The sequence below is a fragment of the Bubalus bubalis genome, chromosome 1 (assembly GCF_019923935.1).
Source record: "Bubalus bubalis isolate 160015118507 breed Murrah chromosome 1, NDDB_SH_1, whole genome shotgun sequence".
Taxonomy (NCBI): Eukaryota; Metazoa; Chordata; class Mammalia; order Artiodactyla; family Bovidae; genus Bubalus; species Bubalus bubalis.
The window spans coordinates 200,187,450-200,308,776 of record NC_059157.1 but is presented as its reverse complement, the minus strand read 5'-3'; the positions used below and the strand labels follow the sequence as shown (position 1 = coordinate 200,308,776).

The 121,327-nt window shown below is 42.4% G+C and overlaps 2 protein-coding genes across 5 annotated transcripts; one reads left to right on the top strand and one right to left on the bottom strand.

Annotated features, from left to right (window-relative positions):
* Positions 1–3,005: 3,005 nt before the first annotated feature.
* Positions 3,006–8,396, bottom strand: LOC123465679 (translation initiation factor IF-2-like). The gene is made up of 3 exons (XM_045165382.1): positions 7,717–8,396; positions 4,175–4,213; positions 3,006–3,752 (listed from the first exon to the last, which is right to left on the bottom strand). The coding sequence occupies exons 1-3, from the start codon at positions 8,394–8,396 to the stop codon at positions 3,692–3,694; spliced, it is 780 nt and encodes a 259-aa protein (XP_045021317.1). The 3' UTR covers positions 3,006–3,691.
* SATB1 (SATB homeobox 1) lies at positions 7,282–108,189 on the top strand. 4 transcript variants are annotated; one of them, XM_045161877.1, is made up of 11 exons: positions 7,282–7,416; positions 30,668–30,902; positions 34,590–34,766; positions 35,529–35,655; positions 36,417–36,540; positions 54,646–54,757; positions 57,768–58,222; positions 65,790–66,002; positions 73,902–74,057; positions 102,957–103,160; positions 106,008–108,189. In XM_045161877.1, exons 2-11 carry the CDS (start codon positions 30,692–30,694, stop codon positions 106,509–106,511), a joined length of 2,283 nt encoding a protein of 760 aa, XP_045017812.1. In that variant the 5' UTR covers positions 7,282–7,416; positions 30,668–30,691; the 3' UTR covers positions 106,512–108,189. The 4 variants fall into 4 exon arrangements, with proteins under 4 accessions (XP_045017812.1, XP_045017815.1, XP_045017811.1 ...); XM_045161880.1 differs by lacking the exons at positions 7,282–7,416; positions 102,957–103,160; positions 106,008–108,189 and adding exons at positions 27,055–27,199; positions 89,451–89,619; positions 90,894–91,078; XM_045161876.1 differs by lacking the exon at positions 7,282–7,416 and adding an exon at positions 27,056–27,199.
* The last annotated feature ends 13,138 nt before the right edge of the window (positions 108,190–121,327 follow it).

Sequence of the window (121,327 nt, the reverse complement as noted above, 5' to 3'; positions counted from 1 at the left end):
GCAGTCACCATCTGCAGTGATTTTGGAGCCCAAGAAAATATAGTCTGTCATTGTTTCCATTGTTTCCCCATCTATTTGCCATGGTATGATGGGACCAGATGCCATAATCTTAGTGTTTGAATGTTGAGTTTTAAGCCAGCTTTTCATTCTCCTCTTTCACGTTCATCAAGAGGCTGTTTAGCTCCTCTTCACTTTCTGTTCTGCCCATTGATTTATTCTGAAGTTTGCTGAAAATAGTATAGTTTGTTCATGCTGCTCCACTGTCTTCGAAACTCACAGGATATATAAAATAGGTGTGTTTTATCCTATAGAGATTAAACCTCAGGAAAACTGAGCTAAAAAATGACAATTTGTAGAGTTAGTTGTTGAGAATTTAAAGATTTCATTGTCCAGTGAACCGAGTGGCTTGGAGAATCTGGATGTGCCCAGGGGGACAGAACCTACAAGAAACCGCCACACCTTATGAAAAAATACCCAGTGATTCTAAGATTTTATAGGAGTTTATGGGAGAGTGTGGGGCGTGCTTTCAGACTGCTGACTGTGGAACGGCAGACATGTATGGTTTCAAAGCAGGAGAGAAGCTGTGAGAAAGAAGAGTTCAGTGGACTCACGCTTTTTTAACTGAAAAATTAACAACATTGAGACAGTCTTAGGCACATGGGTAGGACAGACTGAGTTATAATATACTCTGAGGGATAGTAATAAAGAGCTTGGTTTTCACTAGAAACATACACAGGCTATCCAAATGGGTCTCTACAGTTTCACGGAGCCTGAGAGTCCAGTTGTAGGGCCTGGAATAAGATCCATCTGTTTAGCTGGCAATCCTTAAGAAGGTGGACAGATCAGAAAGTTCAGTCCTAGAGAATAGACATTCTGACAGCTGCTGATCTTTGTGTCCTGCACTGAATGATTTGTGCATTAAAAAAAAAACAAAACAGTAATATTTATCAGAGAGTGATACAGAAAAATTGTATCCAATCAAGAAAAGATCATGGTGCATCCACATTGCTGCAAGCGGCATTACTCCATTCTTATTCATGGCTGAGTAATATTCCACTGCTTACACATAGCACATCTTCTTTATCCACCCATCTGTCAGAGAAAACTAAGTCAGACAGAGAAATACAAATATGATACCACTCATATGTGAAGTTTTTAAAAAATGATATAAATGAACATGTTTCCAAACAGACATAGACACACAAATTTTGAAAATAAACTTACAGTTATCAAAAGGGAAATGGATGCAGCAAGGAGGAATAAATTAGGAGCTTGGGATTAACACACACACTATTATATATAAAACAGACAACCAACAAGGGCCTATTGTACAGCACAGGGAACTCTACTCAATATTCTGTAATAACCAATATGGGAAGTGAATCTGAAAAAGAATGAATATATGCATATGTGTAACTGAATTTTATGCTGTACGCCTAAAACCAACACAATGCTGTAAACAACGATATGCCAAGAAATCTTTTTAAGTCATTAAAACAAACAATCATTGTGGTCTTGAAAAACAAACAGTCTAGCAAAGGAAGGGCATAACACAAGGAGGACTCAAAACGTGTGTCCCTCCTCTAAACATTTCTTCTCTTTCGTTCATTAGTTTTGTAAATATTTATTGGGTCTCCCCCATGCATGGGCTTCCCAGGTGGTGCAGTGGTTAAAAATCTGCCTGCCAATGCAGGAGATGCAGGAGATACCAGTTCAATCCCTGGGTTGGGAAGATCCCCTGGAGGAGGAAATGGCAACCCACTCTGGTATTCTTGCCCAGAGAATCTCAAGGACAGGGGAGCCTGGCGGGCTGCAGTCCACCGAGTCACAGTCTGATGTGACTTAGCGACTGAGCATGCATGTACCCTATATACTCGGAACGTTGTGTCCTTATCAAGGGCTTTGCATCATCACTCAAATGGTTATGAAGTATTGGCTAGAATCTCCTGGCTCCAGGATTTTCCTGTCCACTCTGCCTCCAGAGGGATCCTTCTAGAGGGACCTGACGGTATTATCCTATCTTTATATGCTTTAATGATTCCCTGGCTCCTGCAGCAAGAGACATGGAACTGGGGGTCCTTAAGCTGGTTTTGACCTATAGACATGTTTTCCCTCTACGTGTGTTCTTTAAAATGTGGATAAGTCCTCAACATGTAATGTTTTAATTTTTCATATAAATCCGAATCAGCAGCTTCTCTTTAAAAGTTGGAAGGTCTGACATCCGACACCACTGGCCAAACTGACCGCTACATTTAGACAAAGAACCTCTTCTCCTGCTTGCCACAGTCCCTGATGGCTTCAGCTCCACCTGCTTTGTTCATTTACATTCATGCTTGGACCAAGGGAGATGTAAGAGTTTGAAATCCCTTGAGGGATGGGATAACGTCTATGCAGAGTATGTCTCCAAGGATCTTCACAGCTTGAAACTCTTTGGTTTCATCCTTTGTAAAGACCCCCTGTTCCAGCCACAGTGAATTCTCTGTAGTTCACTAAATGACAAGCTTTGTCATCCTCGGGCCCCTGACTCATGATGGACTCTCTGCTTGAACAACCCTCCCTCCAGCTTCCTTTCCTGCCTAAAGGAATCTCATTTATCCTCAAGACTTAGTCCAATGTCTCCGTGGAACATTCCTCAATCCCACCAAAGAGTTATTTGCTTCTACCCAAGTGTTCCCACAGCACTATGTGGCTCTATTACCATTGCAATTCTAATAGAAATCAAAATTCAAAATTCTATTTGTCCAGTTGGAAAATATATTTCTTGAAAAGGAGGACTCTATCCACTCCATAGGGCTTCCCAGGTGACTCAGGGGTAAAGAATCCACCTGCCAATGCAGGAGGCGCTGGTTTGATCCCTGGGTCAGGAAGATCGCCTGGAGAAGGAAATGGCAACCCACTCCAGTATTCTTGCCTGGGAAACCCCATGCACAGAGAAGCCTGGCGGGCTACAGCCCATGAGGTTGCAAAACAGTCAGACACGACTTAGCGACTAAACAACAACCACCCACCTCCATATCCCCGACTCTTCATACGGCGCCCGGCACCTGGTAGGCACACGATGTTCACTGAATGCACAAAAAGCTGGATGAATGGATGCATGAATGGATACTTCCAGGAGAACGCTTTATCTGTGTCACAAGACTATGACATTTAAAATAAGGGAAGTAATGACTTGAAACCAAATTTCAAAGTTTGATAATGATCATGACATCTCCAGATAGCAGCTCTTAAAAGTTCCTGTTCATCGCAGCCTTTCAGGGAAAACAAGCCTTGAGAAAATGAAATATAAACAACAGAAGTGAGTGCATTTTAAGTAAAAGAGACTTAAAATCGATAGGGCACCACGTCTCGGTGTGGAGGGGCGAATCATCATGCTGCATTCAGAGAGCTGAAGGTGAAAGGACCCAGAGCGTGTCTCTTATTAGCTAGTGGTCTCTCTGGGAGCGTCTGCCCTGAGGAGCGGAACATCTGGGCCCCCGAGTGGCAGGAAGAAACCATTTATCTGGAGTGGGCATGTGGACACGAGCCACCATGAGTAAAGCAGTTCTTAGAGCTGTGCACCACAGCTCTCCACTGTGGAGCACGAGACAGACTGCCCTATCTGGTCTTGAGATGATTCCATGCAGCCACGTCGCTAGTCCTGGACAGTGAGTCGTGAGCCCAAAAGAGGTGTGCCTTGTGGCCGCAGCATTTAAATACCAGCATGAGACTCTCCAGGGTGATCTTCATTCTCCCAGAGCAACACTGTCGGCCTAGGACACGGAACAGACCAGTCAACCTGCAGTAGACACATCACATAGCAAGACAACTTGTGCCATCATGGCTACTAATTCTTGGGACTGCTGCTTACCCCAGCATGACACAGCCTGTCCTGACTAATACAACAGAGGGCTCTGGCTTGCTGCAAGTGGCAGAACTAAGACTGACAGCTGGAAATTCTAGGAAGACTGATTCTCTGCAATTTAAGAAAAAGATGTACAAAGTATACAAAGATGGAATGAACTACTTAGGTTATTGTTCATTCATACAGTGTACACTAAATTCTACCCTGGGTAAGTGTTCTATAGACAAAATCCTCATCTCTCTGGAGGTAAGGGGCAAGCTTCTCTTCACTCAAGATGTTTGTTTGGATGGCCCCAAAAGTTTTGACTCAACGAATTAACTCTAAAAATACCTGCCAACCTGGAACTTCAGGATGTCTATTTCCTCTGGTCTAAAAAAGAAAAAAAAAATCTATTTATTTAAAGTATTCCTTTGCCTCAAGCCATTTACTGACCCACTGAGTTGTCTGAATTTAATGTAATTTTCCCAGCAAATAAGTCCCTTGCAGGCCAATACTCTTTTTCTTCCTTCGCATCTTTCTCATGCTATTTAGGACACAATAGTTTATTGTCTGTCCTCCTAGGAAAATAGTCAGCATTTGACACTAGCTATTATTATTAACTGATTGATATGTTTCAGATATACTTGTCTTTCAACCATTTAAATTAGGTTTGGACTTGTTTAAAAAACAAAAACAAAACAAAACAAAATAAACCAAGGAGCACAAATATATTACCCTAATAATTTTCAGGCAAAATGATTCTTCCTTCTGAAAAAAAAAAAAAAACCCTTAGCCCCGTACTATCGAATTTGTGGCCAATTACAATATTTCATTAACTTCTTAATTGGGTTAAGTGTTTAATGTATTCCTACTATGTGCCATGGGGAAAGGTTTACATAAGAGTTTACAAGATATGTTATTTCATGTACTGTACCCATCGTTACATAATTCTATGTTGTAATAGTGCCTATGAGTTCTCTGTATAAGACTTTGCAAGGGGAAAAACAAATTCAAAAAGTTGGAGCAAAACATTCCCTTGGTTTACCACCTTAAATTCTGAGGGTTTGGTGAATGACTTGGGGTAGTAGATGAGTAATGTAAAAGTATGTAAGGGAGAAGAAACAACCTTTTTTTTCAATATTTCCATTTCTGCTAAGCTTCATTTCAGGCTTTCAGAATTGGAGAATCAGCTGCCTGCTATAAGAAATTGCTAATAAGCAGCAATTAAAGACTGAGAATTTATTCTTTCCATTCCAAACCTGATGTCATCCCCAGATGGAGATATTGGTACTAGTTAGGCTATTCAGCATTTTGGTAAATGAAGGCAGAAGGATTTGGTGTCTTTTGGATCCTGTGGAGGCAGAAAAGTGGTCCAGGAAGAAACACTTGTGTTTGATTTTGTTTTGCCCACTGGGATCATTTACACCTTTTTGCTTTGCTTTAGAACCAGGAGCTGAGGTGGGCACCTGTGTCTTAAAAAGCAAGGTGCCAGTTCTCTAAAAGAACACTAATTCATGAACTTTCTACGTTCTTCCGTCTTTGCGATTGCCGACTCTGCATAAAATGACAATCAGCTGAAAAAGACGGATCAATTCCAGTGAATCCAATTCCCATTAATAGAAAAGAATGGGCATATCAGAAGCCAGGGTGAAGACAAGGGCTGCCCTCCTTTTATTTAGAAAAACCACACAGAAATACAGCACAGTCCATGTGCTGTTACCAGGACTTGAAAGTAGATTCAACCACCGTGTAAAAGATAAAGCAAGCCGGCAAGGATATCAGGCTTTTCCCAGGGTGCCTTATTCATAGACATCTGACAGAAGAGGACCTCACAGAGCTTTGAGGAAAAGCTGAGTTCTCAGCCCACAGCCACTTTCCAGGAACTTCCCTGCAAACAGTGCTCTGTACTGGCGGGACGGAGATCTGAGCCTTCTGCCTCCTGCTCCCGGAGCTTCCCTCGAAGCACAGTTATTTACGGGGGCTTCTTGAGAGAGCCAGCCTTAAGTGAACGGAACTCAAGAAAGTGCAGCTTCTAAAAAATATACCGGGGCGCCTCTGCGGTCCTTACTGTTAAAAACTGACGTTTGACAGTTCAAGCCACAAACTTAACTACACACACACACACACACACACACAGAAAAACACCTCGTTTCCCCAATTTCCTTAACTCTGAGTAAACAGGAGTCGTTTTCTGTGGTCATACTCCATGCGAATTTCCCAAAGACAACACGACACAAAAGACCTGTGAGCTCCCTTAGGAAAAGAGGACAAACCGAGTTCCCGTTTCCCCTCAGCCCGGGGTCCTCAGTCACCCAGCCCCCCGAGGCCTGTGGCATCTCAGTCCCCTCTGGAAAGGTCCGCTCGCCCCCGCTCCCCGAGTCCCCAGTCATTTCAGCCTCCTAACTTGCCCTTTGTGCTTCCTGCTCTTTGGAGCGAGTGGACCTCAGTTTAGGCGTCTTTGGCCAATGGGATGAAAAGCAGGAGCGCTGCCCCGGGAGGACATTAAATGAACAAGGAGTGGCGGCGGGGGAGGGGGTCTGCAGGAGGACCCCGACTCGCCCGCCACGTGCTCCGCGGAGGGGGCGCCGCGCTCCCGGATGGGGCGCTGCGGGCCGAGGGTGGGGCGCGGGGAGGGGAGCGGAGCCGCCTGGCGGGCAAGGAGGCCCTCTAGGCGGGATCGTCTCCACCGAGCGCCGCGGAGGGGAGAGCCGGTCCTGCGCCCCGGGCGGGGGGCGAGCCTCCGCCCACCGGCCGGCCTGGGTGGGGGCGCGGCGCGGGGGGGCCTCTGCCCTGACTTCCTTCTCCGCTGGCACTCAGCCACAGTCACCCCCGGAGCCCCCCCGTACCCCCCAAAACCCCAGCCAAACAGCGAACCGCGGGAGGAAGCCGCCGGCTGCAGGAGGCGGGGTGCGCGCGCGGGGGGCCCGGGAGAGGCGAGGGGCCGGGCTGGCGGCGCCCAGGGCCGCGCCGCGCCCCCCGCGTGCCCACACTTACCCTCGCGCCCGGGGGGTCGCGGCTCCGGCGCCCGTCTCGGCGCGCGCCCCCGGCCGTCCCCTGCGCCCCGGGCCCGGCCGGCGCGGGCGGGGAGGGAGCCGGGAGCGGCGCGCGGCGGCGGCGGCGGCTAGGGCTCCGGCGCGCCCCGCGGGCGGGCGGCCGCCGAGGCTCCGCCGCCAGGGGGAGAACCGGGCGGGAGCCGGGGCGGCGGCGGCGGCGGCGCGCGGGTCCGCCGAGCCCCGGGCGCAGCGTGCCCGGCCCGGGGCTGCGGCTGGATGCGCGCCCGGGCGGCTGCGGGCTCCCGCGGGGGGCGCCCCGGTGCCTCCAGACCGCGGGCGCCGCCGCCCCCGCCCCCTCCCCCCGGCCGCACCCCCTCCCTCTTCCTTCCCCCGGCCCCGCGCGCTCGCGCGCTCGCTCCGCGCCTCGCTCTCCCCTTTAAACGCCCACTCCGGATGGGAAAAGAAGACAACTTGCAGTCAAGTTGCAATTAACTTCCGCGGCGGCCGCAGCCCGGGCGGCGGCGGCACCGGAGGCCGAGCCCGCCGCCTCTGGAGCCCGACGCCGGCGCGCCCCCCGCCGCCCCCGGCGCCCCAGCCTGAGTGAGTGCCGCTTCCCTCCCCGCCCTCGCTCCTTTCTCTCTCTCTCTTTTTTTTTTGGCCCTATTCGTGCTCTTTTCCCTCGGTCTCTGCTTTGCTCGGAAGCGATCCAAACTTCACCGCGGGACCCGCGCGCGGGGCGCCTCGTGGGGGTCGCCCGGCCACAGGGGTCCCCGAGGCCCTCCTCCCGCGCGCGGCGGGATCCGGAGGGACGGCCGGGGGCCGGGGAGGGGAGGGGGCGCCCAGGCCGGGGCCGCGGGGCGCTCACTCGCCCTCCCTCGGGGTGTGGACGCGCGCACACACCTGCCCCGACAGACTACGGCTGAACGAACGCCTCCGGGCCCGCCGTGGGACCCTCTTTGGCAAGAGAAAAGGGGACTCGGGAAGCGCGCCGGGAGCTCGCGGGGACCCGCTGTGTGCGCCCCGGAGCCGGCTTGGCCGCGCGGCGCCCGGCGGGGAGCGGGAAGGTCCCGTCGGCCGGCCGCGTGCATCAGGCTCAGCATCCGTCCCGGCCCGCGCGCCCGCCGGGGGCGGCGAGGGGGGCGCGGGAAGTTTGCGGCAACTTCTCCAGCCCGGAGCCGCTCGGCGCCGGGGCGCTCAACTTGGAGCCGGGAGTTGGAAAGCGGCGGCGCCGGGCGTGTCGAGCCCTCGCCGGCGGTAGGCAGGTGGGTCCTGACCGGCTCCCGGGGCGAACGCGGGCGGGGCTGGGGGTCGGGCTGAGGGCCGCAGGGCGCGCCGCCCTCCCCGAGGGCCGGGACCGCACCGAGGCGGCCTGCGGTCCGCGCCGAGTCTCCCCCCGCGGCCGCGGCCCGGGCGCCGCGGCCTTCGCGGGGCTCTCCGCCGCCCAGGCTCCGGGGCTGGCGGGACGCGGGTTTGCACAACCTCGGGGAGAGGTCAGGGCCGGCCGGCGGCTGCTCCGGGCAGTGACAGGCGCGTGCCGGGACCCGGGAGACCCACTGGGCTGGACGCCCGGGCGCCCCCATAAGCCACGGAGAGGGTCTCGGGGCTCTTGCTAGACGTTTCGGCCCGGATCGCCACTAGAGCGTAACACCTTTCACTTCTAAGTGTCAACCTCATGATCGCCTCTCAGAGCGCCCTGGTTGGCAACTTGGACCCTGGCGAACTTTCTCCGCAGCATTCCGGATTTTCAGGCAAACGCTGGGAGTCTTGGACTCCACATGGTTGTAAGGAGACCGAGAAAAGCGAAAGACGAAACAAGTCCTAGTCTCAGGAGAGAACCTTTCTGCCCCTACTGGCTGGGGTTCCCTCATGGGAGGCCAGGGGACCTTACTTTCCCAAGAGGACAGAGAAGGGGTTAGGACCGAGGAACACGCGACTGCTGGGGTCAGGATTTGTCCCAAGCAGGTCCCGAAATCCAGTGTTTGTGCTGCCGACAGTCATTCATGCCGCTGAAATTTTATTGAAATTTACACCCAATCTAAAGTGAATTTTTCTGAGATGTCGGGAATTAAGATTTATTCTGCAGTCAAACGTAGCTTGGGAAAAAAAGAAAAAGATGAGACAGCCAAGGTTGAGGTGTTTGCTCTAAAAATCTTTAATCTGTGTGGTACTCTGCTATGATTTAGCAGCAGTCCTTTATTTCTTTTGCATATTATTTTAGTAGAACAGGAGTACGTTCATATACTGACTGCTCCAGTCTGCTGGCAAACATTAGCATTCAGGCTTACATTTTTGACAAATGTGCAGACAGGAATAGCATGAATAGGCATCTTAAATATTAACAACCTAAGCATCTGTTGTGAAACAAATTTAATATATTTACTCTGTTTTTCTCACATTGTTAGAAAAGGTTATAATAAGTGCATAATTTCAACTTTAGTTAGCAGAAGTAACTGGCTGTATCTTTCACTACCTCTCCAAGTGTTTAACACAATCAGCAGACATAAATACTTTAATTAACTTGGTTAGGCACATTATTAAATACACTTTAAAGGATGTGAATAGTATATAAAATGTAACAGTAGCGAAATATGTATCCTATTTGTGTACATTTTAAATGACTATGCATTTTATAAATATACCAGGCATGTTTATTCTTCATCTCCACTTGACACTTATTACTTTATATTTTTCCTAATGGAAACAATATTTTAAATGTAGAGTTGTTCAGTCATATGTAATACATAATATGTAAACAGTAGCTATAAAATACAAAGCATTGTTAAATTTGAGCATGGCTACATTGTAACAAGATTATACAGGAGAAATAAAAATCCCTGCTCAATTTTGTATTCCTTTCTGAATAATGAATACACATAAAGGATAAGAACAGATAGGGATTTCCCTCCTAAAGTAATAGTGCCTTAAAATGTGTGGGGGGAGGGGTTGGGGGGGCAGAGGGGAACAAGGGGGAGAAGCAGGGGAAAGATCAGCAGAGAAAGCAGACTTAAAGAACTTCCAAAAGTCTGAATAGTTATTTCCAGAATCAATGCATTCTTCATTTTCCCACAAGCTGAAATATGTAATAAATAATAGTTCTTTGTATGTAAAAGTATTCCAAAGGAATGCCTTTTGTTCAGTTGTTGTAATAAATTAATATATTCTTTGGTTGATAATCTACAAAAGTAGTTCTTTTGTCTCACAGCATCTTAAATGAGAACAGCAACAAAATGAATGTTGGTTTATTTCTGCACAGAAGTCTGCTGCCAGCTATAGGAACCTGTGATTGAATAAGATGATGTGCTGAGTGATGGTTCAGCAAGTCTGCATTAAATTAGCAAAAAGGGAAATATCTGGGGGAGATCTTCAGTGCTTTTTGTTCGTGTGATAGGTTGAGGATCCTAAATTAGGCCTAAAAGGTCAGGTGACAAGCACCTGTTCCTCATTATTGTTAAAACCTTTTGGTTACAAACACTGTTAAGCTAAACACAACATGGATATACAGCAGGAACTCTGTAAAGCACTCTGGTGGTTTTTCATCCGCTCTGGAAATTTCCAAAAGGGCCATACACAGATATGCCCTTCACACAAACACCTCTTCTTCTAAGACGCGTTGTCTCGGATGACTCTTGTATCCTTTTCACGCTTGAGACTGATGGAGGATGTAAACGCATGTGACTGACTCTGCCTGAACTTGTTGTAGTCAAGTGCAGATCTAGTCAAAATATTATTTTTTCAACCCCCTCTTATTCCTTTACAATCCACTGATTAATGATCAGAGTTTGCTCAGGTTTTAAATAGAAACCTCCCCAAATTGCCTTTTATGCTTTTTAGATAAGGTGAGTTCCCACTTTAAATGATGCCAGGAAATATTTTGCTTGGTGCTTGTACAGAAGAACAGGAGTTGCTCCATGCCGACAGAGCTTTGTGGTGTATGGAGAAGAAGAAAAGCGCATTTGACATGAGTGCTGTTTGGGTGGGTATCATCATTTGCTCTCCAAACTTGCCACTTCTCTCAAGGGAGTTCAGTAGTATTTTGATTAGAATTAAGGCATGTGATTGGATTTTTATGAATGGTTTGCCATTAGATATTTCAGAGAGCAGAATAAGCATCCATAGTGAACAGACCTCAGTAGCACAAGGTTGCAAAGTATAAAAGGTGCCAGTTGCTTTTAATTATCAAAGGAGGAGGATTTTGAGTAAATTCGGTAACTGTGATGATTAAATTCTCTATTTAAATATGCTCTTTGTCTTTTTTTGGTTTGGTGTAGTTTCTGCTTATTAAGTAGTCATTTTTAGCATTTGTGATCAGATTACAGAACCGTCATCCCTCTTGCTTTTCCAATTGATTTGGTTTGCAAACTCCAAAACTCTGGGATGCTTTTAACAAATTGGTTTACATTTTGACAGAACAGAGTTAAGTTAATTAATAGATCAGGCACGGAAAAGCCTCCATGGTAGGGTGTATTTTCTGGTAAAATGAAAGTTATGTTTCAGCACGATGAGCATCAGGCTTCAGTAATCTGTTCCTCGTGTGGAATGAACACTTCCTACTTCGAGCTAGCAGGCACCTACTGTTTATTTACGCTGCATTAAACTGACAGCTCAGCAATCAGAGGAAAAATATTACTTACCTTCCTGAAGTAAATACCAGTTTATAGGTTAGTGCACGTATTTATATTCCTGTCACCACTAAATAATGGCCCTGTCTCCACTTTAATATCTACCTGTACTCTAATCCAGGGCTTTAGACTCTTCCTGGTTGGGGGTAGGGGTCGAGAAGAGTTTTCTTATCATTTCCCAGTGGCTAAACTTAAAAAAAAAAAAAAGAGTTATTTCATCTTCTCATTTCTGTCCCGCAAGAATCAGTTGAAACAGATATTATACATGTTTACTTTACATACCTCAACTGTTACATCCAAATCCCAAAAGAATCCGCATGCCACTTAAAATAGTCATCTTAGAGCAACCTCAGGACAGATATGTTCAAACACATTCAAGTGTATGTTTGCTAAATTAAACTCTCTACAAAGTTCCAAAGAGATAACTTCAACTATTTGATTACTTAGATAATAGCTTTGATAAAATGTCTTCTCTCCCAAGCCTTAGATGGAATGCTTCAGTTTTTAATGGAGATCTGCAAATATGAATACAAAGCGAGACACACTGATGGATGGATGGATTGGTACAGTTAACTTTCCTCTGAAAATATTCTTGCCTCCTCCATCTTTTTGTTTAAGCAGCCAACCTTGGATTTCAACTTTTTTACAGTACTAAATTCAGGGGTCTTTTCTTTTAAATTGGAAGCCCATTCTCTTTGGAGACCCCTGGAAACATCAAAATACAGTTAAAGTTGAGCTCCAGAACTTGTAATTAATTTGAGAAAATGCTTGTTATCTAGGACATTCTGTAAGTAGCTCTAACACTCAGCCTGTCCACCCAGTTGTCAGCCTCTAATCACATACTCCATTGACATCAGAGCAGAATGTGGTCTTAATGCAGCATATAAATCAAATCTGTTACACAAGGTTCTTCTCCTTCCCTCCCAAAGAAAAAGTGTCTTCTGTGGTAATTTATATATCGTTCCTAAGTGCTATTCTCAATGGTAAGTCTATTTCAACTTGATGTCTTCATAGAGTGTGATCAACACATTAACACACATTATTTAGTACTTTTGAACTTATGCCAATGGTACCTTTTGCTGTTTATTTTTTAAAGTCTTTTTTAAGATCAGATATTTCATTTCAGAGTAAATAGATACAGATTGTGTGTATATATATTCAGGGTGAGATTTAGTAGCTTAGCGTTTCTCCAGCATATTGGCCTATTTTTATGCTTTGAAGTTATTCTGTATCTCTTCCACAGTTGTTGCTGTCTGAAGGTTCGTAAATAGAAATTCTCATCACCTCTTTCAATGGACTTTCAAGGATGTAATTTGGTTTATGTGGCAATCCCAGCTTAGTTATGAGACATGAAAATCAGTTAACCAGTATCCCAGCATGTATGTGCCTAGATTTCGCTGACATTTATTCAGTCCAGTTATTTGATATTTGGTAGTGAAGTGTCTTGTAATCAAACATTAAGAGTTGGTTCAGTTTTCCAGTGGAGAAACGGTCTTGCTGGATAAAACCTTTAACTGTGCAATATTTTATTGCACTCATCACTCATTTGAGAGCCCGCTTATTGTGACATGAATTTTTGCTGCTCCTCAGGGGTGCAGGTCCCCCAAATGAAGCTGAGATGCTTGCAGAAGGAGCAGATGGCAGGCTGCACCTGGCCCTGCCTCTGTTAGGGTGCTGTGGACCTGCGTTGCACCCCCCCCTCCACGGCCCCCTGCACCTCCCACCGACCCCTTCTCCCAGGTGTGCAGGAAATGGAGGGCGTTGTACCCGGTGAAGTGGGTGGACTCTACCCAGAGCTATGACCTGATTTGTGACGTTCCCTCAGAACTGCAGTAATGGTCCAGCTGCTTTGCAGGCAACTGGTATCCACCTCATCTGGGGGTGCTCCTGCCTTGCTAGCAGTGCCAGAGACAACTTCGTCATTGTCACCTCGCCAAAGACTCCTTCTTGAGAGCTCTCCTGGAGGGCTAAATTCTGAGAGCAGCCTCTGGTATTTGGAGGGTAAGTGCCAGAAAGGTTCCTGTTAGTTCCATGTGGGGACTCAGGGGCTCCAGCCCCCGGGAGAGACCGGGACTGAGTGTCCAGGGGAGGTCTCCATGTCTGGACGTTGCTATTTCTTGGTGAGAGGTGATTTGGAACCAGAGAGCAGCAGAAATTCTGCAGCGTGCGTGCTACTCTGGGTGGTGAGAGGTGGTGGAGAGCTCCCAGGAGAAATTACTACATCTTCCTTTCTTGAGATATTTAAAGAAAAGGTACTCAGTAATCTGTGAGAGGGGCAACTCTCTAGATGCAGTTTTCCAGGAAGCTGGGCAGAGTAGGGTGGATTGCTAGAGGTTCTTTGCTAGTCTTACTCAGTGGTTTCTGATATGCCGTTAAGAGCCTGCAAACGACAATTTGGCCTTTTAACGTTTACAGTGTTAAGGACTTTAAGGTAAAAGAGGTTGTCTGTTATAAATATTTTATTGTAATAATTATTATAAATAAAATACAACCTAGTATATGCAGATATCTTTTGAAATAGAGATAGTCCTGAATATGGTGTCTCCATAATTAGCTGTTTGATGTTGAATGCAATTGAGTTTTCCTGATCCAGTGAACCAGACAATGGAAATCATTGGGGATTAACAGCAGGGCTATGTAATGATTCTTGATATAGCAAACCTTTCTTTCCTTGTTCACTGATAAAAATATTTTATCAGTAAATAAAGCACTCAATTCAAATGCTTACAATTTTAAATTTTAAAAGGACATCCAGAATTGATGAAATAATCCAAGTGTTTCTCATTGTATTTTCGCCAACTGAAATGATACCTAGACGTTCTTTCTAATAGATTTCTCCAGACTGTGAGAGGAAGGAGTAATATTTTAATAACTATGCTTTCAATTTTTTTTCTTAGAGGTGGGCTTGTTTTGGGGTGGTGCAAGAAGACTCAAAACCAATTTAGAACATTATCTTAAAAGTTTAAAAATGACAGCCTTACTTTGCAAGGAGTCATTGTATTTTAATAATACTGTACACTTATTAGTGTTATTGGAGCAGTAGACAGTTAATTACAGCCTTTTCTGAGACATGTTAACTGTATATTAACAGTCATGTTAAAAAAGAATGATGTATACTGTTACATACAAGCTGCTGCTTGCTAGACTCCTTTCAAAATAGTCTTTCAGAATGTATGGAGTCAGATTTGGGGTCCACAATTATCAGAATGTTTTCTAATAAAGTAACTTAATTTTAAACTTTTCACTGGGATGTAAGATTTTTAATTTTCTTTTTTCCCCTTTCTCTATATTAGCATTGACTTGAGCACTTTTGCTAGTAGGTTCAGAAATCAGTGTCCCTCAGCAGTTTAGCCTTCCCACACTGTAGTTTGAGATGCCTACATTTTTGTTCTGTGATGACTTTGGCCAATATAAGCCATTCAAAGCTTATTGAGTTGATTCTCTTTACAGCATCTTTTTAGTCACTATTTCTTGAGCCAGGCTGTGCTGTCTTACAATTCTGTAAAGCATGATATGTAGGGTACATGTGAGCAGTTGATCACAGCAGTGGTTCTAAGACTATTTTGTTTTCCAGATCTAAAGCCTGGGTTTTTGCCTTGGCTTCTGGCATGGCAAACGATGGGTGACTGATATTAGTGAGGCTGAAAGCTGGACTGAGCCTGCCTTAGACATCTCTCAAACTGGTTGACTCTCTGAACTCTCAGCTAATCTGGATATGTTGACCTTGTAACCTTGTAATACAGCGCTTAAAAATGTACTGAGATTCCCACTTTATGAATTTTTAGGTGCTGCTGCCTCTATTCCAACAAGTTATTCAACTACAAAAAAAAAAAAAATCAGTGTAAGGTACATGTCTGTGTTACAGAAAATAGTAACTTCACATTCTGTTTTGCATAGAGAGCACTCATTAAAGATCTGCTAAATTAATAACAGAATAGTGCGTTTAGCTTGTGCCGATATGGTTTAGTGGGAAAAGGCTTCTCTCTCCAGTCTTCTCTTTTCACTGGGGTTGTCTGCACACTTCATCTGCACATGTGCCAGTGTTCTGGATAACTGAGTGGTTTTCTCCTCTCTGTGCTGTGCCCTTTTTGGACAGTAGAACCAGGGTCTGTTTCCTCCTCTTCGACCTTGAGGATGGAGCAGGGTCTCTGTCAAGGCTTTTGGTCCTTTGGTGTGGGGTGGTGCTCACAACCTGCTCTGTCGTCCCTGGAGTCAGGCTACCAGGTAAAGGTCCTTCTGATCTTCTGGGGCCAAAAATACCGTGTGCTCAGCAGCCCACGTCTGACTGACCTCTATTCTTTCCTACGACGGTGATGTTTTTCCAGGACCTCACTGATGCATATCAGCCATGATTAATTGCATAACAGATATTTTTCTATCCACTTATATATAAAATGGATTTTTATATCCATTGTGTAACACTGTTTTGAGATTTAGGGTATTTATGTTAAAGATGATTTCCTTCTATTCCTTAAAATTAATGCTCGCATCGCAGTGGGGTTGGGTTAGGTGCATCTGAAACGTTCTGAAAAGTTGCCAGCCTTCTAAGAAAGTTATCTTTAAAGAAAAAAGACACTTCCTCTTTAAATTTATTTCCACATGCAAGACAGTGCTGTTTAGTTACACAAAGAAAAGTCTTTCTGAAGCAGCAGACTGCTGTGTGACCCAGTCCATTGTCATGCACATTCTGTCTCTTTAAAAACAGTCTCCTCTATTTGCCCTATTAATTGTTGATATGTTGCCATCCACGAGACAAAAATTAGAGCTGTAATTAAATAATCATGTGATGCTCCTTAGTGCCAGTGAGAGCAAACTCATTTTTCCAGGCCCTGATGGTCACTGATTATTGTATTACCACTGGCTTGCTTTATTTTTTTAATGATTCTCTATCTGTAGATTACCCAACTACTGTCCTTCTTTGCAAAACTAGAGAAAATAGAGAACATTCAGCCAGTTAATTGGCTGGAGGTCCTCAGGGATGTAAGCTAGACATACCTTTTTCTGCTTTTGGTCACCTGGTAGCTTCTTTGGGGAGGCCACATCAGTGGTGTGGTTGCCTGCCATTTAATTTACACTGGTGTTTTGGCTGGGATGGAGGCATATGAGGAATGCCAGGAGAATTACAAAAGGAGCCGGGTATTAAAATTCAGAAATGATTAAAATTGAAATAAAAGGATGCTGCTTCTTTGCCAGTACTCTGGCAGTCATAATGACACATAGAGATTAGTTTCCACCTTCATCTTTTCCTTCTTTTTCATTTCCTCTCGTTTATTGTTGACACATTTTCCTTCTGTCTGTCTCCCGTCTCTGTATCTCTTTGCACAGTTATGCATTCCTAGTTCTCCCTCTTTCCTTAAGCATGGAGAAGCCTACTTAACCTTATTATAACAATAACAGAATAGGTTATTAATATTTAATATGCACATGATTAAAATTTCTCTCCCTTAAACATAGGTCAGCTGTATTATTATTAACCAGCATGTAATTTTTCATTTAAAATATTCTTATTCTGCCCTTGCTGTTTCTGAAATGTAGTCTACTTCGCTAGTGATTTAATACATAATGTTTAGAAAACTGTGGTCGGCTAGTGAGAAAAGAACTTACCAGTCATGGATAATCAATTATGCATGAATTCGGATGTAACAGATGGAATCTGTGAGTTAAAGTTTCCCTTTGCCTTAGTGGTTTTTTTTTTTAATTTGTTTGTTTGACACCTGTCTCATATAGAGATAAACATCTAATGTAGCATGTGAGAAATTTCCTCATATCTTTGTATTCTCTTTAAAATGAACCTGATTTTTTTTAACTTAAATTTAAGGGCAGAGACTTTCTGTGGTCTTAAAGATGATCAGATTCTTTTCCATCACTTCGTGGATACAGAACCGGGTCCCGTTTGGCCCACGAAGGGTGACTTACAGTTGGCAGAGGAAGGACCACCACCTGGATCTAAGCCTTCTGCTGTTCTCCACTTCTTTTCCCACTATGTCATTGACTCTTTTCTGTAGGAGTTGCTTACTGATAGAGAGCACTATCACACTACCTCTGGGTTTTAAAGAATATCTGATGGAAACTGTGGTTGACTAGTTTTAACTGATGTAACATTCTCTTGTACCACGTGCGGATTGTATCTGTGAGTGTGTATACCATGCTATGCTAGATGTGTATTATATATACATTTATTCACACTAGGTTGTTGGTCCAACGATTGGATTTTCCAAATCTATTGAAAATACCCCAAGATTTGGTTTATATCCAAAACTATAGCATATGCCAGTTACAAAGATGCCTTTACACTAGCTTGTGGTGTTATAAATTCTTAGAGACAAAACCCCTTTGTGTAGAGTGAACTAAAAAGTTATTTTGGAGAGTCTTGTTACCTCCACAGAGAGATAAGTTTAATTTTCATTAAATATGATATGAATGTGTGGTAGATTTTCAGTTGCAGAAGTGATAGAACTGTGGGGGTATTGTCCATCTTTACAGCAGTTACAGCCTCAAAACAGCTACAAGCTGGTCCCCGTCAAAAATTTTCATAAATGTGCTGTTTGTTTCTCTCCCAAGTGTATTTATATATAGATTTAAAAAATACAAATGAAAATAGTCTTTACAGAATAAATAAAAATAAATGATTAAAAAAATAGCCTGAAGGCCCACTACTTCTGTTTTTAAAGTTATACTGCAGCATTATTTATCAACTTTTTGCTTCGTATCAGCTGGAAATTTGCATGTGTATTTATAGTCCCTGTTAGTTATCTAATGAATTAAATTCCACAATAAACACACTAATAAAGAAAGCTGCACCTGCAAATAGGTAACTGGATATCCTTTAGCTACAGTTATGCTGTAAAACTATTTTTTAGTATTTTATTTAGACTTTAAATTATTTTCTTTTATTTAGTATTTTATTTCAGACCAATAAATATGTAATCTTAATTTGGCTCTACTATGTAATCATATTCCTTAGTCATGCATCAGAAAAATACATATATGCAGGAATGAACTTCAGGGAGATACAATTTAGATACGAATTTCCAATACATTAAAAAAAAAACTGCATCATAAATATAAAAGTCCCTAATATAAAATCAGTGAGAACAGATGATAGGAAACAGGATCAGGCAACACACTATAAAAAATATATCATTACAGATTACTGCATGCAAAAATAAATAATTGTAATTACTCTCACAAAAAGTGACTGATAAAAATAAATTTGAACGCCTTTTGAGCTTATTACTAAAACTGCATTCTCTTATTAATAAGTGCAACCTGAAATATCTACATGGAGAGTTTATAGATTATCACGTCGAGTACGTACATGGAGCTGTCACGGCTCTGTGACTGGACTGCAGTGTGTGTCCTGCAGACGCCACCTGGGACTGTCTGCTGTCTCAGGAGTGTAGTTAATTTTTACTCACTTGAAAAATATCCAGATAGAATGTTTGGCTATTTGAATGTTGGATATTTGGAAGGCCTGGTTTTTGTCCCTCCTTTCTCTTCTTTTGCTAAGATACAAGAATATAGAAGAACATCTGAAAAGAGAACCATTTTCTTGCATCAGAGGACCATCAAATTACCTACTTTGGGTGGCATGTTGGGTCTCTGATTACCAACCCATGTTAATTATCCTTGGGCCAGGTAATCATCGTCTGAATGAATTACCCAGCGGAGACTGGGCCGCGGCTGCTGGCGGGTAAGGGCAAAGCAGTGGAAGGTTGGAGGCAGTTGCCAATGTGTTGCAGCTTATTGTTTTGTGCATAGCATGATGTTTTCATGATAATATACATCTGCCAGTCTTAGGAATAGAGGATTGTTTTCCTTTAGTTTTGTTGTTTTCAAATGTTTAAATTGGGGTAAAAGATAGGTACCATACCTTGTGCCATTTGGACAGTGTGTGAGTGGACAGTTCAGTGCCTTGATCACGGTCACACTATCATGCGCCCAGCGCCACTGTCTTTTCCAGGTCCTTGCCGTCATCCCAAAGAGAATGCGCTTTAGTTTTGAATTAAACTCCTCCTTTGCTTCAGTGAGCTTCCGGCACTACAGAGATATTTAAACACTGTCCAGGTGCGCTGCGCTTGTTTCCCCCAATGAATGGGCTTCTTTCCCCCAGTGATGGCCCTTGTCCACTGTTTGTGGTGCTGGGCACGGTGGTGCAGAATCTGATCCTGCCCTTGGTTGATCCTTTTCCCAAAAACAATCTGGACCAGCATCCAGGCCTGTTGCAACCTCAAACTGTTTTTCCCTCAGGTAAGCCGGGAAAGATCAGAATAACACTGACATCACCAAGGAGACTTGGCTGGTCTGTTTTGACGGAAGGTTGGCTGAGAACGGTTTCTGTCCCGTGGGCTTCCTGGGGGTGCTGCACGGCAGTGAGGAGCCCTGCGCCGGCTCCTGGGCACTTCAGTCCTGCTCAGGTGCCATGACTAGGGCCAGAAAGGAGTTGAACGGTTTCAGCTGTTTCAAAGGGAATCCCACTCAAGGTTGAAATTTTCTGGGAGAAAGAGCCTGCTCAAATATGTTGGGGGAAAAAAAAAAAAGAATTAGAGAAAACCAGGATGGTTCTGGCTCCAGTAAATAATAGACTGGTTTTGGAACTTTACTTCCATGTGTAATTTTGTGGTTAGTCTCTTATGTCTGTGATGATAAATCATACACTCGCACAGGATTTCTGGCACCCCTGTAAATCTCAAGCCAGTACCCAAATGCTAATTTATCATGGTTCCTCAAACAGCAGACTTTTATTCACCAAATCAATGATCTGATAGCTTGCTCCCTACCTTTTTTTTTTTTTTAATTTGAAACAAGTAGCTTGCCTGCACATAAATTTCTTAAATTTGGGGTAAGCTCTGATTCTTAAAAGAGCCTTAACTTTCCCAAGTGACTCCAGGATCTCCATACCCTTGGAAGATGTCCTAACAGGTATATTTGATTTCTTGTCTCTAACACATTACCTACTCCAATGGATGCTACACCTGGCTGTACGCTGGAATCAGCTTGGAAACTCTCAACTGCTGGCTCCAACCCTTGGCAATGGGGTGCAGCCTGCGTATCTGGACTGTTGACATACCAAGCGATATTAACATGCAGCAGATTTGAGGAGCCACTGAACTAACGTCTGATCTTATCCTTGGCTTTACTGCCTAAGAGTGCAAGAATCTTTCTAAGATTTTTACCAGCACTCACTCACCAAAACAGTTCTTGGCTGCCTTTCCCTGTTAATTGCCGGCACTGTGAGAGACTCCTGGAATACAGACAGGAGTCCAGCCTCAAGATGTTGACAGATGTGCAGTTGGGAAGGGCAGGCATGCAAATATGAAATGCTATGCTTGGAGGACAGAGTTGGGATGGGGCATCAAGGAGGAAGTGGCTAATAGATGGAGGAAGCTTTGGAAAGAAAAGGTGCAATCAGGCCGCATATCAAAGAATGTAGGGGTTCCCAAGAGAGAAGAGGGAGGCCCTGCTCTCCAGAAGCAATGGGGGAAGAAGACAGTCTGAAACTCTTAACGGATTTGGTGGTGATAGCTATTGATACACAGGCTAATACGGAGGTATGCGGGGGTCTCAACAGCATTGCTCTTGGAACCTGACCCCTACTGAGTTTTGGAGTTGGGTCTAGGCAGAGAGAACCAATTTTGATGGGGTAATTTCCACTGTGCATGTCAATGTTGTGGTCCATACTGATATCTATGGAAGGAGGATATAAAATTTTGTCCAATAAATTCTTGCTTTAAAAAGAGGTAATATTTCTGTTCACTCCACCTCACTTCCACAGTCTCGAAAAGGAACAGTCATTGCAATTAGCGATAGAATTTGGTTGCAAGTGACACTGAGTTTTTGGCTCTCATTTATTTATTCAGAATGTAAACATTGCAAATATTTCAAAGTCCCAGATATCTCACCAGGTTCTAGAAGCCAACTCTAATGGCTGTTCATTTACCTCAGCGCCCTCTCCCCAAACTAGCTTAAAATCAGCCTTTCTTTGCTTCGCTTTAATAGTGACCTTTGTCTATTAAAACCATAATGCAAATTACCAGTGGGTATTTACATTCACCTTAAAGTAATTAGGAAACAACTTTTGATCGCTATCAGTCCGGCTATAACTGAAACCCCACATATTGGGGAAAAAACAAAAGCCGAAAGCCTTAGGCCCATGTTTAGCATTTATTATTTCTCCTTTATCTCTCCTGAAACATATTCAAGCCGTTTGCTTTGATTCTCTGCAGCACACCATTATTTGTTGGTATTTGGATGCCCTCCCGGTTTGAGTAGATATCTACATTAAAGCTTCCAAAAAAGCCATTTCTAGTGGCAGCTCTGCTTTTTTAACGTGGGGGTGGGAGAGGGTGTGGAACGATTCTGTGGTTTTCAGCTTCACCTGCGAGCTGTTGAAATGTTCATGGAAAGCAGCCTTTGGGGGTAAATGCATGTTATTCCAAACGTACTCTGAGACCCTTTCACATACAGACGTGTCTAGAAAGCTGTCTTAAATTTGTGTGCAGCACTGCCCACATCTCGTTCCAGGCAGCTTTACAGATCCACGGGCCCATTCTAAAGTGGAAAAGGACTTCAATTTGGACTTCACTGGGATGTCTGGAAGCTGTCCAGCACCTCTAAGACTCCTCCAGGCAAGGTCCTGGATTTACTGAGTCTTCTATTGTAGAAGTTCTCTAGGTCCGTGCTGCCTGATGGAACTTTCTGCAACGGTGGAAGGGTTCTCTAACCCACACTGTCTCATAGGATAGCCACTCATCACATGGGGCTATTGAACACTTGATGTGTGACTGAGGAACTAAACTGTAAATGTTACGTAATTTCAGTGAATTCACATTTCAACGATACAGCCGCTTTCCCCACTGTTAACTCCACCTCACTTCCACAGTCTCTAAGAGGAACGGTCATTCCAATTAGCCATAGCATTTGGTTGCAAGTGACACTGAGCCTTTGGCTCTCATTTATTTGTTCAGAATGTAAACATTGCAGGGATGCGGTATGAATCCCTGGTCGTAGGGCAGTGAGCAAGACACAGTCTCTGCGCTCATAGGGATGACAGTCTAGCATGGGACACGGAGGCCTGGCGTGCTGCAGTCCACAGGGTCGCAAAGACTGAACTGGACTGATGGAAGATATTTATTAAGCCAGTGATTATCCAGCTTGTTCACTGGTGGTAACTGTGACAAAGGAGAAGTACCAGAGGCTATGAGAGTGTGAACCGGGGACCAGGCCTTCCTGCGTGATTCACCTGGAAGTTTAATCCGAGTCCTGTTGATTCACTAAAGGAGAAAGGCTTGAGGTGGTTTCCCTCCCCAGGTTCAAGGCCGGGTCAGGCTGGCTGCAGGGCCCAGGACTCTGGAGCAGGGCAGTCCCCCTGCGCCTGCCGTGACCTCCAGAGGCGCAGGGTCCCTCTGGCTCAGCTGCACATGCTCACACTGCAGACTCCTGCACTCGATCACACAGATCCCCTCTCAAGCTATGCAGTTGTGATGATGTCAGTCACAGATAAGACTTGAGAAGGAGGGTGTGAATGTTTACAGGATATTGCATTTCCTCTCCAATGTATGTTTTGACAAAGTTGTTTGGGCTGCAGCCCCAGTTTTGTTTTTTTGTTTTTTTTTTTTTTTTAATCCCCCCTTCTCCGCTCTTACAAATTTGTATCTGGTCCATTCAAGAAACGATGTGGAAATCAGTCCTGACATCCCAGACAGACAAAACGAGACACATGACGGCAGAACATATGGCTCAAAGAGGCATCCTTATATGGCCAACACAGACCGTATTCCCAGAAATTCATATATGGAAAACGCCACCTGCAGCTAAAGCCAAAAACAAAGAGTCGACACGACAAAAAGAGCAATATGCCACGTGGAATGTGCTGCTCTAAGATGTGGAGAGATAGCCAACAGTATTTGAATTTAAAAAGATGAAAAAAAAAAAACCTACCGTGTCCTTAGAAAGTGCTATGGTAGTAAACATTGCTTTGCTAACAGAGTCACTGGCGGAGTTGCTGTATCTTAAAAGCGTTCAAATTCTAAATGCTTTCTCTGTTTATTACAAATGTATGTGCTATTCAGAACTCTGAATGTGTTTTAATGCTTCCGGATATCTGCCAGCATATTTATCTTGATATGGGGCCCCCTGAAGCACGCAGTAGTCCTTTTGTTATTGTTTTTTAAAAATCTTGTATCTCTGTTACAATATTTTATCTCCGCTACCTTTGTGTAGCCAGACTGACTTCCTTCTCCTGTGATAAAAAATTGATGCACTGTTTTAACTGTACACCCACATGTTTAATAGCTCATGTATTTGACTTGTAGTATTTCACGTTCCTGAGGTTTTCCATTCTCATAGCTGGATTTATAAAGTTTATCTTAACTTTTTTCAATACTTGGCTTGCACCTTTATTGCCAAATTTAAGATACTTTGTAGAATAAAACTGATGCCCCCCCATCACAATAGTTTATTTTCACATATGTCTAGGAAGGGGGAATTTTCCTTATTGTTTTTATTTTGTTCCTTGTTTTAATCTGGGTTTAGTACTCAGTGGTTTAGTGAGTATTCTGAAAGAGTAAATAATATATAGAAAGTTCACCAGTGCACTATTAGTTGGAGGGCATACCCCTGTGTGCCCTTTTGCTTCTATCTTACACAGTTCTGAAATAAAGAATGTGCTTGAGGGAAATTAATATGCATATATGATTAACAGACTTATAATTGTGTAGTAAAGTTATTATTAGATGCCTTTATCCTCATTTATTCTGTTTTATCATTTTCCGAGGCCATGTCCATCCTTATTACACTTTTTTATGTTTGTGCTTGAGAATTAGCTTGGAATTCCTAGATAAAAGCTGCTACTCAAATTTAAAGATTAATATGTTAACCCCCACATCAATAGGAGGCTAAGGCAATCAGAAAGCTTTCTGTCTTATTTGTGGAAATAATGGGATAATCATCACTTACAGTATTTTATCCCAGTGTGTTTTAATATTGATATATTCAGTAACCTTTTTTAGTCTTCCTTTCTCTTTCTTCAAATTTTGTTTTGCCCAACAACTTTCTTTCTTTCTTTTTAAACACTCCATTTGAGTTCCATTTGCCTGAATGATTCTTTGTAGTACACGATACTTTTCCTCTATTTTGAGATTTTGCTATGCTTGTAAATTTATACACTGTGATACTAGAATGCACAGTCCCTACTGAAAAACCAGGCAGGTTTCAGGGAAACATGTCAGGCATCACCAGTGTGAAGCAACTATTAAAATATACATCTTGGAAATTCCCAATTTAACCCATCACATTGCAAAAATCATTCTCATTATAAAGATGAGTGCTATCCATGTTTTTCTTCTGAATATCAAACATTAAAAAAAAATGTGTAAGTACTTCCATCTACAATAACAACTCTGACAACGTGCTACATGTTTCCTTATTGATTGTATTTCTTATACTTTAATCAAAATACCCTCCTCCATACTTTCCTGCATATCAACTTTTGAAAATACGGTATCATTTGAGCTTTTTCATACAGATTTCCTTATCTTTCTTTTCTTGCTTTTGATACTGTGTTCACCATCTCGTTCTTTAGCTCTGGGTTTGGGTTCATACACCAAGATTCGCTGCTGCCTTCAATAACCTTTCTGGTTTTGTGGGTGAAACGTGGGTGCCCTTAGAGTGATATATTTTCACTGTGTTCCTCCTGAACCTGTCCTCCCCAGGAGGCCATTATTTCCTCTCCTTTATCTTCTGTTTTACCTTCTGTTGGTCTAAGATTTCTAGTGTAGACAGTGTCTGAGAGTGTATTGGTAGCTTTAAAGAGCTTCATTTGCATATTTCCCTCTTATCTCAGTACTTGCGCTAACTTGTTGCTTTTTTATGTGTAACAAAATGTTTATCTCACTGATTTTTCTCTTTTCCCTCCTACTGTATTCTGAAAAAATAATTCGAACATTTTTGTTTCTGTGTAATGATTAACTGCCTTTCAGGGTCTTAAGGCGTTAGCACTCAAACCTAAACGATGAACGCTACATCCCCATTTCGGGCACGGCTGTGATGTTCTTCATTTTTATAGGAACTATATTTAATAGATTATCTAAATAAGAGGATCATACTTGGGTGCTAATGACCATTTATCTACCGGGGTAATTTACCTTAGATTACAGAAGTATTTATTGCTACAACACAGGTATTAACCGCCCCCCACCTCCGCAACGTTACCGTCTTTCACCAGGGGTAAAGGTGGTATGTTTTCCTTTGTAATAACTTTTAACTAGTCAGGTCTCTTTCAAGAAAGTGACCCAAATTTTCTTTAACTCGGCCACCGTGGGCCACGTATTCCCTCCTCCGAGTTCTCCGGCTCAGAAGTGAGGGACGTTGGCATCTACCTGCGCCCAGTACAGAGTGAACGGGTACCGATGAGCTCGGAAAGTGCTCGTCTTTTGGGGCCGCTGGCTCTTCGCTGGGGCTTCCCCCTCCCGTGAGGAGTGATCATATTGCGCAGAGGGTTTCGGGGGTCCCGGCCCTTCCGTTTCTGCCGCCGCCGGCGTGCGCTCCGCGCTCCCCGAGAGCCGGTGCCCCGCCGTCCCCCGGCCCCGTCCCGAAGGGCCCCGGCCTCGGAGCCCCGCGCGGGCCGGTGCGCCCTCGCCCGTCCCCGGGGGCCAGCGCGCCCCGCTCCCGCCGCTCCCCTCTCGGTGTTCCCGCGGGGCGGGGGGCGGCTCGCCTCCCGGCCTCGCCCCCGCCTCCCCCGCTCTCCCCGCCGGCCGCTCCCCGCCTCGCCGCCGCCGCGCACACCTGCCCCCGCGCGCCCCCGGCCCGCGCGCCCCGCCGTTCCGGGCATTGTGTGCCGCCCGCCCGGCCGGCTCCCCGCGCCCGTCCGCCGCGCCGCCGCCCCTCCGCGCTCCCGGTCCTCCAGCCCGGGTTTTAAGCCGCGTCCCTCCCCCGCGCCCCGCGCCCCTCCCCGCGCCCCCGCCCCCGCGCCGCCCGCCCGCTCGCTCCCGCCGCCCGGACGCGGCGCAGCCGGCCCCGCTGGGGAAGGGCCGGGCGGCGGGCGGCCCGGGGGCTGCGAGCGGGGGCCGTGCGTTAAGATGACGAGGACGGGGAAGCGGCAGCCACAGCGGCGGCGGCGGCAGCAGCGGCGGCGGCGCGGCCGGGCGCTCGGGGCCGAGCGGGGCGCGGCGGCGGCGGCGGCCGGGAGGAGCGCGCCCCGCGTTTGATGGGGGCCGCGCCGGTGGCGCGGGGGGCAGCGGAGCGGCCCGGCGCGGGGAGCGGCCCGCGCGCGCACTCGGCGCCGCGCCGCCCGGCGCCCGCCGGCCTCGTCGCCTCCGCCGCGCTCTAGGCGGCGCGGGGCCCAGGCGGCTCGGGGGGCGCCCCGCGCCCCTAGCCCGCGCGCGCCGAAACTCCTGCTCAGTTTTGTGGGGCGTCCGGGCCCCCCGCGCCCCGGGGCCATTGTGGGGCCGGGTGTTTACCTCGGACTCCGGCTGAGCGAGGGCTCCGCGACTTTCGGGGGGCGGCGGGGAGGCGGCGGGGGAGCCCTCCGGCCCCCTCCCCTGGCCTCCCCCCCCACGCCTCACTCTCCCGGCTCCGCAGACGCTCGCGGCCCCGCGTCCATGGGCCGCGGGGGGGTCCTCGGGGCGCTCGTCCGCGAGGGCCGGCTCCAAAGTGGCGCCCCAGTGCCTTGCCGGGGCTTCCTGCGCGCCCTGCGGCCCCCGGCGCCCCCGGCCCCTCGCTAGATGCCCCGCGCGGGGCCCAAGGCTGCGGGAAGAAAGTTGCAGGTCGGTTACTCTCCTGCGCGGTTCTCGGGGAGCGGGCGGGGGGAGGCGAGCCGGCCCCCCAGCCGCGCGCGCGGGGCGGCAGGAGGAGGAGACCACGGGCCACGGCCGGGCGGACTTTCGGCCGGCGCCCCGGAGAGCCCCGGCGGGCGGGGGGCGCTTCTGCAGCCCTCGGCCGCCGAGGTTTGTTTGGGTTTTTTTTTTTTTTCTCCCTTTTTCTTTTTAAGAGAATCCCCGGTGCCCACCTCGCCTCCCCAGCACCGCCGCCGCGTACTGCTCCGAACGGGTTTGGCTTTGTTTTTACGATTTCCCCCCAACGAATCACTTGTCAGATCAATTCTGTCTTCCCCCTCCTCCCTCCTTCCCGCTCTCCCCTCCTCCCCCATCGAAAACCCCGTTCTCCGAGGTTAGACATTTTACAAACCATATATGCTGTTTGTCCAATTGTGATTTCCACCCCCCCCCCCCCCCCTTAACCCCTCTCTCCCATGGCTACTCTTCCAGACGCTTATCTGCCCTCACCCCGCTTAGGGGGGCGAGGGTAAAGGAAGAGAAAATAATACAATTTCAGGGGAAGTCGCCTTCTGGGCTGCTGCTGCTGCTTTTTTTTTTTTTTTTTTTTTTTTAATTAAAAAAAAAAAAAAGGACATAGAAAACATCATTCTTTAACTTCTCTTCGAGAACCCGGGCTGCAAAGGAAATCTCCTTTGTTTTTGTTATTTATATGCTGTCAAGTTTTGAAGTGGTGAGTTTCAGGTCGGTTTTGCTAATTTCACTCAGTAAAACTGCAGCGTTTCTGTTTCTAGATAGTACTTTGCTTCTTTGTCTCTTTAAAAGGTCACAGTGAAAGCTTGGCCTGGATCGTGCCGGCCATATGGAACGGATAAGGGCACAGTCTCTTAAAATGTGATTATGGGGTTGTGTGGGGGCGAAGGAGGCGATTCAGCAGGGAACTCGTTGAAAAGGCTCCCACACTGCAAAAAAATAGGTTCTTGAAACCGGAATTTCGTGCTTTGCTCTTTCTTTTTAAAGGAAATAATTGCTGTGTCTGAGTTCGCTGTTTAATTCGTTAGTGATCATATATGGACTTCGTTTATGGACTGGGAAGTGGGGTTTGGAGAAAGTAGCCTGCTTTCAATGTGCCAGCCAAACATCACAGTGAAATTGGTTTTTAAAATGTGTAACTCATAAGACACTCTCCAGCCTGGCATCTGTTGAGACCTTAGTTTGTTCCCATGCAGTCTGTCCAGCAGGCCCCGCGGAGGTTGCTCTTTGCAAATCCAAACTCAGGTTTGGTGAACTTTAGCCTTGGGCATAGAGTTTAAATGAGTAAATTGGGTGTTTTTATGTGCATGTAATTTTGCTTTATAATGTAAAGCTTTTTACAAGATGACTGAGTGTTTAATAGCTGCTTATAGGTGGGTATTCATTCGAAGGACAATTTTGCATGACCTATATGATGTTTGGATTGTCAATACATTAACTAAATTATCATCTATCACTTCACAGTTTATAATGCTGTTAAGCCTCATGACTACTTAATACGTTTTGTAGCATTAACTTTGATGCTGTTGCCTACTCATCCTCTGTTTTGTTTTTTTTGGTTTTTTTTTGGCACTTAAATTGCTGCACGGGTTAAGTATTTTCTTTTCAAATCATATGCTTTAAAATTCATCTTCTGCTTTAGGGTAAGGCAGCCAATTTCAGGAAAAGTAGTTCTGTATTATAACCCACATGAAGCATTATAAAGAGTGTTTTGAGTAAGTTAATAATCACCACTAATTTTGGCTTTAGACTACAGTTTAATGTAATGGAAAGAGTAATCTTGATAAAAAGTGGTTAAAAGAGGCACATTTATTGTTAATGAACCTCATAACCAAAACCAGATGGGACCGCGATCAATGGTAAACCTTTGGTCTCAGTGTGCCACCGTGGAGCACAAGGATAAATAGCCATTATTTCTCCAACTTCACAGTTCCTCGACTGGCATTCTTGAGGTTGCTTTTAAACTTACAGATTATCATTACTTCCCCCTCCCCATCACCTCTTTCCTTCATTATAATGGACACAGTACCGGTTAAACAGAGGGGAAAGCAATGCTTACAGAAAGGCCCTGCTAATAATATAAGCTCGCTTTCAAATCTGTATCTAAGTAGCTTCTTCATATTTTATATATATGCATATATATATATATAAATGTGCAAGATATGTCAAATTACCAAACAGCTGGAGGAAAGTGATAATTATCATATTCTCTCTGTTTTTTTCTGAGTATGATTCTCTTTCCTTTAGTATTGGTGAACTTAATACTTCAAGCACCATGGAAGTTCCTAAAATAATTCTACTCACCTGTTCTTATCACTGTTAGAACTATTACAGAAGCGATTTTGATAATGTACTAACTGCTTTACTATAAGCAGTATGAAAATTGATGTCCAAAGTATAATGCAACTGAAAAATCACTATCTGTTCATTTTTTTTCTGGAGTTAATTGAAATGTTGACTTCATTGCCTGCTGAGATTATTTTTGAACACTGGTTGTTTTACCAAAATTAACAAGCTTTCTTTCAAAGCAAGTTTAGCACTTCAATCTAATGTGTATGTTACAAAATGTTTTCAAAATTTTGGGTATTTAAATTGTTAACAGCATTCTATTACAAAAGAATACCTAAATATTAACTCTAAGATACATGAGTTGTAATACTTCAGTATCGGGGCTCTTTGAAGAAATCCTCCACTTGTATCCACTTGGTTAGGGATGGAATGATCCAATTGCATGTTTGGGCCAAGACTTGACTGAGTCTTTAAAACAGGTCATGTAACTCTTGATACTTTGACAGTAGAAAACTTTTTCTACCCATTAACCATAAAGCCAATAGAGAGTTTAAAAAGCAGTTGTCTGCTACCTCCTTTGAGGTGGTATATATACATATGAATCTATTTTTCCTTCATGATAATTAAAATGTATGTAAAAATATAAAGACAACAGATCTAACTAATCTCTTGGACTGATAAAATAATCTTTCCATCTTTGACTAAAGTGTCATTATTATGTTCTGTATTAAGTTTCTCATTTTTAACAATTGGGACTACATAAATACGATTTGTTATTTTCCTTTTAGCTACACTTGTAGTAATTCTTGTTCTAAAAATAATCCCCCATCCCCCCCACCCCCCTACACGCATAGTTTTGCTGGTAGGTGACAGATTATCTTTTCGTCGTTCATGTGTGTTGATACAATTTCCACAAATTATTCTGTTAACTTGAATGGAAATATAATGCTGTGATCTAGAAAGTAGAGTAACCTCTGCATTATGTATCTGGTTAAGGAGTCTTACAAATACATTATATTTGTGGAGCGAAATATCCAGGGATAAAACATGTACACGCATTATATATACACAGAGAAGGCGGGGGCGTGCAGAGACCCCCACCCAATTGTAACATGTCTTCTTCTTAAATTCTCACAGGTGATCTTTAGAGAGTAACTGAGTATGGATCATTTGAACGAGACAACTCAGGGGAAAGAACATTCAGAAATGTCTAACAATGTGAGTGATCCGAAGGGTCCACCAGCCAAGATTGCCCGCCTGGAACAGAACGGGAGCCCGCTAGGAAGAGGAAGGCTTGGGAGTACAGGTGCAAAAATGCAGGGAGTGCCTTTGAAACACTCGGGCCATCTGATGAAAAGCAACCTTAGGAAAGGTAAATACTCTCAAGCCAAATCCTGGAAAGCGGCAAGTCCTGTGTCCACCCAGCACCACCTGGTGCGGGGGTGGACAGGCAGCGCCTGGCTTTGTGTGTTCTCCTTGATTCTCTTTTCTGATCTGAAATTAGTCACATTTCTGGTTGCAGCGTCAGGCGTGTCTGAAAGTGTAGGCTTCGTGCCTCAGCAGAGCATCTCCCTGTACTGTAGACTGGAGTCTTTGGACGTTGTGGATGATAAAGACTGAATTAAGTCTAATGGTCTCAGTTATACAAGGCTTCCATTGATATGGTGGTGTTGTAGAAGGGGGTGCAGAAGTGGCTGTTGCTGAAACTAACCCTGCTTGAGAATGAGACCTTGAAATTGTTTGAGGATGGACCTAGCTTTTTTCATGGTATTACTGGTTGTAAGGCAGTTTCACAGATAATGGAAGTCTTCTGTGATATGATGTAAACATTTTGTGATTTTTTTTTTTACGGTTTGTTTTCTTAAGAGCAACTTCATTACTTAGTAGCTAAAAACCTGATAATTCTGGTGTTTCCCTTTTGCTATAATTGGGTGTTTCTGATAAAAGGGCAGATTTAAACAAATTAATAAGGAGGGGATGTGCAACTGTGTCCTCTTTGCCAGTTTTATGTTACATGGATGGAGTTTACCCACTTTGACTGCATTCAGCAGTGTTTTTCTATAAATCAGTGTCTATCCTGGGCATAACGTGTGGGCCTTGGAAGGTCTTTATTTGTCTCTGAATAACTGTGTATGGGATTCAGATTTTCCTTACATTTGCTAAAGCAAAGGATAAAAATGCCATCTTGTAACAACCAAGAATATTAAGTAGATAAAGTTAGCAGGCAGAGGAATTTCATTGTGTTTGATGCATAACATTTATCATACAATCATTTATTTTTTCCTTGGTTTGGCGAAAACAAAGAATATATTGATCCTGAAATGAACAGACACAGCAGTCCGTATTGTTAGATCTTTATCTATTAAAAATGGAAAAACAGCACTTCAGCAAATTCTTTGGCCTCTCCTCATGATTACCCTGTTTATTGATTGTTTGCCAAGAATGTATGCATCTTAAGAAAGCCAGGGTAAGAGCATTAAAAATATAATTTATTATGGCTTTTCAAACAGAGTGCATTAATATTGTACTGTGAAGCGCTGGGGCTCTATAAAAAAGACTTTCTGACGCCTGCAAACATATAAGTTCCATAAATTCCTAAATAGGAGATTTCAGCTGTCTCTGGTATTATGTGATATTTGCACAGCAAACTTTAATGCCAGGACAGTTTTAGACAAGGATTCTACAGACTTCACTGCTCCTTATGGCAGACGTGCTGTTTACACAGGCTCATAAACCTTCAGCAAAAGCTTCTAAGACTGCCTCCAGGTTTAAATCATGCGGTATTTTTAGCAGTCAGCAGTGACCAGCGTACTCCCCTTTCCATACTGGAAGGTTATGAAGTTGCTGGAGTTGGAAGCTTCGCCAAGCACTCACACAAACAATCGGTTCAGAGAAGGCTCCTGTTCAGCCTGACTCGCAGTATCAGGAGGCGCGCCTGACAGTTTGCTGGAAGATTTAAGCAGTCAGATTGAAAATTAAAGTCTACAATTGTCGCCTTATCAGCAGCCACCTTAACGATCTTACAGGGTCCCTCTAAAGTCCAGAGCGACTCTCGTTTATTTCAACAGTTTTAAAAAACCTTCAGTTACCTCCCAGGTCTGAGGAGCAGCAAAGAGCAGCCCAGGTCTGTATCATTCTATAAGAGGAAAAATCAATGCCTATGTTTTTTGTTGTATTAGTAACCCAACTCTTTGAAGACCTCAGGATAGAGGGAGGAGAAACCAAAGAACAATAATGTCACTTCCTGCTCAAGTGCTGCTTTTTATTTTTTTTCCAAGCATTGCATTTGTAGTGACATTTTAAAAACGCACTTTAATTGTAGAAGGTTCTCTGCTTGCTTGAAGCAACAAAGTGCCTCCAGCCTTGTGTTGGTGGTGGTGCTGTTTTATCTGCTTCTTCACGTGCAGCGTTTCTGCTTGACAGGTGCCAGAGAGTGAGTGTGGCTGCGTTGAGAAAGCACACCTTAAGGAAAGGGGTTGGAGGTTTTTGTTTGTTTGTTTAGGAGGTTTTGCCAGAGAACCTTCCAGCCAAGGAAGAAATCACCAGTTTGCATATTGCTGTTTCTGCCGTGGTTTCTCCCAGTCTCCTTCTGATCCCTGACGGGTTCTCTCTCTGGTATAAAAACAGCCGAATGAATGACAAGGATATTGGCAAGCTCCGCAGCTTGTTTTTCATGCCTAGCCTGTTGGGTCCCTCCAAATGAGTTTGTGAGCTTTTCTAAGTAAACCTAAAGGGGTTTATTTGTCAGAACTAGAATCTCTTGTGAACAGTTCACTGAAGCTGTGGTGTAGATGCCCACGTAGAAAACTGTGGCTGCTTTTCCTGCCGGCTTTGTTCAGCAGAAACAAGCAAATAGGGCGTTTTTAAAGGGCATCTCTGGTGTCAGGAGGAAACCCTGGGTTTTTAGCTCTGCTTTGCCGGCCCTGGACACCTTCAGAAGTTGGCTGGCTTCTGTGAATGCAGAGGGCAGAGCCTGGAGAGGCATCAGCGTTCCAGGACTAATTGGGGGTCCTGGGCGCCCTGGTGCAGTGACCTTTGTCATCATTTATGCTAAGGATGGTGCCCTCCTGGCAGAGTGCCACAGTGCACTCTGCTGCATCTGCTTTTAACCCTTTTCCGTTTATCACTGGAAGTCTGACAGTGCGCTGTGTAAACACCTCGAGGACGGCAGCGTTCCGTGATTTCTGTTTCTAGAAGCCTCTTTGCTGACAGTGGTGTGGTGTGGCCTGTGTTTATTAACCATCTGGCTCCTGAGTTATTACCTGGGATTACAGCAAACAGAGAACACATCTCGTCTCTGCAGATTCCTGTGTCCTGAGACACCCTGATGAGGACAGTTTCCTTTGCTCTCATCTTTACCCCATTTGCTAGAGCAGAGATGGTTCGTTTTAAAGACCTGTGGTTACCGTGATGTCCTTTTAGGCAGGTTAAATGAGTAGCCATCAAGGTAAATATTAGTCATCTGCAGTGTGCACATATTGAAATCCTGTGTTATGAACTTCGGTTGGGTTAAGTTTTGTGTTTCTTCTGTGGCCTCAACGTGAAGATCTTAAAGAAGGAGGCGAATGCTCGTAATTTTATAATCAAAGCTAATTCGTTTGGACACAGACAGGGAAAGTTGAATCCTATCAAAAGCATGTAGGAAGCATGAAGATGGGTTCTTTCGAAGCCGAGCTGAGTGAATTACATTTGCACACCAGGTACCACTCACAGCAGATCAGACCAGACACTCACTCCTCTCCTGTCAGCCTTATGATTTGATCAGAAAGGTAATTCTGCATTAATTGGTTTGGGGAAATGCTCTGTTAAAATTAGAGCCCACGTTACCTGAGGGCCAAGTTCATATTCTATTTCAACATTTCTCTTACAACTTAAGAAAAAATAAAAATAAAAGAAGGTGTGTGTTTGTGTGTGTGCCTGGATCTCTGTGCCAGTCTCACATTCTCTCGTGGTGGTGAAGATTTATTTTCATGGCTTCATTTTTTCCCTCCCTCCTCCCCCAGACTGTGTTGCTGCAATTCGTTGGTTTGCGTCTCTTTTTCCTCTGTCTCCTTGATAGGAACCATGCTCCCGGTTTTCTGCGTGGTAGAACATTATGAAAATGCCATTGAATACGATTGCAAGGAGGAGCATGCAGAGTTTGTGTTGGTGAGGAAGGACATGCTTTTCAACCAGCTGATAGAAATGGCCTTGCTGTCTCTGGGTTATTCACATAGCTCTGCTGCCCAGGCCAAAGGTAAATAATGCATCCTCGGGGTTGGGGAAATGACTTGGCATCCTTTGTTTACCTTGCAGAGAAAGCATCTGAATATTCTCATTCAAAGAACTGTAGCCTGTGTGTTACATGGGTTCCTTCTAGACTGTGGCTTTAAAAAATTGGCTTAATTCAGTTTGGTTTAGTTAACACACATTTTGCTCATGTGGAATGTGGAGGTAGGTTTTTTTTTTTAAATTACTTCAGCTGAATCATTAGTATGCTTATTGACCTTAATAATCTGCTCCACTGAGGACCCACAAGGAAGTGAGGAGCGTATCTGAGCAGATGGACTGTTGAGAGTCAATTTGCATTTATGACTGAATATCTAGTTCTGTTTCTTTTATTCTGTTTCTGATGGTTTTATGGGCTGTAAAGTATTTTTCAATGCTGATTCCCATTGCAATCGAGAATCTTATCTAAATCGTAAAGCCATTTAGAACTGGTTCAGCTATGTCTTATTAGAACTTCCTGTAAGTTAGGAAAATGTGGCCTCTGCCTAGGTTTTATTGATGGGGTTTTATTTCCAAAATAATAAACAGCCCCACCGTCGTTTACATAATTTCACAGTTTGGAAAACTAAGCTGTGAATATTTTCATTGACCTGCCTTTTGGAGGGAAGGGAATCATTCAGACAGAAGTAACAATATTGCTTGTGCTGGGGGCAATGAAGAGCAGCCTTGCGCTGGGTAGGTTATCCGAAGGGTCAGACATGCAGTGACGCGCGCTCTTTATCTGGAATAGGGCTGATCCAGGTCGGGAAGTGGAATCCGGTCCCACTGTCTTACGTGACAGATGCCCCCGATGCTACAGTAGCAGACATGCTTCAAGATGTGTATCATGTGGTCACATTGAAAATTCAGTTACACAGGTGAGTCAGGAAAGCAGTTCCAGGGCAGAACGTTCTACTCACCTGATCCTTTGAAACAAAGTATCTCTGGCCAGCCTTCGGTTGTGATTTGCCTTGCATTTCAAGAGCGGCTAACCCCAATCGCTTTTGTCACCTCAGCCTTTCTCCTTTATCTTCCTAATTTGCGCCTATCGTTTAGAAGCAGTGTTCCCCCCAAACGCATCTACTTGTGCAGGTTATCGAAAGACAAGACTTTTTCTATGTAATCAATTAAATGATGCATTGCAAGAAGGCATTTTACATAAAGTTTACTTAAGAGAAAAATATTTTTGCATATCATGAACAGTGCCATCTGTGTACACTTTGTGAAAGAATGCCTTATTCACTATTGCCGAGCTCTTATTTATTTATATAATTTTTTTTAACCATTTTAATTCGTACGAGCGGAGTCCTGAAGGGAAAACGGTTCCCACGTTCGTGCTTTTCACAATGGCTCTTGAGAAAGCAGTATACCTTAAATTGTCTTCCCGAGCGCATCAGAGCAGGAAGGTAGAAGTAACATGGAAAAATAGCCACCACAGGCAGCTGATGTATAATTCATGCATCGATACAGCAGATGTGTTGTATAAAGTAATTAACTAATCGGAACAATCAGGAGACCGAGAGCAATCTCCAGATGCATCTGTTTGATGCGCAAAATGAAATCTGTCTGTCTTAAAGGAATGTTCTGCAGCGGGATGCAATCTTGTCATAATCCCCTTTCTAATCTGTGTCTCCAATAGTTGCCCCAAACTGGAAGACCTGCCTCCCGAGCAGTGGTCCCACACCACTGTGAGGAATGCGCTGAAGGACTTGCTGAAGGATATGAACCAGAGCTCCTTGGCGAAGGAGTGCCCCCTCTCACAGGTACTGGGCATTACCGGTCCTAAATGACAAGTCATTGAGGGCAGCCTCGTTGGAGGAGTCGTGGGAAGCCATAGTCTAAAGCAAGTGGTATCGGAAGCAAGAATCTCCCCAAAATGCAAAGTGACTTGACCACTGGTGACTTTCAGAAGTGTGCGCGATTCATCCTGAGCAGTGTGGGAGAGAAAGGGAGGGAAACCCACTCAGCTGACCTTGGTGCCAGCTCATTTGTAGATCCCTCCTCTGAGTGCTCTGAGATTGGCCGCCTTGTTGTCCTGAGGGCCCGTGTTTAAGGGAATAAAGGTGGTGTACCTTCCTGGAACCCCTAGATGCCAGGAAGCGCCTTGGAAGTGTTACTTTGCAGAACGTCACCGTGCTCCCTGAGTAAAGGAACAGAATAGCTTCTAGGTACTTTCTTCATTACCACACAAAGGAAAAAGAAGAAGAAGAAATAGAATTTAGAAAAAAAAGTACAGAGAAAACAAATCTCTTCCCTCTAATTGAAGGTTAGATAGTTGTTATTCATCAGGATTCTGTCACCTGTTTTAGGCATTGGTTCAACCCCCCCCCCCCTTTTTTTTTCTTTTGTGGGGTCATATGTTTTCCTCTGAGATGCCTGTCATACTGTCAGGGGTTTTTGAAACGAGACGGAGATTTATTATTATTGTAGGATGAATTTTGGTGGAGGGGCAATAAGAATTCTGGTGGGAGACTCCCTCAGTTTCTAGATGTAAAGCTGAGCATCGCTTTTGATGCTGTGCAGTTGATTTTAAATTGAAAAGAAAAGGGTGCTGTGAGCCCGCCCTAGCGCTGCTTGTGGGGTCCTGAGGTCACTGTGCCCTCATGCCTTCTCTCTCCGGGGGCCCCGCCCCTGAAGGTCATGCCACTGGAGAGTATACTTGAGATGCTGGTCTAACTAGATTTTTACTAAATTTTTGCTAACGTTTTTCTTTCAATGCAAGGTTAGTATGTAAGCCTGAGTGCCACGTCTGTCAGGTATTTGAACGTGAATTGTGTGACTGCTGTAAATATTTCTGCAGTAGGGAATTTCTCCAAGTGTGTTTCCGACGTGATGGCCATGAAGACACGTGGGTACCTTTGGAAGGAAGCTTGTGGGCGTCCGTGCTCTTCTTTCATGAAAACTCTGTGCATTTCAGGTTTACTGCATTACCATCCATCAGCTTTACTTTGATATTTGTTAGCAATTATAGGAATGAAGCAAATGAATTAAGCTTATAATAAATGATGGCTTTTTATATTCTTTTAAAGTAAGTTGTAGCCACAGGTGAAATATTCTCTGGTGTTAAGTCCATTTCTTGAAAATCAAAGTCTTTTTGACACTTTAGCGGATCCCCTCCTATCCTCCATCTCACTCTTTGAGTAGAGAGGATGTGAATTTATAACCATCGAGTAAAAATAATTTAAATTAATTAAACACAGTTACATCAATAGGATGATATAATGAAGCAGGTGACTCTTACCTCTGGGACTTTGGGTTTTGCAGACAACTCCAGATAATCTGTCAGTTGGTCTCTAGGATTTGAAATTTGAAATGCCCTAGAAATAAAGGTTTTAACTCAGCATTAAAATAAGTATAAAGACCCAGCATATGAATCTCACGTATCTTCACGTTAGTAAATGTCCTGTTGATTTGGGAAGTGAATTTGGGCAAAGGTTCAAGGCATTTCCTGTGAGCTGGAGAAGAGGATGCTAGCTTGAGTGTTTATTGATACAGGCGGTGAGAACTAATGGTTACATGCCAGCAACATTCAACCAATAAACTCCACCTTCACTGTAGCTTACAAATACAACTGTGAGTTTACTTAATGTTATCATGGGTAATTAATTGAGTAAAACAATTATAGCATTAAACAGAATGACAAAATAAAATTCAGGACTGGATTTTGGAGTCAGATGGGGATGAATTTCTGTAAAGAGGCCTCAAGTGGAACGCGTGGGCCTATATGGCTGGGGACCCCGCTGCCATCCTTCAGAGGCGAGACCAGGCTGTAACGCCAACATCAGTTGTAATTACAGTCTTCCTTTCTTTTGCAAAACAATTTGGAAAGAAAGATGTACGTCATTCAGCAGTGGCAGCAAATATTTGAAATTAATATTATTATGAAAAAGGGCAACTTGTGCTCTAAATGAGGGAGTTATTTTCTGTTCCGCTGCAACATCTTCTATTTCTTTCTCCACATTGAATTTATGAATCTGATACTCAATTCAGAATGTTTTAATTATGAACTATTTTCCATTTGCTTCTTTATTTTCTCTTGTGTCTGGAGCTGTTCGTTAGAGGAAGCACAGGCATCTGAGACCTCAGCCCCAAATGCGTGCCGCACGGGGTGAAGCTGCTGTTTCCTCCCCGGTGCGATGCGGAGCTGAAGATGCAGCGCTGAAGGAGGCCTAGCAGATAAGTGCTGCCTCAGTCTTGTTCAGAAGGGCGCCTAGCAGCAAGAAAGGCTCGCGCCCAAGACTTTCTCCCTCTCTGTGGAGTTTTGATTCATTCCCGTGAGAACTCTGAGCCTGTCAGGCAGCATGCACATTTTGCTGTGTATTAATGCTTTGGTTTTGCTTGATATGGTTGAAGTCTTAGAAACGGCTGGTGGGCGCCTTAGCGATGCACTGAGCGGCATGCCCACTCTGTGGCCAGTGGATCCCATTCCCGAGTAGAGATGGGAGGGGAGGCGAGGGCAGCCCGCAGTCTGCCCCAGCCCCCAGGAGGACCATCCCATGCTTGACAAGGGCAAGCCCAGTTTGCACTCAGAATCTCAGAACTGGGATGTGTTATCCTTCGCAGACTCCTCTTCAGAGCCAGTGTCCCTAGACATGAAAGTCAACATGCTGGCTGGTGACTGACCCAGAAGTCCTTTCTCAATGCTGAGTTTTAAAGTGTTGACTTTAAAATGGACGCATAGCTTTGGCTGCAGTAATGTCTCGGATAATCTCTGCAAAGGTTTCTCTAGCTGTAGAAATTCCATAAGTGTGTATGTGGTTTGATTCATAGCTCAGACCTTCGTTTCTGTGGCTGCTTTTTCTCATCTGCCCAGATAGATTGACATCCATTTATTACGTTTTTTGTACCATGTGATTACTTTTGTAAACTGTTCTAAGGCGTAAGAAACCATCAGCTCAGAGCTCTGAGATGGGGCATTGTTGTTACACTTGCTTTTTACAGTGGAGGTGTTGAGATAAGCTGGGTTTTGTATTCAGACCCGCAAGTAGGGAGGAGAGATTGAAGTCTGACTTGGGGGGACAAGAACGTTTAAGGTCACAGGAACTCAGAGACCATGTGTTTGGAAGGTATCAATAAATTGGGATTTGAAAAAAGTAAATTTTTGATTTACAACAAAACATTTCATCTTGATTTTAGTTTTCCCTGAAGTTTTGAAAGTTGAACTTGAGCACTAGGTAAATGCACATACATTGATACAAGGATAGATTCATTTTGTTAAAAGTGTCATGAGTCAAAGTTCCATTATTACTTCTGCCAGCCTAGTGTCTTCCTTCTAAAAATGTTTCGGTCAGATGTTCCTGACCTAAACCTGGTGCATGTGCATTTTCACCACCCACTTGCCCCTGTCATATTTTTAAGGGGCTGGTCCTTTCTGTTTCATTTCTCACCTGGGAAGAGGAGCTCCAAGCCCGAGTTCTCCATAAAGTGAGAATTGTCATTTTTGTTTTCAAGCAACAACAGATACATAAAATGAATTTAAATTTGAATGTTCCATTTAGATGTAATATGGGGAAAAACGATTTTTTAGTTTTCCTTTTCCTGACAGCATCTAGGGATCCTGAACGCTTCAGACTTTTTATAAGGTACTGGCAAAATAAAGAAATAAAAAAACCAACCACCTTGCCCTCCTGAAGCTTAGCGTTTATCCAGGTCCTCTCTCTGAAACTTGATAATCATTTCCATAGACATTAATAAACCCCTGTGTTCAGGTGATTTTCAGTCTGTATTATACAAAGCACCAATTTAAAAAAACTCTACTCATTGGGAAATATATATATATATATATATGTAACGGCACTTTGTAGTTTTTCATAATTTTTGAACCAGAATGATGTTTCTGAAAAAAAAAAAAAAATCAGTAAGTATTAATAATCACATTGTCTCCAGAGAACATCCAGCATCAGTATTCATATATTGCATTTCACATGCACATCTAACCTATGAAATTTATTCACATATTTATTCATTCAAAAGTATGTATCGACAGTCTGCTGTGTGACAGGCATTCTGTTTTCCTGTGGAGTAATAAGCGTAACACATCTTAGTAGTTCAAATAATGGTAACTGTCCTTTAGTATTTTTGCATCAAGAGCATGCCTGTCACCATAAATGGTAGGTGGTTTTATATCCTCATTTTCAATTAAGGAACCTGAGGCATGGGATGTTGAAGCGCGCCCCATGGTTATGGAACAGGTGAAGCATGGGGGTGGCAATTCATCCCCAGACCTGTGAGCTTAATTAGCTATCCTTGGGTGGATGGATAGATGGATGGAGAGAAGGGAAGGAAGGAAGGAGAGAAAACGGCTTTAAAAAGTCTTTCTCCGATTAGTTTGATGTTTTATAAAAGAACTTACATTTCTCTGAAGCGCTGATAACGAAAGTTTTCCAATTGCATTTATTCTCACTGATGGAATTTTTCTTTAACATGTATTTTGTTTTTGTATCTTTGACTGTTCCATTCTTACATGGACTCTCTTGAAAAATACCATCATGTCCTTAATTTAGAGTGTGGGAGGGTGCTTTAGAACACAGGGACTGACTTCTGGGGTAATGTGGCGTTTGGAAGGTTCTGAAAGGGTTGGCTGTAACAGCTCTGTGCCAGTCACTTCTTTCTGGCTTCACACCCTGTCTGAATCAGTAAGTATATAACTGAGCTAAGAGCCTTTGTTTTGACCCCCCCGACAACGTTAGGTATTTGCGTGGGAAGCAGTGGGCCGTTTCCCATGTTTCTTTGAAAATATAGACCTTAGTCATACCCTGTCTTGATGCAGTGAGCAAGCTCTAAAGTTTACTGTTTGAGACGGGGCTTGTAGGATTTTCTGCTTGTCCCTTCCTAGCAGAATATTGCAAATCTATTGTAAAGCTTGCTGTTAAATAGCATGCATTTTGAGGAAGTCCATTCCTCCTTTAAATTACAAAAATTGCCCCAGTTTTTACCCTACTGCCCATGGAAATCTGAGGTTATGAGTATCTGCTTTGCCAGGCACTGAAGTACTTGATACTAATTGGATTTTATTACCACTTTCAGCAATTGTATTAATGGTGAGATCCATAAAGGAAATGGTAAACCAGTCTTTTATGGGCAAACTTCCACCAAGTCATTTTCTTCTGTCTCCTTTTCTGAACCAGCTATTACTTCACTCTAGTACTTCTTTCGAATTAGACAGTGAGATAGCTCTTCTGTTGATAATGTAATCCATAGTATCTATGATAGATGTGTCCTCCAAATTATGAATTTTCCTTTTTGCATCTCATCTGTCAGGTTCATTTTTAGCTGTTTTAGATATGTGAAGGTTGTCTTATAGCTTGATATTTGTTCTCTGTAACCTTTCAAAAAAGCCAAACTTAATAAAGCATCTAACTTCAAATGGATGGATCTCAAATATTGTATGGCCACTGACTTCTCACAGTAGTAAAACCTAAAAGAGTTAAGCCATGCCAATTTAGAGTGCTTTAACAATGTGTAAGCACTTCATCTTCACTTAATAGATATTTACCTTTGCTTTGTTTTAGATCTGAACAGGTTTCCTTTGACCTCAAAATCACTAATGCAAGGAAAATTACCATATCATGAGTGCATCTCCCTTATTTTTTTCTGGTGTGCGGAATAATAACTACTGCCAAGGCTTAGGAGTAGACATGGCCTGAGAGAAAGTCTATTACATGTTATTTTCTGATTGCTTTTTTATTTTTTAGAGTTAACCAAAATCATGCTAATCAATCAGATTTACTTACTCAAACAGAGCAAGTTTTAAAGTGCTCCTTTGTTGGAATGACTACTTAAAGTTCAAGTTGGGCTTTATCTGAATTTGCTTCTTAAACCTGCTTTATTTCATGTCAGATTTGGGCCCCAAACTAACTCACAAACAGGAAACCCTCAATTCAGAAGAATCAAAACCAGCAGATACTACGTGCACCCAGTTTTTTTCCCCTTTCTTTGAAAACTGCTAGATTGTAAGGTGCTCTGATATAAAAAAAACATTAGAGAGCCTGAATGTAACAGGAGAGCGCTTCAGCCAGCTCTGCGGCTCAATGCCAGTTGAAGTAAGGAACGCTCTGGCTGTTGGGACTTTTAAATCTAGACTTAAAAGTTATTTGCTCTGTTTAGCATTTTTTAAATGGGCCTATTAGGAATTGTGCATGCTTCAGTTTTAATTTTAACTCACCGTGATTGTGAAGCACCCTGGGATCCTTGCAACAAAGGGTGCTCCAGAAATAAAGCTCGTCTTGAGTCCTGATGTGCAGCGTTGTTATGGGTGCTGGTTTGTTGACAGTGGAGGAGGCTGCAGAGCTCCGCACCCTAGAGAAGGTGGCCAACTCGTTTTAAGAGTCTTCTTCCCACCTCTTATTCTTACTCTGAAACTTCATCCACCTTAGTCGTTACCTTTTTCTTTCTCCTTTTCAAAAAAGCTATCCTCTGGTATGGCAATATTTTCCCATAAAATGCTAATCTCATTGAGTTTACTCAGAGAGGTTAAAGAGGCAAACCAGATGATGTGTTGAAAGTTAAGAACGATTAAAGATTTAATTATTAGCACCATTTGCAATCACATTCTTCTCTAGATGACAAGACAGTATTTCCTCACTGGGTGCCATCCAGACTGTTCTAAGCTTGTCCCATTTTCCTGTTAATCCAGAGTGTACTCCTGTGCAATGAAAAAATGTGGCACTAACCAGAACAGGTGTTAACTTTATGAAACGTCACAAGGCGTATTTCCCGAAATGTATTGAATCTCTTCAGTTATGTTAACGTCGAACAGAGTGTAATCTCATTTTCTTTTTATTTCTTAATGGAACTATCTTTGGAAGTGATGTATTTCGTCAGCAACTGCTCTTTGCCATCATGTAGTTAGTGCACTGAGAGCGTTCGTTCCATAGGAGGTGAGAGTGTGGCTCCGTCATCACTGATCTGTAAATTCAGGCAAGCGGCTCTCCATGCCTCCATCTTTTTCAGTCTATAAAGTAGCAAGATAACAGTACCAATTTTTCAGGACTCTTAGGAGAATTGCATGAGTTAATACTTGTAAAGCATTTAGAATAGCTCTCAGTTCTAAAGTACACCGTAACGTTCCTTGTTCTTCTACAGCGTGGGGGCTTGAGACTCGGAAATCACTCTTGTAGGTCTCATAGACTTCGTTGCTACATAGAAGATTTTGAGGCAAGCATTGTTTTTAATGGAAACAACCAAGAACTTGTCATTTGTGAAAAAAATTAAAGGGCTGTTTTATAACTCGTGCTCACCTCTAAGGAATGCTTTTAGCACCGTCCTGAGCTCATACGAAGTTCCCATGTGTCATCAAGTGTGAGTGGGGGAAAGCTGTCCCACGGGGACTGTCCTCTGGGTGTTTTTCCCGGCGTTACATGAACTACCCTCACCCCTGCACCCTAATCCAAGGCCCAAACCCCGCTTCATCCCCCTCCGTGGTACTGTCCACGTTTTCTGTGATTGTAGGTGGACTGAGTAGGTTTTCTGAAAACACTACCATCAGTGGTCACAAAGGCACTTTGTTTTATCCATCATCACACTCAGGAATCTGGCGCACAGTAGGGTCTCAGGAATATTTGTGAAACTAAAACAACCTCATAGAGTTTTCATCACATTTATTTTGTGAACCAATAAACTATGTCCATAGTTTTATTAGTAGTATTTTATTTGTAATCTTATCTATAATACCTTACTTTGCAAAATATTTTTTTCTACTACACTTACTTCTGATTTTTTAGTTTACTTAACGTAGTTCTGCATTTTCCTCTAAGAAAACCTACTGGTATTCCAAGCTGCCCCATAGTTTTGCTTGTATTGCGATGTTCTTGAACGCATGTACAAAAGTTGTATGTTTGTAAGCAGAAGAATAATCACGGGAGGCACACAGGACCAGAGATCTAAAAAATGCTATAGAAGACCTAATTATACGCCACTGTTGAGCACAGTCATTAACAACTTACTTCGTGCACATTTAAAATGTTTCTTTTATAATCATGTATTTCAGCCTGACTGATAGTTTTCATTTTGTCTCAATCATCTCATATTTGAGATCCACGCTTTTTTACTATATTTGAGAGCCACACTTTTTTTTTTTTTTACTATTAGTCAGTTTGTTTGTCTATTTCTCATATTGACCAAAGTGTAAAGGAGGGGAATGTCAGGAGCACAATCAAGTGACTTATAGCCTGAGATGCTGATGCTGCCAAAATGGAAATGCTACACTTAGTACCACCCTGTGTTAGCTCGCAGCATCCCTCCATCAGCTGAGACTCCAGAGTCCACATTTGGCATTGGAGACTCCATTTAGGCTGTAAACATGTGATGTGTGAAAAGTCAGCTGTGAGCGGGACCAGGATCACTGGATTTCAGGGAGAGCTGCAGGTGGAGATAAGTGTTCAGCCGTTCCAGAGCAGGCCTCGGGGGGCGGCTTGCCCACCCTCCTGCAGGAGCACCAGCCCGGCGTGGAACTCACGCCCCTGCCATGGACGGACAGGGCTCCTTGTTTCATGACTGACAGCCTATCCGGCACATTTTTACGGCTTCATCATAACTCCCAAAGAGGTGATTACCAGGATCTGGCATTTTCCTAAATGGTGAAGCTTTTTCATGTTGATAGAGATAGCCTAGATTTTGATTTTTCTCTATGACCTCATCCAGAGGTGACATTGGGTTATTTTTCTTTAGTAGACATGGGAGATCTTGGCTAACAACTCATAAAACACAGAAACCAAGGCCATGATTTAGCCCTCACTTTCCTGTGAAATACTGGATCAGATCTGAGTCGGACCCATGGGCCCTGCTCCCAAGGGTTTGTACAGACCCCGAAGTTCCAAGCCTCTTTGGGAGAGTTTGTATGTGGGAAGAGCTTCCGTCGGGTTCATGAGACTCCCAAGGAAAGTTCTTGGCCCTGTAAGAAGCTGAAAACCAGACTTAACTTTTCTCCCCACTTCTTAGGTATTGTGGCTTAAAAAGCTAATAGCATTCATACAACGAAGCAAGAAATATAAAAATCTGTGAAGTGTTACAGAACTTAATTCTAGTATTTACTTTGGAAAAATGGATTGCTCGAGCTAGTTTAGTTCTTGTTTTCACTCTGGGGCTTGAAGTTTTTAAAAATGCTGTATTTAGGACCTCTGGAATTTAATACAAATTGGGTATCTATTTCTAAGTACAGATTCAAGAAATTTTACTCATCACAGAGAATGGGAGATTTGACCACATAAGGGCCATCAGAGAAAGCAGCAGCAAGCATCCCAGGTGCTCAAGATTTAGAATCTTGGGAAATAATTTTCACTGTAAAATCAAATAAGACTCATTAGATTTAGATTTATCTAATGAAAAACTTGTGAAAATTCTATTTGGAGTAGCATAGTGTTTAATAATAGTATATTTTTAATAATCACATTATGAAGCAAGATACCAAGGGACTTCAACATTCCTCAAAAATAAAACGGTAGTTGTGCATGTCTACAAAGTGAATGGATGATGTGTGTTATAATTGCATCGTCTTCAGTCGCTGGAGAAGACCCTGTAAGACCTGTGTCTGGGAATACATAGAGGTCTCATAGAGTATCCAGGCTGTGAGAAGGGACCTTGCAGGTTATCTAGTCCATTTCCCTTCATCCTGCAGATGAACAAACCTAAGCCTCTATGTGCAATTAATTTGAAATACTACAAGCTCTTGTAATAATACACTTTTTAACAAGTACTTTCTAATCTAAGCTTTTTGCCAACATATTCAATTCATTTGAGTAAGAAGGTTTGAGCACAGTAAGAAAGATCTAGATGGATACTTATACAAAAAGCATGGAGAATTTGGTCAAAAGATATTATCTGGGCCTTATGTAAAATTACTTTAATTATGCAGAAAAGTCATATGAACTGTGAACCAGCATTTCCTTTAAAAATTATGAATTGCCCATTTAAATCATTAAGTAAAATTTCCGTGCTTCGAAATGATGACATTTTTGGCTTTAGGAACTGCAGTGAGAGGATTGAAACAGAATTGGGTGGGTTCTCGCGATGCTTCCTTTTGTATTCCTCGGGAGCTTTGGACCCAGTTTCTGTTTTTAGCACAATACAAGGGTGACTTTGTGTGAAGGGGCCACTTTCAGGCGCCAAGATTGATCAAGATGGCAAAAGCCGTAGCTATGACACCTGGAGTTTAAGTCAAATTTAGAAGTGATTAGTCTCTTCTCTGGAGAAGGCGATGGCACCCCACTCCAGTACTTTTGCCTGGAAAATCCCATGGATGGAGGAGCCTGGCAGGCTGCAGTCCATGCGGTCGCTAAGAGTCGGACACGACTGAGCGACTTCGCTTTCACTTTTCACTTTCATGCATTGGAGAAGGAAATGGCAACCCAAACTCCAGTGTTCTTCCCTGGAGAATCCCAGGGACGGGGGAGCCTGGTGGCTGCCGTCTATGGGGTCACACAGAGTCGGACATGACTGAAGTGACTTAGCATAGCATAGCATAGTCTCTTCTCTGGAGAAGGACATGGCAACCCAAACTCCAGTGTTCTTGCCTGGAGAATCCCAGGGACAGACGAGCCTGGTGGGCTGCCGTCTATGGGGTCGCACAGGGTCGGACACGACTGAAGTGACTTCGCAGTGGCAGTCTGTTCTCCACAAATTGAGATGCCAGCCATGCCCGAGTTGTATCTCCCGAGAGCATAGCTTAGAAAGCAGAAGAGGATCCAGAGGGAAGGATTTGGGGGAACGTAAGCTAACATCACAAACCACACTGGACTCTTAGAAACCCTGCCGTTTGCTTCCCCGTGAACTGCAGCTCAGTCCAGACCTCGCCTTCTCCTCCCCCAGCACCAGCTGGGGCCTACCTGAGCGTTTTCAGCAGATTCACCCCATGGCCCTGCCTCCTGCGATGCCTCTTAGAGCTTGTCCGTAGTATTTGATGTCCTTTGGGATGAAAAGAAAATCCCGCTGACTGAGAATCCCTGTGAAAACAGTGTTTGAATATGGAGTTGATGTCATTTGATCTGAAGTTCAGGTTTGACCTTTTAAGTTTCCCACACGCCTTGAAAAATCTGCTGTGAAAATTCAGGCTGCAGGCAGACAGGACCTGGAGAAAGCGGAGGGCCATCCAGGCCTGTGAAGTTGCACACGTCTCAAAAAATAAAAATGTAAGGGAAGAGAGAGCCAGCAGTTTGACAGATTGTTCAGTAAATGCTCATTTTATTGAAAATTATAAAAAGGTGCTTAATGTCTCTGTGCCATTAATACAATACATAAAAAGGTTACTGTCAAGATTAGTGTTCTAGGCCTGAAAATTAACTACGGAGCTTCCGAAAGCCTTGCTCTGCGTCATCTGAGAGGTTAAAGGTTTCCGCATATACATTTTACACGCACAGACATTTATTTCAGAAAACAATTATTTTAGACTTTATGCCAAAGACATTAGCAGTGATGTGCTTTCATTTAAGACATGGATGGGCTAGATATATATTACTGATAAGGTAAGAACCATGAACAATCGCCTTACGGAATTAAACCTGTGCAAGATGAGTTCCCTTGCTGTCTCTAGAGTATTGCGATTCAAAACATACATTCCTTTCTACAGAAGAAGATATTCAGATTCCTTAGTTGAAATTAATTAGCATTCAGAAACCAGATAGCATGTTTTTGGGTATTCATGAGATCTCTGTTTGAAAAAAAATGTTTTTAACTTGTAGAAATGTGTTGCAACACACAGATGGGAAGAAAAAGGGGAAAAAAAAATCTCTTTAGCAAGCACTGAGTGTAAAAGGAATATTACATTTTGCACGCTCCTGATTGCTCTGTGTAAACAGTTTTTGACATCTGTCTTTATAGTTTTCGAAGAGAGGAAGACTTTGTTAAAAGAATCATTTTTATACAGCAGTCCCCATTTCAGTCTTGCTTTACCTGTATTATGAAAGCAGATGGTCTGCATGTCTTTTGAATATTTATAACTATCAAAAACAATCTCTTGCTATTCACCCTTAGGCTTATGAGATGTCAGGACTGTTCTGGTTGAAAAAAATCATCTTGGGTGTTTACAGAAAGAGGATTACATTAAGCTGAAATGACTATACATTTTCCAGTTTAATATTTGTCCATCAGCTGTTTAATCGTATTTAGATAATTGTGTAAATAAGATGTTGTAGCTTTTGCCCTCTCTGCTGATGGAGCCTGGAAGCTTTAAATGTGGGGACCCACTGTTTTGTAGAGGCTCTGGCTGCCTCCTCCCACCTCGGTTACACCATCCTCAAGTCGTTAGTAAGTTTTGATCATGATATCACTGTCCTGTTTTAAAAAAAAAAAATGTGCAGGGGAAGCCTGGCTGGAGCTCACATGAAAGCTAGGGAGCTGCTGGCTTCCGGTAAAGACTGGAGTTGGTTATATTCTAATATGCAGGCTTAGGGTCCAGCCCTCCAGTTACCCTTTAGCTATGTCATGACATTCTCTTTCTTTGCAGCGAGCACGGTATTTTGGAAAACTTTTGGTATAGTGGGGGTTAAGTGTTTCTTTGACTGGAAGCTGAGCAATCACAGATAACAGATTTTGCTGTGGTTGGTTGATTTGGCAGAAAAGCATGAACAGTTCTGGTTTAAATGACTGAATAACCTGATTAGCATTGTTTGGGGCTGGGTTTTTTGTTGTTGTTAAAGGCACAACAAAGCAATTTTAAGGGTAATCAGATCACTGTCTTGCCCCAGTTGGTGAACCTTTTTTTCCTTTTTTCCAGTAGGTCTCACCTCTTCCCAGACCTCTTCCCTTGGCTATCAGATGACCAAGGAGAAAGAGAAAGCTTGTCTTCTTTTGGTTTCTGAATGTTATAAATGCATACCCCCAGTATCTATCCTATCCAGCAGGGCGTTGAAAGGATAGGATACTTTGGAAATGTGTGTGACCTCCACCAATTCCTTGTGGGTTTGGGGGTTGCTTTTTGTTTTTCAAATTCAGAGACCGGCAGTCTTTGAGAGCAAAGGTTCAGAATGTTCTAACCATATCGAAGCCAGGCGGTAGAAAAATTCCACCCTTACCTTTTCACAATTAGAAAGGTTATAAATAATGTATTTGGCTGAAAAGGAAGCTCAGCCTGTGGCAGATGGTATCATTCTAGAGAACCCGGGTTTCTGTGAAGATGGCATTCTTTCAGATCGGAACTCGAGCAGACTCTCAGAAAGAGCCGGAGCTCCTCATGGAGCGCAGACATGTGCTTTGTGGATCTTAGAAAAGCTTACAACTTGGCTCCTAGGATGAGATTATTGTGTCACACTGGGGTTAGGAGACCCACAGCCAATTTCTGCCGACTCCCAAACTGTATTTCCTGACACTGGAAGCCAGTGCCTCTTCTGGGTCTGTGTAGCGTTTGAACTTGGGATTTAAACCAAAGGAGTTTGATCAGCCTGGTTATTTTCATCTCTGAACATGGATGCTTTATGCAGGCTGGCCACCAAATGGGACTTGCCAGGCAAGTCACATACAGATCTTTGTGAAAGAGACAGAGAGAGGGAGATCTCTCCTGTTGATCGGTATAGGCGATCTGGGAGAAGGCAAGCCCCAAAGCTCTGTGACTTCTGAGACATCTGTGTGGATGTAGCTTCAAAAGCCTGGGGCAGGATCTCTTGCAAATTCAAGAGCCAACAGTTCCAAGAGCTCTGGGTGGGAGCTGGATAACCAGAAGTGATGGATTGAAAAGATTCCTCTGATAATGAAGCTGCCATAACCTTTGACCTTTAAGAAAAGAGGATGGCTTCCCGGTAGCCTGCAGAGATGACCCATGTCAGTGACCTTTTATTATCCCCGTCGATGTGCCCAGCCCTGTGATGGGTCCAGGCTATATGGAGATAAGCCCCGAGGCTCACTGCCTAGCAGGAAAGAAACAGCTTGACAAGACTGTCATGGTGCCCAAGAAAGGCATGCTTGCGCTGTCAGGAAGGGCCTTGCAGCAGTTCCCGCTGAAGTTAGCCCCTGGGTGAGTCGCGGCAGCTAGAGATGGGAGAGGGCACAGAGCTGACGTGTCAGAGGAGAGCTCTGTGTCTTACTGGTGTCGTCTGCCACGTGGGGCCTGCAGGCCAGCTTCAGAAGGCACCACCAGGTTGGAGTATTGAAACCATTCCAACGGAAATGCTCTTTTCTGTTGAGGTTTTCTCTGGTTACCCCTTGATCCGACTGGTCATTGGATCATTAATTTGTATCTTGTGTGTTCTTCATAAGAAAATTTCTCTGACTTAAAAATGCTTCGTTTGAAAATTGTATGTAAGACTTGAGTTATTTAAAACATAGTCTTTGGGCTGATCTGAAATGTGATCATATGATAAAAGCCAACGTGAAGGGAGGCGGAGGGTCGTCGTAGTGATTAACTTCTCTCAACTCCACGCTCAGCGTGTTACAGGCTCTGTGTTAATTGTGCCACACTCATCATGTTGTTCATTGTCTGTCCAAGCACCTCTTCAGGTCCTGTTTCCAGTGACCTAGTCCAGTGGTAGACACACAGTAGTTCCATAGTTGTTTGCAGAATGAATTAACGGATTCTCAGAACAGTCCCATGAGGCGCTTTCTGCTGTCATTCCCATTAAGTATGGGGACGGTCCTGGTCGCTAAATTAATTCAGCCAAGGTCGCCCGACGAGCATGCAGCACACCCTGGACTTGCACGTGGGTTTAGCTGATTCTGCTTCATCAAATGCACATGTGAAACGTGCACGTCGCTCAGTCGTGTCTGACTCTTTGTGACCCCACGGATGTACAGCGCATGGGATTCTCCAGGCCAGAATACTGGAGTGGGCAGCCTTTCCCTTCTCCAGGAGATCTTCCCAACCCAGGGATGGAACCCAGATCTCCTGCATTGCAGGCGGATTCCTTACCAGCTGAACACGTAGTGTGTATATAATTCGTGCCAGGCGTTTGGGATGGAGAGAAATACGGAGCCCCAGACCCGTGTGGACGCACAAGTCAGTGAGTTATCTTTTTAGTTAGTAATCGTTTAGTTAGTAATCGTTTTGAATCAGGATCTCCTCGTGGATGACAGAAGCAGCACAAGCCTCTCTCCTTAGAAACTTGGGTCTTTGTCTGCCCGCCCCCTTTCCCGCCTCACCCTGTAGGAAAATATTATCATCTTGACTCTGTTCTTTGTATTATCAAAGCAATAGGTATTTATGTCCAAATTTGAAATACACAGCAAAATGTGATCTTTCAAATAACCATGTGCCTCACAATTTTCTGAGGTCTCTCTTCCCTAACTTGGAGCTCATAGACCTAGTCAGATGCCATGCCTAAGCCTTCAATAGAGACTTTACCACAAAGAAAAATGAAAGTCTCATGTAGTGGCTGACTGAGCAATCTAGTTGTACAGATCACTGCATATTGTTCCAATGAAAATAGAGGTGACCCCAAGTTACCTGAATTACGGGCTACTTCCCAGCCCCCTAAAAGCACATAAAGAGAACCTAGAAAGTTGCTCTGGCCTGCTTCATAACCTGTGGATTAGCCTTTTGATTTATGTCTCGCTCAGGCTAATATTTACATTAATCAGAGTTTCCCTGAGCACGCATCACTTGACGGAGTAGAAAGCATCCAGAAAGTCACTTAAGGACAGTGCATACCAATTTAGGGTTAAACGAGGGCAGGGGGAAGCTTTGATGATCACGCACATATGGATATTATTTTCCACATAGGGATAATAATGAACTACAGAGCACCGTTACATATGGGCTCCACTTTTATGAGAATATTTCAGATTTTTTTTTCTTTTTTCCCACACATTATATATTTTTCTCCACCCACCCACCCCCCATATATTTTCCTCTGTGGGTCTATTGAATCACATTAAATTGAAATGATCTGTGTACATGTCTCTTCCTAATTGATGGTAAACTTATTGTGGCAAAGGCTGTGTGTTAACACCTTCTCGTGTCTGGTACCAGCCAGTCAGATAGTAGGTGTGCAGCCCGGAGCAAGGCTCATACACAGAACTGTCCGCAAAGTCAAGTAGCCTGGGCTTGTTTGTCAAAAACCTCAGCAAAATTTCAGTATTTCGTACCTTTCTAAAAATTAAGAATAAGCTACATGCAAAATTTGCATGTACTATTACCTTAACATTTAAGAATCTCCCAGCAGGTCTAAATTGAAGAGTAATAGTTTTTTAAAAATTGGACCAAAGTAGAAGAACATGGGCTCTCGCCTGTTTGCAGAATCACTGTGATCCATCAGCCATCTCCTTCATTTTATTATCGTTGACTTTATTGATCCATCATTAACAATAGAGTAAGTGTGATTGAAGCTGATGGATTGTTAACTGGATCAGGTAGATTTCTGGCTCTGGTTTTGGCAACCTTGCTAGGTATCTCTTTGTACCCTGGACTGAGGGACACTCTTAGCCTGAATTAATGGCAGAGTATCACGAGCACATTAAGAATGTCTTTTTAGAGAAATAAAATGTGAAAATGACTATCAAGTAGAAAGTGTCAAAAAAATGTCATTGTGGCTCTTAGGATAGCCGTGTTTTACATCGATAATGTAACTCCAGCTTATCCTTCCCTGGAAGTTCTTCAAGGATCCCCTAGATTTACGTGTTACGAGAATGTGTGCGTGTTACGAAATTAACACTGATGAGAGGTGTCAGGAGAATCAGTGATAGCCAAAAGGGCTCTACGTTAGAAGTAGCTTAAAGAAGATACTGATGTAAAAGATACTTTTGTTCTCAAACTGGCTTCTCTGGTTGTGTCTCACCTCCCAAACAATTGCCTTCTGTAAATTGTTTGTCATGGACCAACTGAAGTCTGAAAGGTAAGTTCTCTTGTTTCTCCATATAGGAGAACAGCTGGGTACTGCAGAGTCGAGTTATTCCCACAACTCAATGGGGAAATAAAGTTAGCCACCACTAGAAAATATGAGCGTTGTGGACCAAGTCACTGAAATGACCAGGACCAAAACCGGCAGGGAGGAAAATACTTTTCCATGTTGAAATGAGTTTAAAAAAGAAAAAGAAAAAACATACCCAGTAATACGTCAAAATCATCGTCTTTCTTCATTTTTCTGTGTTAAACTGCTGATTCTGTCTCACAACTTTTCGTTAGACGCAGGATGAGGATAAGTGACAGGTTGTTTTCTTTGTTTGTGGTATCCTCAAGAAACAACCCACCATGAAATGCATAGACTTAAAAATGGTACACTCAGTTTGAAATTCAAAACCCAAACTTTATATGAAGCTAGCAATAGGATGGCAGCATGCTTTTTTTCTTCCGATAGAAGATCTTTGTGAATAGTTTGTTTCTTCTTAAATGTGGTCAGTCAGCCTTGGAACAGTGTTAATTTACCTGCGATTGAAACCCAAATACTATGAATAAACAGTGTAAGGGGTGTTTCTCAAACTTTAATGTGCACGCAGCCCTCCTGGGGGTCTGATTAAAATGTAGATGCTGATTGCCCTGGCCTAGCTTAGGGCCCAACCTTCTGCATTTCTAGTAAGTTTCCAGATGATGCTGGTCCCTGGGCCGTCCTGGGACTTGCAAGGATGGAGATTTAGGCACCACACCACAAAGTGGCATTTATTTATGAACTGTGATCAGAAAGTCATCTCCAAGTATCGGGATTTATTGGGATGCGTGGACAGTTGTCCGCCCAGGAATAGATGACATTTCCTATACCTACTGGAGCAGAGTCTGTGGGTGTGATCGCTTTATAGCAGTCTCAGTGGGCTGCAGCTTTCTACTGAAATAAGCGTTTGATGATCTACTTAATGACTTTGAAGAAGTCGCGGCTTTAGGCTAAAGTGTGAAGCAAAACCGAATCGGTCCTCCGTGGATTAAAAACAACAAAAACGAGTTTGCACAGCTGAAACCGTGACCGTGTTCTGTCTTGTACCTCTGTGTGTTACAACTGCTCTCCCCCCTCTCCGTGCAGAGCATGATCTCCTCCATTGTGAACAGCACTTACTATGCAAATGTCTCAGCGGCAAAATGTCAAGAATTTGGAAGGTGGTACAAACATTTCAAGAAGACAAAAGATATGATGGGTAAGCAGAACGCCGTCGCAGAGGTGGCTCCGTACTGCCGCATGTCGCTTGGGGGTTTCTCCAAGTCACGTGTGCAGCCAGGCCTTGTGATTGCCCAATTAGAGATCGATTTAGACTGTTTCTTGGAGGGTGGGGAGTGGGTCTGAGTATAATGAGATAATTAAATTCAATAAATGTTTGTGTTTAAATCAGCCCGACTGACTTGGTTGTCAGACATGCGGGAGATGGAGGTGGGGGGTGGGGCCTGAGGTGTCACGTTTTTAACGTCTCAGTGAAGGCCTAACCAGGCCTGGAATCCTGAACAGTGGCTGTGGGTTCTTAGAGACAAGTCATGCTTTTGTGGGTTTTTTTGGTTTTTTTTGTTTTTCTTGGTTTTGTTGGAGAAGAAGGGAGAGTGCCAGATTTTACACCCAGTGTTTAGAGACGTTAAATTGTATTTATAGTCTCCGCAGTGGAGATCGGGTGATGATTGGAGCCGCTGTCTCCAGTCCCCTAGATGGGGGCTTTGGGTGGGGCTGCTGCTCTCTGGACCATCCATCACCCAAGAACCATTGCATCATTCCTCGATTCTACACGCCACGCCTCCTATCTTAACGTGTAACTTTAGGTCAATATTTGTTACTCAGGGAACACATTAAAATTATCTACAGCGTGAAGTGACAGATAAAAGTTGTTTGTTGTACCTGAGAATTTAGATTATGACGTTTTTCCCCGTGTTGAGTCTGTTAGTGTTTGTGGAAGCAAATCCTGTGATTAAGGTTAATGTTTTAATTTCTATTAACGTTTTCTTTCACATACTTGCCCCTTCCAAATAAATGTTTTAAAATAATATAGGAATGGGATGTTTAATATGCATGGCATTATGTCATGGTTTCAGTCTATCTCTGTTTACTTCCATTACATTGATTTAATAAAACAGCAATAATAACTTCTCCTTAAGATTTTAAGAGGCAGGAGAACCTGAATTTTGAGCCTGTTTTAGCTTTTAATATTTGAAGCAAAATCATCCATCTACCAAAACAGATTCTTTGCCTTTTATAGCTTAGAGCTGTAATGAAGACAATACATCATTTTTTGGAATAATTGCTTGAATTACTATTCCCTGTGAAAGGCCCACTTGGGCTGATAGCACTGCTTGAAATGGAAGTTTCTTCCCCCATTTTTAGTTATATTTTGCATACATCAGTGATTATAGCGATATGATCAGTTCCTCTAAATATAAAGCCAGAATATTTAGTAAAAAGAGAAATGATGATGAAAATCAACCCAGAGTCCACACATGGGAGGCATGGTGTACTGTTTATTTATTTATTTATTGGCTGCACCGCACAGCTTGGGGATCGAACCTAGACCCACAGCCTTGAAGGTATGGAGTCTTAACCACTGGGCCCCCAGGAGATCCCCATGGTGTGCTATTTAGGACTCGCTTACCTACCACCGTCAGCTCTCAGTTCAAGAGCATCAAAGCTGTCTCTTCTTGCAGCCGCAAAGCATTTGACTGCCTTACTGCTCACTCTCAGCCAGTCCACATGAGGTGTCTAGCCAAGGGGGAATCGTGCATCCCGGGTGGGTGATGATTAATTGCGAAACGGCGACAACATCACCTGGTGCGGGGATGACTGCCCACCTCTCCCTGGAAGGATTGTCATCAGCGTCTGGTGATGGCCGCAGCTTCTTCAGGAAGCGTTTGGATTTTTGCGACTGTGGGCGTGCTGGCTTGCCGAATGATAAATCGGTTGCTTCATTCTAGGCGGTGATGGCGGCCCTCCTTGCCCCTAACTTGAGCGCGATAATTCAGTGAAACGGGACGTGTAAAATACTCAGCCCAGGGTTCAGTCTGAACTCAGTTATCATTACTTATCATTATGACCCCTTTTATTGATTATACGGATTACTTTTTTAAACTCACAACTGGTTTAAAATTGAACATAAATAATATTTAGATCATTTTTCTTTCAAACCTTTTTCTTGAAGTGGTAACAGTTTATGTATGTGTGAAGTCAAAGTCGCTCAGTCGTGTCTGACTCTTTGCAACCCCATGGACTATACAGTCCATGGAATTCTCCAGGCCAGAATACTGGAGTGGGTAACTTTTCCCTCCTCCAGGGGATTTTCCTAACCTAGGGGTAGAACCCAGGTCTCCCACATTGCAGGTGGATTCTTTACCAGCTGAGCCACCAGGGAGTCTAATATATGTATCTCCAAGTATTTTTTCATTGTAAATATACATATATATAGGGCTTCCCGGGTAGCACAGTGCTAAAGAATCCACCTGCCAATGCAGGAGACAGAAGAGACTGACTGAGGTTTGATCCCTGGGTCAGAAAGATCCCCTGCGGTAGGAAATGGCAAATCACTCCAGTATTCTTGCTTGGTAAATGCCGTAGACAGAGGAGCCAGGCGGGCTACAGTCCATGGGGTCACCATATATATATATATATATATATATATATGGATATTTCTTTTTCTCTACAATTGCATATGATGTTTTCTTAGCTTCACTCTTTCTAGTCACCACTAAGCAACTAGGGTTTTTCTAGAATTTTTTTTTTTTTGGTGGGCATCTGTACCACCTGGCTTGTGGGATCTTAGTTCCCTGACCAGGGATTGAACCCAGGCCCTTGGCAGTGAAAGCACCAGACCCGCAGGGAATTTCCCTAGAAGCCGTTTCAAAATAAATGTTGCTTTTATAAGCCTTCGTGGGATCAGAAGTAATAGTGAATAATAATTTGACCCCAAAACTAGTCACGTAGAATGTGAAGATAATTGATTTCGGGCCTTAAATCTAAACCACATCACAACATTAGAAAGTGTTTTCCCCCTTTCAGAGTTGGTTGCCGGGCGCAGAAAAGAAAGGTACACTCACAGCCGGTTGGGTTCTGTCCTGAGATGTTCTGGTTTCGTTGGACCTTCAGCGCCCCGTGCCTCTCCGTGCTTAGGGAAGGCTCAGCGCGCCTCAGCAGTGCGGAGTATCGTTGGCTAACGTGGTTTTCCCTCTCGCCCGCTGCAGTGGAAATGGATAGTCTGTCGGAGCTGTCCCAGCAGGGTGCCAACCACGTCAGCTTCGGCCAGCAGCCCGCCCCGGGGAGCACGGCGGAGCAGCCCCCCTCGCCGGCCCAGCTGTCCCACGGCAGCCAGCCCTCCGTGCGGACGCCGCTGCCCAACCTGCACCCCGGGCTGGTGTCGACGCCCATCAGCCCTCAGCTGGTCAACCAGCAGCTGGTGATGGCCCAGCTGCTGAACCAGCAGTATGCCGTGAACAGACTTCTAGCCCAGCAGTCCTTAAACCAACAGTACTTGAACCACCCTCCCCCCGTCAGTAGGTCCATGAATAAACCTTTGGAGCAGCAGGTCTCCACCAACACAGAGGTGTCTTCCGAAATCTACCAGTGGGTGCGTGATGAGCTGAAGCGGGCAGGCATCTCGCAGGCAGTCTTTGCACGTGTGGCTTTTAACAGAACTCAGGTCAGTGTTGTTCATTTGAACGTGGTTCTTCTCTGTCTTGCTCTTCCTTCTTTCATCCTGGCTGTGCTCACCTTTATTCTGCTGTGTAGTGTTAACATTTTCTCCTGCCCTCAATATGATCTGTTCCTGGGGGTGCCTACATTTAAGCGCTTCTCTCCTTAGCAGAAACCTCTCCTACCAAGAGAAGGCTACGTACAGATGGATCCTGAATCAGGGGCCTTGAAAGAACAAATGTCAGAAATATTTCAAGTTGACATTACCTATGCTTTTACCTAACGGAAACACAGAGTGTTCGTAGCCGAGGGAGAAAGGTTTCAGCACTTGGTCAAGGCCACTGGTAGGACTCCAGGCTTCTAGCCGACTAGCTTCCTTTCCTAGAGCAGGGATCAGCCAGACTTCTTCTGTAATGTGCATACAGTAAACATCTGAGGTTTTTGAGGGCATAGCAGCCATAGAAGTAGTTGCATGGATGTGGGTATGGTATTTCAGTAAAACTTTATAAAGCAGGCACTGGAGCGGGTAGGCTTGCCCTTGGAAGCCTTGTTTGAGACTTCTCACTGAGTTTTGCATACACCCCTTGCTTTCACGCCTTTGTCCTCCTGGGCAAATTCCTGTGAAGATACTATCAGCAGGGAGGATGCTTTGCAGGACCTGGAGAGGGTGACCCAGGGGAAGGCCTAAGATAAACACTTTTGAAAAGCCCTAAACAAAGAGTGAATGAGAGGATTTTTTTTTTCTTTTTTTGGCAATTAGTACAATATATATGGTGTTTATTTCTGGCCCAGGCACCCACAGACACACACACACAAAAATAACCCAGGAGAACGTGTAACTCTGATTATCAGTGAGGACGTGATGTCTTTTAACTTTCTTGTTTTGCCACTGGTATTTCTTTTGTCCGTTTTTTTCTTTTTAAGCCTGACTCATACTTTCCTTTCATATTTAAGTTATTTTATTACATGATTATAAGAATAAAATCCTGGTACAAAAATATCTAGTATTAATTCCTTGCTGGCAGAGTTTCCATACCTAGGAGAATCCCAGCTGTGACTTATTTTCGGCTTGCCTTCGCTGGATTGAAAGTTAGGAGGCCTTACAAAACCTTTAACTCCGTGTTTGTTTTGGGGTTCTTTAACTTTTTTTTGTATATCATTTGTCTGTGTTTAAGGGGATAGTTCAAAAGTTTTTTCTCAGGTTGCAAAACTGTAGGTGCTTGCCTAGTTTTATATCTTTAACTTAAAAGCATATTCATTATTAGCTGGTCCCTTTAATCTGACAGCCCTATTCAGTTGGAGGGTCATTATTTTAGAAAAATGAAGTGAACAGATGAAAGAATCAAGTCAACCTGCTTGATACTCCCGTTTCTGGCAGCAGCATCACTTTTGTAAATAGTGGTTGACTACCAGAAGTTCTCAGTCCTGGGCAAAAACCAGGCAGGTCTCTGCATAAAAGTTCAGTAAGATGCTTGTTGAACTGAATTGAATGACCACAAATATAGCATTGACATGGCCACAGATGACTCACAGATTCACTGTGAGTGAATTTTGGAAGTTGAGCAAATTGTTATTTCTTAAAGGACCGAGGAAAGTGTGTTTTATTTGGTAAAGAGTGTCCAGCTAAAGGAGAGAAGGGTTAGGTCACTTCCATTGGGGCATTTTTTTCATCTTTGGGGCTCACATGTCCCAGGCAGGCATCACCCTGGAGAGTGACCATTTGTTCTTCTTGGGTTTTCACGTGGACAGATTCCATAGATATCAGTAGGATTTGTTACTGGGAAAAAGTCAGAGTTCTCCCTTTTTTATACCCTATCAGTCTCTCCCAAAAGATAGTTATTTCTGTGGTTAACATCGAAAACAGTGACTTAATGTTTTTGAGGGAGAGAGGGGAATGAAGTCTGGGTACAGCTTGATATCCATCTCTTTATTAATAATAGCCAGTTGAGAAACAGTCATTACTGGAAAATTGTCTGGAGCCCCCAGTGACAGAGGGGTTTGGTTTTAAACCTTTATATTGCTAATTGGGACTCCTCCGTCAAAGTGGATGTTGGCCATGTTTGTAGCTGTCTGATTTCAATGAGAGTAATTTTTTAATGTGTATTTAAGGATCCACTTTTGGGGAATTCGCTTTAGAGCATGCACGCACGCATGTCTTTTCAGTGGTCATACTGAAACGCCACACTCACGCACGCGCACACACGCAGCTGCATTTATTTTAATGATTATACATTCGTATGCGTGCGTGTAGTGTGTTTATTTCAAAGTGTATGCATTTCAATAAAAGCAGGTGCAGCGTGAGAGTGCATGGTGTGCGTGTGGAGGACGAAAATACACATGCTAATGCATATGTATAGAGCAGGAGCTCTGCAGAGTTAAACCACGCACACGCTTGTGTGCGCTTATTACAATGTGCAAGCTCCAGGTTTAAAAAAAAATGAATGTAAAATATGTACATACAAATGCAAAGTTCTATGATGTGATCAGATAAAGACACTGGCCCCCTATAAACAGTACATGAAAACATTCACATGATAGATAATGGTACTGTGAGCTGAGACTGTTTTAGCCATTGATAGCTCTGTACAACTCTAAAATCCTGGATCTCTTGTTTTAACTCTTCTTTGGAGAATTTTCTCATCATATTAATTGGGTCTCCTGATTTAAAATCTATCCCTCTCTTAAGATGTTCATGTATCACTTTTTTTAAAAGGTCTAAAAACTAAAAGGTTTTAAAAAGTCTACTTTTTCTGAAAGTTTGTGATGAAATTGGTATAATTTCTTGTTTTGAGGACTTCTCTACCTTCTGAATCGAGGGGCATATGTTCTTTAATTGCTACTGAAGATACCAGCTCTTAGCATCTGCCATTCATTCAGTTATGCCTACTTGATGTCTTTTTAATGGAAACCCATGGCTAAAATTAATTGCTGAAGCTTCTAGACTTATACGTTTCAGTTCACTTCTCTGTATTACTGCTATTTAAAGGTCATTATAGAAGGAAATATATTCTTTAGCGCCTCCCCCTTTTTTAAAAAATTTAACCCAGAGTTAACTCTGATCCCGTCCAGCGGCTTTTTTCCTAACCCCCCTCCGCTTGTCTTCAGCACACTTTGTTTTCCAGTAAAATAAAGAATGAAGATGGATTATTCAAAACTGATAACAGTAATGGACCATCATGCAATGTTTTATTGAATTTGAGTCCTGTAAATTATGTGGTAGAGAGAAATTTGCCTGCTTAAGTATAACAGAAATTGCTACTGTGTTCCTATAATTCTTCGCAGTGTAATTTAAGAAAAGTCCACTCTCCATATCACTATTGAATAAAAGGCAAAAAGGTGCTATTACCCCAACGTGAGAGCTCTGGTTTGGCCTCCCAAACGGCAGAGATAAACGTGTCTGCTTATAACTCGCTTGGCCTGAGTCCAGGGCAGTAGGTGGAGCTTGAAAGTAGTCTTTCACCTGGACACGTGATTAAAAATTCACCCAACAGCAGAGGCAGGTAGCCCTGAAGAATTTGCTACATGTTTTATTTTTAGGAGGCGATTTCATCAGATCATATTTTTCTTCTGAGGGCTTTGAAGTTCCATGAAGCTGATAAAAATCTATTTGAATCAGTGATTATGTTCACAGAGGAGACGAACAGGAGGCCAGACAGGCCTTTGTTCAGATTGGCAGTCTCTTTCGCTTATCTGCTGTTTTCAAGAATTCATAATTAGCTTTTGGAAGTACTGATAGTATTTATTGAAGGTTTTTCTTTCTTTTCCAATTACTAATGAATTTTACTTGTAAACTCTTTCTGGAATATAAAAAAGGTTTAGGAATTCATCAGCAAGTTCACTCTTTAATTGAAAACATTGGAATTCTCACAACTGTTGTGGAATGACGACGCAGAATAATTTCACGTTTTCACGTACAGAGCACATGCTGAACGATTTGACGACACAGAGTACAATGAAAAGCAACTTGTCATTTCCCCTGAGATTGATATCCACGAGTTGCTGGTAACTCACTATATAACATACAAAATCCAAGTTCTTTTTGGAAACACTAATGACTGATGATTTTAATTTTGTTCAACAGATTTATTGAGCACCTGTAGGGCACAATATTGATGTATGTTAGTCAGCGATAGAAAGCATGGTACACGATGACTGTGAGATGTTGTATTTTTAGCATGAGGAAGAGTTTTGATCAGAGAGCTTTCTTACTCTCCACCATGGGGGATTACTACCAATGACCTTGACCTAATGTGACAATCTGAGCTAGATTTTCAACCATGAGAAACAGGAAACAAGACCACATACATCTTGAATTCATAAATGCAGCTGCTCAAGTCACAGCAGCCTGAACAGGACCAAAGCGTACATTCCCAAATCGTAATTCTCATGGCATTCGTTTCGCGTCCAGAATGTTCTCAAGTGACGTCATTTTTTGGAAAGTAATTAACACATTCTAATCAAACATTTTCTAATAATATTTTCAAGCATTTCCACCAGGGGGCACTCCCCTCATTGAAAGCCTGGGCCAAAAAAAAAAGAAAAAAAAAAAACCCCTGAAGGTTTTGTAAAACACCTGAGACTGTCTACACTGGCTGCTTTAGAGCTCTTGGAATCTCCCAGGATTTGCGATCTCAGTCTAGACCCTCTAACACATCCCAGCTAAAAACCCGTACTTGCTCTTGTTAGAATAATTAAGTGAAAATAAAATGCTTTGCCCCGAAAACACTTTGTATGCTCAAGTGAGACATCATGCCAACCTCAAAATGTGGTTAGAGAAATTTCTAAATTCTCTCCCAAGTGACCTGCTGCTACTTTAAGCTATACAGGAAGGACTCAGTCTCATGTTAACAAGCCTTGATATCGTTATGGATTTTTTCATGTGTTGGTTTTCTCACTGTGGTTCTCTAGTGGAAAGAAAGGATATTTTGTTGAGATCTCTGAATATCTAATTTCAAATTTCCCAAATATAATAGCGTCCTAAATGTTTATAGGATCTCTTTTGAGCTAAAATTATTTTTTGAACTATAGTTGATTTATGGTGCTGCGTTAGTTCAGATGTGCGGCACAGTGGTTCAGTTTTTATATATGTGTGTATATATGCACATACATATACGTGTATACCCTTTTTCAGATTCTTTTCCATTATTATCAATTATTGAGTATCACTCCCTATGCTTTGCACTGGGTCCTTGTTTATATGTCTGTATATATTGTTTATTTATATAGATGTTATTTAGATATGGCAGTGTGTGTGTGTGAGTCCGTCTCCTGACCTACCCCTTCCTCCTTCCTCTTTGGTAACCATAAGTTTTTTTCTATGTCTGTGAGTCTGTTTCTGCTTTGTAAGTGAGTTTGTTTGTGTCATACTTTAGATCCCACATGTAAGCAGTATTATGCGATGTTAGCTTTGTCTGACTTCACTTAGTATAATTTCTAGGTCCCCATGTTGCTACAAAAGTTTTTTAAATTACTGAACAGTTACTGCATATAAACATCTTACAGAGTGCCACGTAACTTTTCACTAAAGGCTTACTTTGAGTAAATTAATAATTACTATTAGAATTTTCCCATGGGGAGCATAACTTGTTCTTAAGTTTCTGTCACCTGTTGGTAATTTTTTTCCTTTTATGCTCCAAATACACATAATCCATTTAATAAATATTTTTCAAACATGTGGCAGGCATTGTTCTGAGATAATATTAAAGGCTATTAGATTATTCTACTTGAGGAATTTATAACATTGTATTTATATGTACTATATGTTAATATCTCTTTCCCTATGGTTAAGATAGACTGCTTTGCCAAGTACATCTTTTAATATCTTTAAAATTTTTTATCCCCATTTGGTGGGCAGGATTGGAGAGCAGGGGCTTTTTTTTTCTTTTAATTTTTTTTAACACCCAATTTTAAAGATTGTTTCTGAGACCTGCATTTTTGGTTTCAACATGACGTATCAAAACCCCAGTCAATCTAATTAGTTGGTCTTGTGCAAATTAAATAGCTGGGTGATTGACGGCCTGTTTGACTAGATTTTAGTTAAATTGACTGGATGTTTTGCTTTTGTGTAAACACAGTTGCAGCATTACCTGTCAGTAGCGTGAATGAAAGGACACACACTCTTCATCCTTCAGGCTCCTTTCTTAGGGTGAAGCTGGCTTCGCTTGTGTGGACCAAGTGAGAAAGCAGAGTGAACTCCTGGAGCCCTCTGAGCCTGTTGGAGGTTCTTTTTAACAGCATTCTACAGATCATTTTTAAAGTGGACACCGCTTTTACATTGTATGTTCCCAACTGTTATCTTGAGGCAATAGGCCACATTAGCCCTGAGGAATTGGGAACAAAACCAGGTTTGTGCTTCTAGGAAAACCATGAAAAAACCCCAATGTTTAACCCCGGGGCTTGGTTGTTTTGACACTTTACCTCCCTGCCCCAAATGTACCCCATCGTCATTTTTTCAGGGTTATCAGAAAGTTAAATTTGCAAATTACAAAGAGGTCTTGACAACATTTTATCCTGAGCCATATTGTGATAAACTGAAATGTAGGAAACAAACATGACTTGGCATTCCCCGCATTATTTTATGTAGGAGATTGAAGAGGTGAGGGCTACTCAGCCCTTACCAAATGGGCAGGAAATGTTTCTAATCCTTGTATTTCATATAATCCCTTAAAGAGAATTGTGGAAAACCACCCACTTAAAAAAAACATTCTTCCAAAAATTAAAGTAGTTGACAATGCTCTGTTAATTGGGAGGAGCACCCGAAAGGCATTCACTAATAATGGTTTGTGCATTTCTTCTAGCACTAATAAAAATATTCCTCAAGAAATGGGATTATTACAGAATTTGATAATATTCTTTTTCATGGCGTACTACGATGGTATTTTGCAACGTGGAGAAGGGGTTATGTATCTCATGTAAGGGTGGTTTGTGAAGTTCAGAACTTCAGCCTGTTCCTGGGTGGTGTATAGCAGGCGTGGGAGTTGTCAGGATAGTCTCCTTAAGGGTAAAGAGAATCACTTGTCACTGACTCCAGTCGTTTGAAAACCAAGGAATAACGTAAAATTCTCGCCTATGAAAACCTCGTGTCCTTCTTACATGAGGGCTTAGTGATACTCTTTCCTAGTATGTTACGATTCATCTTCGAGTCTTTTCTTTGTAAACCCTGCTTCTCTCGAAATGGCTTTGCATCTTTACATGTTGGGCTGTTGGCATTCCGCTGCCTTTGTGTAGGCAGCTTGAGAACTGTACAGTTCAGTGCTGTTATATTATGAGCATTTCATTTATTCCTAACTTGCCTCAATCCTCACTCTGTGAAAGATTTCATGGCAAGTTAAGCTGCTCAGAGGAAGGAGACCAATTAGGCAGTTGCCGTTTATGTTATGTGTAAAGCAGACGCTTAATAAAATTAAGAACACAATTGAGGCTCTCTTCTCCACCACTTCAATTGTAACTAATATATTCCTATGTAGAATTGATGCTTCTGACTGTTCATTTTCCGAGCAGAGTGGAGACGAAAAGGCAGGCATCCCCACGGACGGGCAGGGACCCGCTCACCCTGTGCCGTTCATTCCCCGCAGGGCTTGCTTTCAGAAATCCTCCGAAAGGAAGAGGATCCCAAGACTGCATCCCAGTCTTTGCTGGTAAACCTTCGGGCTATGCAGAATTTCTTGCAGTTACCGGAAGCTGAGAGAGATCGAATTTACCAGGATGAAAGGGAGAGGAGCCTGAATGCGGCCTCGGCGATGGGTCCTGCTCCCCTGATAAGCACACCGCCCAGCCGCCCTCCCCAGGTGAGGCTTGTTTTCTTCCTCATCCTTTGCTGCTTTTGGTTTTTGTTTAAAAAAAAGGCTAAGGAAGATTCTCAATAAGAAAATAGAAAGATGCTTAGGGAGATTTTTTAAGGAGCAGTAACTCATAGTTGCTTGAGGAGAATTTAGTCTGAACTCACTAACTCTGGTTTAAAAACAATAAGCTACTAATTAGATGGGAAAAATCACTTTGCGTTGCTTCATTTTGGGGGTGAAAAGTGATCTTTAAATGGGATATTTAGCCGTACTACTATTAAGTAAAAAAGTGTTTTAAACTCAACAGGAAAATGTGATGAAGTCCATTTTATCCCTACCAGTTTTAGAACCACCATTTGAATAGTAAATAAATAAAATAAATAATTCCATTTGTATTTATGCTTTCCAATACGAACTGCAGCTGGTACCAATTACACATCATCTCGTTTGTAATCTTTCATAATTAAGTTTAATACAATCCTTAAAGGCAGCTTTAAATGGACTGATAAGCAATTCCATCCATATTCCCAGAAATGGGCACATTCTCTGTTTTCCACATTTTTGCACTTTTTAGAAAAGTCACCTTCCTTGATTATTTTTTAAATCAAGTTTAAAAGGTGGCCTTATAACTATTATAAAAATTCAAGAAGTTAATTTCAGCACAAACTATTAGATATAAGCATGAGAGTGGATTAGACTTAAAATCTTCAAGGAAGTGTATTTCTTACACATTTAATTTCTGTTTTGTGCAGTTCTTAAAAATAAGGTCAGCTAAAATGACAAAATGAATATGGAATACTAATTTAAAGTACTTATGTAACATAATGTCATAATGAAATTATCTCTTAATGTTAATTTCATCCATAGTAAAAAATAGCCATTCATTTCCAAGTATAGAAATAAAGTTCATTCAACACTAGAGATGAAACTGCCACAGAAACTCCATAATGAGAAATAGACATAATATACAGCCACTTGTGGAGGGTCTTAAGCTGCATATTGTGATGTTCTGAAATGATTGCTTTTTAGAAACGTCACAAAAGTCCATTTTCTCCATTTTATTCAATGAAAATCAGTTTGGTCCTGATGTCTGTAAGAGCAGAGTAAGGAAGGCACTGTAATTGTGAGTAGGAAAGACATATGTCTCTAGCAGAAAAGAATGGCTCCCATATACATTCATACATACCCATCTCCTACATATACACGTATTGAATTTGATCTGTCAGGGCTTCTGTAAAATACTCCTTACAAATAAGAACGAGGAACTCTTTATGTACATATATGACATTTGTAAGAGTGATTAAACAAAAACTACTCTCCTTTGGGCTTGATTGAACGCTCAGTTCATGGTGTTCAGAGTTAATTGACCATCGTTACCTTCTCTGCTGCAGCCACCCTTGGAAGGCCTCTGGGCAGTTATTGTACTTATCACTTAATCTGCAATACTAGCAAAAGAAGGACTTATTTAAGACCAGTGTGAATTTAATTGTTGAGTTTCTTTCTGCTTTTTTGCTTTTTAATCTGTTCAAATATTTGGCTTAGTAGTTCCCTACTATAGCTTTTGTTTTCTAGGATTTTAATGCTTTTATTTGCTTTTCAAATGTGAGTCTGCTCTCCTTATTCATCAACTGTTTTCTTTAGCCAAAATAAGATTAATTCTTAATTGTGATACTTATTTTGGTATACTTGTAGGATACTCAGGTTGCTTTCCTATATGTATATCTAAAGACTATCTCTGATGACAAGTTGGGTTAGAAAATATAATTTATTTTGGCCTGAATTACTGATGAACTGGTTGAGCCACCCTCAGCTGATGTGTTAGTTCTCAAGAGGAGTTGAGACTAGGCCTTTTAGCCTGGATATTTAGCCAATGATGAATGTACTTGGATACAGCAGAATCTTAATGAAGATCTTTCATAGAAAAAAGTTTTTATTTGCACAGTAGTATTGTCCATCTAACAGAACTCTGCAATGAGTCTGATATGTGTGAATAATTTTATTCCACTGCTTCCTATAAATCTTCAGGGATCTTACGTGCTTCACTGGGTATGCCTCCTCGAGCATCCCTGCCCATTCCCTAACTTATCACACCAGGCCTCACAGCCGGTGTGCTCACCTTTTATCCTTTGGCAGTGACGCCATGAATTACATTTGGGGGAGTTTTTAGTGTATTAAATGTATTGTCCGTGTAAATGAGTACTTTGGATTTAGAAAAACAGGTGTTAGAGCGGTTGAGTTGGTGCTGTTGGAGCAGCTGAAGTGCGGCGCTTACACGGGAACCAGCACCACATGTAAGGTTTTCCTGTGCTTATTTACAAATGACTAAAATGGGAGGAAAGGATGAAACCACAGATCAGAAAAGGACGGCAGAATTCTGTCTCTTTACATTTTGTATTTTGCCGGAGTCTGTATGAAATCACTGTGCATTTCTTTTCCCCCCAAGTGAAGATACTCGAAAGCTATTTTGAGACAAGTCTTTGGCTTGCATTGGACCTGGACAGGCTTTGTTTCTAAACAACTGCCCATTGTAGGCAGAGGTCCCTTGTGGCTCACCAGAGACCCAGGGCCCCTGATGAGGGAATGGAGTCTCTTAAAGCTCCTTCCCTGGGGAATGTAGCTCATATAGGGAATGATTGGAAGTTCCTGGCTTGTACCAGACCGAGGACCTAACCCATGGAGGTGCTCGGATTCTAATCATCTGCAGGAAGGGGCTTCCCCGGGCCCCAGGCTTTACTCTCAGGATAGCCTCCCCTAGGGAAGGCATGGACCATTCTGCAGAGGCTCTTGGCTGGCCTCACCTTGGTGAGATGCCCCCGGGGAAGATGTGGACCATCCTGCAGAGGCTCTTGGCTGACCTCGCCTTGGTGAGATGCCCCCGGGGAAGGCGTGGACCATCCTGCAGAGGCTCTCGGCTGGCCTTGCCTTGGTGAGATGGCCCTGTGCACCCCTGTCCATCATACTTCAGAGAGGTAGCCACGCCAGGAGCTTTGTTGAAAGTATATTTTCACAGTGTATGTGTTCTAATTCAAGAAATGCAGATACCATGGGACTTCCGTAGCAGGCCAGTGGTTAAGACTTGGCCTTCCGATGCATAGGGTACGGATTCAATCCCTGGTCTGGGAGCTAAGACGATCCTGTTTGCCTTGTGGTCAAAAAAACCAAAGCATGAAACAGAAGCTATATTGTAACATGTTCAGTGAAGACTTTAAAAGTGGTCCACATCACCCCCCCCCCCCGCCCCCCAAAAAAAGAATATCTGATTCCCGACTTTCTGAGCACCTTCATGTACATGAATTCCTGGAATTCTCATACCAACCTTTTGGTGGGAGAAAGATGAGAAAAGTCACAGACTTAGTTCTCAGATCCTCTGGTCAATCTGCGGCTCTTTTCCCTCCCTCAAGCCGCGTCCTGAGAACATAGTTTAGAAAGGAGAAAACGGAACTTGGAGAGACTGTCAGAGAGGATGAGAATCTGTGTTACCAGCTAAGAAACAAGAACACAGGTGAGAACGTTGTCCTGATGAAATCGACCGTTTGATAGAGGATCTGCTTTGGAAGACGTTGGACAGTGGGCGTTTCTGAGATTGTAGAGGAAAGAGCCACTTTGATAGAAGGAATATCTGGGAGACACCAGTCCCTCCAAAGCCCCCTGATCTGAGAGGTTTCTTTTCTATCACTTAGCAAATTTTTCAGATGAGTTTACAAGATGAATTTTATTAGTAGTAATTAACTATTACTTTCTGGGAGTTGTCTATTCCACCAAACATAGCCATTTTAAGTTGGTGGTTTCTGTTTAGATGTGCACTTACTATGGATTTATTTGTGTGTTTTAAGATATGTGATGTCTGAAGTTAAATTAGCATTTGCTGTCTTCCTAAGGACTGTTCAAAAGCCTGTAATTATCAAGTTTTAACTTTTACATAAGTTATATAATTACTTTTCCTATTTTTTTTAACATGTCTTTAAGGAATTCTTTGGTTTCTTCTGAAGTAAGCTGTGATATTTTATAGTGATGTTTTAGAAGATGTACAAAGATGATAGACACAATATACAGTATAATTAACTTAATCTGGTAGCTTCACCCTTCTGTCTCTTTACAACAAATTCTTCTATAATATAATAAAACATTAGTTATGGGCAGGAACTTCACACTTGATTAAAGTTTTATTATGAATCTCTTGACCAGCTTTATGTTAAGATCACATATGTGCTTGGAAAATACTTCTCCTTAATAGTCATCTTTTAAAAGCCAGAGGACTTTTGAAAAGTCCATATTTGGAAAATAACCAATATTGTTTCTACAAAAGGAAGCATAAAAGGATAGAGCCGTGATACTCCAAGCAGTGTTAATATGTACAAATTTGAAAATGGAGGCTATTTTCTGTCACCAAAAGGAATTCCTCAAAATAGCACACGTCTTACATAACATTACTAAGAAAACATTTATAGTTTGCCTAACTTGAAAAATAAATTTAGACTGGATTTTTTAAACTAATGATAAAAGCATTCGCTACTAAAAATTAGACGTTCATGAGCTAGATTTAGCAAAGGGCCACCAAAAAGCAGGTGCATTATGTCTTAAAAAGTAAGAATTTTTCCAAATAAAGAAGTCCTGTGTAATGCCCCCTCCAGTGTACTGGGGTGTTTTCTAAGATAAGCATTGCTGTTAGACCCAAGTTCAGTCCTCAGCCTTGCCCCGTGGACAGATGACTTGACTTACCCTTGTTAGTTTTCTCAATTTAAAAACAGAGCGATGATAGAACATTAATATTAACCTGCTCAGGGCTCTTACGCAGGTGAATGTGCATTAACCCAGTGCCCAGCTTATAATAAACAGCTGATGTCGGTTTCTCTCATTATCATAATTATTGTTAAAACTGCATCAGACTTGGACTTGTGTGTGTGCACACCCTCGTGCCCGTGTGCAGCGTCTGCTCACAGGCGCCAGAGGCGACCCCAGCAGTGTCCACTCTGTGCATAGCACGTGTGTCGTACATGCCTTGAGGAATTCAGCAGTGTGTAAAGGAGCAAGAACCCTTCAGGGGAGATTTGTGTTCTGCTGCACAATTTCAGTGAAATAAAAAGCAGGCCCTCGTGCCGCACCCTGTCCCCACGTGGGAGGGTGAATAGCAGAAGGCTCCTTCTTAACTACTTCCCCGGCGCCTCTGTAATGATGGAGTGGTGTGCGCTACCTTGATAAAAGCTATTCAGAAAGCAACTGCCTTTATTTTACCTCCTGTGCTATTTGCGGAGAAGAGCTGGAGAGTAGTTTGTTTTGCCTGGAATGAACTACTTTATGAATTTTAATGTGTGATATAATATTAAAAGCTAAACCAGGATTAAAGAAGATTTTTTTTGTGCTAAGCTAAAATAGTACTTAGTAGAGTGAGGTATAAAAGATTTTTGTTTCCATTTTTACCTGGGGAAAAAAATTTCAGCTTTCATATTTTTGAAAAGCTGTCCAAGTCAGTTCCCCTTAAGCAATAGCTTGTGTTTAGGGAAAAAAATGTGATTCCAGAATTCTAATAGCTTATCTCTGATAAGATGCCTATCTGAGCCAACAAGATGATAAAGAAGAGCTTTTCTAAATATTTTTAAAATGAGTAATACGATTCGTTAATATTTTTAAAAGTTACTGCTCTCACTTTAAAAAAAAAAAGTTTCATGTGCTTCTTTTCCACGTCTGACTATGTTAGCTGCTAGGAAATGGTTGTTTGATTTTTTTTTTGGTAAATAATTTAAAATGTTTGATTGTTGATTCAGGTGGCAGTTGCTTTATTAAAAAAATTAAACCAAAGAAAATTTTAGAAGCAAAATCACAAGGTTGAAACAAACAATTATAGCCCACCTCGAAGATAAATTCTCAAGCATCATTTTTACAGAAGAATGACAATTACTTTCAAAACACACTGCAACTCCCAAGTTTCCAAAGCCTGCCCTCTTAACGACTGCTAAGCAGATCACTACCAAGGAACTATTTCTTCCAATGCACTGGACTCCATGCCTCCATTTCCATAACATTCAGTGTTCAAAGCGATTGAAATGGCTTTTCTTTTCTCTTTCATTTAAGCAGTGAGAAAAATAGGTATTAAAAGGGACCCCATGGAGTGATCAAATCTATCCTTCTGCCTCAAAGCAAGACCACCCCAGAGCAAAGTTGTGAGTCTCACCAAAGCAACTTTGTAGGCAATTTCTGGTAATGCGGTAACTCTTCTGGCTCCTAAAGTGGTGTTTAGCAGATTATTGCTTCAAAGCCGGTGTCTATGCTTGGTGGCCTCGGTCCTTAACTGCCTCCCTGAGTGCCCCTGCCCACTGGAGCCCCAGAGCTGGCGGGGGCACCTGTGAGTCCAGCCTCCTGCCATCTCTGATGCCGGTGGGCCCCGTGTCCTTCCCGGGGCTGCGGTCCAGCCGTTTCCCAGCATCCTTGTTTCTGAGCTCCCAAGGCTAGTGTCCAAGTAGGAGAGTCTAGCCACATCCTCCAGAGGTGAGTTGTCTTGCTAACTGGCTGCAAGTTAGAAAGGGAGTCGGATGGCATCAGTTTTAAAGCAAGCTGATCTTTACTTTCTAAGTGCAGGGAATTAGATTGCATAATTAATTCTGCCCCTCTTTTGATACCAAATATTTGAGGGCAAGGTGAAATAAGGATTAGAAGTCTTGCTGTTTGGGAGAATATGTCATCTAGGGCTCCCAAATTATTCATTTATCCTAAAGTGAGCTTCAGTTTCTGCTGTTCATAGTAGATGAAAGGAAAGATCAAGATGGTCAGTTTGTAGAGAACGGAAATCTGGATTCTGTAAAGGTCGCTAAGAAAAGTGGTTTTCGATGAGTCATGTTGTCAGGAGAAACATGGTCCTGCATCTCCAGTAACTTTTCATTTACATTTTCATCAGTTTCCCAGTAAAAAGCAGCTACATGGTTCATATGTGAATGTCCCAGGCTGGTTCCTGTAACTGCATAATAAAAGTCAAAATTTTATTTTAATGATTTAAAGTATTAAGGATTGCTTTTTAAGTTTTAAAAAAGATTATGATATCAGTAAATTTTGAGGTTGATTTCCCCCCTAAATTTTTTGTCATTTTTATGGTGATATCTGCTTATCATTTTTACCAAAGGGATTGATATTGATTCTTCAGTCAAGATTATATAGTTTGAATATGTTTTGTGTGACTTGCAGTCATGTTCTATTAAATATTGTAAAATATTTTCTTATTGTCTTGTTCCACAAGTTAAAAGGAAATAGTTATACAGGGGTGCCAGGAAGCAATGAAATAATTACATGGAACAGCTTGGACATGCACTTGTAAAATGCAACCACCTTTATGATAATTAAGCAAGGCATTCTACCTGTTTCATGGATGGATAGAAGATTTAAATATGCAGCTCTGCAAATGGCTTTGTTATGGAAGATTTTTAAATGAAACATAAGTGGAAAAGGCATAAAAAAAGAGTCTAAAATTAAAAAGGCCATAGTATATAATAGCTATTAGTGGTGTGATTGTCTGTTAGGCGTCAGGTACCCAACAAAGACACAGCACTGTGCATTTCAGTTTTAATTGTGAATTTCCTTTGTTAGAATTGCAATGGAAGGTAATTGGGTAACAATTAGTTTAGGGTTTTCAAGTCTTTGAAACTATTCTGCTTTCCAGAAAACGTACTTGATGGCATTGTAACTCCTGGTCGTCAGCTGGCAGTTGCTGTCATATTACAGATGCAATCACCTGTGACAGTATGACTTCCTTACCTTAAGCAATCTGATCTCCAGCTAATAACTAATGTTGAATGACTGCCCTGTTGATCACCTTGATCATAAAAGGAGCAGCAATGTCCAGTTTGGATGCTGAGCCTGAGAAGCTTCAAAACCATTTGGCCAATGGTAAATGACAGGCATGTTCAAAATGTTTTGTAGGTGAAAACAGCTACTATTGCCACTGAGAGGAATGGGAAACCAGAGAGCAGTACCATGAGCATTAATGCTTCCATTTACGACGAGATTCAGCAGGAAATGAAGCGTGCTAAAGTTTCCCAAGCTCTGTTTGCAAAGGTGGCAGCTACCAAAAGCCAGGTAAGCTCCTCTGTTGGGCGTGCAGACTGTTGGCCTGCAGAGCCTGTGAACGTGCATTCCAAGGAGTATCTGTCTGCAGCTTGACCTTGTGTCCCTGAGAGGTCGTGGTTTCCACGCATGTTGACAGCTATGGGGTGAGACAGGGTTCAGGTTCAGGTAATAGATACTCAATTGTGTTTCCTCCAGCAGCCGTCGTCCAAATCACAGATTTCTCAGTAAATCCCTCAGTCAGTTAATAGTTGTTTCCAGAAGAGTATTGCAGTGTGTAGGAGGTTTCTCCATCTGGTCTATTGTAGTGGAACAAATAACTTGAGTTATTATTATTTCATTAGAACTTGGGTGACTTTGATTTCCGTCCTAAAATACTGTGAACGCTGTAGTTCGTTTCTGTTCCGACTCTGGCATCCGCCACCGTTAGGCGCACTTATTAAAGCAGACTCACACACACACGTATCTGTCTTTGCATATTAATAATTATTTATATGCATATATATGTGACACAAATTTAATTACAATTAGAAAAACTGTCTAAATCTTTTAGATACTGTGTATGAGATATGGTACACAATTTTAATTATAGTTAGAAAAATTGTCTAAATCTTCTGAATTATAAATGAATAGAATTGAATTTGGAGAAGTTACAAATATTTACAAGATGACATAAAAAAGGATAGATAATGCAGTCTTTTATCAGTATGATTGTTATAAATTGGTAATTTAAGTTTATCAAATAGGGCCATCTACATGAACAAATTCACAGTTATCTACAAGCTCTTGTTCAAAGGCAGGAATACTTTGTAAAGGACTGGAAGAATACTGAAGTCTCTTCCTCTTTGCAGAAAGATTTTGATCCCTGGGTTGGGAAGATCCCCTGGAGAAGGGAAAGGCTGCCCGCTCCAGTATTCGGGCTGGAGAATCCCATGGACCATATAGACCATGGGGTCACCAACAGTCGGACACGACTGAGCAACTTTCACTTCACTTGATAACACTATCCAAGTGAGACTGAGAGGCAGTCAAATTTTAGACAAATACATTTCATTATCATTAGTGAACTCTCCTTTTTAAAATAGCCTGGCTGCTGTCAACTTCTGACAAGATTATACCATCCTGAGACTCATTTACAATGTGATGTATTTATAATATAATACTTTTATTATTAGCTTTTTCTGGAATTTTACTCTAGCAACATTAATAGTGGTCCTTGATGGGCGTTTTGCTTGAGAAGAGGTTGTTCTTGTTTAAGTTATAGGCTGGCTGAAATACTTAAGGGGTATCTTGGAAATGTTATATAAAAATGGTTAAACTCAAGCTGTGGACTGTAAAAATTATAGCTTTATAGGCCACATGCCTGCCTACCCTTCAATCACTGTCAAAGTGATAATTTCTACAATAATATGTTTCTTTTATTGTGAGATTCTAAACATCAAGTGCTGTTTAAACATTAAACTGAATTGTTTATGTTAGTGCCGTACCCGGCGTGTCATACATCAGGCCACCGTAATCTCTCATGGAATGTAAAATTCTGTCATGAATCATGGCTTGTATATCGGAAATTACTGTAATTTTGATTGGAAATTACAGGGCTCTTGAAATGTTTCTAATTATGATAGAATGTTAGAGCCGCTTCAAACCTGTGTGCTTCTTCAGATGTCCTCATTTACATGCCAAGACTCGGCGCTAAGGAGAGGTGTCCTGTGTGCCCGTTCCCCTCCCCCGCCACCCGCACCTTCCTGGTATTTAGTATAATTGGGATGAGGATCTCCTAGTGCAACATATTTTGTCCCACCTTTCTCTGTGATTACACAGCTCTTCTGACCTTTCCAATTAAATTATCAAGACTAACAGACTGTCTTCCTATAAGGCCAAACACTTTCCCCAAATCTCCAAAATAGAAAAACAGAGAAACTAAACATGCATTACTGATTGCAGTAAGGGGCAGCCTTCAAACCCACAAACAGAAATAGATATTAAAACTTTCTGGTAAGTTGGCATCTGTCATTTAATCCCTATCCCACACCCCCCACCAACCCATTTCCTGTCTTACGAAAGCATATCTCCTTCTGAAGCGGTGTTTTGGCTACCTTCATTCTTTCTTTCTTTTAAACAGTACCCCAATTCTGCCCGCCTAAGCTGAGTTTCTGATTTTGGAGCCATTCAGACAGTGGTTCAGTTCAGTTCAGTCGCTCAGTCATGTCCGACTCTTTGCGACCCCATGGACTGCAGCACGCCAGGCCTCCCTGTCCATCACCAACTCCCGGAGTCCACCCAAACCCATGTCCATTGAGTCGGTGATGCCATCCAACCATCTCATCCTCTGTTGCCCCTTCTCCTCCTGCCCTCAATCTTTCCCAGCATCAGAGTCTTTTCAAATGAGTCAGCCCTTCACATCAGGTGGCCAAAGTATTGGAGTTTCAGCTTCAGCATCAGTCCTTCCAATGAATATTCAGGACTGATCTCCCTTAGGATGGACTCGTTGGATCTCCTTGCAGTCCAAGGGACAGTGGTAGCAATGGGTTGATAGTGTCACGTGAGTGATGTTCTGGGTTCGGCATCCTTGCTTTGTGTCCCTGTCCTACAAAGCTCCCCGTGAGTCACTTTCAACCACGTCAGCTGCAGCTTCTGTGTATCTGCCATGATGAAGTGTTCCCCGGAACCCCCAGAGCTGCTGGCTCATCTTCTCGGTACTGGTTGAAGAAAATCCAAGGGGCCAGCTGTAGACTGTTGGGGTCCAACAGACTGTTAACTTTCATTCCCTCACATCGCAGTTCCCAACTACTAATTTACTGGAACTTCATTAAAAAGCGTTTTTGTTGCTTTCTCTTCATTCTTCAGTTGAGATGTTAGCTACCCTCTTAATGAAAATCTAAAGGTTGATAATTGCCGAAAAATAAGACCATCCAAAAACGGTATACATTGCTGAGAGAGGAAGCCTGGCTTAACAAGGGCAGGTAGTCTTTGACAGGCTATGTTCTCTTGCCGTAGTTTTTGTGAAGGAAATATAAAAACTGGAATACAAACCAAAACAAACAAAACTCTTCAGATGAGACTGACCTGTTGCGTGGTCAGAATTCTCAAACTGTGAGTTACTTTTGCCTTGGAGGCACTTGCCGAGGCCCGTCAGCACGCGGGTCCCGCCAGATTCCGAGGGCAGAGCTGGAGGCGCCCCTGTGTGAGCCCGTTCTGGCCCGTCCGCTTCCGTGTCTGGCCCTGATGCTCTCTGTCAGCGTAACATTCATCACCTCTTTTGTGCCAGACCCCACCGTGTACTGTATATTGCTGCATTTAGTTCTCAGTAACCCTGTGAGCTGTAACATTGATTTCCTCTTTTTACACGCGAGGGTCACTTGACTACAAGTAAGAGAGCCAACCCCAAGTTCTCTGCATCACTATTTTAGTGTCTTCTCAGGGTTCCAGGTAGCATCAGGACCAAAGTTAGCTCCCCTCTTCCAGGAAAGAGGAATTCGGGATGCTGAACTAATCAGTGGTCAAAACGGTGGGGGCTTTCCTGTCTTCGTTGACATATTCATGGATTATGGGTTCTTGCCATCGGAGGGTGCTCGGAACCCGAGCTTCTTCATGCCTGGTTAGGGCTGGGGTGTCGGGAGGGGAGCCTGGTGAGGACTCAGAGGGGCCGTGGCCCCAGCCTGTCACTGGCGTTAGAGCACCGGAGGATGGGAGGGGTCTTATGCTGTCCTGTACGTGGAAGAGCACTGAAGCTTACAAAGCTGTAACACAAACAGATAATGGCTTGTAATGTGTTAAGCTAGAGACGCAGACCTTCACATAGAGTGACTTATTTTTTACCTATTTATGTATCTCAGATACCTTTCATTTTACAAGGTAAAGCTTTAGGTGGGTTGCCTCAATGGCAGGCAGCAGAATTCCTTTAAAAGACAGCACAGCCCTAGAAAGCTGTGGAGCCAGATGCGTAGTAACGGTGGTGTGCGATGACTGACGCAGCAGAGCGTTTTCAGGAAAAGAAACCAACTCTGCAGATCCCACCATTGCACAGGTATTACATTTTCTCCTCGATGAGTAATAGAAATGAGATTGTTTTTAACTCTAATAGAAATGTCTGGGTAAAATATGCAAGTGCAGACTGAAGGTAGGCTACTTTTTGTGCTTGGGTAGGAAAGCAGGCTAATGCAAACTTTAAAAAGATGATATGCTTTAAACATAATGCGAATAGCTACAAATGAATACACTTTATATTCTGGGTATTCAAATAAGGAGCCGTTTTTTTTCCAAGTGAATCATACTGGAATTTTATCAAACATTTAGTCTGATAACATTCAAATAATTACAGGAGCAGAATTCGCTAATTTTACTGTTAAAAAAAATAGTTGATTTGGGTAATAACCATTACAGTATCAAGGTTCAGTTACTGTTCAGTGGTTATAGTGTTTTCATATGGGAGATGGAAATGGAATTCTTTCCTTAATGGTGGCAGATGTTGGAATCTAATTTTATTCCACAGCAAACCCCCTGAGAGCTCTGAGACTTCAGGTGTGTGTCCAGCAAGGGGGCATCAGCAGCGCTGTAGGCCTCGCCTTGTACATCGAGCTGTTGCATTGATTTTCGCGTTTGCGGAGGTGGGGCTTGCAGATGCAGTGATGCTGTGGGAGTGAAGGGCTGTCACTGTGCAGCTGCATTCCCGCTTGCATTTAGAAAGTGATTTCTCTCTGGTGCTTTATTGAACAGGGTAGTTCTTTTAGGTAAAGCAGTCAGATGATGGAAATTCTATTTGACCGAACATGCTTTCAGTAGAATCGTTTGCACTCTCTACCCGCCGGTCCTGGCAAGTTACTGGACACTTTGGCTGCAACAACTTTGGTGAATGGATGTGGTTTTTTGAACTAAAAAAAGAATTTCTGCCTCTGTGAAAATAGCATGCCAGTTAAAGCAACCAAATAATTCAAAGCCTCTTGTACTCTTTTACCTGCTTTTCAGACACATTTGTCATTGTCAGACCTGTAGGATGGGAGAGAGAAGGGACAGTGAAGGAGAAGGAACATCTTCGTGCTCATTGGGCTTGTAGGCAAAAAAAAAAAAAAAAGTATCTTTGGATTTGGAAATTCTTAGATGGTGATTGGAATGCCTTAAACACGAGTAAGAGATATCACACATCATCGCCGATGGAAATAGGGCTGCTGTTTGTTGTTCAGTCTCTAAGTCGTGACCGACTCTTTGCAACTCCATGGACAGTAGCCCGCCAGACTCCTCTGTGCATAGGGCTAAGAATGCTGGTTATAGGAATCTACAGTGCTAAAATCCAGGAGAAAAATCACATAACTGTGCGCATTCTGTATACCAGATGCATTCTGTATTCCAGTGTGTCAGCAAAGGCATCTTTTATTTTGTCAGAATCAAACTGCTGTCGTGGAAACCTCACGTGGAAGCCCCGCGCTGACTCACTGTTCTGGAATGTTCTCGTAACAGACTTCGCTGCAGCACGATTTCCCCTGTGCAGCCAGCCTCCTGTCTCAGACCCGCAGGAGCCCCTGCCGGCTTCCGTGATTTCCGGAGCCACGTGCTTCCCCGGCAGCCTGTGGGAAGGCCTTTCCCACGTCCCCAGAGCCCCGTCCCTTGGGCTGACTGCCTGCAGCCAGGATCCGGGGAGGGAACCGCCCTTCTCTACCTAGCGCCTTATTTTACCTTCACTTACCTTTATTGGTGGGGAGGAGACCGTCCGGAGATACAGGTTTCCCAGGACTGGCTTCCAGGGAGGAGCAGGCGGCCTGAGGAAAGCTCAGGGCGAGGGGAGCAGTAAGGCGGCCTAACGCGCAGCGTCTCGGGACGCGCGGACCGCAGGTTGGCCGCGCTGGGGAGGCTTCGTGCTGCCCGTGTGACGAGGCCGGGCCGCCCTTCCCATCTGGCGCGGTGGCCCGCACTGTGTGATCTCTAAGCATCCCTTCTGTCTAAATACCAGGATCCCTATTGGATTGACTTTTTTTTTTTTTTAACTTGAATTATGCTTTTATTTTTTTAATTAATTTTTTATTGGAGTATAGTTGCTTTATAATGTTGTGTTCCTTTCTACTGTATAACAAAATGAATCAACCTATATAACCCCACCCTTTAGGACTTCCTTCCTGTTTCGATGGCCACCGTGCTTTAAGTAGGGCTCCTTGTGCTGTACAGGGTGTTCTCGTTAGTTACCGATTTTACACATGGTATCAATGGTATATTTGTGACAATCCCCCTCCCCAACCAGGGATGGAACCCACACCCGCTGCATTGGAAGCATGGAGTCTTGACCATTGGACCACTAGGGAAGTGGACTTAGTTTTCGAAAGTGTAGACCTATCTTTATGTTTCTAGGGGTCCCCAACCTCCGGGGTCTAAGGCCTGATCATAGGAGGTGAAGTTGATGTAATAATAATAGGAATAGAGTGCACAATAAATGAAATGAAATGCACTTGAGTCATCCTGAAGCCAGCCCCTCCCCCCAGTCTCTGGAAGAAGCATCTTCCACAAAACCGGTCCATGGTCACAAAAAGGTTGGGGACCGCTGTGGTCTACTTGATTGCTAAATAGGACTTCTGCGATTAAGTTTAATCTTTAAATACATAAACATTGACATAATATAGCAGTTTAAAGGTACATGATTGTATGTTTTACAGTGTTTTAAGAACTATATTTGTGAATCTGAATATAAGCTCTTTTCACATTTCTATGTTATAAAAACAAGCATGTATTTTAATTAATCTGGGGTTTGATCACAGAGGTAGGTTCAGAATTATTCAATAGAAACTTACCTGCTGGTTATATTTTTGGCTAAAATATCACGTAAAGGGGTATTTTCCCTCTACACACTTGATATTGTTGTTTATTTCAGAAAGTCAAACCAAACCTTTTTGGTTATCTTATTGCCACCTGAAAATCCTTTAAAATTTTCTTCTAAAATTTAAGATTAAGTAACTGGAGTCATGTAAATACGCGTTCCTCATTCTCCCATTTAGTAAGTTCATTGTAACAAGTACGCTGCTGCTGTGTCGCTTCAGTCGTGTCCGACTCTGTGCGACCCCATAGACGGCAGCCCACAGGCTCCCCCGTCCCTGGGATTCTCCAGGCAAGAACACCAGAGTGGGTTGCCATTTCCTTCTCCAATGCAGAAAAGTGAAAAGCGAAAGTGAAGTCGCTCAGTCGTGCCCGACTCTTAGCGACCCCATGGACTGCAGCCCACCAGGCTCCTCCATCCATGGGATTTTCCAGGCAAGAGTACTGGAGTGGGGTGCCATTGCCTTCTCCATGTAACAAGTATAATCGTAACTAATTAAGCCCAGTTTTCCAGCTTTCAAAAAATGGCATAAAAATTTTTTACTCAGGATTTGGAGAGAAGCAGTTTGTGACTATTGAGTCAGCTCTCTAAATAGGATGAGCACGTGGGGAAGTTTGGGGAAGGTGACCCAGAGCGGGTCCTTCAAGGCAGGCCAGCGTGTGATGCGTTCTAGGGTATGAGTGTGTATTTGTAGAATCTACTGTATTCTAAGGCCACCTTTTGTTCCAAAATGTAATATAAGTTGAAAAGTGTAGACTCAGGATATCTTATGAAAGTTCCTCTTTTTGGAAGCCTTCTGTTGGGTTGACCAGAAAGTTCGTTCAGATTTTTTCCACCCAAACAGAACTGTCTGGCCGACCCAATATAATTAGTTGGACAGTTGAAGAGTTAAAGGACAGGCTCCAATATCTCCAAAATGGGAGTAGGGAATAGACCAGACCAGTGGGATTTTAACTCTCAGCAGGAATGAATTTCAAAACGGAATGCGATTCAGCTAAACTTCGTGTGTAATTATAACACTGATATAGTTCTTTAACAGGCTGCCAAGTGAAAAGACAAAGTGTTTTCTCAAAAGTCGCACCAGTTGTCTTTTATGGCTTGGGTAGTAAAGGTAGGTTTTATTTTAGCTTTATCTTCTTTTTCCCTCATATGAGAAATGAAAATAAAGGCCCTGTGAAATGAATGAGCTATGAAAATGCATTTATGCAAAATGACAATAGAAAAATAGCTCTGGAAGAAACTGCACTGTTAAAATTTCACATCAATGAACGGTCCTAAAAGAGAGATGGAAGAACTTATGTTGGGAATATGAATCTGATGTAGGATTTTTCAGCCCTGCTAAAAGAAGACCTTTGGTACCTTAAAAAGTAACCTTTGAGATTATTCATTCCTATAACTGTAGTTGTTATGCTTTTATACATGCTGTTCTTTTGCCTGATAAAATGACAACTAAATCATAGACCACCCGTTTAAATATCTAAGTAAACATCTATATCTGCACATACAGAATACATGTATTTAAAGTAGATTTTAGAGATTGATAGGGATATAGCCATTCTATAATTTGTCATTAAATATCTCATAAAAAGAAAAGCTCCGATCTGCTCGTGGTGTCACCATATGATTGCTAAAGAGATGAACTTGTCCTTTTTCTGAGACTTCATCTATTTCGGTTGTCTGGTCATAGAGAATGGATTCTCTTTTGAGTTCTTGATTCAGCCATTCCAGTGGCCTTTTGTGGTTTTCTTTTCTTTAAGCGATCCCGTTTTCAGCCCGTAGGCTTCAGGAATTGGGCTGAAACGCACAGTCTCGTGGCCCGCCTGCCGGCTCGGCCGCCTCGGCGCCTCTCCTCCTGTAAATCAGATCACAGGCAGCATGCTGTTGTATAATAAGGTGTCTGATCCTTATTACCAGTTTGTTGATGCACAGACTCCTTCAAATTGACCATTGCAACACATGGTTTCCCCTGAAACTAGCTGTGATAATTAGCGTGGTTCTAATGAGACAGAATGTCAGTGATCTTCTGCTGAACTGTCGAGTCCCGACGCTGCGGATGGGAACTGTCAGAGCCTGCCATCTGTGACAGCGCTTGGCACGTCCCGGCGGCTGCCGAGAGCATGCTCAGTAGACTAGTTTCAGACAAATGGCCCTTTACTTGACGAGGGCCCTGCGTTCTGTTCAACTCAAGAACGCTGGCCCCAACTTTGGCCCATGCCAAAACCCATTTTGTGATCCGAAGGCAGAGAAATATGCAAACCTCTGTTGTAGGTTGCAGAAGAGAGGACTCTTTTATTTAGCAGGTGAATTTTCAGTGGCATTCCTTACCTTCGGCTTTTTCCCCCATCCTCTCTCTCCTTTTTTTCCCCCCCAATGGCCCCATCCAGTCAGTTAATGGCAAGGCAGTCATTGAAGAGCCTCTTCCCCAGTTTTCATCCTGCCTTGTTTAAAAGAGATTTGTTGAGGAGTTGGGCTGGCTCATCACGATGGAGCAGTCAGATGTAGCAGAGAGGGGAAATGAAAGAAATAGTTGAGAATGTGTCTAGGAATACACAAGTCGGACAGCAGAATGAAAGCAGACAGGACCGTGAGGTCTGAAAGCTCCAGAGAGGAGTGGAGAGTTTTGTGTGTGTGAGTGTGTGTGTGTGTGTTTTTTTTTTCCTTGAGTACAAGTCCAGCGCTGCTTATCATTCCAAAATATGCTTTGTTGCTTTTTATTTCCTCCTCTCTGGCAGACCACACAGGGCTTGTTCTGAAGAACATTTTCACTAATCTGATCAGGCAGCCAAATACGCCGGGAAAACTGCTTTAATGATCCCACTAATTACCTCAAGTCAATATGAACTGTATTATTAGACTGAGGGAAAATATTCCATTAGGTCTCCCCCTTGGGAGTTCCTCCGCTTTGTGATGTCACCGGAGCCTTCACCCTCTCGCTTGTAATTAATTTTATTTACACACGCAGGCACGCACAAGGTCACACCTGCACAACCAGCGCTGGCCAGGGAGCGTGTGGCACTCGGGCTTAATCAGATCTGTCATAATTACCATTCTGCACGTTTCTGACACACGCTGTGAAATATTTCAATTTAACTGCCGCTACCAGCACAACCAGATGTAGTGCGAGCGTGGCTGCGTTGGAAATATTATTCCTCAGGATAAACTCTCTCCTCCTCCTCCTCTCCTCCCCCCCTTTGCAGCTAATGTAGCACAGAAGCTGATGGGTCCTGTAAATCTTGAATGCAGCGCTAGATTGATAACAGGCGATTAGACAGTTTAACCACAAACAGCTTGTTCATTTTTCACAAATGAAAACCACATGTGGTGTAACTAAAATTTCAGGCCCCCCCTTTTTTTTAAGAGTTGGGGTCTGCATGTGCGTATGTTGGAGATGCTCTTAAAAAGAAAACGCGGTGGACAGAAGTTGTCTAGAAAAATAGAGAAGTTGCCTGTTTTTTTTTTTTTTCTTCAGGTAGTTTTATCCAAACTATCATCAACTTCCTTTTTTTTTTTTCACTTTTGCCAAAACTCAGATGGAAAAAGATGGTACTCTCCATTTCCTTTTTTCTTTTTTTGCACAGTTTTTCTTTTTTTTTTCTTTTAGTTATTTATTGGATGGAAATGATAATATCCCTTTAGTCTCTGCCTTTTTATTTTATCACTGTCAAACCTTTTTTTTTTTGAACGTAAATTCTGAAAGAACTTCTACAGTGGGTATATGCAGTTTTTTAAAGGAGCGTTTCCCTTATTTTTGTCAATGAAAAGTTGTTAGTTTAGGCATGGCAATCATATTCCTCACAATCCCAAAACAAAAATGGACCCATCAAAAATTTATTTCCCAGAGAGGTGTGTTGATTTGCAGAATCAGTGTGAAGGGCAGAACTGAAAACCAGTGAATTCTGTTTCTTTAGAAATAGTGGAGACAGCCTGGCAGAAAGCGCAGGTGCAGGGTAACCGTTAAGGCCAGAGTTATCACCAGTCTCAGAAGAATCCAGCCATAAGAAGATTAAAGTATTGGAGCCATAGAAGGCAAAAGCTGGTGGAAAACTGAAATTAAGAGAGGAGGAAGGAATAGGCTCTGTGGTGATGTAGAACTGTGCCTCTAGAGAAGGCTTGCAATAATCCACTTTAGAGACCATTTAAAATGTAGATCGAGCTAGTTAAATATCTTTTAATGCCAAATAAAATACACTCTTCCTTTTTATCTTTATTTTTGTTTTACTACTGAAGTTATGAGCCTCATTTCGAAATTTCCTCCCTGATAAGAGGTGCCATTTCCCACGGAAGAGTGGATTTTTCTCCTTTCTCTCCTTTCTTTAGCGACTTACCTCTCTTCCTATTTCCTTATATTAAAAAATAAAAAAGTTTTCCTTCTCAATGTTTCACCGTTTGCTCTGTGTTTGCTTCAGAATATCTTCCAACTTCACAACTAGCATTTGTCTGCCTACTCGTTCTTTTTCTTGTGGCCTGAATATCACTTTAGAGGAAAAGAAAGTATCTGTCTTAGAATCCCTCTTCCATCTGAACTGCTGAGCAGTTCACATGGTTGATGCCTTCAGTCTTAATCGGCCTGTGCAGTCATTTTGCAGATACTGGCCGTGGGAGGTTCAAGTCCCGCACTGCCTGTCACTGTGCTGACTTCTGCTGAGGCAGATGCAGCCTCAGGGCCCCCTTAACCCAGAAGTGAGAGCACCAGCTGCCAGTCGGTGAGGTCCACCCACCCTGGCTGGTGTCACTTGCGTTCTAGGATACCCAGAAACAGATTTGCTACATCTGTAGCATAGTTGTATGGGGATGAGTCGAAGAAATAAGAAACGTGGGGGTAAGAAATTACAGCTTGTGACTCCTGTCCTGCCTCTGCTTTAATGACCCTGAAGAATTTTGCACAGAGACTTCAAAATAGGTGAGCCAGCATGCAAGTGAAATCACATTTTGCAGTCATTGAACTTGGCACTTAATGGAAACGTGCCTTTTTTCATTGCAAGTGAAAGTTTCCATTTGTAACCTAAGAAGTCATCCCCAGCTTTCCACGTTTGCAAACTTTAGTTTTCATAGGTTAGGATTTCTTTTTGTCTTAAGTATACCTGTGGATACAAAAGAGAAGAGGAAGAAGAACCAAAAAAAAGAATAGCTGTTCAGGGATGCTAGAGTATATGCGAAGTTTGAATTTTGAGTAGGAGACGAGAACGTGTCTTTCCATTAAATTTAACAAGACTCCAAGAATCCCCATTATTCAAGGAAAATACTGAAATTTTCTTTATGGACCCTACTGGGTCCCTGTCTAATGCAAAGACAGTTTTCATGTATCTGTTAACAAGTCCTGGCTGAAGATTAGTAGAAAAGGAGTCTATAAACTTGATCCTACCTGTCAGCTCAGTCCACCTTCACCCACTCTGCGGTCATGCAGATCTTCAGGAAGATGTTCAGGAAGCAGAATTTGTTCTTTGCATATTTACTCTGTTTTCAATGTCAGCATTTTTCACCAGCATCATTGAAGTCATCAATATCATCTATCATGTAGCCCGTGCTTTTACTCCAAGCTGAAGGAAAGAGGAGAGTGTGGTTCCTGATTATCTATGTCAGAAACGTATTGATCTGCAAAGTCACCTGTGGTTTATATAACAACTTGTACATAAACGTCATCTTTCAGAGAAGGCCTTGGGGATTGAAAAGAGTAGGGGCCCCAATTCCCCGTCCGTCATGTTGGGGAGACCCAGGCATGTTGCTTGGCCTGACAGGCCTCTGACTTTCCCCTTCAGGAGAGTGAGCTAGGTTGGGTCAGACTGTCGTGTCCTGGGCAGGTCCACGTTCCGTGAGTTTGTTGCTGAAGCTGGCGCACGAGTGTGAAAAAGGATGCTGTTTTGATTGAGGGTACTGCCGGCAGGTATGTTGTGTGGGGATGAGTCCCAGGGGAGGCAAGGTTTTGAATAATGGAAGGGCTTAGCTGATGGGGACACAGTGCTGTTTTGGGGGTGTTTTAGCCTAAAAGAATTATTTATGAGGGACATGTAGTGAGAACAGGCTGTTTGAAATCCAGGCTGTGAACTCCGTGTTACGTAGTGTGCGCTGGGCTCCGGATTGACGTGCTCTCGTCTGAGACTTGTTGCTGGAAAGCTGGAACAGCCACCTCCTTTGTCAGGGACCGTGCAGAGTCGGGCCAACATGCAGAGGAGGCGAGCTCCGTTCAGTCAGGGCCTGGCCTTGGGTTGCTATGTGGTGGGGTAGTGGTTGCCAACGCCCTGTGATTAGAGATTGCTAAAGAGCTTCCTCCTTTAACATGTCTTTTTTGGGGTTTTTAACTGATGCCTGAAAGTCCACCTTTAACTTCTCATTTTAGGGGATTGATTAAAAACAAAAGTTCTTCAGGGCAGGATAGCACATCGAAGGGGAAAAAATAGACTCAGTCCACGAGCAATCACAGGTTTGGAAGAGGTCGGTGGAAAGGAGAGTTAACTGGGTGAAGGAGGCAGGGAATGAGAGCTGCTGTGCAGGAGTTATCTTGACACTCTCAGTTGCAAGCTTGTCACCTGGTACCTGGAGCGTCTGATAGCTGCTGGGGAGTGCCTAGCCCCAGATGTCTTCTTTAAATGTTCCCCTGTTTGTTACTTATACCAACACTAGGCTGCTTGTCAGGGCGTTACTTGACTGGTTCATTGATGGAGTATTTGGTGGTTAAAATGAAATGCAGATTAGGTAAAAAATAAATTACTTTCAATGGGGTCAAGGAAGTGAAGGCTGTAAATAAAATATACGTTCACAAACAGACAAATGCTATTAGGAAAATCCAGCTTGGTCCATGCCAAGCTGTTACTGTCTAAATTGCCTTCTTTTTTCCTGACTTGCAATTAATTTTTGCTTGTGTGTTTGGAGATTGGGGGAAGGGTAATAGCCTAATGGGTAATGATTTTATTTTAGTATTTTGATTAAAGAGCCTAAATAACTTGGACCCTGGGTAACCATAAGAACTAACGCCTTATCCATCAAGCTTAATTTCCAGGCAGAGAGTTGTGTTTATATTTTTGGATAAATTTAGCACTGAGGTGTATATAGAATGTACAGGGATGAGACAGTCATGGGCTCCTTTTCTACCCTCCCTTTACCGTCTTTCCTGTTCACTTTCTTTTCTTTCTTCAATCCTTTGCTAGCTTCCTTCTGCCTGCTCTCAAATCTGCAAGGCTCTCCTTTATGGCCATTTGCTCTTTGAAGAGGTGAGAAGAAAGGCCAGTCACTGGTCTGCAGGCCTCCCTCCCTCCACCCCCAAAGGCCCGCCCCTGCCTTAATTCCGTTCCTTTTCCTTCTCGTGTCTGCCCCACTACTTCTTCATCTTCTGTTTAGGAAACCCAGGTGTCTTTGGACAAACACTGTTAGTGTTCCTCTCCAGGCAGATAGGCGTTTCTTAAAGGCAACTCTGCTCACTGTGCTTACCTTTATAGTTTGGGGATGGTGTGACCTGAGCTAAGTCAGCTTCCTGATTCAGAGGTTGTAAACCCATTTACTGAGTTCATAGCAGGACCAGGTGAAAACACAGCGAGGTACACGTGTGTGCTGGTGTTTACTGTCAGTTAGGAAAGTTCAGGCTCTTAAACTATCACTTTATGAGTGCATTCTCCTCCAGACCTGAAATAGATGGATCTGATAAAAGTCTTCTCTCCAGTGACTTGGGGATTGAGTGGGGGTGGGGTCTCACACACACATGCACGCACACGCACACACCCCACACACTCACACACCCAGGGCACTGCTGAAACACCCCTGGTGGAATCCCGGGGCTCCTCGGAACAGAATATGGGAACCATTGACTAGTGATTAACTGTTCCCTTCAACCCATCTCTAAGAGGTGTGGTGCCTGAGCGGCAAAAACAAAAACAAAAAAGCAACATGATAAGGAGATCTGTTCCAAGAATTCCTAAATGCCACCGTTTTCTAATCTACTAGGAAGCTTATATGAGATAGTTCTGGAATAATGTTTGAAACATATATATTTAGGTGTGTATGTACATATGTATACGGACACATAGATGTTGGTGGGGGGCACCCTCTTCAGGAATTCTTAACCTATGTCTCATCTTCCCCCAAGGGTCCACACATGAACTTAGAATAAAAAAAGCTTTATTTCACTGATGTCTTATTGAGGTTTGGCACTTAATTATCAGTATAGGCAACAGGTGACAGTATTGTTAGGAACACCTAAGGATTTGTCACCAATAAAAATCATAAATATTTTCATGTCACATTTTTATTGTAGATAATCTCAAAATACTGTTTTTGCTCATCACTCTAAAATTATGGTAGGTCTTAGATCTTGTTATTTATATGTTAATAAAGAATCACACAGTGTTATATTACTATAACATACAATTTTGATGACTGTATTTCAGTGAAATTTTTTTTTTTTTGGTAATTTTACGTATTTTATTTCTGGCCCATAAAAACATTGTCCTGAAAACAATGGACTTTACCAGACTACCAGAAGGGTCCATCACACAAAAGAGGGGAGACCAATGTTTAGATCAGTTGTGTGTGAGAAGAAAAAAAAAAAGTCTAATTTTTTAAAACATCAGCTGAAGAGTTCTTAAATTTACCTGGGAAAGATTTCTTGATTACTTTTGCAGATGCTTATTTTTCAAGTACCCTGCACTCCAGAGTATGTAAGCGTGGGTGACGATGACTGCAGAGACATCTCAAACAACAACACACCCCACACACAGCCTGTTCTCCAGGATTCTGATGCCCAGCATTTGGGACAGTGCCTCTGCCCTCAGGCTGGAAACTTTTTGCCAGGTAAACTATACCTTGGCTATCAGCTTAAGTCTGAACTTTAAGCTGATCTTCCTCACTGGCCAGTAAGTGCTGGGAGCTATGGTCCCTCTTCTGTCTGTCCCACGTCTCAGCCTCACGGTAGATGGCACATAGATGGCACTTTGTGGTTATCTGTGGAAGGGCAGAATGATTCAGGAGTAAATTCATCCAGCCGCAGTTTTGCCCGCACAAAAGCTGGCGTACTCCTAAGGCGGTCCCGGTGGGAGGAGGGCGGGGAGACCTTTTGCCCAGGAGGCCAGGGTGGGGCCTGGCTCTGCCTGCCCCTCTGGACGTGCCCTCGGCAGGGTGCAGGCTCGGCAGTGGGGAGGGGCCTCCGCGCCCGCTTTCACTGGTACATTCTGACCTGGCCGTTACCACTGCAACTCCGTGGTGCTTCTAGAAATAGTCACCCTTTCTTTCTTTTAAGCCTTTTTTTTCTAATCCCCCAATTCGAGTTCCTCATTTAAGCTGACTTCTGATGAGTCGCTTTGCATAATGGATAAAGCAGTGTGGTTTTTGGCCGCAAAATGGGTGTTACTTTATCAGCAAAATCATAAGCAGCTTGGGAGCTTGTAATGACCCTGCCCGCTTGATGGTTCCTCTAAGATATGAGCCCCATAACTTTTACAATCCCGAATTGCCTTCCCCTGGTTTTAAACATTCTTTTGTTATCTCTCGTAGAATATCATAGAGGGAAGATTTAAATTTTTAATTCGCAGCCCCTCAATATGAGTAATGAGAGGTATAGCCCATTTGAGGAGATATCTGCCGTGTTGAAAAGTTTTATATAAATCAATGAAAAATGGAATGGCAGAAATATTTGTTTAAATTAACCTGACGATAGATTATTTTTGTAAGCTGACAACTTAGTGTATTGAGTTAATCATCACCCAAAAATTACTCATGTTACAGGTTCATATTTTTATAGGTTTTGTTTTTTTTTTTTGCACATGGCATATACAGATATTCCACAACATTTTTTCTTTATGATCATTGTAATTTTGAAGAAAAAAATAAATATTGTAAGTTTTTAATAGTGCCTTAATGCAACATAAGAGATTTGCTTCATAATATTATGGTATAAGAGCACACATTTATTGGGGTTGAGGGATTTGGAAAAAGACAAGTTTCCCAGGAAACTTCTGCTGTAAATAGTCAAATGTACATGCCTTTGATGGAAGCCTTCTGTTTTTAACGCATCATTTTATCTTTATTTATTTATTTTTGGCCGTGCTGTGTGGTATGTTGGATCTTAGCTCCCCGACCAGGGATTAAACCCGTGTCCCCTGCATGGGACACATGGAGTCTTAACCACTGGACCACCAGAGGAGCCTCAGAAGCCTGTTACAGGGCCTCTCTGCCTCCTGACCCTACTAGGCCGAGCTCACTTCAGATGTTACTTCTTCGAAAGGCAGCATTATTATGAGTGTAAGTTGCTGGACTCTGCTATCGTGCACTGTGCCCTCAGGAACTGTAGTGGTGTATACAGTTTTTTGCCACGAACTAAATGGCTCAGACTGTGTTATTTTTCTGTTTACCTCTGATTCCCCCAACTCACTGCCACTTCAGTGTTGCAGGGAATCTTCTGCTGTATTTTTACACTCTCTGAAGTGTGAGCCTCTTGGGTGAAGGCAGGTGAAAAGCATGCCCTTCATGGGGCTGTCCGTGTTGACGTGTGTTTATGACAGATATAACTCAGCAGAGATGGGGGTGGGTTGGAGTAAAGAAGTCTGCCAGCCTCAGTTTGTGGGAGAAACACTGAGGGTCGGGGCCAGAGAGCAGGAATGGAAAAGAAGACGCAAACTCAAAAGACATTGAGGAGTAGAATTGATGGGAATTTATGATTGTTTATGGAGAAAACAAACAAGAAAAGTCAGATTTTTTTAATTGAAGCTGTTTACCATGGTTTTTTAAAATTGAAAAATAGTACTAGCCAGTATAGAAAAACAGATTTTAAAGAAATCATAAAGGAGGAAAGACCATAAAAAAATACCCAAATCCCAATTAACTAGAAATAGCCTGATTTGTGTTCTTTGTATACACATATGTGTATGTTTATTCATATACATACATAACACATGTGTGCACATATATGCCTTTCATTCATTCATACTCTAAACTCACCTTTTAATTAATTCCCTATTGAGGTATATTTAAGTTGCATTCAACTTTTGCTGTTACAAACAATGCTAATGTGAACATTATTATAGTTAAATATTTGTATACATCTTTATTATTTCCTTAGGGTTAATTCTCAGAAGTAGAAATTATTGGATCAAAAAAAGCATTTGTGTTTTAAAGGTAATTGCTACTCATTCTACACTCATCATTTCCCATTGTGCTTTGGAAAGATTATACCAATTTATGCTTCAAATAGCAACCTTTCACCCGGGTGACTGGGTGAGTGGTGATGCGATTAACAGTTAAACTATACAGAAGGAGCCGTGTTTGTGGGGGAAAGATACTGGGTTCAGGTTGGGATGTGGTAACTGAATTATTTTCATTAACTCCCCAGATACCCACATTCCTTTGGATTATATTTGTGATAATGACAATGATAAAAACAATCATTCATCATTCTGTTATTGTGCGCCAAGCCCCTAGTGTAAATTATCTCAACAGCGCTTAAAACCCTATGAGCGGTGGTAACGCTACCCCATTTTACGGAGGAGTAAATTCAGGTCTAGTGAACTCAAGGCACTTGACCAATCACTATTAGAATAAGTGTTAAAATGAAGACATAGGATTTCTTAACAAATTGACCTCAGGGGTACATTTACATAGAGGAGATGGAGTCACAGTGATTAAGTAGCATCCTGAAGCAAGTGTGGCAGAGAGCGATGGTGAAAGAATGGGAAGCTTGGTGGATTCCACAGCGACTGTCCACCTATTTTCCCTAGCTTATTGCTAATTCTTTTTTTTTCTTTATTCTTCCAACTGAATATTGCCCATTCTTCAAAGCCAAGCCGCCATGACTCTTCATCAGCAAAGACGTCCTTGACCATTCCGGCCCATCTCTCCTCTTGGTTCCCACGTGATGTCTGCCCATCACTGACCTTCACTATATACTGCTTTGCTCTAATAGCTATGTTTGAATTCCGCTTCTTCCCTACTATCCTGTGAGCCATGTAAAGCAGATGCTTTTGGTGAAGTCATCAGACCCTCTGTGGTTATCACAGGCCAGGCACTGGGCTGAACAGAACCCTGTTCCATTTGTAGCAGCCGCGGTCTTGTGACATGAATGCCATTATTATCTGCACTTTGTCGAGGAGGATCGGGGACTCAGGGGATTTGCTCAAGTTCTCATACATAAGTGCCTGCCCTGGATGTACCTCTTAACTGGTATGCTGAAGTGATGGAGCGTAACTGGAAGGAGAGTTAGTATTTACATGGGAAGAAAAAACAAAGGAGAGGGCTCCTCTATTTGAGGAAACAGTGTGGGGAATGGGCGTAGAATGTGGGGAAATGACAGCTGATAAATGGTCCGATGAATTAGGACCCGAGTGTGACTGGGTTTGCAGGCAGCTCAGTGGCCAAGAATCTGCCACCTAATGCCGGAGACGCAGGTTGGATCCCCGGGTCAGGAAGACCCCCTGGAGCAGGAAATGGCAACCCGCCCCAGTGTTCTCGCCTGGAGAATCCTGTGGACACAGGAGCCTGGCGGGCTACAGCCCACGGGGTCGCACAGAGTCAGGCACGACTGAGTGAGCCCGCGCGTGACTGAAGGACCCTCCCGTGAAGCTCTAGGGAGGGTAACCTTTTTCTCCCTCTTGGGAAGCTTTCAAGGTCATTTTGAGCAATAGGATAATGGTGGGTGGTTTGAAAGCAAAGACCAGAGCAGTGATTTCATCCTGGCCTCCCTTTTCCAAGGGCATCTCAAAGTGGACTTTCTCAAATTCGAGAAAGCTTAGTTACACCTGTGTGTTTACCTATCGGGAAGTTCCACAGGCCAAGCCAGACATTGTATTTGCTTTTTGTAGGAGTTACAGCTGTCTGTCGTAACGCTCCTTCTCTCCTTTCCTAAAGCTCTAGTCGTCACGGGTATACGCTTTCCCCTAAGAGAGGAAAGGGGATGATTACTTAAAGGCTGTTTTGTTCTGAATTTAAGATAACCATCCTTGGGACGTACTTAAAACGATTCTTCAGTGCCTAAGAGCATCATTCAAGGAAAAGTTGCCGACAGGTCAGTGGTGGGCAGAATGGAAAGGAACGGTCTATGCAGTAGAAACAGACCAAGATTGAGACCAGTGTTACAGCAGGAACCTTGGGGAGCCTTGGAGATACCGCGTTTCCTGTTTTTTAATGGCACTTGATATGAAGAAGGAGGAGAGAATAAAGACTTTAAGTTTGAGTGTTTTTTTTTTAAACAGATGTGGTATTTTATTTTTTATTTTCTTGGATTATTATTGAAGTTTTACTTAATTCACAACTTTGAATTAGTTTCAAATATAAAACAGTGTGATTCAGTTATATATATATATTATTATTTTTTTTTCAGATTCTTTTCTATTATGGGTTATTACAAGATACTGAGTCGGATTCCTAGTCCTGTACAGTAGGTCCTTGTTGCTAACCCATTTTATATATAGCAGGTTGTATCCGTCAATCCCAAACTCCTAATCTATCCACACCCCCCTTCCCTTAAGGAAGATTTTTAAGGCAGAGGGTATAAATGTAAAGCAAGAGCCAAACCGTATAACTGAAACTTACGTAATATTTTAAAATGCATCGAGATTGAGAGAGAAAAACATACTCTCTTTTAGAATCTGTATCAAGTATCAGACATGTAAGCCAGATTTTTGTTTAAACTTTGAAGACACCATCCTGAAAGCAAGTTTGAAGTCTTTGAAAAAATTAATCTTTAAATTAGTTATCTTCCAGATCTATTAAAAAAAGAATAATAATAGGATGAAGGCTTTATTCCGAAATTCTGTTTCAGTCACATTAAGAGATTATCTTCTTGTCAGCTAACTTAATATGTTGTCTATAATTTCATACTTTTATCTTCATTAATTTTTCTCCTCAAATTCTTCCTGAAAATATTCTTTAAAACTTTCCTGACAGTCTTTGTAAATGAGAACCATTTTATGTTTTTATCTAGTCTGCCCAAACTATCTGATACTCTTGTTATGAACCAAACAATATATAGGAAAAGAAAAGAACACATATTTATATGCTCCCTCAAGTCAATGCCTTTGAGAATGTAAAAAGGAAGTAAACAGTCAAACCACAAAGAAAAAGTAATTTTCTTTCTTTTTTTTTGCTTAATTAAATTTTAAGCAAAATTGATAAAAATCATTTACCAGTGATTCGGAATATTCCTTCTAAATTGACTAAATTTTAATGTGAGCTTCCCCTAAATTGTAGAAACATTTCTTTTTGTTAATGCCAAACCTCCAGAAATTCTGCTAGCTTTATCTAACCTCTTGAAGACAGAGTGGCAAAAATCTACTCAAGTAAGAAATTCATGGATGGTTGTTTATGACCTATTATTAATTCAGTATGGAAACCCACAGATTTTGGCTAAGATACTGAGTCCCTTAAATTGTGGAATCTGGAGAGAGTTTAAAACAGTAACAGTTTAGAAGTTTAGAATAATAATAATTTTTAAAACCAGTGTGATTTTTTTTTCATGCAAAAATACAAGCATCAGAAACCACACCCTGAAGATAAATATATTTGGGGATATACACATATGCTTTCCAAGTGGTACAGTGGTTAAGAATCTGCCTGCCAGTGCAGGAGACACAAGAGACACCCTGGGTGTCCAATCCCTGGGTGGGATGATCTTCTGGAGAAGGAAATGGCAGCCCACTCCAGTATTCTTACCTGGAAAATTCCATGGACAGGGGAGCCTGACAGGCTACAGTCCATGGGGTCATAAAGAGTCAGACACGAATGAGCTCACACGTATACATATATTCCATTTAAGTATGTTTCTTTTTAAAACCCCTCTTTGGATAAAGTGGATGTAGAATGCTACTTTTAGAATGGAAAATGCATTTACTGCTCCGTCTCTGTTCAGATTTCTTTCCCATGTTTTCTTGATTCAGGCCCATGTTAAGTTAGCAGGAAAAATTTACTTGTAGTGCCTGCAGAAATTCTCCTTACTTTTACACAAAGTAGATGTTAGTAAGCTGGGGAAGAAGATTCATGTATTTCCTGCTAATTCCATAGAGAACATGTATCTTTATTAATGTTAATGGTGGAGGCCTCTCATTATGTTATAGAATAATCTGCTTTAGCAAAGGTTTTTCTCCTTAAGAACTTCATAACATTTAAAGGTTAATATGTTAGGTAAAGAACAATATCTTAAGATAAGCGTTTTTATTACAGGACATGATGGGATGGTTTTTATTAAATTACGTGATGATTTGAATGGGGAGGAAGCAGCGCACCGCTTCTTTGCCCTCAACTTTAATGCCTTTAATCAAATAACGACCTTCTGGAAAATAGTTAATTTTCAGCATTTGGAAAGATCAATACCACTTTGCCACCAAAAAATGGCCCAGACGATGAAATTTGATGTATTTAAAGTATCGTTTCACCCTTTTAACCTAGTAAATAATTGAGAACGCTTTCAGTGTTGCTTTGCTGCTCTTTTGTTTCTCACTGTTCAAAGTGTTATGATTGTTCTCAAAAAAAAAAAAAAAAAAGGACATTGGTGTGTGAAGGAAGGATGCAGGCTTCACACCTAGAAGTGGGAGTGTACCCCCATCAGACCTGTGTTTCTCTGTGTTAGGGGCGGAAGAAGTAGTATGTTTCGATACTGTATTTGAGAAGGTGCGTATAAAACATAAAAAGTGTGAAAATGTCCCTTCTCGAACATTCAGGGAGTCGTTTAAAACGTCATTAGTCACCTTGCATCTTTTGTGATACCTTTAAGCCTTTATAGGGTAAAAGATTCAGTAGCTTTGACAATTAGAACTCACCCCCCACCCCTTACAGAAGAACATTGATATGAAATTACCCTCCAGCGCAGACAGCTTTGTAAATAAAAAAAAAAAAAAAATTGCCCTCTATTAGCATGTTTGTGGGCAGATTAAAAACTGTCTTCATTAGCATAAGTAACACTTACAGATTCTTTTAAAAGTAGAAAATTATTTGCTGAATGATAAATTGCTAGCTCTGTAGTTAGTTGCTGTTGAAAATGTACTCATTCAAAATGCCTGGTGTAGTTTAGTCTACAATACTGAAATTTTTTTGTGTGAGAAGTACTATTTAATGGATTATGTACTTAATCCTGTTCCTACTACTTGCTAAAATGTAATTCATGCTTTCCACTAAAATGTTTGTATCAAATACCTCCCTATCTAGATTGATTTCTTTTAATATCATATATTATTATACTATACGCCCCAGAGATTGGAACAAAATACTTCTGCAAATAACACATAAAAGACGAGGGTGAGGGGTAGGGAGTAAACACAGACTATAAAATGTTTTCCTTTTTAGAACACAAATTACCATTCTGGCTTTTTTTTTTTATAATGTATTTTTCCTTCTTAGTTGCAGTGAGAATTATTTGTCATTTTCTTTCTCTTTTTATAGCTCTTAAGTTTAAAATGTATAGGTACATGACAACAATATATACATATCCTTGTATTAAGTGACTTTTTTTTCTTCGAGAACATGAAAGTCTCTTTCCCCCTGGAAAACTAGTTGTGTCCCGTGCTCCTGACTGTCACAGACTCGGCCTTGCCAGCGGTCTCTTTTCATGTATGTGAGGCTCCCTAGGTACAATAAATTCATTTGTGAAAGGAGGTTGCTTTCCTGACTCGGTGAAAAATCATTGCATACTCCTTACCCATTAAAATGGTAGAAGGGAATCGACTTGAATTAACTGTTCTAAAAAGAGTGGAATGGAAATCAGAGATTGAGTTTGGGTGGAAATTAGCAGCTGAGAGATGAAGGTGCCAGGATTTTTATTTCAGTGTGGTACAACAAGATTCTGTCGGTAAAGCACATCATTAGAATATTGAGTTCAGAACTGCTAATTTTTCCTTTAAAATGAGCATACAGTCATGTGTTTCATGGACCATGATAAATTGCCATTGTGTTGTCACTGAATTTGTTTTGCTTTTTTTCAGTAGTGGGTTGGCAGTCGTTCCGCATTTTCTCTTTTCCTTTTTTTTTTTTTTGCCCCCTCTTACCCTCCCCAAATCTTCCGTGTCTTTCATAGATTCCCTAAACCAAAACCAGTCCAAAGACTTATTGATTTCATGCTGTCTGAGGCTTAGGATCTTCTGTACCATTTTCTTGCTTACGGTGGCAAGACATTTACAGATGGTTCTTGGTTCCTATAAAGTACATAACAGTATTTCCTTTGTGGCAGATGGATTTAAGACTTTTAGTTCTCAATAAATGTAGGTTTACAATACATAACTTTACAGGATTTGTGTTGTATGTAACAGGTTTGAACATATTATCTCAGAATTCATCTGCATGGCATTTTCAGCTTGTTCAGGGTCCATGCCAGTTTTTTTAAGTAAAAGGGGGAGTGCTGTGATTGATAGCAACAGCTCAAGGCGTGATTTTGAACAGAAACAAAGGGTTTAGAACAGAAGGTGTCAAATTAAAGTTTGTCAGTTTGAAAAGTAGGAACATCCTGAAAGTTTGCCTAATCTATTTACATGTGGCTACTGTTTATATTTTGCCCTCTTTGTATGCGGTGTAATGTTGCTTGGCAAATTTACGACATTTAAAGTTTACGTTGTTCCTTTGCCATTTTAGTTTTCTGAGACTAGATTGGTCTCATTGTTTTCAGGCTGTTAGTCTCCTGTCTCTTCTACTGTTCACACCAGTTGTGATCTAAGGTAATTGCCACAGCGGTTCCCTGCCCCTCTTACAGTGTTTCAAGTCCCGGAGACCTGGCTGAAAACTTAATTATGCTCACATTTTGCAGCAAAGTGCTTGCATTTTATTCACCGTCTCTCCTCCACCCAGTAAATCTATACATGTATCATTTTAAAAGAACCAACATAGTACTTAGGGAAATCATTATTTTTATTTGCCACATATTCCCTATATTCTGACATATACTGTCTTCCCAAGTTTATTTGCTCAATATCGTTTATGGAAAAGTGACCTCGGAACAGGTACTGGGGAATTAGAAAGCGTTGGCGCTTCCCGTCACTTCCTGCAAAACGTAGACCAGATTACTGGCACCATCTTCATCGATAGGATTGAGGGAGTCAGAATATTCCGAGGTATTGACATGGAATCGTAGTAAACTAATCTTCTTTTTGCCATGTAAATTGGGAGTGAGCCAGCTGATTTTTCTGCTGACAGAGAACTAGCCTGTCAGGATATCTGTTTTGCCTTATTTGCTGAGAGTGACACGTATCAAGAGAAGCGCACACCACCCCTCCCCCCATTTTTGTTTTTTTGGAATACCCTTGTCGAAGTAACAGTTCCCAGCTGCACCGTTAAATATTTTTCTAAGAAGCATCTGATTTCAGTCTCTTAAAATCATCGTGTCTCTTGAAAGGCTAGCGGAGACATGCTTCAAATTTATAATTCATCACATTATTTTTAGATAAGGAATTGGAAGTATTATTTAAGGGCAGAGGTTAATAGCAAACTACTGGAAATGTTATGTTAGTCATGGGCAATTAATAAAAATAAGAATCTGTCTCATAAGTATAGAGACACAGAAGTGACAATATGAGCAAAATATTTGCTGAATGAGTCAAGGCTCTTTTTCTGAAATATTTGTGAAACCAGTTTGAGTGTGATTGTTTGGGAATTAGCTATCATTATTAGCCATTTTAAAAGAACTAATGATTTTCTTTTCCAAAGAACATCTGTGATCCACATGTTTTTTCTCCCCCCACATATATCCAAGTGCTAACTGATCTCTGCATTACTTTAAAAAGTTTCTAAAGGATTCAAAAAATCATTGGAGTGCTTCAGCTTTCTTCAAGAAGATTTTCTTACATTAATTGTTCTTAATTTAACTTTTAGCAGTTTTTGGTTACAAGCTTTTATTTCTAAAAAAAAAAAAAAAAGACTTAGACGCTCAATGTAAACTTATTACAAGAGTATAATCCTAGCTAAGTAAAGAAAAAAAGAATATGTTCTTGACGAACCTTCTAGCATCTCTTAAGGTAAATAAAATTGTAATGGTTTTCTCTGTTGAGGCACTGGGGCCTGTCATTTGCCACAGCTAAAGAAGAGATGAGGAGGGGGCAGGGGTGTAATCTTACCCAAAGTTAAGAGTCAAGCCTTCAGGCAGATGGATCTAAAACCTGCCTTGCATCAAAATATAGAAGCGAAGAATAAAGCGATAACTTTGATGTAGAAAAGTATAAAATATTTTCATGGCTCAATCCAGATAGCAAATATTTGTCAGTAGGAGCTAAACATCTCCGGGGCACCCTATGCAAGTGGGTCTCATATATTTCAATTACTCAAATTGTAGTTAATGTTGCATTCATAGGTAAGAGCGAAATGTGACCTATGTTCTGATTCTGGAAAGCAGCAGAGAACTGCCATGGTTAGAAGAGAAGCATGTTCAGTGACACCGTCGTCATGGTTATTTTTTATTGAGCTAATATTCTTTCTGGTAAACCTTCAGGTTACTGCCTGTTCTGTTAACCTGGAATTATGCACTCGGTGGCATCAACTGAGTACACAGTTGCATGAGTTTCCCTAGGTACATACATGTTTAAATGATGTGTGGCATGGAGAAGTAAGGCCTCTTAGCTGCAGTTAGGGTTAGTAGATCTCATGGGGGTTAGCATCTGTCACCCTTGGCTGGGTGGTGGTGGGTCTTGGGAAGCTAGTGTGTCGGTCTCCTACCTCAGGCCACTTTGGGGAAAGTAGGCCTTGCTTATTCCCGCTGTGTATTACAGTGAGAGGAGAATTTCTCCAGTGGTTCATGTTGGAAGAGAAAGCCATGCCGTGTTCTGATCTCATCCTAACTCATGTAAAAAGGCAACTCCCCTTGGCCAATTCTAAAAATCAAATACTAACCTGTCTTCTTGGCATTCCCATCCAACTAGTTTCCAAGGAACCCCGTTGTTTTAGGTCAGTTTCCCTAAAGCAGAGGCTAAGGTAAGGAATCCAAGGCCCCTGATCTGGTGAGGGACCCAGCAGGAGTTCGGGACGGTAAGAAAGCAGAGGCAAGTCCAGGAAGAACCTCAGGAAAAGCCTGTATTGACGCGGCCCTGCGGCGGGCAGGCCGGGGAGGGGCACCTCTGGAGAGCCGAGGGTACAGGGCGTGGTCCGGTGGGCAGGAGGGCAGGCCAGCCGGCCACCGGCAGCCTCGGAGGAGGGACCAGGAGGAAGCAGAGGAGCAATCGGGCGTCCCCCGGGGAGCTGGCGTGCAGACATTTCTCTAGAGCGCGGTTATGAGCTGACAGCCTGGAGTGGCTGTGGGCGGCACCCCCTCCCCAGGCGGGACCCCTTCCCTCCGCCTCCCCGCCCTGCTGCTCAGTGAAGAAGGGTTGAGATGATGGTTAGAGAACAGCAGACTGTCCACTCTTGTTGGAAAACTTGCTTTTTTCTTTTAATTTTTATTGGAGCATAGTTGCTTTACGATGTTGGGTTAGTTTCTACTGCAAAGCACAGTGAATCAGCTCCATGCACACATATGCCCCCGCCTTTTTTTTGGATTTCCTTCCCATTTAGGTCTTTTTAATATGCTGTCTAGGTTGGTTATAACTTTCCTTCCAAGGAGTAAGCGTCTTTTAATTTCATGGCTGCAATCACCATCTGCAGTGATTTGGAGCCCCCCAAAATAAAGTCAGCCACTGTTTCCCCAGCTATTTGCCATGAAGTGATGGGACCGGATACCTAGACAGCATATTAAAAAGCAGAGACATACTTTGTCAATAAAGGTCCATCTAGTTAAGGCTATGGTTTTTCCAGTGATCATGTATGGATGTGAGTGTTGGACTATAAAGATATAGCTGAGTGCAGAAGAATTGATGCTCTTGAACTGTGATGTTGGAGAAGACTCTTGAGAGTCCCTTGGACTGCAAGGAGATCCAACCAGTCCATCCTAAAGGAGATCAGTCCTGGGTGTTCATTGGAAGGACTGATGTTGAAGCTGAAATGCCAATACTTTGGCCACCTGATGCGAAGAGCTCACTCACTGGAAAAGACCCTGATGCTGGGAAAGCTTGAGGGCAGGAGGAGAAGGGGATGACAGAGGATGAGATGGTTGGATGGCATCACCAACTAGAGAGACGGGAGTTTGAGTAAACTCTGGGAGTAGGTGATGGACAGGGAGGCCTGGTGTGCTGCAGTCCATGGGGTCACAAAGAGTTGGATAGGACTGAGCGACTGAACTTACTCCCATTTAGGTCACCACAGAGCATCAAGTAGAGTCTCTGGTGCTCTACAGTAGGTCTGCATTAGTCAGTCTGTTTTATATATAGTATTACTTATGTGTACATCAGCCCCACTACCCCTCGTCTGCCCACTCAGTTCAGGATTGAGCATGTCAGGGTCAGAAAGTGGGCCTTGGAGGGCAGCAGAGAGGTCCAGGTCTCGGGGCTCAGTGGACATCGTCTCCCTCAGCCCAGGGATCCTATCACAGTGCTTCCCTGATGGACCATGTGTGTACACAGCAGCAGGCAGGGCTCTGAGGTCTCTTTCTGGAAAGTTCTGTACTGGAGAATTCTTCTAATGCTTGTTCTCACATAAAGCCTTACGTTGGACAACACTCATGCTCACACAGCTGCACACATCCTTTCTCTCCCTGTTCTGCACAAACACACACACACACGTCGACACACACACACATCGACACACACACACACATCGACACACACACACAATCGACACACACACACAATGGACACACACACACATCGACACACACACACATACATCGACACACACACACACTCACAGAGCTGCCTTTTTAATGCAAACATCATAAACTTAGGGAAGCCTTTTAGGAAAATTATTCTTAAAAGCTGTCCTAGCCCTTCCTAAATACTATCCTCAGAACCTCAGATGGCCACTCATCAGACGAGAAGCACACAGCCTTGCTTTCTCCTTGGGCACATTCTGCAGAGTCCAAGGTAAACGGGTCTTGCCTTTGGAGAATGGAAAATAGGGCCCTCCTTTAAGATGCAAATATGAATTGTGTATTAAAAAACAGATTCTGCCCCTTCTGCGACAGCCACACCTATTGTCTTTTAACAGGTTAAAAAAAATTTTTTTTAAGCAGATTGGAGTGTTTTGAGCTGGAAAAAAGTTAACTGCACAGGGTCCTTCCTTTTTACTTCCTAATGGGAACGGTCAGCTCCCCACCCCGCCCCCTCTTGGACCTGAACTGACCCGCTAACACCCTTGTCTCTAAGGGGTGGCTGTGCGAGCTGTTACGCTGGAAAGAAGACCCTTCTCCAGAAAACAGGACCCTGTGGGAGAACCTCTCCATGATCCGAAGGTTCCTCAGCCTCCCCCAGCCGGAACGCGACGCCATCTACGAACAGGAGAGCAACGCGGTGCATCACCACGGCGACCGGCCGCCGCACATCATCCACGTGCCCGCTGAGCAGATTCAGGTTCGTGTACTCCGGCTGCTGCAGTAGAGCTCTGGGTAAACAGACGCTTAAGCGTAGCAGGGAAAGGGGCATTTCTCTTCTTTCCGCCAGTCTGAACATAGGCTTCTGAGCAAGAGATAACAATACCCTGCCATCTTGGTCGGGGGGCAAAAGAGGACCTGGGTTTTCCAACACGTGTGCTGTGTTCCTCTCCGTCCCCCAGCCTCCAAGGCGGCAGGAACCCCCTTCCACACTTGTATGGCAAGCCAGTCTTCGTTAGAACTATGTGAGAGCTTAAGAATCTGTTTTGTCATATTGAAAGTGAAAGTCGCTCAGTCGTGTCCAACTCTCTGCGACCCCATAGACTATACAGTCCATGGAATTCTCCAGGCTGGAATACTGGAGTGGGTAGCCTTTCCCTTCTCCAGGGGATCTTCCCAACCCAGGGATCAAACCCACGTCTCCTGCATTGCAGGTGGATTCTTTACCAGCTGAGCCACAAGGGAAGCCCAAGAATACTGGAGTGGGTAGCCCATCCCTTCTCCAAGGGATCTTCCCAACCCAGGAATAGAACCCAGGTCTTCCACATTGCCGCAAAATTTGAATTTTTAGACACACCACCTATTTTTTAATGAACCCCGATCCTGTCCCTGAGGAAAGGCATGAGTGCTGTTTTTGCGGAGGAAGTTTGTAGGATCGCAATTGTATGCCTTGGATTCTGTCCCAGAGAGAGGAGTGGAGGGAAACCAAATTGGCATCTGGCTTCCGACTCCCCAGCCCTGCCTTCACTCTTAGCTCTGTCCCCGCCGGCTCAGGGAGCACAGGTTAGGGGTGAGTCACGTCTGTCTGTCTTTCCCTTAGAGCCCCTCTCCCACCGCCTTTGGGCAAGGAGAGTCTAGAGGTGTTCGGCCCCGTGGCTGGTACTGCTTCACAGGTGAGCAGGCACAAGTCAGAGGGGGCACACAGAAGGTTGGTGCCAAGACCCGCTCCCTGGTCAGGATGCTCAGCCTTGGAAAGGCCATGCTAACAGTGGTCTTGGCCAAATACACTGCGTCCGCAGGGTCAGCCTCAGACTCACCTAAATTACTCCCTTCCAAGACCTGGGGCCTGTCTATTCATCCACTGAGTGGATCCACTGAATTCATCCTCAGTTCATTTAGATGGGGAAGGCCTGGGCCTAGCTGGTTGTTGACCTCGATTGCTTAGGACGCATGTTGAAGCTGAACTTGAGCTGTACTAATTATTTCTGTTACATCCAAAGGGATGCTTTTCGTTTTCCCCTTTAAGGGAAAATGCCATTGCTTTTCCAAGTCTTAAAATTCTACACTCTCTTTGTTGAATCACCTGCATATTATTTCTTGGTACTGCTGTGGGTGTGTGTCTGGGGGGGGCGGGACGGGGTGGGGGGGGGTGATACTCACACACACACAACAAAAATAGGGTTATCCATCCCCTAAGAAAAAGAATCCTTGAGTATATATTAAAGATAAATTGAGAAAGAGAATCCCTTAGGATATCAAGCACTAAAATAATCATGAAAGCCTGAAAAATGTACTGTTGAGCAAAAACAAAAAAAGATAAGTAAAAAAAAAATAGTACTTGTTTGAAAATGTAAATTGTTTTTAATAAAATTGCTTCTTAGGGGGATTAAGGAAATGCTTAGGGCACAGTATAAACGTTCTGATATTTTAGGCTTCCTTAGGTTGATTTCCTTTGTTGATAAGAATCCTGGAGCTGGAGTGTATGTGTGTGTGTGTATGTGTTTGTGTGTGTGCGTGTCACACATTTGTTATGTATAATTGTGTATGGAAAATTACAGCACAGATACTTATTATGAAAAAGTGTCTATATACACTAAATTTAAATCCTGATTACATCTGAGCTTAGTATAGACAGAAAAATTTGCTAGCTGTTTTGGAGTGAATGAAACCTTTATTTTTCGGTAAGAAAAAATCTTGCCGTGTCAGCCCAGTGCAATTCGGTAAGAAATGTGTGTCTGTTAGATTGAAACTGTCTGGTAGGAAATTCACAAATGTGAGAATCTCAGAAATTCTTTGGGTTCACAAGAGCTAATGGCTTCCCTCAGAGCTCAGCTGGTAAAGAATCCACCTACAATGCAGGAGACCTGGGTTCGATCCCTTCGTAGGGACAATCCCCTGGAGAAGGGAAAGGCTGCCCACCCCAGTATTCTGGCCTGGAGAATTCCACGGACTGTATAGTCCATGGGGTCGCAAAGAGCCGGACATGACTGAGCGGCTTTCACTTTGAATGCTGCAGAAGAGCACAGGCTTCCCCATTTTATTTGGAACATAAGACCTTGGAAGCCAGGGCCACGTTTTAGCCATCTGCTGCAATGGGACGAAACACATTTCCTTCCCAGTGTCCACAGCTCACCTTCCTAAACTGCCTTTGGCACACTTAACTTCTCCGTCTTCATTTTAAATCTTTATTAATTACCGACATCACAATGTGCTGTCGTCGCCTCGGAGGCATATCCTCCTGGTGAACGTGGCTCACACATTCAGAGTGCTGCGTTTCAGCCGTGTAAGCGAGCCAGCCTGACCTCTGACGAGGAAGCCCTGGAGCCACCCAGGCTCTCCCCGGTCCTCCCTTCCTAGCGATCGTTCTGACCTTCTTCCCGGTGCCGTGGGCCGTTCAGCTGGCCAGCGTTTCTGTCCGGCATCCGTTCCCCACATTCCGAGCCCGGCAGGTCATGTGCTCGCTCCTTCCGAGCCCTTGAGCGCCGCACCTGAGGCCGCATGCGCAGTGCCCAGGTGTTGGGCACTGACCACGCACGCGAGGGGCTGGGCATGCGCAGTGGCCGGGCACGTGCGGCAACGCTGACCTTGTGCCGCTGTCTCCCTGCAGCCGCCACAGGCACCCCCGCAGCCGCAGCCCGCGCCGCCCCCCGCGCCGGCACAGGCGCCGCCGCCCCCGGCCGGGCCCCGGCTCCCCGCCCGGCAGCCGCCCGCGGCGGCGCCGGCCGAGGCGGAGGATGAGAGCCGGCCGAAGGCGCGGCCGCGGACCAAGATCTCAGTGGAGGCGCTGGGCATCCTGCAGAGCTTCATGCAAGACGTGGGGCTGCACCCGGACGAGGAGGCCATCCAGACGCTGTCGGCGCAGCTGGACCTGCCGCAGCACACCGTCATCAAGTTCTTCCAGAACCAGCGCTACCACCTCAAGCACCACGGCCGTCTGAAGGACCACGCGGGCCTAGAGGTGGACGTGGCCGACTACAAGGACGACGAGCTGCTGCAGGACCCGGACGAGGGCGCCCCTGGCGCGGGCGCTAGCCCGCTCTTCGCGGTGAAGCTCGAGGATGAGCCGGCGGCTGACGGCAGCACGGACGCGAGCGCCGACGCCAGGGACTGAGCTGCGGGCCCCCATCAGCGTCCCCCGGGCCGGGGGTCCGCCCCGGGCTCGCCCTGCGAGCCTCGCGCTCCGCCATTCGGCCGGGGAATCGTCAGAAACTTGCACAAACGGGAACGTCGAGAAAGGCTGATTCTGACTGCACTAAACGTTTTCCTCTCTTTTATGAACTGCTTGGCAGCCCCAGGTGAAGCATCGGATTGTTTGGTATTAAAAATGGAAAATTTGTGTTCACGGAACACACCCAGGTGTGTGTACCCGTAAGCATGATAACCAGTGGGTTTTTTTTATTTTATTTTATTATTATTCTGGAGCCTCAAAACAAGCATTATAACTTCTGTGATTATCATTTCCTTCCTTTATTTCTGTAACACTTCACACTTATCTTTGGAAACTCGCCCCTTGTTTTAAAAAAGAAAAAGAGTTTGTTACTCTATTGTATGTTGCAAAAGAACTGTAGACTGTGGAATGCAGTTTAAAGATGACATATGCCAACAAATGCCTTGTATTATATGGCACTGCCGTAATTCAAATTTGTTTTTATTTTGGAAATAAAAGTTCACTGTAATTTTTTTCATTCTCATTGTTACAAGATTTTTTAAAAAATGAAAAGAAAATGTGAAACACAATTTAGTCCTCATTATTTATTTGTAGATCCTGCAGCATCATGTTGTAATTAATTTTTGGAAGTTTCCGTTAAATGTAATATTGCTTCTCTTGTTACCATACTGGTTCTTTTCTATTTATAAATGTATTTTGATGGGCAGTAAAACAAAGTGTCTTAAAAGTTTTAAATAGATAAAATGTGCTTTACACAGTTGCCTATAAAAAGTGCTCTATGTTACCCAAGCAATTCATACTATAAGCTTCACTCTTATTGTTGTATGCAATTTTTACTATCATGCAAATAAGCTTAGGTTAATAAAACTAATAGATCACCTTAGAAAATTATGCAATTAATGTGAAAATAATTGATGTTTGCAACGTGTCTTCCTTTGGTTTACAATCAATTTTAAAGCTACATCTGTATAAAATTTCTGTATAAAGGTGTCCTTTCTTTTTATGAGTTTATGGCTATGAAAACACCAGCTATTTTGTTACAGCTGGCTGTTTTTATAAGTGTATCACAATTTTCTTTATGCAGAAATGTTCTGATTAGGAGTGGTTATTGACTGTAACTACACGATTAAAATTGTTTGTATGGTATGACATGGTAGGGTTTGTCTGCTTACGTGAAGTCGCACACAGAGTCCAAGATGGCCCTCTCAGTAAGATGCATGTTAAAACTTTCTTGACATTTTACAGATCTGAAAAGGAGCAATTTAAAAGTCACTTGAAACACTGTAAATTTAAATCTCCAACATATGCTCATTTTTTAAGTTAAACAGTGAAGATGATAACCTGTTTTTGGTTGACGTTTTACTTGATTAGGAGGATGGTCAAGACTCACCAACAAAGGCATAATTCAGTCTCTATCACATACGCACTTAGAATAGATTGACCTGCATTTTACTTCACAATACGCTCATCATGGCAACACTTTTTTAAAGCTGGTGTATATATATTTTTAAAGGCCATTAAAAGTAACATAAGTCGGGGAAATGGACCTTCTGTACAAGAACTCCTTAGTAAGCACTGTATTTTTTCTTAAGTTGTAAATGGAATACAAGTTAATAATTGAGCTCATTTGGTTGTGTATGTCATAACTATAAGAACTCCATGAAGAAGTTACGAATTCACCAACCTGGAATTTAAACATGCACTTCAAAATTCTTGCAATGTAAAACTCAGTAAACTCCAGGATATGAAGTGAGGTGCGCTAATGTTCATGTAAAGGATAGGGCCAGTGTTGCAGTTTTTGGTTATTTTTGTTCGCATTCACTTTATATTTTGCTGCTTTTTTAAGATTTCGTACATACCTGTTAGGGGGTGTTTGGGTTCCTTTGATTCTGAAATCACCCACTCTCTTCCTGCCTCTTTTCCCTGGACCCTGATGAACTCCTTGGAGGGCAGCTGGACTCCCCCGATGCCGAACTTAAGAAACTAAAATGGGATGATAGAAAACTCCCAATTCAATTTTCAGAGTTACTATCTACTTTTGACGCACAGCTGAACTACTTCAGAGGCAGCTGGTTTGCTGTAAACTTAAAATTATGTTGAAAAAGTTACCACTTCTTTGTATTAAATGAGAAAAATCCTTTAAACATTCTAACTTATTACTAGGGGTCAGAAAATCATTTTAGCAAAATAATTTTGAGTTCAAATAGAAACCACATTTCGTGTATTAAAAATAATAAATAGGGTAATTAAATATGCTATGAAATTTAATGAAAAACAGCCTGTCTTCTCTGACTTTAAAGGGAAAAGCTAGAGCGGAGGGTAGTGTTGTTTTTGTTTTTTTTTTTTAACATAACAACACCTAATATAAGGAGTCAAAGATGTAATACCTTTTTAAGGGGAATTTGGGTTGCAAATAAGATTTTTTTCTTTCCCACTAATCTCCTAACTTCTTTGAAAATACATTTTCAGTAAATTGAAGCGTGTGTATAAGAAATCAACATGACAATAAAATTCTCAGACTCTTTTTAACTCATGCAGCATCATCTTGCGAATATATTTTAAACCAAAAAAAGCACATATCAATAAACAATGTTGGTCATGATGGAGTGAGCAAAATTGTTCTTCGGGAAGATGGTGCATTTTGCAAGAGGTTTGAGGAGCCTTCCCCGTTGCTTCCCAGGTGCCGCTTATCCCTCCTACCAGTCCTGGTATTGCTAGAGGCTATGGTAGAACTCGAACAAGCTTCCTCGTGTCCAAGTATTTCAGAAGCTGTGAAAAGCTGGGCGTGACGTAGCGCTCCGTGCTGCTAAGGCCTTAGCAGAGTCAGGTAGTTTACGGGTAATATTCAACCTTGTGCGTCTGAATCTGTCATGGACTCCTTCCCTCAGCACTTTGCCACTAATTTGTATTACACTCTGTGGCCATTATAATACTTGCACATTATGCAAAAAATAACGATAGTATCTCCTTGGCACATAATATGCAGAGTTGACACATAACCTTTGAAAACCAAGGCGCTAACGTGTGCCCTAGTTGTGTGACCCTTGGTTACAAAGCCTGTACATATTATATATAAAATGTATATCAATTAACATTTAGTCTTAAGGAATCTGAGCTAAAAAAAGAAAAGTGTTTATTTCTTCATTAGTGAAATCTATAAGTGTGCTTATCTAAAATACATAGCTTAAGTAGAAAACATTTTCAAATGGTTCAAGATGGAGTGAAAATGACAATCTCATACATTTCATCATTCAGTTCTGCCCTATCCCAAACTGTTATCTTTGGCTGATATTAAGGCCCTTGATTTTCACGATATTATCAATAAATAAGGTATTCTGAACTGCTTGGTGATATTTTCAAAAAGAGCAATTAATATGTGTATGCCCTGTCATATAGCCAACAGAAATTGGACTGCTGTGTTAAAGCAAGCCAGAAATTTGCATGAGAGTGTGGAAACCAATGGAGGTTCAAGAATATTAATCCTATCTAAAACATTAGGAGATAAAGATACTATAGTTCACCTTAAAGATAATTTTTTTTTCTGTTTTGTTTTTAAGGGAATGTATTCACTCTTCTTCTGAGGCGGTCCATTTAGTGTAAATACTAAAGACTTGCATGTCTTTGAACAAAGGCTAAACTACAGTCTGTTACCATGCACATTTTGATCAAATACAAAGAACACTTATTTAAGAAATGTATATGACCAGAATACTATTACCTGTTGAACAATTCCACATGTCAAATAAAAATAGTTTGGAATTCATGTTTAAAAGATGAACATTTTTAAACCTTCCTTGCTTTACCCTCCTTAGGTGGATCATATGTATTTCCAAATTAATTTATCAAAATAATTCTACAAAAATTCCATTATATCAATTCTACAAGAATTCCATTTTGATTCCTTGCTCTATGTCAAGGCTGTGCATTAAGTCACCTTCCTGTGTCAGCTATTTCAACTAATATCCGTATTGTGATCGAAAACACATGACTGGGGCCCTATTCTCTGATACTAGCTGATGAGGTGGTTGATGAGGAAAAAGAGAGCAGTCCATTGTTTTTGTTGCCTTGCAGAGTAACCACAGAGAAACTCTCAAGTATGTTGCACTGCATTAAATGTTGCACATTATTTCCTTATTCTTTGTTGCATTTTCTTTCACTGTTACTGAATATTTGCTTTGTATGGTGTTCAAACAGGTTTTCATGACAGTGGCAACCTGGGATTCGTGCCCTTACACCCCTCCCCCCCAAAGAGAGGCCAGCCCATGGGCTGCTCTGCGAGTTTCTCCAGTCATAGAAGAACCAACAGTATGTGTTAAGTGAGAATGTTGAGAAAGTTCCAATATTTTAAGTGTGTGCAATAATTCACTGAGCCTGTGGCCCTGGGTTGCAATATGCACACTTGTCCAGTGCACAAATCTACCCACAGCATCTTAATGAGGGGACAGGTTTCAGCTACTCCAACTTTGTTTCCAATTTTAATTTTCAAATATTTGTTCTACCAGGTCTCATACAAAGACTTCCTACCTTGTAAGGCTCCTTCCTAGCTTTGCCCTCAAATATGCTTAAAATGATAATAGCAACAACATTAGTGGAAGGCTTCATTTTACACGACACTGCCACACACGTCTGTCCCACCTCGCACACTTACGGCAGACAGAAGAGGGGAGGCTCCACGTTGGTTTCAAACCCGAGTCTTACATCTACAAGTTTCTCTCTTCTCAATAAGAGCTTTATCAAATGCAGAAAATATAGAAAAAAATTGAATGCAATTTGACATTTTCAGAAACAGCAGAATTATTTTACTACTATGAAAAAGTCCATCACTAAGTCATTGAATTCCAGTGTGTGAAATATTAACTCCAAAACTTTGGTTAAAATCCATATATCCAAGTTTTTTTTAAACACACATTTGATTAGGAATTTCCAAATACACACAAACAAAAAGATAGAATAGTATAATGAATCTCCAAGGGTTCATCACCTAGTTCAACCACTGTAACATTTTTCCATCAGTAAATACTTTGTGAAGCTTGTTAAAATTATGATGAAACTTACGAAAATATCCAAAGTATTCAATGGCTTTTGCCCATAATGACGTGACATCATCTTGATTTTGCAAAGGAATGAATTTTCTGGTTTCCAAAGAAAGTATTAAAACTTCAAGTTTTTCTTGGGTCTCTCTGAGAATTTTCAAAAAGCCAATTTTAGAAAGAGAACCTTTGAGAATTCCACAAATATTTGTAACGTAAAAAAATAGAGACAAACCAGCCGCTCTTTATTTATAAACAATAAGTGCTTTCATACCATTGTTGAAACTAAAGTACATAATTTTCAGTTATGCATAATAAAATATGTAATTAAGCAACATTCCATGGTGGATTAAAGAATTAAAAGCTTCAGGTGCAGAAAAGAATTTGTTGGCATTTTCTCTTTCAAGGTGGTATTTGGAGGTGTTACTTTTCATTTTCCTTTGACATCTTATACACAAATAAATAGACAGAACAGGTGAGAAGCAGAGAAACAAAGAATTGGCTCTACTACAATGGACCTGAAGAACAGAGTGAGGTAGAATATTTGCAACATGCTCACAAAGGCAAAATTAAAAAGGCAGAAATCTTCTTAGCCTGGGGAGAAAAAAAGTCTCTAAATAGGGGCATGAGCTTTAAAAAAATAGAAAAAAGAACATACAAATGTAACTGCATTTGGTGATTCCTCTATTTCAGACTACATTAAATTAATTCACACTCCAATCGGTAGAATCCAGTAAACTTATTTTTCAAATGAAGACCTATGTCTAATTAATAATTCTATGCTAGAAACACCGAAGTTCATAGAGACGTTTGACATGTATCCTATTTTTAAAAAAGGGTAATACATCAAATAAAATCAAACCACTCAAATGTCAGAATGTGTCAGCATGATTCTGAAAATAAATTATTCTACTGAACAGCTAAGAAAAAGTATAATATAGAGGTGAAACTCTGCATCTAGCTTCAGTAGAACTTTCTACCTGGTGTTGGCAGTCTTACATGCAATGCTTTAACTACAGTAATTCAGCCATCTGTCAGCAAGTAAATTCAATATCATATTGGTATTACTCTAAGAAACACATACTTGTAAGTGAATAAAGGAGTTCATGATGCCAGGCCCTTGGAGGAGTGTTGGGGGTGTAGTGTGGAATGAGACCCGTGTCCCACAGACAGTCCTGTTTGAGGTGCACTGTTTTTAATTGTTATTTATTTCTTCTTAGTGAAGTATAGTTGCTTTACAATATCCTGCTAATTTCTGCTGTACAGCAAAGTGATTCAATTATGCATGTATATATTAATGCATTCTTTTTGTGTATATATATTCTTTTCCATTGCAGCTGGTTGTAGAATATCAAGTATAGTTCTCTGTGCTACACGTAGAACCTTGCTGTTCATGGATGTTGCACATAAATGCTTTCAGCTGCTAACCCCAGCCTCCCTTTCCATACCTCCCCAGTCCGTCCCCCGGGGCAACCACCAGTCTCTTCTCTGTGTCCTGAGTCTCTTTCTTGGTGGTGCATTTTATTTTTTTTAATGTGAATCATTTTATTCTTATAATGACAAGACGGACGACAGTTTTTCATGTCACTGTTATACTTGAGCTGGGGATAAGAACACTTCCTCTACTATAAATGCTACGTGAACTTTTTAAAACGTGTTATTTACTGTGCTTGGAATATCTGGGCATGCTTAATCAAATGACCACCCTGGGTCCTGATGCTGAAGCTGAAGCTCAGATACTTTGGCCACCAAAGAGCTGGCTCTGACCTGAGGCTGGGAAAGATTGAGGGCAGGAGTAGAAGGGGACGACAGAGAATGAGATGGTTGGATGGCATCACCATCTCAGTGGACATGAGTTTGAGCAAGCTCCGGGAGTTGGTGATGGCAGGGAAGCCTGGCGTGCTGCAGTCATGGGGTCGCAAAGAGTCGGACACAAATTGGCGACTGAACAACAACCACCAGATGAAAAATTATAAAACATTCCAAATATTTTTACTTAAGCAAAGTATCTAATTTTATGCAATTAACACACAGTCTTTCACTATAGTAATAGAAACAATGAAACTACTTCACTTCTTGACATTTAACAGATATTAACATAAGACTTTAACTCCCTAAGACATGCACTACAACCATAGAGTAGATTCTGTCATCGTTAGGATGGTCTTGGTATCTTATATATTATATTTGCACTTTAAATCCTATTTACCAAAATAAAAACAGACTAAGATAATGAACAAGAAGTTCATGAAAAAAGAATACAAACAGTTGGTGACACATTTTAAATAGATATTTGTGCAGAAGCTTTGTTACCATTTAGCATCTCCTGGTCCTGCTAAAATATGGACTATTATATTTACTAGTGTGTATTTTTATACCCCATCTTACTACAAAAAGAATTTGCTGAGCCTTTCATATATACTAAAGTGTTGTTTCGTTGCTAAGTCACATCTGACTCTTGGCAACCCCAAGGACTGTCCCCCGCCAGGCTCCTCTGTCCATAGGGTTTCCCAGGCAAAAATATTAGGGTGAATTGCCTTTCTCTTCTCCAAAGGATCTTCCTGACCCAGGGATCACACCCGTGTCTCCTGCATTACAGGCAGATTCTTTGCTACTGAGGGCTTCCCTGGTGGCTCAGACCAGAATCCTGCAATGTACATGCAATGCGGAAGACCTGGGTTGACCCCTGGGTCAGGAAGATCCCCTGGAGAAGGGAATGGCAATCCACTCCAGTATTCTTGCCTGGAGAATTCCATGGACAGAGGAGCCTGGCAAGTTACAATCCATGGGGTCGCAGAATCAGACATGACTGAGCAACTTTCATTTTTACTATTTTTCTTTGCCATTAAACCACCTGGGAAGTCCATAATACAGTGACACGGGATAAAAATAATAAAGAACAAAATTAGTCCAAAATTTGTATTAAAAAACACAAAATGAAAAGTATATTTGACACTCAGAAACACGTTATGAGAACCTATACATTTGTTACAGTGAACTACCAAAATGTTAACAGCTTTATTGAGGTGTGATTGATACACAATAAACCATACATGTGTGTGCATGCCTCAGTCGTGTCTGGCTCTTTGCGACCCTATGGACTGTAGCCCACCAGGCTGCAATGTCCATGGGATTCTCCAGGCAAGAGAAGACCCTTTCTCCAAGGGATCTTCCCAACCCAGGGATCTGACTTGCATCTCCCATGTCTCCTGCGTTGGCAGGGGTGTTCTTTATCACTGGCACCACCTGGGAGCTGTTTAAAGTGGACAGTTTGACAAAGTTTTGACACATGTATCAAGTACAAGTAGGACACAAACACAGAAACACCCATAACTCAACGCAGCACATCCAGCGTTGCCGTGGCTTCCTTGTGTCCTCCTGTGAACTCCCCTCAGGCTCACCCTTCCTGTTCTCTCCCATCTCTGTCCCCGTGAAACCACTTACTGTTTTCTGTCCCTCTAGATCAGCTTTCCTGTTCCACTTCAGTTCAGTTCAGTGCAGTTGCTCAGTCGTGTCCAACCCTTTGCGACCCCATGAATCGCAGCACGCCGGGCCTCCCTGTCCATCACCAACTCCCGGAGTTCACTCAGACTCACATCCATCGAGTCAGTGATGCCATCCAGCCATCTCATCCCCTGTCGTCCCCTTCTCCTCCTGCCCCCAATCCCTCCCAGCATTAGGGTCTTTTCCGATGAGTCAACTTTTCGCATGAGGTGGCCAAAGTATTGGAGTTTCAGCTTCAGCATCAGTCCTTCCAATGAACACCCAGGACTGATTTCCTTTAGGATGGACTGGGTGGATCTCCTTGCAGTCCAAGGGACTCTCAAGAGTCTTCTCCAACAACACAGTTAAAAAGCATCAATTCTTCAGCACTCAGCTTTCTTATTTATAGTCCAACTCTCACATCCATACATGACCACTGGAAAAACTATAGCCTTGACTAGAAAGACCTTTGTTGGCAAAGTAATGTCTCTGCTTCTTAATATGCTATTTAGGTTGGTCATAACTTTCCTTCCAAGGAGTAAGCATCATCTTGTCTAGAATTTTATACAAATAGAATGATTGAGAATGTACTTGCTTTTTTTCTGGCTTCTTTCACTGGGCATGAAAGTAGAATATATTCAGGTTTATCCATGTTCGTTCCATTTATTGCAAAATATAACCTTTTGTGCCTATAGTGCAGTTTGTTTGTTAAGCATCTGATGGATATTTGGGTTCTTTCCAGTTTGGGGTTGTCATAGATAAAGATGCTATGAGCGTTTATATGCATGCTTTTTTATAGATATATTTCATTTCTCTTGGGTGAATTCCTAGGGGTAGAGTAACTTCTCATATCATAGGCATTTGTTTAACTTTATAAGAAACTGGCAAACTGTTTCTCAGAGGCCGGGCACTGTTTCTCAGAGGCCGGGCACTGTTTCTCAAAGGCCGGGCACTGTTCACATTCCTGGCAGCAGTGCCCGAGCGTTCCTGTTGCCTCACATTCTTGTCATCACGTGATATGGTCAGTGTGTTTAATTTCAAACATTCTCAGAGGTGAGTCATAATACCTCAACATGATTGTAAACTGCATTCCTGTAATGAATTGCATTTGGCTGAGTATGTTTTCATATAATTTGCTTCCATATATCTTCCTATAGGATGTTTCTGTTCTTTTACTCAATTTTATTGAGTTCTTTGTTTTCTTATTATTGAGTTTTGAGGGTCTTTCATATATTATGGTCACAAGCCATTTGTCAGCTATATGACCTGCAATCATTTCCTGTCAGTCTATGGCTTATATTTTCATTTCTTAACACTGTTCTTTAAACAGCAGAAAGAAGTTCTTGATTTTGGTAAATCCAAATTAATTTCTTTTCTTTTAAAGATCTTGCTTTCAGTGTTATCTTTGCCAAAGTCAAAGTCATCAAAATGTTCTCCTATCTTTTCCTTTAGAAGCTTTATAGTTTTAGGATTTATATTTAAATCCAAGATCAATTTTGAATTAATTTTTTATATGATACAAAGTATCAAGTTATGCATCAAAACTGTTTTTACTTTTCACTTTTAAAAAATATATTTCCAATTATTGTAGTACCATTTGTTGAAAAGACTATTCTTCTTCCACTGAATTCCCTTTTAATCTTTGTCAAAAACCAATTGACATACACATGTGTGTCATTTCTGGATTTTCTATTTTGTTGCTCTATCAAACTTTTCACCAAAACTACACTGTCTTGATTATGAAAACTCCATAATAAGGCTTCCCTGCTGGCTCAGTTGGTAAAGAATCCACCTGCAATGCGGGAGACCTGGGTTCAATCCCTGGGTTGGGAAGATCCCCTGGAGAAGGGAAAGGCTACCAACGCCAGTATTCTGGACTGGAGAATTCCATGGACTGCATAGTCCCTGGAGTCGCAAAGAGTCAGACATGACTGAGCAACTCTCACTTTCACAAAATAAGTCTGCAGGTAATCTTTGTCTTCTAACTTTATTCTTCTGCAGAGTCCTCTTGATGATTCTGGGGGTCTGATGGGTCTTTTCATTTCTCAGAAGTTTCGATCCAGTTTGTCAGTTTCTACCAAAAAAAAAAAAAAAAATGCTGGATTTTGACTGGGATTGCTTTAACTTCATAAATCATTTGAGGAAGAATTGGCATTTTAATAACATTGAATCTTTAGACTTGTGAACAGGACATAGCTCCTCATTTGTTCGGGCTGTTTGTTCTCTCAGAAATATTTATGTATAGTTTTCATTCTGCAGTTCTTGCACATTTGTCAGATTTCAGTTCAGTTTCAGTTCAGTCATTCAGTCGTGTCTGATTCTTTGCAACCCTATGAATTGCAGCACGCCAGGCCTTCCTGTCCATCACCAACTCCTGGAGTTCACCCAAACTTATGTCCATCAAGTTGGTGATGCCATCCAGCCATCTCATCCTCTGTTGTCCCCTTCTCCCCCTGCCCCCAATCCCTCCCAGCACCAGAGTCTTTTCCAATGAGTCAACTCTTCGCATGAGATGGCCAAAGTATTGCAGTTTCAGCTTTGGCATCAGTCCTTCCAAAGAACACCCAGGGCTGATCTCCTTCAGAATGGACTGGTTGGATCTCCTTACAGTCCAAGGGACTCTCAAGAGTCTTCTCCAACACCACAGTTCAAAAGCATCAATTCTTTGGCGCTCAACTTTCTTCACAGTCCAACTCTCACATTCATACATGACCACTGGGAAAACCATAACCTTGACTAGATGGACCTTTGTTGGCAAAGTAATGTCTCTGCTTTTCAATATGCTATCTAGGTTGCTCATAACTTTCCTTCCAAGGAGTAAGCGTCTTTTAATTTCATGGCTGCAGTCACCATCTTCAGTGATTTTGGAGCCCCCCAAAATAGTCTGCCACTGTTTCCACTGTTTCTCCATCTATTTGCCATGAAGTGATGGGACCGGATGTCATGATCTTAGTTTTCTAAATGTTGAGCTTTAAGCCAACTTTTTCACTCTCCTCTTTCACTTTCATCAAGAGGCTTTTTAGTTCCTCTTCACTTTCTGCCATAAGGGTGGTGTCATCTGCATATCTGAGGTTATTGATATTTCTTCTGGCAGTCTTGATTCCAGCTTGTGCTTCTTCCAGCCCAGCGTTTCTCATGATGTACTCTGCATAGAAGTTTAATAAGCAGAGTGACAATATACAGCCTTGACAGACTCCTTTTCCTATTTGGAACCAGTCTGTTGTTCCGTGTCCAGTTCTAACTGTTGCTTCCTGATCTGCATATAGGTTTCTCAAGAGGTAGGTCAGGTGGTCTGGTATTCCCATCTCTTTCAGAATTTTCCACAGTTTATTGTGATCCACACAGTCAAAGGCTGGCATAGTCAATAAAGCAGAAATAGATGTTTTTCTGGAACTCTCTTGCTTTTTCAATGATCCAGCATATGTTGGCAATTTGACCTCTGGTTCCTGTCTTTTCTAAAACCAGCTTGAACATCTGGAAGTTCACGGTTCATGTATTGCTGAAGCCTAGCTTGGAGAATTTAGAGCATTATTTTACTAGCATGTGAGATGAGTGCAATTGTGCGGTAGTTTGAGCATTCTTTGGCATTGCTTTTCTTTGGGATTGGAATGAAAATTGACCTTTCCAGTCCTATGGCCACTGCTGAGTTTTCCAAATTTGCTGGCATATTGAGTACATCACTTTCATAGCATCATCTTCCAGGATTTGAAATAGCTCAACTGGAATTCCATCACCTCCACTATTGTCAGATTTAGCCCTAAATAATTTCAAGTTTTTTATTCCATTGCATATGATTTTTTTTTTAATTCTGACTTCCAGTTATTTATTGCCAGTATAGAGAAACACAACTGATTTTTTTGTATATCACTCTTATATCTTGCAACCCAGACTAAGCTCACTTAATAGTTCTAGTAGGTTTTTTTGTAGATTCCATCAGATTTTCTGTGCAGACCAAAATGTCACCTACAAGTAAAGATGCATGTGCAAAGATCAGCACAATAAAGGACAGAAATGGCAAGGACCTAAGAGAAGCAGAAGAGATTAAGAAAAGGTGGCAAGAATGCACAGAACTATACAAAAAGATCTTCATGCTATGATCACTCACCTGGAGCCAAACATCCTGGAGAGTGAAGTCAAGTGGGCCTTAGGAAGCACTGCTACAAACAAAGCTAGTGGAGGTGATGAAATTCCAGATGAGCTATTTAAAATCCTAAAAGATGATGCTGTGAAAGTGCTGCACTCAATATGCCAGCACATTTGGAAAACTCAGCAGTGGCCACAGGACTGGAAAAGGTCAGTTTTCATTCCAATCCCAAAGTAAGGCAATGCCAAAAAAAAATGTTCAAACTACTGTACAATTGCACTGATTTCACATGCTAGCAAGGTAATGCTCAAAATCCTTCAAACTAGGCTTCGACAATACATGAACTGAGAACTTCCAGGTGTACAAGCTGGATTTAGAAAAGACAGAGGAACCAGAGATCAAATTGCCAACATCCATTGGATCATAGAGAAAGCAAGAGAATTCCAGAAAAACATCTGCTTCTGCTTCATTAAGTACACTAAAGCCTTTGACTGTGTGGATCACAACAAACTATGGAAATTTCTTAAAGTGATTGGAATACCAGACCACCTTATCTGCCTCATGAGAAATCTAGTATGTGGGTCAAGAAGCAACAGTTACAACCAGATATGGAAAAACAGACTGGTTCAAAACAGGGAAAGGAGTATGTAAAGGCTTCACAACAAACTGTGGAAAATTCTTCAAGAGATGGAAATACCAGACCACATTACCTGCCTCCTGAGAGATCTGTATGCAAGTCAGGAAGCAACAGTTAGAACCAGATATGGAACAACAGACTGGTTCCAAACCGCGAAAGGCCACATCAAGGCTGTATTTTGCCACCCTGCTTATTTAACTTATATCCAGAGCACATCATGGGAAATGCTGGGCTGGATGAACCGCAAGCTGGAATCAAGATTGCTGGGAGAGATAGCAACAGCTTCAGATGTGCAGATGATACTACCCTAATGGCGGAAAGCCAAAAAGAACTAAAAAGCATCTTGATGAAGATGAAAGAGGAGAGTGAAAAAGCTGGGTTAAAATTCAACATTCAAAAAAGTAAGATCATGGCACCCAATCCCATCACTTCATGGCGAAGAAATAGAGAAAAAACTGGAAACAGTGGCAGATTTTCTTTTCCTGGGCTTCAAAATCACTGCAGGTGGTAATTGCAGCCATGAAATTAAAAGACACTTGCTCCTTTGAAGAAATTAGGAAAAAAAAAATATATATATATATATATATATAATTGAAATATAGTTGACTTACAATGTTTCAGGTGCACAACAAGGTGATTCAGCTATACAAATACACATATATTATTTTTGATCTTATTTTCCATCATAGATTGTTACAAGATATTGACTATAGTTCCCAGTGGTGTACAGTAAATCTCTGTTGCTTGTTGCATATCTATTTTTCAATTAGAAATCCAGCATTCTATTCATACTAAGTCAAACAAGTGGACTCAAAATGTCATAATCTTTTTAGTTAGGCAAAAATTCAGAAGTTTTCTAAAATATATACATTATGCGTATCCCAGGCATCAAGCTCGCATTGGCAGGTGGGTTCTTTACCACTAGCACCACCTGGGAAGCCCATGCATATTTATGTATATGTATACAAGAGCTTTTCTACTACACTTGATAAAGGCTTGAGAAAGAACATCAAAAAAAAAAAAAAAAGATGAAGAAGATGAAACAGAGGTAGAGAAATTGGAGAAATAAGCTCGATGAAATAGGAGCACTGAGCATGAAACAGAAAAGGTGAAAGGAACTAGAGGACAGTGAAAGGCCATCCAAAATAAAACATCATCATAAAGTCCAGTTGCTTTTAAACAAGGCTGCTCATTAGAAACATATCTGGAGTTTTGGAGTAAAAAAACAATACTTGAGCATTTGTATTTTTCAAAAAATTTCAAGATAATTCTGATATGCATCTGGATTTTAAACAGTGACTACTGGTTTTTCTATTGGATCCTACTTTTCGTGATTCAGAAAAGTGAAAGTGAAAGTTAGTCATACAGTCGTGTCCAACTCTTTGCAGTCCCATGGGCTGCAGCCCAGCAGGTCCTCTGTCCATGGAATTCTCTGGGCAAGAATAGTGGAGTGGGTTGCCATTTCCTCCTCCAGGGGATCTTCCCAGGGATTGAACCCAGGTCTCCTGCATTGCAGGCAGATTCT

What these genes read in the sequence shown, in the direction of transcription:
- LOC123465679 (XM_045165382.1), bottom strand. Translation starts at nt 8,396, where the DNA reads ATGGGGGCGCCCGGGCGTCCAGCCCAGTGGGTCTCCCGGGTCCCGGCA. An exon ending in GCCGTAGTCTGTCGGGGCAG is followed by an intron (nt 4,214 to 7,716) that starts GTGTGTGCGCGC and finishes TTTCTTTTTTAG; the next exon opens with ACCAGAGGAAATAGACATCC. An exon ending in CTGAAGTTCCAGGTTGGCAG is followed by an intron (nt 3,753 to 4,174) that starts GTATTTTTAGAG and finishes TCCGTGTCCTAG; the next exon opens with GCCGACAGTGTTGCTCTGGG.
- SATB1 (XM_045161877.1), top strand. Translation starts at nt 30,692, where the DNA reads ATGGATCATTTGAACGAGACAACTCAGGGGAAAGAACATTCAGAAATG. An exon ending in GAAGACAAAAGATATGATGG is followed by an intron (nt 54,758 to 57,767) that starts GTAAGCAGAACG and finishes CGCCCGCTGCAG; the next exon opens with TGGAAATGGATAGTCTGTCG. An exon ending in TGGCTTTTAACAGAACTCAG is followed by an intron (nt 58,223 to 65,789) that starts GTCAGTGTTGTT and finishes CATTCCCCGCAG; the next exon opens with GGCTTGCTTTCAGAAATCCT.